The 144179-nt window shown below is 43.5% G+C and overlaps 3 protein-coding genes across 3 annotated transcripts in view; 1 reads left to right on the top strand and 2 right to left on the bottom strand.

Moving 5' to 3' along the window:
• Window positions 1-41351: 41351 nt before the first annotated feature.
• Window positions 41352-100772, top strand: zdhhc9 (zinc finger DHHC-type palmitoyltransferase 9). Its single transcript, XM_070550925.1, has 9 exons — window positions 41352-41654; window positions 58716-58876; window positions 67268-67426; window positions 78920-79057; window positions 79358-79406; window positions 80688-80790; window positions 99042-99145; window positions 99342-99438; window positions 100398-100772. The coding sequence occupies exons 1-9, from the start codon at window positions 41491-41493 to the stop codon at window positions 100635-100637; spliced, it is 1215 nt and encodes a 404-aa protein (XP_070407026.1). The 5' UTR covers window positions 41352-41490; the 3' UTR covers window positions 100638-100772.
• Window positions 100773-110814: 10042 nt separating this feature from the next.
• Window positions 110815-127341, bottom strand: sash3 (SAM and SH3 domain containing 3). The gene is made up of 8 exons (XM_015947840.3): window positions 127131-127341; window positions 124451-124546; window positions 123467-123601; window positions 122763-122898; window positions 122041-122198; window positions 121560-121772; window positions 121330-121474; window positions 110815-111289 (listed from the first exon to the last, which is right to left on the bottom strand). Exons 1-8 carry the CDS (start codon window positions 127185-127187, stop codon window positions 111039-111041), a joined length of 1191 nt encoding a protein of 396 aa, XP_015803326.1. The 5' UTR covers window positions 127188-127341; the 3' UTR covers window positions 110815-111038.
• A 5541-nt stretch (window positions 127342-132882) lies between these two features.
• Window positions 132883-144179, bottom strand: part of xpnpep2 (X-prolyl aminopeptidase (aminopeptidase P) 2, membrane-bound) — a 29279-nt gene continuing 17982 nt past the window's right edge. The window contains exons 14-21 of the mRNA XM_054739173.2: window positions 140849-140920; window positions 140717-140777; window positions 140576-140645; window positions 140328-140432; window positions 135178-135237; window positions 134817-134893; window positions 134660-134749; window positions 132883-133362 (exon numbers count right to left, since the gene is read on the bottom strand). Of these exons, the coding sequence (XP_054595148.2) occupies window positions 133162-133362; window positions 134660-134749; window positions 134817-134893; window positions 135178-135237; window positions 140328-140432; window positions 140576-140645; window positions 140717-140777; window positions 140849-140920 (736 nt within the window). The 3' untranslated portion in view covers window positions 132883-133161. The remainder of the gene's footprint in view (window positions 133363-134659; window positions 134750-134816; window positions 134894-135177; window positions 135238-140327; window positions 140433-140575; window positions 140646-140716; window positions 140778-140848; window positions 140921-144179) is intronic.

The raw sequence follows: 144179 nt of genomic DNA, 5'->3' as shown, positions 1-144179 counted from the left end.
CAGTCAAACAATAAATTGATCTTGTTTTTTCAAGACATAATTGTAAAACAAAATAAAAATAATACACTTAATGAGCAAAGAAATAATCAGAATAAAAAAAAATACATATGTTTCTGCTGCTCACCATTAACATTTTTTTATCTCCATAGTTTTTGTGAATACAACAACACAGGTGAATAAACTTAAAAAATATTTTTGATTTTAATTTGGAGTAAAATTTTAAATAACTGAAAAGTATTTTCTGAAATGTTTGTGTTTGTAAAATTGAAGTAAAATTTTTTGGATACGTACTGATTTTATTTTTAATAAAAATGAATTAGGGAGCAATGCAATACATCCCCACAGGCTAAACGATCCCAGAGTTGCCACAAAGACCAATTTGGTGTGCCACCCCAAACATTTCTTTGGCTCCATCTGGCCACCCCTATCAAAATTTTCTGGTGGCGCCCCTGCTGTCTGGACATCCCATCTAGTTTTGGAGTTAAAAAATACATGAGTGGGAGGTGCTGCTGGAGCGAAACGTCTCTCCGATCTCCGTGAGGAGGGGTGGGGGTGGGGTCTCCGTAAATGAACTTAAGGGACATTTTCAGTGAATATTAATTAATGAAGACAGAGTGAATAAGCGATATAGTTTTTAAAACAGTGTCAAGCCCAAAACGGGAGACTTGACAGGTGTGATTCTGAAATTGTGGATGAACTCTGTCAATAAGATATCTTCACATCACAACTTTACACAGACACATGGACCAAACTAAAACAACGAACAAATCACCGTGAGGTTTGGCAGCTTTTATTTAGAAAGTGACACTGAAAATGAACCAATCAAGTAACTCAGGCAAACGGAGGCTTTGGGTGTTTCTCAATGTCAAGGCGCTGACCTTGCGAGGCCAGGCGCCTTGCTTACGAGAACACTGTCCTTCCTTGGTCAAAGAAAACTGTTAAATGGAACAGACTTGCATCACGTGACCGTGGCTTCCACGGCGGTCACATAATGTCACATGACAATGGGAGATAATGTTATATTTTATACGTATTAGTTTAAATATAAATATATAACGAGACTTTTACTTTTTAAATTGTGTATATATTTATTAAATTAATTATATAAGTAAGTTACTCTTCACTAGCCACCGAAGCTGCAACTACTAACCAAGCCACCGAAGCTGCAACTACTAACCAACCATAGATAACTTCTTTGGATCTAAAAAAAAACATTTTAAATTAGTTGTCTTACTTTTAAACTTAAAATTTGCCCCAGCTGCTGGCTTCTGATTCACTATCCTTTTGAAAATACTGCTGTGTACTCTGGGTAATTTTTGACAAAGGCTACTACAAGACATCTCCCGTGTATCTTTGCTCGGCTAGCTAAACGGCTAACAAACGGAGAACACACGCCCGGTAAAACATGAACATTGGAACATGTCATGGCGGCTCCTGATGACATATCTCCTAGGCAACCAGGGCGGGGACAAGACATCAAGGTGAGGTTCCATGGCATTGAGAAACTTCCAAGGTGTCTGCCTCACGGACTAAAGCTGGGAGCTGGTTCCACAAGAAAGGAGCCTGATAGCTAAAAGATCTGGCTCCCATCCTGTGATCTCTCATTTTAATTAATTCTAATTAATTCATTTCGAATGTCATCTGTTTTAACTTGGTCGTAATGACCCCGTGCTGTGCATGGTGGTGTACCGTCCACCCGGGTTCAACAAGGGCTTTCTGGCAGAGTTTGCTGGGCTTTTAGCACAAGTGCTGCCAGAATATGATAGGTTGCTTATTTTAGGTGATTTTAACCCTCTGGAGGCAGGCGTTGCAGATTTGCAACGTTAAAACCTACCTACCTGGTTACTCCACATATATATTTCATGAGTATTTTTAAACTCAAAAGTACCCCTGAAGGACTTAGTCATTCATCCTTTTATCAAAACTTATTTTGAGCCTGAGAGAGCCTGGATTTTCTGTTTCTGACTGAAGTTTGGCAGCAAACATCTGATTTTTCTGGTCTGATTGAACTCAGCCTGAGTGGCTATTCTTTTCTTAGCCAGCCCCGGGGTTCTGGTCGTGGTGGAGGCCTAGCTGTTGTTTTCAGAGACCATCTTCCTTGTAGCTCTACAACCTCTGGTCACTTTGCTTCCTTTGAACTGCAGCTGATTAAAGTCGGGCGTATGGACCCGTTCTACTGTGCTGTGGTTAATCGTCCACCTGGTCCAAACAGTTATTTCCTTCAGGAATTTAGTGACTTTCTATCCTCCACTGTGAAGCTGTCCAGACTGGTGATTGTTGGTGATTTTAACATCCACGTTGACGATCCCTCTGATCACTTTGCCATGAATTTCTCCAGCCTTATGGACTCCTTCGGCTTTACCCAGCATGTTCCTGGCCCCACACACACCAGGGGGGACACTCTAGACCTTGTTTTTATCCTGAGTCTAAATGCTGACAGTGTTTGTCCTGAGGACGTTTATATTTCAGATCACCATTGCATTTTCTTTAACTTGTCAGTTTCTGTGTCCCCACCTCCTGCTCGCCGTCTGGTTAGTTCTCATTTTCTTAATGAGAGCACAGCTAGCAATTTTTCTGCTGCTTTTGATCCACCCTGTTCTTCTGATAACGACCCAGATTCCTTAACTTCTCAGTTTAACGAGCACTGCCTCTCCATTCTGGACAACATCTGTCCTGTCAGAACCAGATTCAATTCAATTCAATTCAAGTTTATTTATATAGCGCCAAATCACGACAAGAGTCGTCTCAAGGCACTTCACATAATAAACATTCCAATTCACAGTTCATTAAGCCAATCAGAAATAATGTTTCCTATATAAGGAACCCAGCAAATTGCATCAAGTCACTGACTAGTGTCAGTGACTATACAGCAATCCTCATACTAAGCAAGCATGCAGCGACAGTGGAGAGGAAAACTCCCTTTTAACAGGAAGAAACCTCCAGAGAATCCTGGCTCAGTATAAGCAGCCATCCTCCACGACTCACTGGGGATCGAGAAGACAGAGCAGGCAGACACACACACACACACACACACACACACACACACACACACACACACACACACACACACACACACACACACACACACACACACACACACACACACACACACACACACACACACACACACACACACACACACACACACACACACACACACACACACACACAAGTAATGTGTCTATAGTTATATTGTGATGTCTTAGTAAATATTGTATTTGGTGAAAGATGAACTTTATTGTATTTATCCTAGTGGATCTATAATTAAACTAGTATTAGCACATCAAAAGTCAATGAAAACAAAAAGTTATTATCAGGAGAGAGAGAATGTATTAGTGGTTAGCAGCAGTGTGCTAGTCGATGGCCCCCTCCATGAGGCCACCACAGCTCAGCAGAACGTCATCGCAGCTTCTTCTGGGGAGAAAAACACTCACAGAGAAAATAAAGTTAACAGCTGAAATTGCACAAAATAGTACAGTTAAAGAGCAGACTGAAGAAGAAAGCAGTAGAGTGTGAAAAGTGGTCAGTGTGTCCTCCAGCAGTCTAAGCCTATAGCAGCATAACTACAGAGTTAACTCTGGATAACCTATCCTATTTAGATGTAGGCATGTTGGAGGCAGGGCAAGGGAGAGCCGTCTTTACCGACTGTACACTCCACCTCCCTGTAATCAGTTCCTGCAGTGAACCCTACTCCCTGGTTTAATGACAGCCTTCGCAGCCTGAAGCGCCAATGCAGAAAAATTGAGCACTTGTGGAAGAAAACCCATCTCCACGTCCATCTGCTGCACCTAAAGGATCTTCTGACATCCTTTAACTCTGCAGTCAGAGATGCAAGGGTTTCCTATTTCTCCAACCTGGTGTCCCAGAGCAAAGGTAACCCCAAGGTGCTGTTTAACACCATCAGCAGCATCGTCTCTCCTGCCTCTCCTACAGCCTCCATCCACTCTGTTACAGACTGTGAGAACTTTCCGTCTTTCTTTAGGGACGAAGTCAATAAGGTTAGATCTAGCATCTCTCCTTCAGCCTTATCACTGCCTCTCCCGACTCCAACCAGGCCCATCATCCTAGATAGCTTTGCTCCTGTTTCTTTGCCTGGGTTAACCAAACTAGTTAACTCTATGAAGACCTCTGCATGCCCCCTCGACATCCTACCCTCATCTTTGTTTAAAAGTGCTTTTCAGTCCATCGGTCCCAGCGTGCTCTCTATAATTAATGCTTCTCTGGTTTCTGGTCAGGTCCCTGCTTACTTTAAGAACGCTGTAATCCACCCGCTTCTTAAAAAACCGAGTCTCGACCCCTCTCTCCATAGCAGCTTCAGACCCATCTCTAAACTTCCGTTCATCTCCAAGATCTTGGAAAAGGTTGTGGCTAAACAACTCACAGCTGCTCTTGATGAACATAACATCTATGATAGCTTCCAGTCAGGTTTTCGTAGAGCTCATTCTACTGAAACAGCTCTTCTTAGGGTCTCTAATGACCTTCTGACTCACAGTGATGCAGGGGACTGTTCTGTTCTGGTCCTGCTGGACCTGACTGCAGCCTTTGACACTGTTGACCATCACCTGCTACTGGAGAGGCTGAGAGACTGGGTAGGCCTATCAGGATCTGCTCTGGAGTGGTTCTCCTCTTATCTCTCTGAGCGCTCCTTTTCTGTGGCCGTCTCCAAGTTTAGGTCCTCTACCACCTCTCTTACCCATGGTGTCCCACAAGGCTCTGTGCTGGGGCCTCTGCTCTTCCTCCTCTATCTGCTTCCTCTTCAGCACATCCTGAGCTCCTTCAAAGGAATCTCCTACCATCTTTATGCAGATGACATCCAACTGTACATCTCCTTTAAGCCCCATGATATGTCTAAGCTGAAGCCGTTACACACCTGCTTAGACTCTATCAAAACCTGGATGGCTGGGAGCTTTCTTCAGCTGAATGAAGATAAGACTGAGATCCTCATCTGTGCCCCAGACAAGCTGGTTCCCAAAGTCAGAGACTCTCTTGGTCAGCTTGCATCTCACACCAAACCTTCTATCAGGAATCTTGGTGTGACCTTTGACCCAGCTCTCACCCTGGATTCTCATGTCAGTTCTCTTGTTCGCTCTTCCTTCTTCCATCTCAGGAACATTGCTAAGCTCAGTCCCATTCTGTCCCACTCTGAACTTGAGACAGTTATCCACACCTTCATCTCCTCACGCTTAGACTACTGTAACTCTCTTTTCACGTGTCTGAGCAAAACCTCCCTGAACCGTCTACAGGTGGTTCAGAATGCCTGTGCTCAGCTTCTGACCAAGTCCTCCAAACACACCCACATCACCCCGCTTCTCCTCCAGCTTCACTGGCTGCCAGTCAACTTCAGGGTTCATTTCAAGATCCTGGTTCTGGTCTATAGGGCCTTACATGGACAAGCACCATTTTACATTGGTGATCGTCTTAGTCCCTACACCCCCAGCAGGTCCCTGAGGTCCAGTGATCAAAGCCTACTGGTTGTGCAGCACCAGGCTAAAGACCAAAGGTGACAGATCATTTGCTGCTGTGGCCCCCAGACTCTGGAGCTCTCTCCCCCTGAGCCTGAGATCAGTGGACTCATTGGTCTCCTTCAAAAAGCAGCTGAAGACTCACTTGTTCAAGCTGGCTTTTGTGTGACCTTCTTCAACACTGTCTCTTTATTCTGCTCTCCCCACCTATTCCACCTTCCTCAGGAACCACTGATTTCCCTCTTTCCTATTCTCTCTCTCTTTCTTAACATTTTTTTATCACAATTGTCTCTCTTTGCTCATTTTAAATATATTTTTAAACATTTTCTAAATGCTTTTTTATATTTTTACATGATTTGTTTTTGTGAAGCGCCTCGTGATTTTTATCTTGAGAGGCGCTATAGAAATTATATTTTCTTCTTCTTCTTAATATGCATACTTGTAGCCCTGACAAACCAATGGTAAACAAATTCTTGAGAATTGTGGACTCTTTTAATTTGGTGTAGCATGCTTGTGCCCCAACCAAAGATCATGAACATACTCTTGACATGTGGTGGGTTGGTATCCGACTTAGTGATTTGTGATGCAATTTTTTCAGACCACATGCCTGTGTTGTTTACGTTGTTTCTGTCTGATATGTCTGATGTGACGGTGGGCGCCTCTCTGCACCCTCGGCAAGTTCGAGTGAATAACCCTTCAACTGCTGCTCGTTTCTCTATTGCCCTTGATGACGTTCCTACACCTCCTAGTTCTGCCTTATTAGATGTGAAAGCACTAAGCTCCTGGCTCCATGCTACCTGTAGCAGTGTCTTGGATTGTGTCACTTCACTGAAGTCTAGGCTGCCCAGGGCCAGATTGGAGCCATGGCTGAACGACTATACACGTTTATTAAGGCAGAAATGTCGACTAGCAGAAAGGATGTGGAAGAAGTACAGGTTACTGAGCTCTTTTCAGGTGTTAAGAGACTGTCTTTGTGACTATCAGGAGGCTGTGAGAGATGCTAGGAGGGTGTATTTCTCAAACGTGATACTCTCAGCGCATCACAGGCCACGGATGCTTTTTAACTTAATTGATAACATCCTCAATATTCACCTACCAGGTATTGGACCCTCTGTGATGTCTAGCAAAGCATTTTTCAGTTTTTTTGTGAACAAAATAGTCAATATCAAAGCCCAGATTCCGTTAGTCCCCTGTCAGACGCTTTCTAGTCCGTGTTCAGCTACTTTTAGTCAGGTCGAGCCACTTAAGTTGGACTGCCTTTGGGATTTTATTAACTCTGTAAAACATGCTGTTTCTCCCTTGGATTTGATACGCTGATAGGCTTTTAATTTGAATGAGTGAAATAAATTAACTTCCCCCCCATATTCTAATCTTTTGAGTTTCACCTGTATGTACCTATTGGAAGGTTTCTATAGCTTTACTGTGAATACAAGTGATTTGGAAATGTATGTTTTTCTACCTTCATTTGCAGTGGCGGCTGGCCAGTAGAGGGCGATAGGGCGCCGCCCTCCCAGTTTTTCCGTGTTTTTAATTTTTATTAAAAAAAATAAATAAATAAAATTAACAATAATCACATATTCTAAGTTAATTGTGTGTTTTGTAACAAAAATAAATCATATATATATCTATATTGGTCTCTGCCGTTCTCTGCCGATCTCTGCCGGTCTCTGCCGAGCGGTGGAGGCTGTGTGCTGTTTTTCAATCGCCCAAACAGGACGAGACCAGCTGTCCAATTGCTGACAAGAATATCAAAGGGTAGGAATGGGAATGTATCCAATCAGCGTCGACGTTGTTTCAGAACGTTTCAGAAGCATGATGGGCGATGGAGCTACCGCCAAAGGTTTCGTTGGTGTTCGGTAGAACTTGGCAGAGTTGTTTTTGGTCGTGACGCAGATGTAACATGGACGCCGCCAGTGACTACAACCAGCATGGATACCGGATCTCAGCAGCCACTGAATTCAGTTCAGTCTCTTCTCCAGTATCCGTTCGAGAGGAGAACTATGGTGGAAAAACTTAATGTCAATTAAAGAGCTTGGACCAGATCAGCCCGACGTAAAGATAAGCCAGCAGGAGAAGGAGAGAGGTAAACTGTACACACTAGGCTTCTCCCGAAATTGGTACACCAGGAAGGCTTGGCTAGCTGGATACAATCACGCTAATGCGTTATTTTGCTTTCCGTGTTTGTTATTCAAAACAGCTGGGACAGATAAGGCATGGATGAGTCAGGAGTTACGGACATGAAACATTTTTCTGAGAAGGTGAAGAAACACGAGTCATCCCGGGCACACATGGACAACAACACGGTGAAGCTAGCCATGCTAGGTAGCAGAGCTAACGTTGCCATGCAGGGAACAACAGCAGCTGGGTGCAGTGGTAAGCTGTACATTACATTTCTGTGAACAAGACAATCAGAATCAGAAGTCCTTGGTTGTCCCACAAACCGGGACATTTGTTTAATAACATGTTTAATGTGCAATAACTGTAAAAACTCATTTCAACACACATACTTATTATACATATTTAATCATGTAAATGTGTATTTCATGTAAATTTGTACATACATCAATCTGATTCCATTTTACTTGTTACACTTCTGCTGCAGCAAACAAATTTCCCAGCTTTTGGGACAATTAAACATTTCTGATTCTCAATTAGATGTTTTTACCTCAAATGTAAAAACATCTGATTGAGAATCAGAAATGTTTTATTGTCCCCAAAACTGGGAAATATGACATTTGTAAGAGGATACTGATGGCATTATTTCCTATGAAAGTGTTTCCTATGTACTTATCTGTTGTTTTTTTTATTTATCTACTTTAAAGAGGATTAAGACTTTCCTTGAGGAACACCATGACACAGGATGGGCTGAATGCTCTTGCCATGCTCTCCATGGAAAAAAAAGCTTGTCACAAACATTCCTGACTTCAATAAAAAGCTAATCGAGAGCTTTGCCACTCAGAAGGACAAAAGGGCAAAATTTCTGTACAAATGAGGTATCACACACACCCAAATGCATCCTCTTGATCTTTGTATAAAGTTGACCTTGGCACAACACTCCAGAAATATTTAACAGTGTAAATTTCTGGCATTTTGTCTAAGTAGTGTTTACTACCATTATTGTAACAGTGACCTGCTCATAATTTTTCGTGTTCACTCAAATGTTGAAATTAAACAAAATGTTTTTGTTACTTGCCTCTTGCATTGCCTATTTACCATTTATGGTCGTGTTATTTTATGTGCAATTTAATGCAGTATTTTTCAACCTTGGTCCGCAAGGCAGCGTGCCAATAGTCAGACACACCTGGATGAATCAGTTTGTCCAATGATGTAAGACAGGAAATAAAAGAGCTGTGCTTAATTCAGGAAATAGTGAAGTTGTGCACAAAGCTCAGAAAGCACAAGTTTGTTTAAAATAAAAAAAAAAATAGCACAGCCCCACCAAAAATATTTTTCACCAGCCGCCACTGTTCATTTGCTATTTAGTTATTAACCTGAACATTTCCACTTTAAACTATTATTACCAGTATTTCACACATAACCATTCTAATAATGCAATAGACATTTTTAAGTGGTATGTTTTATTCATAAGCCTCCTTGATCTTTTTTACTTTTGATTAAATGAAAAGTGGCTCCAGAATCTGCAGCTGTGAGTAAATCTGAACCTGAGCTGACAGCTTGGTCAGAGCTACATCTGAACAGTCCTGTATTAATAAAATACTCCACAGGGCAGATGTAACAAATGTAGACCTGAAGGATTTTCACATGAGGCCCTCTGGTTATTCCAGTTATGACATCCTCATAACAGGGTTTTTATGGGTGCTTGAAACCAACTGCTGGATTTACAAGCTGAAAATCAAAATATGCTTATTTGTTAAAATGCCTGAAACTAAAACTGCAATTGGTTGTAGAACAGTAACATTGTGGAGGCTGGGAAGTTAAATAATTGAGGATAACTGAACAATTATAAAAATGTTGCGAGAAATACCAGTTCCTGAAGATTTTCTGAAAGCATTTCCATTTTTTCTAATGCAGCTTTTAAAGATGCGGTTCATTAAAAAAACATTTTTAAATCTTATTTCTGATCATAATTGGTCACTCTGGGTTTTTCATGCAGGCTGAACATGAAAAAAGTTTCCTACACTTGTCATTAGCATTAGCTTCTGATGGAAAATAGATGATGAAATTCTAGGACTTGAAAAGCTTGACAGATCTATGTCACACTGTCACTTAACGTTCATGGACTCACCCATCTTGACTGACAACGGGGAAGGCTGTCGTTGGTTTCGCATCCAGGAAACAGCTGAGAACGTCTCGGCTAGTAGAAGCTAATCGCTAGCATTAGTAACTCCACCGCACGATAGAACACCTTCAGGCTAGTGTTGTTTGTAGAGATAAAACATCAACGTTGCAGAGGAAACAGAGTCATTGGTAGAATGAAGTTGCTTTTAGCCAATCAGATGAGAGATCTCCAAATATCGTCTGAAGCTCAGCTCTGATGGGGCTGAGTTCTACATCCCGAAACAGGTGCACCGGAGCTTTGTTTCCTCATAATACAACTTAGAAGGCATTCATTCCTATTATAGACCACTGCAAATGTATTGATTTAACAAGTTAACCACACTTTTAACAAACAAATACATAAATCGGTGAGTGAAAAAACCATAACAATAAAGTGTTTTCTGTTAATATGTGTGTAAATCATCACCAGTAGGAGGTACTGGAAAACTGAAAACTCCCCATAAACCACTTAAATGTTATTTTGGTAAGTGTGTAAGAAAAGAAGGAGAAATTAATATTCTCAAACGAATTTTTAAGCTCATCCCTCAGACTTGTGGAATTTGGATCAGTGAACATTTTTCTCAAGAACTGTTAAAGTGACAATGTGTAGTTTTTGCCATTAATCTCTGGAAATATCCGTTGAAATGTTGTAAATGAATTAAAAGATACACAGGTGTCGAAACATATTGGTGGTTTCATGTAATATAACCATAAAAATCAGGTCTAAAATACAGGGGAGCGGGTCTAAGGCCCAATCCCCGCACCCTTCAATTGCACGTTCCTGGCTAGGGGTGCGAGTGTGTAGGGTGTCCCGATACTCAAGTGCGGAAGTTGGCCACACCCCCATTGCACCCTTAATCTGCACTTCACCCAAGTCCGCAGTGATGCAGACCTCGGGCAAGGGTATTACCCACAAGTCATTGCTGCAGGAGAACAGGCTCAGTTCCTTTTCTGAAAATATGTACTTTCTAATGAAATTGGTTCATTTTAGGAGGATTAGTTGATGCTCTTAATGTTTTAGACAAAGCAGCAATGAAGTAAAATTTAATTCCAATAATTACTTTGTTGTTGGTTTGAAAGTTGCTAATAAAGGTTTTTGAAAAAAGTTTCACAGCGACCAGCATCCCGGTATGCATTACGATCGATGATGCAATGCTCCCTGTCTCAATTCGGCAGTTATTTGCACACTTGTGTACTACAATTAATTGCAACAACAATTAATTGCAATATCCTATTCTTGTTCTATTTTTTATGTTTTCTCATATGCTTTTTTTAATGTTTCATCTGAACCATAAAAGAAAACATTATTTTATTGCATTTGCCAATAACAATAAATAAACTGAGCTGCTTTGACAGCAAGACCAATGTAAACTCCAGGAATGGTCAGTTTTTCACCTACAGTTTGACCTCTTCAGTATTTGGCCATTTGGAGACATAAGTCTTAACTGGTGCTTTCAATCTGCAAGAAAGATGTCACACCCTGTCCTGTCTTCTCCTAGGTCGTACTCTGTGTCTCCGTTAATTGCTCCCACCTGCCTCTTGTTTCCCATTCACCATAGCTCCCGCTCCTCGTGTATTTAAACCCCTTCTGTTCTGTGTTTCTTGTGGTGTCATTGTTTCATTGTTCAGCGTGCGTCCTAATAAACCCGTTAAGTAAATCTTACCTGTCTGCCTGCTTCATCCCCGGTCTGGATCCTCGCCTTAGCTCCGCTCCACTCCGCAGCACGTCGTGACAGAATGACACCACCCACTATTACAGGATCCAGCGGGGAAATTCTTCCGTGGGAGAACCTGCTCCAGTGGCTTACCCCGACCCACCAGCCGGCTTCTCCCTCTCCAGCCCCAGCTCCGCCTCACCGCCGCCGGCGTCCCCGACTGTCAACCTTGGCGTTCCTCGCTGCCCTTCCGGAACCGGACGGGAGTTGGGATGGGGAGACGCTCCTGGATCGCTCCAGCTATGAGGGCAAGAGGCTGGCGATCTGCTTCCCCGGAGTCGGTCCACGGCATGGGGAGAGACGCCGGAAGCCACCGCAGCCCTGCGCTTCTGGACGGAGCTGTGAGCCCGCTTCTGCCCCAGCCCGGCGCGGCTGTTCGGACACGCCCACGGCCAGACCACCAGTCCCGTCTCCTGCCGAACCGGCGCCTCCGTCGGTTGCAGAGGAAGGAGCAGCAATCGCAGCCCGGCTGATAGAGCAACGGGCGGAGCTCGGCCGGTTCCGCAAGCCCATCAGCCGCCAGGAGTCTCACCTGGATGCTCTATCCTCCTCGTCTCAGGGCCAGAGGAGCGAGCGCGGGGTTCACCCAGCGGAGCTCGCCGGTCGGCGGGCTGAACTGGCCCAGCTCCGTTGGACGCTCAGCCTCGGGGAGCTAGAGCTGGACGAGCTGACCTCCCGCCTCTCCTCATCGCTCCAAGCTCTCCTAGCAGCGGCTCTGCCACCGGCCCAGAAGCTGACGGATCGGGTCCAGAAGCAGACGGTACCGGCCCATAAGCTGACGGAGCGGGCCCAGAGGCAGAGGGTACCGACCCGGAAGCAGACGGTACCAGATCCAGTCCAAAACTCGGCGGTCCAGAAGTCGAGGGACCAGAAGCCGACTCCTCCGGGCCAGAAGCAGACTGTTCCGGTTCCGGTCCAGAGGTCGACGGTCCGAAAATCGAAGGACCAGAAGTCGACGTCCCCGGACCCGAGGCCGACGCCCCCGGACCGGAAGTCGATGGTGGTCGACGCCCTTTCCTGTTCTGAAGTCGACGCCCGTTCCTGTTCTGAAGTCGACGCCCGTTCCTGCTCTGAAGTCGACGTGTCTGAAGTAGTCTCCTCTGAAGTCGACGTGTCCGAAGTCATCTCCTCTGAAGTCGACGTGTCCGAAGTCGTCTCCTCTGAAATCGACGTGGCCGACGTCGTCTCCTCTGAAGTCGACGTGTCCGAAGGCGTCTCCTCCGAAGTCGGCTCGTCTGATGACGTCGCCTCCTCCTCTGAAGTTGGCTCGTCTGACGACGTCGCCTCCTCCTCTGAAGTCGGCTCGTCTGAGGACGTCGGCTCATCTGAGGATGTCGCCTCCTCCTCTGAAGTCGGCTCGTCTGAGGACGTCGGCTCGTCTGAGGATGTCGCCTCCTCCTCCGAAGTCGGCTCGTCTGAGGATGTCGCCTCCTCCTCCGAAGTCGGCTTGTCTGACGATGTCGCCTCCTCCTCCGAAGTCGGCTCGTCTGAGGACGTCGCCGCCCCCTCTGAAGTCGGCTTGTCTGACGACGTCGCCTCCTCCTCCGAGGTCGGCTCGTCTGACGACGTCGCCTCCTCCTCTGAAGTCGGCTTGTCTGAGGACGTCACCTCCTCCTCTGAAGTCGGCTCGTCTGATGACGTCTCCTCCTCCTCTGAAGTCGGCTCGTCTGATGACGTTGCCTCCTCCTCCGAAGTCGGTTCATCTGACGACGTCGCCTCCTCCTCCGAAGTCGGCTCGTCTGACGATGTCGCCACCCCCTCTGAAGTCGGCTCGTCTGAGGACGTCGCCACCCCCTCTGAAGTCGGCTCGTCTGACGACGTCGCCTCCTACTCCGAAGTCGGCTCGTCTGACGACGTCGCCTCCTCCTCTGAAGTCGGCTCGTTTGATGACGTCGTCTCCTCCTCTGAAGTCGACGTGTCTGAAGTCGGCTCATCTGAAGTCGACAGCCTGTCTGACGTCTCCTCTGCGGTCGGCTCGTCTGATGACGTCGCCTCCTCTGAGGTTGGCTCGTCTGATGACGTCGCCTCCTCTGAAGTCGGCTCGTCTGATGAAGTCGCCTCCTCTGAAGTCGGCTCGTCTGATGACGTTGCCTCCCAAGTCGGCTCCTCTGAAGTCGGCTCCTCTGATGACGTCGCCTCGTCTGATGACGTCGCCTCCTCTGAAGTTGCCTCGTCTGAGGATGCTCTCTGCACTCCAGAGGTCGACGCTCCTTCCGGTCCAGCATCTCCACCGTCTCCGGTTCCGATGGTGGTTCTGGAGGTCGCTCCGGCCCAGCCTGCAGAGACTTTGTCACCGGCCCAGCCTGCAGAGACTTTGTCACCGGCCCAGCCTGCAGGGCTCCTCTATCGTAGACGCAGGCCCCCAAGGGCCCATCGCCTCCTCATCTGCCGCAGGCACCGGCCTCCAAGGGCCCATCGCCTCCTCTTCTGCCGCAGGCACCGGCCTCCAAGGGCCCATCGCCTCCTCTTCTGCCGCAGGCACCGGCCTCCAAGGGTCCGTCGCCTCCTCATCTGCCGCAGGCGCCGGCCTCCAAGGGCCCGTCGCCTCCTCGTCTGCCGCAGGCGCCGGCCTCCAAGGGCCCGTCGCCTCCTCCGCCGGCCTCCAAGGGCCCGTCGCCTCATCTGCCGCAGGCGTCGGCTCCCGGACTCTGCTGATCCCTGCCGCTTCTCCATCGTCCTCTGGGCCCTCCCTCCGGGTCCCCCTCCCCCCGCCCTGCTCCTGGTTCCTGTGGGCATCTGGGATCTGCCCTTTGAGGGGGAGGGGGGGGGGGGGGGTACTGTCACACCCTGTCCTGTCTTCTCCTAGGTTGTAGTCTGTGTTTCCATTAATTGCTCCCACCTACCTCTTGTTTCCCAATCACCATAGCTCCCGCTCCTCATGTATTTAAACCCCTTCTGTTCTGTGTTCCTTGTGGTGTCATTGCTTCATTGTCCAGCGTGCGTCCTAATAAACCCGTTAAGTAAATCTTACCTGTCTGCCTGCTTCATCCCCGGTCTGGATCCTCGCCTTAGCTCCGCTCCACTCCGCAGCACTTCGTGACAAAAGATACTGTTGCTTGGCCAAGGTCCCTCGCAAGCTCACTCTTATCTAAGACTGGTTTCTATTCACAGAACAAGACGGATGAATAATATGAGTAACTAATCATATAATCATATGATGAAATGGACAATATGGTTAAATGAAATGTTTTGATTAATCTGTGCTTACATTACTGAAGTTGAAATGAATATTATTATTATTACATTGAAAGATTAACAAGGATGAAATGAATATATGACCCATATATTTAATCAGCGCACTGACTGGACAAGACACACTTACCATATCTCCATGACGCAAGTTAACGTCACTGCACATATATATTTTCTTATCCTCAAAATCAGCATCTTCATATCTGAGGAAGGTGTGTATCTGAGTTTGTTGGCAAAACCCCTTTATAGGGCATAGGGCAAGTTCTGATTTATCAGTAAACCAAAATATGGCCATTATTTAAACAGCATCACTTCCTGAGGAATTCAGTTCAGCCTAACTCTGACTGGCCATCAGAGGGAAACTCTGCTCCCATCGCACCTTTTGACAAGCTGTCAAAACCTGTTGCATGCTACAGCTGATACCGCAAACTGAACCAGCTTCGAGTCCTTAAGTGTCCTCCATAGACGCAAATAACTACGCGTCGTGACCTGGAGACATCTCGAGACTGGTCTAGTCGGCACTGCAGTTTCTTCTACGGACTTCGGTACCTTTGGGGTCCCCGACTTCAACACATTCCGGATCTACCACGGGGGTCTCCGAGAGGGTACATAGACTCAACAGATTGTGTCTGATGTGGTTTTATAAACCATCACTATAGTTATAGCAGACCAAATTCACTCCCACTCAGAACTCAGTTTCTTCAGGTACGAGGGTTCTGATAACATCACATTCACACATCATCACACCTCACATTCCATCCACTTAGATTCATTCATCACATAAAGTGTTCCTAGTTGTCATGTTTTTAATTGTTATGAAAATAAATTTCTTACTTTTTATAAACTTGACTCTGTCTGAATTGATACGAAGTGTCTTACAATCCCTGAATGAACAAAGGATTCTAAATCTTCTGGTTAATCAATCAAATCAAATCAAAAATATTTTATTAATCCCAGAGGGAAATTAGACATTCAAAAATCAATCAGATTGGATTTCCGTATTTATGTAGGAATTCATATCTTATTGGTCAAATGTAGCGTAGTATATTGAGCTTTAAAAGTACCCAAAATAAATACGTATGCCATTCCTACACCAGGAAAGGACCAAACAACAAACTAAATCAGCCAGCGTTTGTGTGCTTGCTGATATTTGATTACGCTGTTGCTATCTGTGACGTGGAAACGAGCCCATTAAAGTAACAACAGATAGTTTGTTAAACTTTAAACTGGAGCTTTAATATTGATTTCAGATATTGTTGGATTAGAAACTTGACCAGTTTCATGAGGAGGAGCAGTCTGCTCAGTTCACTGCCCCGTTGTTCATTCTGGCTCTAAATAACAATATTTTATTTTGTTTAATTCTTGTGTTTGTTTTAAACTATGGAAAATGTTGTGGATCAGTTTTAATGTAACATTTAGGCTTTTCCAACATTTTAATATGTTTAATTTTACATAACACAGAAAATAAACTAAACAAGAAAGACAAAAAAATGACAATGTACAGTATAACATAAATAATAGGAGGCACCAGCTGCTTTTTGATTCCATTTGTCACCCCAATATCAAATGTAGCGTCATGAATGGCCTCTAATTTGTGACAAAGGTCACATTTTCCCAGCTGGGTCAAGCTGGGTCGAACTGTAACTTTGCTCCACAGATTACCCCGCCAGGAGCCGTGATGTCTGCTGAAACAACATCTTTATCTGCTGCTGTTCCATCCCAAGATGAAGGAAACTAATAATAATTTTAATAAACTCTTGACTTTATTACTGTTCATTACAATCATCATAAATAATCTATTGGTTCAGTATGAATGTATTTTAATTACTGAAATGACTTATTATGCTTTGGGTAACAATATAATCATTTATGATAATCCGTAATGTGTGTTCAGTAAACCAGAAGGTCATCTTGCACGTTTAACCACCACACGCAGAGAGTATCCAGGGTAAAGTTGAAACCATCTCACATGTCTTTACTTCATGATCAAGCTTCCTGATGCTGAGAGGGCATGTTCTGAGGGTTTTGTTAAAACCAAATCCGGCTGCTGTAAGTTCAGTTCTTGAACCATACCAGGAGACGAGGGACAGTCGCCCAAGTCTCTACTAAGCATTCTGTCACGCCGATAGACTTGCTTCGAATAAATGCAACTGTAACCAGCTGACGCAAATCTCCTTCAGAGTTATCTATTTGAGACGCAAATAGTTCCATCAGTCGTGTGACCCACGGAGACGTCTCAGGACCGATTTGGTCGCACTAAGTTCTTTCTACCAACCTCGTGCCCGGAGGGCATCATCTCCACCTGACATCTCGGATCCAGAAGAGGGTCTCCTGATCTGGGTGAGGTAGACACTTTTGACAGATTGCGTCTGTATGCTGTTCTTTCTAAGAAACGACTAGCTGCAAAACCAACTTTTCACCCAGAACGCTTCTCTCGCTGAAAGAAACCTTCTGAGATTCATTCACGCATCCAAAAACCTCGCATTTCATTTAGCTTCCACTCAGTCACAGGTTTGCTTTTTAAAACAAGTTTTAATATCAAATTGTCTGTTAAAACTTGTCATTTCTAAATAGTCATTTCAAACTGTCATTTTTAAAAGTGTTAGTAACAAATTCTTAACTTTAAAAACTTGACTCTTCTTTGAAATAAAACACAGAATGGTGTATATATTTTTGGTTATTGAATAAGCAAAGATTCCTAACTTCTGATTCAATAAATAAACCTTTGCTATTAAATTTAATTATCTTAAAATTAAGAATTAATCTTTGGATTAGAAATAGACCAAGCTCGTTGGCATATGAACTTCTATCGAATATATAATATCCTAGATATTCATATATGATAGAAGTTTCATTGTTAACTTGTTTGAGCTTTTCTCAGAATCTAACAAAGCTGATAGCATTCAGTGTTAATTCTAGTATGTAGTTAACCATGCTACACAAATAAATGTTATAGCTAAATATTTGTATTGTTTAAAGGAATGTAAAGTCAAATCTAAAGATTAAAAACTCAGTGAAGCTCAACAGCCACAAGCCAAACCCAAACAGCTGTACAATATAGAATAATAAAGTAGCCTAAATAAAACTGAGGTGAAGAGATCCCTTTTCTTATCTTAAATTTTAACTCATTTATGTGTAACTTCATGTTTAGATTTTATTCCAAATAATTTTTAATTTAATTCTTTGCTATTATTTTTGTAACATTCATGCATGGAATTACCATTTCTTAGGGTTACCGTTAGATAAATATGGTGGAAAAATGACTTAAAACTCCTCACCCCATTTTTATTGTTAGGAGGAGCTTAAATCGACCCTCATATAAATAATAATAATAATGATAATAATAATAATAGTAATAGTGTCTATTGAACGTATTTAGAGGTTATCTTATTTTTTTTATTATTCCCTATACTATCTACTACAGAGCCCCTCTGATGACATGGTCCAAAAAATAAATAAATTGTGGCCACGAAATAGCTATAACATGGCCACGAAAATAGCCAACTATTTTCATGCTGAAATTTTATAATTTTCACTGCAGATCAGTTTTCACATTATGCCTTACATATTAGTAAGCAGGAACCATTTGCAGGTGTTTTGTAGTAGAGTTGAATGACATTTTGAGTCTAGAATATTGAACCTTTTCACAATATTCTAATTGAGACTTTGAATGTGGGGTTGGCTTGGCATAGAATGGGTCTATCTCATTCTTTAATTTCACATTTTAAGAGGTTTTTTTCTTCAGTTGGTCCTTGGGTTCTTGTCATTAATCAGAGCATTGTCTCTGGAGTTGTACCAGGGAACTGAAAACATGCTGTTGTTCAGCCTTTACTGAAGAAGGCTGGACTTGACGTGTCTGCCTTGTCCAGTTATCAACCCATCTCCAGACTTCCATTTCCAAGTACTGGAGAAGGTAATTTACTCAGTTTACTGAGTATTTGATGGAATGTGACATTTTGGAAAAATTCCAGTCTGGTTTTAAGCCAGTCCACGATACAGAATCGGCAATGCTCCGGGTTTTTAATTACATATTGGGATCTGAGTCCAAAGACTGTCATTTTGGTTTTGATTTATCGGCTGCATTTGATACTGTGGGTGATGCTCCTGATTTCTAGGATGGAACACTTTGTGGGTGTTAGTGTGGATGTGCTGGTTTGGGTTGTATTTGTGACAGAACCTTTAATGACTCATTGAGGGAATTGACTTCCTCTAATGGGTTCTATATTGGACCCATTGTTTGCTACCTCTTCGATTCTAACATGGGTATAATCGGTGTAGCAGTGAAAAAACACCCAGGTATATGTGCCTTTTAAGAGGGGCCACAATCATGCTTTGCAGTCGTTAAGCTTAGGCATTGGAAGTTTAACTTTATTCTTTTTAATGACTGTCTTGTCATTTTTGTACGTTGTCTAGGGTGTGTGACTGAAGTGTTTAGGGCACCTCTGTCAACTAGCCCCATTCTTAAAACTGAGTGCCAATTCCCTGGGTGTTGTACTAGATGGGAATCTAGTCTTGGAGAGGCAGATCAGTGCCGTGATAAAATGTAGTTAATAAATAAAGCAAGAAAAGGTAGCGAATAAAAAAAAAAAAGTTTATTTTAAAACTATTCAGAGGTCAGGTTGCCCGGGGCGTCGCCAGAGGTCAGGTTGCCCGGGGCGTCGCCAGAGGTCAGGTTGCCCGGGGCGTCGCCAGAGGTCAGGTTGCCCGGGGCGTCGCCAGAGGTCAGGTTGCCCGGGGCGTCGCCAGAGGTCAGGTTGCCCGGGGCGTCGCCAGAGGTCAGGTTGCCCGGGGCGTCGCCAGAGGTCAGGTTGCCCGGGGCGTCGCCAGAGGTCAGGTTGCCCGGGGCGTCGCCAGAGGTCAGGTTGCCCGGGGCGTCGCCAGAGGTCAGGTTGCCCGGGGCGTCGCCAGAGGTCAGGTTGCCCGGGGCGTCGCCAGAGGTCAGGTTGCCCGGGGCGTCGCCAGAGGTCAGGTTGCCCGGGGCGTCGCCAGAGGTCAGGTTGCCCGGGGCGTCGCCAGAGGTCAGGTTGCCCGGGGCGTCGCCAGAGGTCAGGTTGCCCGGGGCGTCGCCAGAGGTCAGGTTGCCCGGGGCGTCGCCAGAGGTCAGGTTGCCCGGGGCGTCGCCAGAGGTCAGGTTGCCCGGGGCGTCGCCAGAGGTCAGGTTGCCCGGGGCGTCGCCAGAGGTCAGGTTGCCCGGGGCGTCGCCAGAGGTCAGGTTGCCCGGGGCGTCGCCAGAGGTCAGGTTGCCCGGGGCGTCGCCAGAGGTCAGGTTGCCCGGGGCGTCGCCAGAGGTCAGGTTGCCCGGGGCGTCGCCAGAGGTCAGGTTGCCCGGGGCGTCGCCAGAGGTCAGGTTGCCCGGGGCGTCGCCAGAGGTCAGGTTGCCCGGGGCGTCGCCAGAGGTCAGGTTGCCCGGGGCGTCGCCAGAGGTCAGGTTGCCCGGGGCGTCGCCAGAGGTCAGGTTGCCCGGGGCGTCGCCAGAGGTCAGGTTGCCCGGGGCGTCGCCAGAGGTCAGGTTGCCCGGGGCGTCGCCAGAGGTCAGGTTGCCCGGGGCGTCGCCAGAGGTCAGGTTGCCCGGGGCGTCGCCAGAGGTCAGGTTGCCCGGGGCGTCGCCAGAGGTCAGGTTGCCCGGGGCGTCGCCAGAGGTCAGGTTGCCCGGGGCGTCGCCAGAGGTCAGGTTGCCCGGGGCGTCGCCAGAGGTCAGGTTGCCCGGGGCGTCGCCAGAGGTCAGGTTGCCCGGGGCGTCGCCAGAGGTCAGGTTGCCCGGGGCGTCGCCAGAGGTCAGGTTGCCCGGGGCGTCGCCAGAGGTCAGGTTGCCCGGGGCGTCGCCAGAGGTCAGGTTGCCCGGGGCGTCGCCAGAGGTCAGGTTGCCCGGGGCGTCGCCAGAGGTCAGGTTGCCCGGGGCGTCGCCAGAGGTCAGGTTGCCCGGGGCGTCGCCAGAGGTCAGGTTGCCCGGGCCGTCGCCAGAGGTCAGGTTGCCCGGGCCGTCGCCAGAGGTCAGGTTGCCCGGGCCATCATTTACCAGCTTAACTTCATTGGTTTCCAAGTGTACTAAAATGTAATTTTTAACATTAGACATTAATCTTTACACTACTATAGGATGAAAGCCTCCAATAAAGTTAACGAGTGTACTTACAATTCATCGAATGTTGTTTTAGAGTAGAATCCATTGACTGGAGAAAAACATCTTTGAGAGCAAAATCATTTGGTGACATAGCTGTAAGGAAGAGATCTTTTAGTATTGGTTGCTTAAATAATTTTTAAAAAGGAAGTCAGTATAAAACTTACCGTCCTGCTTTTTAAGTTGCTCAGCTCTGTCATTTGGTTCCTCAACTGGTAAACAATATCCTAAAATAAAGGCAATTTGGTTTTGTCAACCAAGTAAAAGCTCAAAATTTTACAACTTCAGGACAGATTACAACTGGATGACAACAGCTCTGCATAAATCACTCCACTCTGCTCTGCTCTCTTCTCAACTCAACTGAACTCTACTCAGATCATCTCTACTCAGTTACCACAAAGAACAACAATTTACCTTTGTTGAGCCACACAGTCACCACACAAACAAGCAGGACCCAAGCATCACCCATGATTCTGGCTTTCAAATGACAACCACACCAACAAGTGAGGTTTAAAAAACCCTCAACCTGCAGGTTTCACAGCTGCAGCCTTTCTGTTCTGATTGGTTTTCTAATTAGAAAATGTAAACTGGGCTCTTCTGTGACAACTAAGAAATCTCCTATGTGCATTTTGATCAGTAATCCTTACCAGAACATGTATGAATGTAATTTCAAAGAAACACAGATTCACAAATATAAAATTATTTTATTGAGAATGGGACATTCACATTCATTGGATGGGGTTTTTCTAGTATTATATGTGTAAAGGTGATTAAAACAATTATTTTTTGTCTAAACATTTAATAGTTTCACATTCACACCTGTTTGTGAAGAGCATTTGGCAAAGAATTCTCAGAATAAACATTTAATCGATTAACCCAAATGGATAACTAACGATCATAAGTCTAGGGAATTTCCCTGAATTACCCAGAAAAATAAAAAGTCAGGTTTTCATGACATAACTAACATGAGGTTGTGCCCTAATCTATCAAATAACATAACAAGTTGATACTTTGTGTATTCTCAGAATGCTGGGTCACTTCACTTGACGTCACTCAGACCGTGTAGAACAATATCTGTTCAATTTAATGAAGCTGGCACTGTTTGTTCTTTCACTTTATATTGGTAACACGCAATTGATATTCACAACTCATCATATTAACAGTCAAACAATAAATTGATCTTGTTTTTTCAAGACATAATTGTAAAACAAAATACAAATAATACACTTAATGAGCAAAGAAATAATCAGAATAAAAAAAATACATATGTTTCTGCTGCTCACCATTAACATTTTTTTTATCTCCATAGTTTTTGTGAACACAGCAACACAGGTGAATAAACTTAAAAAAATATATTTTTGATTTTAATTTGGAGTAATTTTTTTTTTTTTTTTTTTTTTACCATGTCCTGTCTGGCTGTGAAGCAAGCAGAATTGATGTCTGAATGCTGGTGACAAGCCTTACAGATTTATTCTCAGGTGGAGCATATAATATAATGTCACGCCTGATACTTAAAACTTTATTGTTATTGTTGTTGAATGCTTTGTAATTCCGACCAGACACGGAGACAGAGGTGAAAGAGAAAGGAAGAGAAAAGGTGGAGAGAGAGGAGGGGGTGGGGGGGGGGGGTTCCACAAAAATAAACAATGAACAAGAGTCTGCTTCTAGACCTGCAGAAAAAGACAAAAAAAAAAAAAACAAAAGGACACAAAAAGGGACACAACAACAATACAACAAGATCTACCTATCACTGCGTCAACTTGATGAAAAAAAAACAAAAAAATAAACAATATATATATATATATATATATATATATATATATATATATATATATATATAATCAATTTTAATCCTTTTCTGACCTTCCCCACCTACAAAGTTTAATTACAACAAACGTGACAGAGCCTGAATTTGTATTCTGAACAGTCTAAACATGTTTTAAAAAGAAACGTATGACAAAAGTGGCACCTGCTCAGTAAAACCACCAACAGGGTGAACAATATCAAAATATTGTAGGCAGAGACGGGCTACAACTTCTGGATCCACTTTATATAAATCGTTTTATTGATTATCTTTATATGAAAGATAACTTTGACGTACACGAGCGACCGGTACTGGCTGCTGTCACCTGTTGTGAGCAGCTCTCTGCTGTCTGAGGGTAGGCCCCGCCCACAACGCCGCGGCTGCTGTGGCTCCCAGTGTTTACCTTGGGAAACGGGTAATAATGGCTCTTTGATGGGAACAGGTTGCCGACCCCTGGTCTATGTCTATGCGAGGACAATAAAGTTTTGAGGTTTTACAACCACTTCTGGGGGCAGAGTTGCAATGACATGCGCACTGCGTTGCTCTAGTGCCAATGTAAAACAGAAAAGGCGGACAGGGATACAGGGCCAACTTTACCAGTAATCAAAGATATACCCGTTACATTTAAATCGGATGTCTGGGCTAATTTCGGTTTTGGAATCCTGGATGTGAAAGAATCACTTAACACAGTATTTGTTTACTATTTTTAAGTTCAGTAATATTCTATCTTAAAGCTGCTCTATCAAAAACATTATTTCTTATATTATTTAAGTAATTATTGGCAGCACACTTTAAAAATTATTGCTCACTATAGTGAATAGATGAATGATCTGTTTTTCAGGGATTTCAAAATCAAAAAGAAATTGAAAACTATTCTACTGCTTTTATTAAATAATGAAAATTTTTGTGTGAAGAATCGTGATGCATTTAAGACTCAAATCGAATCGTTAGGCAGATAATCGGAATCGGATCGAATCGTGAGACAGGTAGAGATGCACACCACTAGGTACAACAAGGACTTTTTTTATTTATTTATTTTTTTTTTTTTACCGTGTCCTGTCTGGCTGTGAAGCAAGCAGAATTGATGTCTGAATGCTGGTGACAAGCCTTACAGATTTATTCTCAGGTGGAGCATCAAAGCGTTTGCTTTTAATGTCACGCCTGATACTTAAAACTTTATTGTTATTGTTGTTGAATGCTTTGTAATTCCGACCAGACACGGAGACAGAGGTGAAAGAGAAAGGAAGAGAAAAGGTGGAGAGAGAGGAGGGGGGGGGGGGGGGTCCACAAAAATAAACAATGAACAAGAGTCTGCTTCTGGACCTGCAGAAAAAGACAAAAAAACAACAAAAGGACACAAAAAAGGGACACAACAACAATACAACAAGATCTACCTATCACTGCGTCAACTTGATGAAAAAAAAACAAAAAAACAATATATATACACATATATATATATATATATATATATAATCAACATTGCTTAACTGAAGAATCACGATAATAAATCACAATGCATTAAGTGCCCCCCATAGTCTTAAGACATGTGTTGAACGTGCCCAAGCCCATACTTTTGAGAGCACCATGTGAGCACCTGTGTGTGTACACGCGCTTGTTTATTTAAGGTTTCTCTATAGGAGCGTCCAACAGAGAGTGTGAGGGACCACAGATCCGCCCCCCAAAGATGCGCAGGAGACGGGGGGGGGGGAGCTCCAAGTCCCAGCGATCCAGGCGTTGCCCCAGAATGCAGGAACCCCAAGGAGACTGCAACCAGAAAGGCCCCCGCCCCCCCTCGAGAGGCACAGAGGATCACCCCGGGGGGCCACAACCAGCAGCCGGTAGAGTCCCTGGAGATATCAGCGGCAAGCCCACAGGCCCACCCGCAGCCTCCCACCCCCTAGCCGTCCGAGCCCGGGACCCAGCGACCCGGGACCCAGGGGTGACCACCCCCGCCGGGGACCCAGCAGAGCCCAGGGACCCAGACCCCACCAGGCAGCCACCGGGATCTATCAGGCAGATGCCAAAATCTTAAACCCCCAGACCCGGTTGCCACGAACACTCAGGCAGACCATGGCACAAGCCCCCACACCAGGTGTGGCAGGGGGAGGGGGGACAAAGATCTATATCATCAAGAGAAGTTCCAGGAGAGGGGAGGACCCAAAGGCCCCACCTGACATATACAGTCATACACAAACACAGTCACACACTCCCTCCCTCATGCTCACACATGCACATACAACCCAAGACTTACAAAAATGCACGCCGGACACTCACTCATGCTCCCCATACACACCCTATTAACTCTGGTCCCGGTACTGCTGCACATGGGGTACAACCATCACCCGTAACCAGAGTTTGACCCATTTCTGCTGGGGTGCTGATGAGCAGGCTCCCCCGCCCAACGCTGAGCACAGCAACCCACCACCCCAGACCCCAACCAGACGGCCAGATCTCCCTCCTAGCCTCCAGCCCAACAACAAGGACTTTAGCAGAGCTTGCTGGGCTTTTGGCACACGTGCTGCCAGAATATGACAGGTTGCTTATTTTAGGTGATTTTAACCCTCTGGAGGCAGGCGTTGCAGATTTGCAACGTTAAAACCTACCTACCTGGTTACTCCACATACGTATTTCATGAGTATTTTTAAACTCAAAAGTACCCCTGAAGGACTTAGTCGTTCATCCTTTTATCAAAACTTATTTTGAGCCTGAGAGAGCCTGGATTTTCTGTTTCTGACTGAAGTTTGGCAGCAAACATCTGATTATTCTGGTCTGATTGAACTCAGCCCGAGTGGCTATTCTTTTCTTAGCCAGCCCCGGGGTTCTGGTCATGGTGGAGGCCTAGCTGTTGTTTTCAGAGACCATCTTCCTTGTAGCTCTACAACCTCTGCTCACTTTGCTTCCTTTGAATTGCAGCGGATTAAAGTCGGGCGTAAGGACCCGTTCTACTGTGCTGTGGTTTATTGTCCACCTGGTACAAACAGTTCTTTCCTTCAGGAGTTTAGTGCCTTTCTATCCTGCACTGTGAAGCTGTCCAGACTGGTGATTGTTGGTGATTTTAACATCCACGTTGACGATCCCTCTGATGACTTTGCCATGAATTTCTCCAGCCTTATGGACTCCTTCGGCTTTACCCAGCATGTTTCTGGCCCCACACACACCAGGGGGCACACTCTAGACCTTGTTTTTACCCTGAGTCTAAATGCTGACAGTGTTTGTCTTGAGGACGTTTATATTTCAGATCACCATTGCATTTTCTTTAACTTGTCAGTTTCTGCGTCCCCACCTCCTGCTCGCCGTCTAGTTAGTTCTCATTTTCTTAATGAGAGCACAGCTAGCAATTTTTCTGCTGCTTTTGATCCACCCTGTTCTTCCGATAACGACCCAGATTCCTTAACTTCTCAGTTTAACGAGCACTGCCTCGCCATTCTCGACAACATCTGTCCTGTCAGAACCAGATCAGTTCCTGCAGTGAACCCTACTCCCTGGTTTAATGACAGCCTTCGCAGCCTGAAGCGCCAATGCAGAAAAATTGAGCGTTTGTGGAAGAAAACCCATCTCCACGTCCATCTGCTGCACCTAAAGTATCTTCTGACATCCTTTAACTCTGCAGTCAGAGACGCTAGGGGTTCCTATTTCTCCAACCTGGTGTCCCAGAGCAAAGGGAACCCCAAGGTGCTGCTTAAAACCTTCAGCAATATCGTCTCTCCTTCCTCTCCTACAGCCTCCGTCCACTGTTACAGACTGTGAGAACTTTCTGTCTTTCTTTGTGGACAAAGTCAATAAGGTTAGACCTAGCATCTCTCCTTCAGCCTTATCGCTGCCTCTCCCGACTCCAACCAGGCCCATCATCCTAGATAACTTTGCTTCTGTTTCTTTGCCTGAGTTACCCAAACTAGTTAACTCTATGAACACCTCTGCATGCCCCCTCGGCATCTTACCCTCATCTTTGTTTAAAGGTGCTTTTCAGTCCATCGGTCCCAGCGTGCTCTCTATAATTAATGCTTCTCTGGTCTCTGGTCAGGTCCCTGCTTACTTTAAGAATGCTGTAATCCAACTGCTTCTTAAAAAAACGAGTCTCGACCCCTCTCCCCATAGTAGCTTCAGACCCATCTCTAAACTTCCGTTCATCTCCAAGATCTTGGAAAAGGTTGTGGCTAAACAACTCACAGCTGCTCTTGATGAACATAACATCTATGATAGCTTCCAGTCAGGTTTTCGTAGAGCTCATTCTACTGAAACAGCTCTTCTTAGGGTCTCTAATGACCTTCTGACTCACAGTGATGCAGGGGACTGTTCTGGTCCTGCTGGACCTGACTGCAGCCTTTGACACTGTTGACCATCACCTGCTACTGGAGAGGCTGAGAGACTGGGTAGGCCTATCAGGATCTGCTCTGGAGTGGTTCTCCTCTTATCTCTGTTAGCGCTCCTTTTCTGTGGCCGTCTCCAAGTTTAGGTCCTCCACCACCTCTCTTACCCATGGTGTCCCACAAGGTTCTGTGCTGGGGCCTCTGCTCTTCCTCCTCTATCTGCTTCCTCTTCAGCACATCCTGAGCTCCTTCAAAGGAATCTCCTACCATCTTTATGCAGATGACATCCAACTGTACATCTCCTTCAAGCCCCATGAGATGTCTAAGCTGCAGCTGTTACACATCTGCTTAGACTCTATCAAAACCTGGATGGCTGGGAGCTTTCTTCAGCTGAATGAAGATAAGACTGAGATCCTCATCTGTGCCCCAGACAAGCTGGTTCCCAAAGTCAGAGACTCTCTTGGTCAGCTTGCATCTCACACCAAACCTTCTATCAGGAATCTTGGTGTGACCTTTGACCCAGCTCTCACCCTGGATTCTCATGTCAGTTCTCTTGTTCGCTCTTCCTTCTTCCATCTCAGGAACATTGCTAAGCTGAGTCCCATTCTGTCCCACTCTGAACTTGAGACAGTTATCCACACCTTCATCTCCTCATGCTTAGACTACCGTAACTCTCTTTTCACGTGTCTGAGCAAAACCTCCCTGAACCGTCTACAGGTGGTTCAGAATGCCTGTGCTCGGCTTCTGACCAAGTCCTCCAAACACACCCACATCACCCCGCTTCTCCTCCAGCTTCACTGGTTGCCAGTCAACTTCAGGGTTCATTTCAAGATCCTGGTTCTGGTCTATAGGGCCTTACATAGACAAGCACCATCTTACATTGGTGATCTTCTTAGTCCCTACACCCCCAGCAGGTCCCTGAGGTCCAGTGATCAAAGCCTATTGGTTGTGCAGCACCAGGCTAAAGACCAAAGGTGACAGATCATTTGCTGCTGTGGCCCCCAGACTCTGGAACTCTCTCCCCCTGAGCCTGAGATCAGTGGACTCAGTGGTCTCCTTTAAAAGCAGCTGAAAATTCACTTGTTCAGGTTGGCTTTTGTGTGACCTTCATCACCCTCCTTGTTCTGCTCTCCCTACCTATCCCACCTTCCTCAGGATCCACTGATTTCCCTCTTTCCTATTGTCTCTCTCTTTCTTAACATTTTTTATCACAATTGTCTCTTTTTGCTAATTTTAAATATATTTTTAAACATTTTCTAAATGCTTTTTTATATTTTTACATGATTTGTTTTTGTGAAGCGCCTCGTGATTTTTATCTTGAGAGGTGCTATAGAAATGATATTTTCTTCTTCTTCTTAATATTCATACTTGTAGCCCTGACAAACCAATGGTAAACACATTCTTGAGAATTGTGGACTCTTTTAATTTGGTGTAGCATGCTTGTGCCCCGACCAAAGATCATGAACATACTCTTGACATGTGGTGGGTTGGTATCCGACTTAGTGATTTGTGATGCAATTTTTTCAGACCACATGCCTGTGTTGTTTACGTTGTTTCTGTCTGATATGTCTGATGTGACGGTGGGCGCCTCTCTGCACCCTCGGCAAGTTCGAGTGAATAACCCTTCAACTGCTGCTCGTTTCTCTATTGCCCTTGATGACGTTCCTACACCTCCTAGTTCTGCCTTATTGGATGTGAAAGCACTAAGCTCCTGGCTCCATGCTACCTGTAGCAGTGTCTTGGATTGTGTCACATAACTGAAGTCTAGGCTGCCCAGGGCCAGATTGGAGCCATGGCTGAACGACTATACACGCTTATTAAGGCAGAAATGTCGACTAGCAGAAAGGATGTGGAAGAAGTACAGGTTACTGAGCTCTTTTCAGGTGTTAAGAGACTGTCTTTGTGTTTATCAGAAGGCTGTGAGAGATGCTAGGAGGGTGTATTTCTCAAACGTGATACTCTCAGCGCATCACAGGCCACGGATGCTTTTTAACGTAATTGATAACATCCTCAATATTCACCTACCAGGTATTGCACCCTCTGTCATGTCTAGCAAAGCATTTTTTAGTTTTTTTGTAAGTAAGTATGTAAGTAAGTAAAAGTTTATTTATATAGCGCCTTTCACAGATGTAAATCACAAAGCGCTGTACAACATGATAAAGATCAGGGCAAATACCTCTAACCAATAAAAACATCCAAAAAACAATAGCAGTGATAAACGTAGAAAAAAAAATCATGAGTATAAACAAAGTGAAGGTGTGAACCCGAACAAAGCCATCTTTTTGAAACATTTAGGGAGGGAACGCCTGGATGAAAAGGTGAGTTTTTAGATGATTTTTAAAGACCTCTACAGTGTTAGAGAGACGGAGATTTGAAGGCAGACTGTTCCAAAGTCTGGGTGCAATAGTCTGAAAGGCCCTGTCCCCTTTGGTTTTCAGTCTGGTTCGAGGAACAGCCAGGAGGTTTTCAGATGTGGATTTAAGGTTCCGAGAGGTGGTGTGTGGGGATAAAAGCTCAGATAGGTAGCTTGGAGCCTGGTTGTTAAGAGCTCTATAGGTCAGGACTAAAACTTTAAACTGTATTCTATATTCTACCGGGAGCCAGTGGAGGGACTGTAAAACTGGAGTGATGTGAGCTTGTCTGCTGGATTTGGTTAGGAGTCTGGCTGCTGCATTTTGGATGGCTTGAAGGCGTGAGAGGGAGGTTTTGCTGAGACCAGTAAAAAGAGCGTTACAGTAGTCTAAGCGTGATGACACAAAGGCATGGATGATTTTTTCGAGATCTGCAGTAGAAACCAGTTTACGGACTTTTGAAATGTTTCTCAGTTGAAAGAAACAAGAGCGGGAGATGGTTTTGACGTGTGAGTCTAAACTTAAGGCTGGATCAAAAATAACTCCTAGGTTTCTAATGTTGGCCTTGGCTGATGGGCAAAAAGAGGCAATTTCTTGCTCAATTTTTGGCTGAAGTTCCGGGGGTGCAGCGATCAGGGTCTCTGTCTTGTTAGCATTTAGGACAAGAAAGTTGCTGGACAGCCAGTTACTGATCTGGGTCAGGCAGAGTACAAGTGTGGCCAGCCTGTCCAACTGGTGTGGCATAAAGGACATATAGAACTGAATATCATCAGCGTAGATGTGGTAAGAGATGTCTGGGAAAGAATGAATGATGCCAGCTAGGGGAAGAATATAGAATGCGAATAGTAGAGGCCCTAGAACTGAACCTTGTGGGACCCCGCATGTTAGAGAGGCAGTATCTGAAGAGAAGGTTTCGTACTTCACTGTGAATGTTCTGTTGGTGAGATAAGAAGAGAGCCAGTCTAGAGCAGAACCTGAAATCCCAGCCAGGGCCTTTAACCTGTTTAGTAGGACGTTGTGGTCTACAGTGTCACCAGTGTACTGGTGGAATGCAACACCTTGTTTGCAAAAAAGTGGAGAAAGATGTTACAATCATCAGCTGAAGATAGCTGAGCCTGCTGCGGAGGAGAAGACACGATGCTGGAGATGGTATCAAACAAAACCTTAGGATTATTCTTATTTTGACATATGAGGTTGCTGAAGAAAGAAGACCTGGCATTTTCTACAGCTTCATTGTATGACTCGAGAAGTTCTTTAAAATATTCGCGATGAACAACCAGACCTGTCCTCTTCCACCGTCGTTCCGCTTTTCTATAGGAGTGTCTAAGATCAAGAATCTGGTTGTTCAGCCAGGGTGAACTGGAGGCACTGGAACTGCGGCTGGTTTTGTGAACAAAATAGTCAATATCAAAGCCCAGATTCCGTTAGTCCCCTGTCAGACTCTTTCTAGTCCGTGTTCAGCTACTTTTAGTCAGTTCGAGCCGCTGATTCTCCCTTGGATTTGATACGCTGATAGGCTTTTAATTTGAATGAGTGAAATAAATGAACTTTCCCCCCATATTTTAATCTTTTGAGTTTCACCTGTATGTACCTATTGGAAGGTATCTATAGCTTTATTGTGAATACACGTGATTTGGAAATGTATGTTTTTCTACCTTCATTTGCTATTTTAAAATGTAGTTAATAATCTGAACATTTCCACTTTAAACCATTATTACCAGTATTTCACACATAACCATTCTAATAATGCAATAGACATTTTTAAGTGGTATGTTTTATTCATAAGCCTCCTTGATCTTTTTTACTTTTGATTAAATGAAAAGTGGCTCCAGAATCTGCAGCTGTGAGTAAATCTGAACCTGAGCTGACAGCTTGGTCAGAGCTACATCTGAACAGTCCTGTATTAATAAAATACTCCACAGGGCAGATGTAACAAATGTAGACCTGAAGGATTTTCACATGAGGCCCTCTGGTTATTCCAGTTATGACATCCTCATAAAAGGGTTTTTATGGGTGCTTGAAACCAACTGCTGGATTTAGAAGCTGAAAATCAAAATATTCTTATTTGTTAAAATGCCTGAAACTAAAACTGCAATTGGTTGTAGAACAGTAACATTGTGGAGGCTGGGAAGTTAAATAATTGAGGATAACTGAACAATTATAAAAATGTTGCGAGAAATACCAGTTCCTGAAGATTTTCTGAAAGCATTTCCATTTTTTCTAATGCAGCTTTTAAAGATGTGGTTCATTGAAAAAAAAAAACATTTTTAAATCTTATTTCTGATCATAATTGGTCACTCTGGATTTTTCATGCAGGCTGAACATGAAAAAAGTTTCCTACACTTGTCATTAGCATTAGCTTCTGATGGAAAATAGATGATGAAATTCTAGGACTTGAAAAGCTTGACAGATCTATGTCACACTGTCACTTATCGTTCATGGACTCACCCATCTTGACTGACAACGGGGAAGGCTGTCATTGGTTTCACATCCAGGAAACAGCTGAGAACGTCTCGGCTAGTAGAAGCTAATCGCTAGCATTAGCAACTCCACCGCACGATAGAACACCTTCAGGCTAGTGTTATTTGTAGAGCTAAAACATCAACGTTGCAGAGGAAACAGAGTCATTGGTAGAATGAAGTTGCTTTTAGCCAATCAGATGAGAGATCTCCAAATATCATCTGTAGCTCAGCTCTGATGTGGCTGAGTTCTACATCCCGAAACAGGTGCACCGGAGCTTTGTTTCCCCATAATACAACTTAGAAGGCATTCATTCCTATTATAGACCACTGCAAATGTATTGATTTAACAAGTTAACCACACTTTTAACAAACAAATACATAAATCGGTGAGTGAAAAAACCATAACACTAAAGTGTTTTCTGTTAATATGTGTGTAAATCATCACCAGTAGGAGGTACTGGAAAACTGAAAACTCCCCACAAACCACTTAAATGTTATTTTGGTAAGTGTGTAAGAAAAGAAGGAGAAATTAATATTCTCAATTGAATTTTTAAGCTCATCCCTAAGACTTGTGGAATTTGGATCAGTGAACATTTTTCTTAAGAACTGTTAAAGTGACAATGTGTAGTTTTTGCCATTAATCTCTGGAAATATCCATTGAAATGTTGTAAATGAATTAAAAGATACACAGGTGTCGAAACATATTGGTGGTTTCATATAATATAACCATAAAAATCAGGTCTAAAATACAGGGGAGCGGGTCTAAGGCCCAATCCCCATACCCACACTTGCACCCTTCAATTGCACGTTCCCGGCCAGGGGTGCAAGTGCGTAGGGTGTCCCGATATTCAAATGCGGAAGTTGACCACGCCCCCATTGCACCCTTAATCTGCACTTCACCCAAGTCCGCAGTGATGCAGACCTCGGGCAAGGGTATTACCCACAAGGCTCAGTTCCTTTTCTGAAAATATGTATTTTCTAATGAAATTGGTTCATTTTAGGAGGATTAGTTGATGCTCTTAATGTTTTAGACAAAGCAGCAATGAAGTAAAATTTAATTCAAATAATTACTTTGTTGTTGGTTTGAAAGTTGCTAATAAAGGTTTTTGAAAAAAGTTTCACAGCGACCAGCATCCCGGTATGCATTATGATCGATGACGCAATGCTCCCCTTCTCAATTCGGCAATTATTTGCACACTTGTGTACTACCCACTCGAATCCTACAGCACACTTTCTCCAAGTGCACTTTGCTGAAGACCGCAGGGTGCAGTGCGAGTATTGAGATTGAGCCTAAGTCTCTGGGTGACGCTATATTGGATGCCATTTTTCCTTCTACGGAAGCCCGCAAGGACAGAATGCATTTATTGGTTTGTAACAAATGGCTACAAAACTTTCAGCATTAATAAACGTTGTTCTCTTACACATTTACCTCTTCACTCATTGCAAGCGCTAAAAGGGAATCTGATGTTCTTGTTATTTTGCTGGAGGTTGCAGTCCCAGAGATTTTTGACCCTAATGGCCGTCCGTTGAAAAATGCTGCTTGCTTGCAGTGATTTATGTATCTACTGCCCCATATCGACAGGGAAATTACACAGTCATTTTAACATCACATGGACTACAAACAACACTGCTTTGTTTTAAAAAAGAATAATAATAAAAAAACCACAGCAGCACCTTATTTTCCTTCGACCACTAAACAAAGCTGCATTTCACACACGCTGCTTGTGCTCTTCCACCTCTGCTGTAGTGAAAACATGCTCTTCCAGGGCATGCTGGTGAGGTGTGCTGGTTGCACTGCAGCTGGCCTGAAGATCCTGCAGAGAGTTATGACAGCTGAGCAGAAAATCCTTAATAGTACAGCTGCAACAGGACAGTTCCTCCTTTCACACCGGGTCCCCAGCCCTTGTCTCTGCTATCCTCTGGGGGAGCTGCAGGTCCTTAAAGCCTCACACCTCCAGATGGAGAAGCAGCTTCAAGTGCAATAATGTAACTTGTGTCAATTTCATGTCCAGTGATATCTGTGGTGACATTTTATAGGAAACTGCAGCTTTATTATTGTTTTGGTCAACAATTAAATGCAACTTCCTATTCTTGTTCTATTTTTTATGTTTTCTCCTATGCTCTTTTTTAATGTTTCATCTGAACCATAAAAGAAAACATTATTTTGTTGCATTTGGCAATAACAATAAATAAACTCAGCTGCATTGACAGCAAGACCAGTGTAGCCTCCAGGAATGGTCAGTTTTTCACCTACAGTTTGACCTCTTCAGTATCTGGCCATTTGGAGACATAAGTCTTAACTGGTGCTTTCAATCTGCAAGAAAGATACTGTTGCTTGGCCAAGGTCCCTCGCAAGCTCACTCTTATCTAAGACTGGTTTCTATTCACAGAACAAGACGGATGACTAATACAAGTAATTAATCATATAATCATATAATGAAATGGACAATACGGTTAAATGAAATGTTTTGATTAATCTGTGCTTACATTACTGAAGTTGAAATGAATATTATTATTATTACATTGAAAGATTAACAAGGATGAAATGAATATATGACCCATATATTTAATCAGCGCACTGACTGGACAAGACACACTTACCATATCTCCATGACGCAAGTTAACGTCACTGCACATATATATTTTTTTATCCACAAAATCAGCATCTTCATATCTGAGGAAGGTGTGTATCTGAGTATGTTGGCAAAACCCCTTTATAGGGCAGGTTCTGATTTATCAGTAAACCAAAATATGGCCATTATTTAAACAGCATCACTTCCTGAGGAATTCAGTTGAGCCTAACTCTGACTGACCATCGGAGGGAAACTCTGCTCCCATCGCATCTTTTGACAAGCTGTCAAAACCAGTTGCATGCTACAGCTGATACCGCAAATGGTTCCTTCAGAATAAAGCTGAACCAGCTTCGAGTCCTTAAGTGTCCTCCATAGACGCAAATAACTACGTGTCATGACCTGGAGACATCTCGAGACTGGTTTAGTCGGCACTGCAGTTTCTTCTTCGGACTTCGGTACCTTTGGTGTCCCCGACTTCAACACATTCCGGATCTACCACGGGGGTCTCCGAGAGGGTACATAGACTCGACAGATTGCGTCTGATGTGGTTTTATAAACCATCACTATAGTTATAGCAGACCAAATTCACTCCCACTCAGAACTCAGTTTCTTCAGATACGAGGGTTCTGATAACATCATATTCACACATCATCACACCTCACATTCCATCCACTTAGATTCATTCATCACATAAAGTGTTCCTAGTTGTCATGTTTTTAATTGTTATGATCTGTAACGTGAGGAAATATGGGTTTTCTGTGCCAAAGGTTTCATTTGACTCGGCTGGGTCAAAGCTGGGTCGCTGAGAACTTTCACCCACAGATTAAGACCTGAATGCCAGCGAGTCTGGGAGAAACCATAACATCTGAACACCTGCAGTGCCAGAAGATGTGTTCTCATGGAAAAGCTAGTCATAACATAACAAAGTCTTAAACTTCCTTTCCTTTATTTTAAGTTGTTAAATGATCAGTATTATCACTTTGCTCATTATAAATGTGTTTTAATCAAATGAATGATTATTATGCTTTGGGTAATCATAGTAACTAATGAATCAATGCTTGATTAAATAATGTTTTGAGGATGTTTGGTAACGACCTTCACACACTCAAACACTCACTCAGACACTCGCACACACACAAACTCTCACAGTAATCTCCAAAACACATTTGCTCTGACGCACACGTTTGCTTTGAGAAGAGAAAGGCTTTTGGTAAGTTTTCAGTTCATGATTCAGTTCGGTGTTTGACAACGAAAGAGGGAGGACTTGTGAACAACACCAACGGGGAACGGGGCTGCGGCTCCTTCCCCCCCCCCCCCCCCCCACGCTGTTCCTGCCAAGCCAGACAGGATAGCTGAATTACAACCGCTAACGCAGACTCGTCCAGAGTCTTTGATTTTCTGAGTAAAATAAACTTAAGAAAGCGCATCTGCAAATGCTTCATCATCACGTGTACCGGGGGGCATCTCTGGACCGGATCGCCGCACACCTTCGTCTCCTCTGCCAGCCAAGGTGTGTCCTGGATGAAACATCGTCCTTTGACGTTCCGGATCTGAACGAGGGTCCTTGTACGATGAGGCAGAACACAATAGATAGCGTTTGATGCATCTTTTCCAACAAAACCTAAGTTTAGTCAAACCATCACTTTTCACTCAGACACCTGTTTCTTCCTGAAGCAAAATCAGACGCACACACGCATTCATCTCACCTCATTTTCAATTCTCACACATTCAACACAAGGTCTATTTGAGCAAGTTTACAATATCAACTGTTAAAGATTGCTCAACGAAGTTGCCAATGTTGATTGTTGTTTCCTATGCTTGTCATTTCAAAATCATTAGTTTAATTTGAAGAATTAAATCTTTTAACTTTCAAACTTGTCTCTTCATTGAACTGAAACACAGACCCATGGATATTATCGACAGTTTATCGATGAAAACAACCTTTGAGTCTTCTTAAAACTATAAAATTTGGTTATTAATTTATTAAAAATTAATATCTCAAATTAATATGTAGAATGGTTCCTAATTCATAAAAGAGCATAAACCATTACTCTATATAATTGGCAGAGCCTACCCAGGTTCACTACAATAATAAATTTCTTACTTTTTATAAACTTGACTGTGAATTGATACGAAGTGTCTTACAATCCCTGAATAAACAAACGATTCCATATCTTCTGGTTAATCAATCAAATCAAATCAAAGATACTTTATTAATCCCAGAGGGAAATTAGACATTCAAAAATCAATCAGATTGGATTTCCGTATTTATGTAGAAATTCATATCTTATTGGTCAAATGTAGCGTAGTATATTGAGCTTTAAAAGCACCCAAAATAAATACGTATGCCATTCCTACACCAGGAAAGGACCAAACAGCAAACTAAATTAGCCAGCGTTTGTGTGCTTGCTGATATTTGATTACCATGTTGCTATCTGTGACGTGGAAACGAGCCCATTAAAGTAACAACAGATAGTTTGTTAAACTTTAAACTAGAGCTTTAATATTGATTTCAGATATTGTTGGATTAGAAACTTGACCAGTTTCATGAGGAGGAGCAGGAAACTGTTCACTGCCCCGTTGTTCATTCTGGTTCTAAATAACAATATTTTATTTTGTTTAATTCCTGTGTTTGTTTTAAACTATAGAAAATGTTGTGGATCCGTTTTAATGTAACATTTAGACTTTTTCAACATTTTAATATGTTTAATTTTACATAACACAGAAAATAAACTAAACAAGAAAGACAAAAAAGGACAGTGTACAGTATAACATAAATAATAGGAGGCACCAGCTGCTTTTTGATTCCCTTTGTCACCCCAATATCAAATGTAGCGTCATGAATGGCCTCTAATTGGTGACAAAGGTCACATTTTCCCAGCTGAGTCAAGCTGGGTCGAACTGTAACTTTGCTCCACAGATTACCCCGCCAGGAGCCGTGATGTCTGCTGAAACAACATCTTTATCTGCTGCTGTTCCATCCCAAGATGAAGGACACTTCAAGATTTTCCAATAATAATTTTAAATAATAATTTTAATAAACTCTTGACATATTACTGTTTATTACAATCATCATAAATAATCTCTTGGTTCAGTATAAATGTATTTTAATTACTGAAATGACTTATTATGCTTTGGGTAACAATATAATCATTCATGATAATCTGTAATGTGTGTTCAGTAAACCAGAAGGTCATCTTGCACGTTTAACCACCACATGCAGAGGGTATCCAGGGTAAAGTTGAAACTATCTCACATGTCTTTACTTCATGATCAAGCTTCCTGACGCTGAGAGGTCGTGTTCTGAGGGTTTTGTTAAAAACAAATCCGGCTGCTGTAAGTTCAGTTCTTGAACCATACCAGGAGACGAGGGACAGTCGCCCAAGTCTCTACTAAGCATTCTGTCACGCCAATAGCAGGGGCGGCGTCAGGCCCGGCTACTTTGGCTGAAGCCCCAGATGTTTCATGAAAAGCTCCGGATCTAAATCGCTGAAGTAACATGCAGTACCAAAGTCCAACAGAGAGGGCGCAGCTAGCAGTAGTTTGTATACAGCCTGCCTGAGCCTCCACCACTGAAGAAGAAGCCCTTCAGCAGCCGGCTTCTTCTACACTCTCTGCCTGAAACGCATGAGTGAAGATGGACATAAGGACGTTTTTTAGACAAAAAGTACAACGACAGAACCCCAGCTTTGATGAGACTGGTGTTGACTCAGGTTTGTGAGTCTTATTTGAAAATATTTGTTGTGCTGCTGGTTTGCCTAAAGTTAGCTTATCAGGTAAAGTGGTTGGAGAAAGAAAGGGAATATTTACTATCATCTCACACTAAACACTAACAGGAACATCACTCTGCCCTGAAAATGCTTAATATGTAGCTTCAGATTAAAAATTATGTGGTACAAGACATATATGATGTTGACTAGTGCGTGTCACTTGTGTGTGTGCGCGTGCGTGTGTTAAGCATCGACATAAATATAGGTGTTAAGCCCTGGATCTTCTTCAGTCCTAAATCCGCCCCTGGCCAATAGACTTGCTTCGAATAAACGCAACTGTAACCACCTGACGCAAGACTCCTTCAGAGCTATTGATTTGAGACTCATATAGTTCCATCAGTTGTGTGACCCACGGAGACGTCTCAGAACTGATTTGGTCGCACTAAGCTCTTTCTACCAACCTCGTGCCCGGAGGGCATCATCTCCACCTGACATCTCTGATCCAGAAGAGGGTCTCCTGATCTGGGTGAGGTAGACACTTTCGACAGATTGCGTCTGTATGCTGTTCTTTCTAAGAAACGACTAGCTGCAAAACCAACTTTTCACCCAGAACGCTTCTCTCGCTGAAAGAAACCTTCTGAGATTCATTCACGCAGCCAAAAACCTCACATTTCATTTAGCTTCCACTCAGTCACAGGTTTGCTTTTTAAAACAAGTTTTAATATCAAATTGTCTGTTAAAAATTGTCATTTCAAATTGTCATTTTTAAAAGTGTTAGTAACAAATTCTTAACTTTAAAAACCTGACTCTTCTTTGAAATAAAACACAGAATGGTGTATACATTTTTGGTTATTGAATAAGCAAAGATTCCTAACTTCTGATTCAATAAATAAACTTTTGCTATTAAATTTAATTATCTTAAAATTAAGAATTAATCTTTGGATTAAAAATAGACCAAGCTCGTTGGCATATCAAAGTCAAGTCAAAGTCATTTATTGTCATTTCTACCACATGTGCAAGACATACAGAGAAACGAAATTGAGTTTCAGTACACACAATTCAGAGATCAGACATACATGGGCAAGACAGATGACAAGAATTGGTGACTGCGGTCATTCGCAACATGAGTCGCGCTATCTTAATCGATAGATGAAAAGGGTGTTACATGAGGATAATTGGGGTAAGTTAAAAAAAGGCATAGCAGAGTTAGACCCAGCGGGGAGTAACTCTATTATACAAAAAAACTCCTCAACATAGAAGCACGAACATCACAGATACAAAACATCAGAGTCCGATGGGGAGGCGGGGTTGGGCGGGGATCCTGAATCCTCCAATGGGAGCTGCCATCACGGCGCATCACCAGCTGCAGTCGACAGGTGGGAGGGAGAGATGAGGAACAGAGAGCGCATTGAGTTCCTGCAGGTCGATGCCCTCGAAGCCGAGGTCACAATCTGGATGCAGGGGGGGAAGGTCGGGACACAGCATCTGTCAGCATTCCTCCTTTCGTGGGGGTGAGTTGAAGGCAGCCTTGGAGCTGCTTGGCGTCAGATAAGGATAAGCAAGACTTTGTTTAGGGCAGACAGAGATAATTTTCCTCTCTGCCTTGGAGTTTATTAAGTGGCCATTCATGTCCACCAGTGAAGCCAATTTTATGCGTTCTAAACATCCCCACACCGTCCAGTGATCCTCTCCGAGATGACATCCATCTTGTGCACTAACACAGGCAATGCCGCAAGGACATTATCCAGCTTACGGTTCATCTCGAGTAACGTCCCAGTCTGTGAGGTCACCGCCCGGGCGGCACATTCCGTGGGTGCGGGTCGCACTCCAATCGCTCCCGTCTTCCCAAATTTCCAGAAAACCAGATATCCTCCCACTCCAATCAGAAGAAATCCAGTGATCATCAGGCCAAATATCCACAAATCTTCCACGTCCTCGGTGGACAACTGAGAGAGGCACACGATTCGCCAGACCTCCCAAGAATCGAGTGCATATCCCGCTGCGAATGTCCCCTCGGGACAGGTGGGAGCCCCCTTCTCCATTCTCATCGTAGAAAAAATCTTATCAATCGCGTTGAATGACCAGTTAATTAAGTCCATATTTCCAAAAAAAAGAGTAGTGATTTCAGGAGAAATGCAGAGAAGCGCTCTGTAGGCAGACAGGACAGAGAGCCTTGGGGAAGCAGATAAGGGAGCTATTGAATATATAATATCTTAGATATTCATATATGATAGAAGTTTCATTGTTAACTTGTTTGAGCTTTTCTCAGAATCTAACAAAGCTGATAGCATTCAGCGTTAATAATTGTATGTAGTTAACCATGCTACACAAATAAATGTTATAGCTAAATATTTGTATTGTTTAAAGGAGTGTAAAGTCAAATCTAAAGATTAAAAACTCAGTGAAGCTCAACAGCCACAAGCCAAACCCAAACAGCTGTACAATATAGAATAATAAAGTAGCCTACCAAAATAAAACTGAGGTGAAGAGATCCCTTGTCTTATCTTAAATTTAAACTCATTTATGTGTAACTTTATGTTTAGATTTTATTCCAAATAATTTTTAATTTAATTCTTTGCTATTATTTTTGTAACATTCATGCATGGAATTACCATTTCTTAGGGTTACCGTTAGATAAATATGGTGGGAAAATGACTTCAAACTCCTCACCCCATTTTTATTGTTAGGAGGAGCTTAAATCGACCCTCATATCAATAATAATAATAATAATAATAATAATACTAATAATAATAATAATAATAATAATAATAGTGTCTATTGAACGTATTTAGGGGTTATCTTATTATTTTTTTTTTATTATTCCCTAGCTCTTCTTTGGAGGGAGGATTTTTAATCCTAATGTGAGCTGAGTCGTCCTTTGTTCCTGTTCCACCTGTGCTGCGCCTTTAAGATTAGACATCTCTATCTAGGCGTGTTTCCTGCTGCCATTTGACTCAAAGCCAGAGCTGGGATCCTGCGGAAGAAAACGCGCATGAGATCACATTCCCGTCCTACAGCTGGGCCAATATTCCTCTTTTATTTAGATGTTTTTATTTCTTCAGCTTCCAGCTGTCTGACTAGCGTGTAATCTGCGCGCAGCAGCTCGCTCATTTATTTCTGATTAATCCAAGATGATATGTATGTCAGGCGGTCAAGGTCCGAGCTGCTGCTGAGAGTCTATGCAACAACCCACGGGTGGATTTTCCTGCTTCTGCGGGGAAACATCTGTCGCAATCGTTTCGGGTGGATCTTCTAATCGTTTGCGTCTCTGACCAGAGAGATTAAAGACTGTCTGTTTGAGGAGAGGAAGAGGAGGCTCGCGCGCTGCAGTAAATACGGCAAATAATGGATTAGACAAGAAAAACGATGCGACTGCGACGCTTTTATTTTCCAAAAACACTTAAATGCGTCCCGGCTGCTTCTTTGTGAGAAGCCACGGAACATGACTGAAGTTTGACAGATTCTTATAGTGGTTTTGAAAGCATCAGCCCAAAGCAGCGAGGATCTGAAACCAGGGCAGCATGTCGGCGGTGATGATAACGAGGAAGGTGCGAAAATGGGAGAAGCTCCCGGGGAAGAACACTTTCTGCTGCGATGGACGGGTGATGATGGCCCGGCAGAAGGGGGTCTTCTACCTGACCATGTTCCTCATCGTAGGAACCTGCTCGCTCTTCTTCGCCTTTGAGTAAGTACACGCCTCTTCATCATCATCGTCATCATCACCGTGTTCATTTCTGCCTCCGAATGGCTCAAAGGTCACCTGATGATGAACCCTCTCACAATTCCAATCCGTGTGGCTCCGTGCGTAACAGGATCCATCTCTGCCCTGTAGCTGCTGATCGATCATCCACAGAAATTCAACCTGTTTCCAGTAATAACATCATCTAGAATAAATCACTTACATGCACTTAACTATTTCAGCCGTTTAGACTCTGGGCACTTGACTTTCAGCAATGACAAAGGAGACTTTTGAAGATCAAATCCAAATCTGGAAAATAAAGTTACCAGATGCAAGGAGCTTTGGCCAAACTATCAAGACTAAATTCATTATTTTTTTTAGAACACAAATCTTATATAAACTGAGTTTCAATCTGACTAAAACAACAAAATTAGTATTTTACATAACATCTTAGAAAACTCATGGGCCATGCAGCCTCAAATCCATGTTGTGATATTTCAAGAAAATTTGCAGTGACATACTTTTGTTGATATAGCAGAAAATATCTAATATTTTCTCTGCGTTGCATTATTCCTAACCAGAACATTTTCCAAAGTGTTGACCCCTGCACTTTTTACCGTCCAAAAACAATATTACGCTTTATTAAATTGACACTGGTTGAGCTCTAGGACCAAGCGGAAAACAACCGTTTGCCAGATGCTCGCGCACGCTTACACACACACACACACACACACACACACAGGCCCTTTTCATCTATTTGGTCCATATGTTAATGGTCTCCTGCTTTTCTATGAGCCAGGATAGAAGGAGGTCGAGTCCGGACGGGAACGAAAGAGCTGATGCTGCTCGCAGAGGAGCTCTGAGGAGGCACTGGGATAATGACTCGGGGGTCGATAGGCTGCCGTGTTCATATTACAGTGGAACATAATTACCTCCTGTGGGTGGGTGGGGGTGAAATGGAGATAAGACTGAAACAACATGGGGATGAATCAAACTCACCATTATGTAAGTAGATGGTTAGACTAGAACTTAAATCATTATCTGGTTTATTTTCAGTGCCTCCCACCAAAGAACATCCATGTTAATGCATTAAAACTGTCCTAAGTCTATGATGAGTTTCAAAAGGGATTATTTTATCTGAACAACACGGTAAACCCGTTTATATTCAGTTTATTACCAGAAAAGCCTGTAAAATCAGTTTACCTATTCTGTTTCTAAGAGTCAGACATATAAAGTGTGTGACTGAGTTTCAACATCATTAAATCACAACTCAAGCTCCTTTTAATCTTAGAAAAAACATAGTGCAAATGTTAGATAAAAGTATTCATATAATGCTGAAATATGAGTATCAATAGAACGTTTAACTGAATTTGTTTTTTTCTTAGTCATGCTGCTTGAAATGTTGCATTAAAGGAGACAAGGTTGGGTCAGCCCAGTTTGGGCTTGCTTTTAGCACCCCCTAGTGTTCATTTGTAGAACCCAAAGCAAAACCTATCTACTTGCTGTGCGTTTGCCTTTTCAACATCCTAATCTAAAACCTTAATCTAACATCTGAATAGTCTCCCAGCCTTCATTACTGTCTACAGGAGTGGCTGAACGAGGCAGTTCGCTATTGAAGAAGGTGAAAATACATCCTTTTTCTAAATAAAGGACTTAATACATTATCAGTTCCTGATTCTAATAAAGCCCAAAAATAAGTCCAAAAAAGCCTTGGACCATGGTGACAGAAAAGTTTGTAAATGAAGTTGAAGCAAATCCAAAATCCAACAAAACACATTCTGGGCTAAAATTGAGTAAAAACTGTTGTTTTATGAGAGCATACTGTGTTGCCCTGATCTAAAACTCTGATCCACATTCGATATAAAATGACTTTTCTCACATATAGACTCGAGCTGTGTGCTACACCGCCGCATCCCTGGGCAAATGGGGAATGCTGTGTCCTACCACCAGCTGGCTCTGGTCCGACACCATCCCAGCACACGTCTTCCTTTTATGTCCAGTCATCGGCAGCCCATGCACGGTGAATTCACTGTGCTTTAAATCATTCTAAATAGCTGATTTGACACACAAAAGGAAGGAGTCATTGGAAAGATGTAAACAGATTAGTCTGAAGAGGTGTGCCCTGCCTCTCTGTGGGTTTTGCAGCATTCTGGGATGCACTGATCCTTTTATCCTTCAGCTGAACTGAGTCTTTCATGCTGTGAAACATGCTGTCTGAGCTACAAAGGGCTCTGGTACCTTTAATGGCCTCCTTGCTGTCAAAAACTCATAGGATTTCTTCTGAAATGCATATGTTCAGTACATGTGTGTATTTGTGAATGTTGATGGCCTCCCACAGAGTCTAGAAACCGGAACACAAGGACAGTTGGTCATCTGTCCACTGCAGGACAACCAAGCTGCAAAGGGAGAGCATATGTTTGGGTAATGGGGCTGCGTTTTGTCCCATGTACTCAGATTTTATTGTGCGTGTTTTAAGTGAGCGATTCATGTGCAGGGCAGCCCCTGCAGAGCGAGTGGCTGCAGTCAGAGATCTTTACAGACCTATCACCATCCGACCCCACCCTGTCTCCCTGTTAGCCAGTCATAAAGCAGCATTCAGCTGAGAGTAAATGAGCAGTAACATGATTTATGTCCTATTCAGAGTACATGCTCCATTTACAGTCGGAGCAATCTGTGGGCTTTGTTCTCTAGAAGCTTCTCTACCATGAAGGGAGAGCTGCTTTCTATGGAAATAATGATTTGCCCCCATCCGGATACGTACTTTTTGTCGTGTTATACAGACAGTTTGATCACACACTTCTTGTATAAATATGCATATTGCTTTTGGTTTTGTCCTTATTTTCTCCTAAAGTGTGTTGTTTGACTGACTGAATATTGTATGATGCAACAGCTCTGATTATGATTTTAATCCCATGAAACCGTCTGTGACCCCGGCTCTGATGTTCTGCCTCTCTTTAGTATTTAAATGTTGCATAACTGATTTAAATCATATAACCGGTTGAAAAATCTAAAGCTGCAAGTCCCAGAATCAGACTGCATCAGAGAAAGGACTTAGCTAAAAAGTAGAAAAGGCATATTTTAAAGTGGAGATTCATTTTGAAATACGATGGGCCACTCTGAGCTCCACATGCACGCTGAACATGAAAACTGTCTTCTACCCCGATTTCCTGCATTAGCTACAGATAGAAAATGGACAGGAAAATGCTCGGGTCAGAAAACCAGGAACACACAAGTCTGCATCACACTGGACTCACCCATCTTTTGGTCTGTGCTGATTTAGCGTCCAGGAGAGGGTGGGTTTCTGCTAGTAGAAGCTAACTGTTAGCATAGCAACTCCACAATGTAACAGAGCATGTTCAGGCTTGTGGCATATGTAGAGATTAAACATCAGTGTTGTTGTTTTTTTCACAAGGGCAGACAACGGCAGAAGAGCTGCGTTGCTGTTAGGCGAGATGTTTGCATGTCATGAATATTAATGAGTAAGACTAATAATCCTGCTATTTTCTGCCCCCTCTCCTCTGGCTAACTTTAACTTCCTGGAACAGCAGCACCAGAGCTTTTTTTCCTCCACAGAAAACAACTCACAAGACATTAATTTTTAATGGAGACCACAGTTGCTTTAATGAAGTAATGAGTAAACGTCTCCTTTAAAGTATTTTTCACTCAGATTTAGGGTTGTCACGGTGTGAAAATTTAACCTCACGGTTATTGTGACCAAAATTATCACGGTTTTCGGTATTATCGCTGTATTTTTTTAAACGTGTTACATTTTCAGACAACTAAATAAACCCTGTATATCGGGAAAATATTGTATATTATGTCTTTTATTCGTTTACATTTTTCCCCTTTAGTCTTTAAAATACCAATATTTGCCCATAACTTCCTTTTTTTCTGTTTGATGTCATCATTTAAAAAATATTAGATCAGATGATACTCAGTACTCAAGTAGCCTTCTAATCAGATACTTTATTACCCTTACTTGAGTAATAAACCCTATATCAGGAAAATATTGTCCTCGGTTTGTGTCCTTCCAGTGAGCTTTGCAGATTTAGGAAAATGTCATCAGGCAGTAATCATTGTTAAATTCATAATTATTCTCGGAGAGAGACCAACTCTTATCTGCCCCTGGGAGCCCCGTAATGCATAGCGTCATTTCAACATGGCAGTGTCCGTGACACGGTTTATATGCAGGTAGCGGCGCTGCGGCTGCTTTATATAGCGACTCGTTGCATTCTTCCTCAACCCAAATCCTCGGATCACGCATTTTAGCTAAAACGCTAACGTTAGCTTGCCTTGCGTTGACTGTAGAGTGGTGGGTGATGGTCACGCAGATGTGTCATGAGATTTGAAGCGTTGCTGCCTTTCACAGACACTTTTTCCTACACATGCTGCAAACAGGATAGCCGTCTTCTATCAACTGTCCCTCGGCATTCTTCAAATATCCAAAAATTGCCCATACTTCCCACTTTGTCTTCTTGGAGGGATAATAAATGTCCTGCGCGCTGCCATCTCCTCCTTTGGCCATTATTTCAGCTTTAGCTTCAAGAAAGTTTTGGTGCGCATGTGCCACCGGCAACTTCAGCAGATGATACGGTGGCTGGTAAGGGTCACCGCACCTACACTGCAGCCACGGTTATCCACTGTAGCGTTAGGAAGTTTATAATGGTCTGCCCTTAACAGCTGCCCCTTCACACAGTAACACCGCCAAGGTCGGACGCTTGGTTCAGTATGTTTACATTCCAGGAGAAGAGACAGAAGAACAGAAGAAGAACGCTTTTCATTGATTAATCAAAGTACTTTATTTGTGATAAGCTAATCAAAGCATTTGTTGATCATTAATAATCAGGTGAATGATCTGTGAAATAAAGATGTCATGAGTTATGTGTTTAAATGAATAAACAGGGCTGCACCAGACACACTGATATGCATTACCATGGAAACGCATGACACATTGTTTTCAACCAATCAAGAACTTTCGTCTGTGGTAGGGCAGAATCTGGTTTGTTTATGAAAGTAGTCCAATCTGGTTTACTAAGATTCTTAAACAACTGGGAGATATAAAAAGAAGGCAACGCCATTTTAAGTCAGTTCCACGTTAAGTTCCACTTTAAGCAGTTACACGTTAAACTCAGCTCCAGGACATCCGAGTTCCTAAGGATTTCCATCGTCATCATTAGGAAGTGCAGACTGGCCAGATGTACTTCCTACTTTGAGCTGAAATCTGTCAAGCTGGAGATTTTCCGTCGTTTGTACCAACGAGACGACTTTCCTTCAAAATAAGGGTGAACTTGCTGACGCCTGCCGACTACGACCGGAGTTATCCTCAGACGGGAGTTGTGTGCTGCGACCGCTGTTTCAACCAGCTCCAGTACCCATGAAGGTCCGAGGACCTGGCAATTCCTGATCTACACGGGAGACTCCCTACGGTACGTGGTCACGGCACAAAATGGCGGCTCATGTCATCAGCAATCGAAGCCTCGTGGTAGCCTAGTCATAACAACCAGATCCGCTACTCAGCCTAGAGATTCTGAACAAAACACACACACACACACCAACACGAAACTTCCAAATCCATATGCATTCATCATTGAGATAGTCCTGGTAGATTGTAAGAATTTATAATTATAGAAATTAAAGATTCTTAAACGATCCCAACTCTTTCTCTTTCTTGTCTCTCAGTCAATACAAAGTGTTTAAGTAAACTCCCTGATGATAAAAACAACCTCTTCTGATTGATTACTTAGATTGTATAAATATACAAAATCAGGTAATTTAAATTATCTAATTACAGTATATAAATATACAACTTAAAATCACAACACCACCGAGATAATTAAAAAAAAAAAACAAGACGGTAATTATTGTCAACTTTGTCCCGGGGTTTACCGCTACACCTTTTACCGTGACAACTCTACTCAAATTATATCTTTTCAGGATCAAATGCCTCTAAAATCTACTTGAAATCTTAAAGTTGGCCATATTTAGACCACCCACTAAATGTCTACTATGAAATCAGGAATATCATATTAACTAACTAAATAAATAAATAAATAAAAACATCCTTCTTGTTTTCAGTCATTGGGGGAATCTTGTGTCCACTTAGGGACACTCCTTTGAGGACATTTGAGGCTCATTATTTGTACAGAGATCATCGGTTTGATAGAGAAGTTAAAGAACCCGTCCTTAAGAAACAAACTGCGTTAAACAGAGGAAGAGGTCTGTGGTTTTCCATTACTTCACCGAAGATGAAGCTCTGAGTCTGATCTCCTGACAGTTTCACAGTAATTAACAGATTCAGGAAAGGTGACAAAACCATAACCCAGGTGGACGAGGGGAGCACAGACCCTAATGACCACCTGGAGGAAAGATTACAAAGTGATTTACCACCTGAGAGGGCATTAACGAAGCTCTCGCTTCAGTTTAGGAACTGGGGACTCAACAGTTTTCAATTACAACTGTTCCTCTGGAGAGACCCTGAACATCTGTAGATGTTTAGAGATGCTCACTTGTCTGTCTTCCAATAGAAAACAATACACACAATTGTGTGTTTTCCTTTGAAAATTGTGTTTTCCTTTGAAACGATGCCATTAACCATTAACCTTCTTCCTCCACTGATCCAGATGTACATTTTTTTCTATTCATAATTTTATTGTTAGTGGGTTTGTTGTCTTTGTCTAACTGTTCTGCAAATTAAGAATATCCTTAAAGAGATTCTTTATGGTCCTAGTTCCACTCCTAACTCACTTTCTCTGTTTTGCCTTATTATTTTATAGGGATGTGCGAGTACACCATTATCTGTATCTGTTCAACCAACTAAATTATCTGTATCTGTATCTGTACTCGGAATGGGCTTGGCATAACCCGTAAGTGGGCGTGGTTTAACCGGAAGTGGGTGTGGTTTACATCAATATATTATTTTAAGTCTGAAATTGATATGGATTGATCAGAAGTTATGTGTATTGTTTATTTGAAAACTATTTACAGAGCAGCCTCAGAATTGAGATTAAATACTTTTGATCACAATAGTAAAGAAACTATTACAGAGCAAGTGTTTCAATAAAATCAGAACATCAATATTTAGGTGCATGGATTAATACACCTGAACTCATGCAGTAGGAACTAGGAAATATGAAATGCTATAACCAGACACAACTTTATGTATATTGTTTTTATTTTAATTTGATTAAACTGATTTTTTTCTTAACGTTCTTGGCATTTTCCCACACAAAGTTAAACAAAACAATGTTTATTAAGGTGTGTGTCTGAGAGAGATAGAGAGGGTGAGAGGGAGAGAGATGGAGTTAAAAAAAAATAAAAAACCCGACCGGAGCGGAGGTAGTGAGTGACTGATGCAGCACGTCAGCTCTGTCTTGTCAAATGCACCATGTAAATTACGAAAAAAGTAACTTTAAATATTACACCGAAAAAGAGGCAAGCTGAAGAAAACCTAGGGAAAACTGAAGAAATTTGAGCAACAATGAAGCAATTACAGCGAGATCCGTTACTGTCTGTGTGTGTGCTTGGATGAGCCGGACGGACTGCGCTCCCGGCCGGCTAGAGAGTTTTGAGTGTAGGGAGGGGCGGGCGCTCTATGTGACTGGCCAATCACAGAGCGTGAAGACAGTCAGTTACCCAATGAGGATTTTCCTTCAGCACGATTACAGATATTTACGAGGTTTACTCGTTTCATGCTCGTATTTGTCAAAAATGCTTTATCCGTACCGGATACTCGTCTGAAATGAGTATCCGGCTCATCCCTATTATTTTACATTTCTGACAATCACACACATTCAAGTTTGAGGATAGGGTTCCATCCTCTGTCTTATGGTACTTTTTTACATATTATATTATGGTCCTCTCTTGAAACTTTATTATTCTCAATTTTTTCAGTGACCTTCCATTGATTTGCTCAAACTGTGAAATTAATCTCTATGCTGATGATACTATTATTTATTGTTCTAAACCAAATATCATAGACATTAAGAATGCCCTACAACATTATTTTAATAGTGTTCAGCTATGGCTATCCTCTAATAAACTTCTGTTAAATAAATCCAAATCATACTCTATGCTGTGTCATAGGGGAAAATGTGAGTAACCCCAAAAATTTTCTTAATTTGTGTTTTTTAGATGCATCTTGGCTTGAACCAGTTGAAACATTAAAACTTATGCAACATGCCGATTTCAAGTTCATGCTAATTATACACTTTTACAAGCGGATAAATCTCAAAGTACGTGACTGGCATGATCGAAACACCAATCATTACTTTTAATTTAAATTGCAGTACAACATATCCAGGTCGATCCAGGGCGTAAGGCAAAGTAGATTAGAAAATAACATTTTTAGCCCCGTTAACTTGCATTCATTTTTTCGTTTTTCCGGGGACCCACGATGTGGAAGTGACTTAGGCTCCCTATGTCAATCTCTAAATTGTTTTTCTTTCCATGTCAGAAAAATAATTGTTTCTCAGCTGCTTTTACCAATCCTGGATTGTGGTGATAATATTTATCAAAACACTACTGCAACCTGTCTTCACTCCTGATGTTGTTTTTAACAGTATGTGTCGATTAATTCTTCACTGTCCTTACAGGACACATCATTGCGTTGTGTAGTTGTCTTGGCTCTCACTTACATCTAGACGTCAATACCACTGGTTACACTTTGTCTTTAAATGCATCCACTGTGACTATCCACTGTACCTAAAAGAGTATTTTAGGTACATGGGCTGCATGGTGACGCAGTGGTTAGCACTGTTGCCTCGCAGCACGAAGGTTGCAGGTTCGAAACTCGGCTGCGGCCTTTCTGCGTGGAGTTGCGTGTTCTCCCCATGCATGCGTGGGTTTCCTCCGGGTACTCCGGTTTCCCCCACAGATCACAACATGCCCTATAGGTTATAAATTGTAAGTCGCTTTGGATAAAAGCGTCTGCCAAATAAATAAACATAAACATTTTGTACCTTTTAGTTCATATTATGGCTTACGTCATAATGATTCTTTTTTTTTGTTTGTTTCTTCTTGAGTCAGCAGAGAAGTAGGGAAATATGCCTTTAATGTAAAAGCTCCCCAAAACAAGAACAGTCTTCCCGCAGACATTCGTTCTCTCACTTCTTTTTACACATTCCGAAAGCCTATTGTAACGTACCTACAGAGTACCAGCACATGCAAATGTTACTTGTGACCATTCAAGCTGTTGCGAGTGTGTGTGTGTGTTTTGTAAATGTTTTTGTTTTTGATTTTTATATAGTTATTATTATTAATTAACAAATATCTCATTTGAATTAGTTGTACATGGTGTTAGCTGCCTTCTGTCGCTTTTCCTTGCTTTCTTTATCTTGGTTAAGAGGATCCTCATGAAAAAAAGATGGTGCATCTCATGGGGCTACTCCTCTTTACATATATGTTAAATAAATATTACTATTATAATCTTTTATAAAACATTCAGATGGATTTTTTTGCGTAAATTTGTTTTTAAATGTCAAACTTGAGAAGTGTGATTACGTTGGCTCAGAAAAAGCACAGTGGCTGCTAGGAATCTCTGCTGCAGAGGGCAGAGGGACGTATCAAAGCTCTAATATTGATTCCCCCCCCCCCCCCCCCTCTTTTTTATCTCTGTGTCTAGTAAATGAGAAGAGGCCAGCTGGGTTTGTGATCTTTTATTTTAGTTTTTTTCTCCCAGAAGTGTCACAGGAATGATCCGAGTTACATACATCTCTGTTTGTGAGGCTCTGTGCTGATCTGCTGCACAGAAACTTCATCATTCATCTGTATTTTTACTCACAGGACTGAACCATCTCACAGCTTTATCAGTATCAATAAAGGTTGGTTTATGGTTGACGCGTCCGCAAAGTCCGCACGGCTCCGCGCGGAAAAGTTGCGTCATTTTGCGTCAATTTAACAACCACGCCCCTCCACCGCGCCTCTGCACGGCCCAAAATTTCCGCAACGCGCACCTAGGAAATTTTCTAACCACGCGGACGGTCGGACGCAGAAAAACATGGCGGACCGGCAAGAACTAGTATGGCAGAGGTTCGTAAATACAGACATTTGTATGATTCAGCTCTCAGAGATCACCGTGATCAACATGTTGTTAATAATTCTTGGAGAGAAATAGCTCGCACTGTCGGAAAAGATGAGGACGCTGTTAAAAACTGCTGAAATGCCATGTTGTAAACAGTAATTTCTACTTCTACTATGGTGTAGTGTTGGATGCATGCCGTAGAGCTCCATGCTGCCCCGTTCAGTTTGGGAGAATATTGGCTCACCGCAGAGACAAGCCGCATGAACCATAAGCGCTGCGAGTTGTGAAGCGTGTTCCATCTGCGAGCCGCATCACCAAGTGGAAAGTGAATGCGTCAAGCATAAACCAAGCTTAAAACAGAACGGCACAAGAGGTTTCACAACATGTAGATGTCATAAGACACCATGAATGATGCGGTGAGTTCTGAATCTGGGCTTCAGTAGTTTTGTTACTAGGAAGTTTAAGTGGATTTTAATTAAATGAGATCCACGCTGAAAAAGCTTTTCATTTTAAGACTCACATTTTAGGTTAGGAGGTGAAAGCTTCTGGGTCAAAGTGTACTGCAGAAACACCTTTAAACAGCCAGCCAGCTGATTGTCACTTAGATAAAACACCAGCTTTAATCATGTTGGTTTTATTAGTTACTTTTACTATGAGCAAGGTTCCTTTAGATCAAACCTGGGCATTTTACGGCCCGCGGGCCACATACGGCCCTTTGGTTGACTTTGACCGACCCGCGTAAGGTTAATTGGAAATTACAAAATAAATGTATTTTCTCATTTTACCTCATGCATGGACTAAGGCTGCATTGCTTTTATTTTGAAGTTGTTTTTTACATGCACAATGACGCAATACGTATAGCAACAAGTGCAAGCGGGTGACATGGTGATTTTAGCCCCCAGAAATGTCCGCTCATGCAAAAAAAAAGAAAGATGGATGCCGAATGCAGGATTTTCAACAAAAATTGGACTGCTAAGTATTTTTTTTTACTGAAGTCGGAGGTAAAGCCGTGTGTTTGGTTTGCAGGGAGGAGATTGCCGTGTTTAAGGACTACAATTTTAGTCGGTATAACGACAAGAAACACTCGGAAAAATACAAGAACTTGTCTGATGCTGAGAGGGAGCGGACATCCGAAGCTTTGCTAGCAAAGTCAACTACCAAAAGCAGCAAGGCTGTTTTTACTAAGCTTCACACATCCAGGGATGCAGCAACCAGGACCAGCTTTGTGATATCCCACAAAACAGCTAAAAACAGCAAGCCGTTTTCGGAGGGAGAGTTTGTCAAAGAGTGCATGGTGGACTCTGCCGCACTAATATGCCCTGAAAAAAGGCACATTTGAGCAAATCCCGCTGTCCAGGCGAACCGTGACCAGGAGGATCGAGGACATTGCGGGGAACCTGGAGCTTCAGCTGCAACGTGAAGTGGCAAGGTTTGACTTTTTCTCATTGGCCTTAGACGAGAGCTTTGATGTCTGCGACACAGCCCAGCTGCTCGTATTTGTCCGGGGGATAACGCACTTCAAGCTCACAGAGGAGCTGGCAGCAATGCGGTCGATGAAAGGGACAACGACAGGGAGTGATCTTTTTACAGAGGTAAATGCGTGCATGGACACTCTGGGATTGAAATGGGAGAGATTGTCAGGTGTCACAACAGACGGTTGTCCAAATCTTACAGGGAAAAATGTCAGACTTTTGAAACGCATGCAAGATAAAGTGACAGAAATCGATGCAGATCAAAAATTGGTGTTTTGCATTGTATTATGCACCAACATGTGTTGTGCAAGTCATTGCTAAAAATCAACCATGTTACTGATGTTGTTACTAAAATAATAAACTTCATCAGGGCGCTGGCAATGAATCACAGACAGTTTGTGGCTCTCGGAGGACTCCACACAGCTGTCAGATGGCTCAGCCTCGGGAAAGTGCTGGAGAGGGTTTGGGACTTGAAAGCAGAGATTCGAGAGTTTTACGAGAGGAAAGGCAAAGACATTCCAGAGCTCTCAGATGAGGATTGGATGGCAGATTTTGCATTTGCTGTTGATGTGACTGCACTGATGAATGAACTGAACACCAAACTGCAAGGCAAGGGCCTTTTTGTTCATGAAATGCACAGCCTCGTGAAGGCCTTCATGAGAAAGCTGCAGTTTCTTTCAAGTCAACTGGAGAGCAACACTCTCACTCACATGCAAACCCTGAACGAAGTCACACCATCAGCTTATCACCTCAGCAGGTACTCATCCATGTTAGGAGCATTACATGGTGAGTCTTCAAGGCATTTTGAAGATCTCAGAACAATGGAGGATGGAATGCACATGATTTCCTCTCCCTTTACCTGCAGTGTGGATAATGCACCCAGTGATGTGCAGCTGGAACTCATTGACCTGCAGTCTGATGCAGTACTGGCAGAGCACTTTGTCAGGATCTCTGCTGGATTTTTTACTCTTCTCTTAAGGAGGAGAACTTTCCAAACCTGAGGAGACATGCTCAGAAGATGTTGGTTCTCTTCGGCTCTACCTACATTTGTGAACAAACATTTTCAATGATGAAGTTTACAAAATCCAGGTATAGATCCTCTCTCACTGATGATCATTTGTCAGCTGTGCTTCGCATCTCCACCTCAGACATTCAACCTGACTTTGATGCACTCGTTAAAGCCCAGCAGAGACTAGATTTCTCTCATTGAATAAGAAAAAAATCTCTTAAAAACACAAAATAAGGTGTTTGGACCACAAATGTAGGCAACTAGCAGTGAACTAGGACGCTTTTTTTTTAAACCTCTTTCTCAAGATCACAGTTCAGTGATTTTATTTTACAGACAATACTGTGTGTCTGTAGAATGCTAAGAACCTCTTTCCAACAATATTTGAAACTCAAAATGTGTTTTGGAGTGAATGTGACTGAAACTGTTAACTAATATAAATCACAAATGTTTAACAAAAAACAAATGTGCACACTTTGTTTACCATTGCCTTGGGAAATTTGAATAAATCACATTTTTGTAAGCCAACTTCACTTTTTCCTTTTTGCTCATTTATAACACAGTCTACTCTTACCAGCTTTAAAAATCAATGGTATTTACTGCTTTTTATAAAGAAATACCATTAATATTATGCATAATTGACTTCAGCCTTTTGGCCTGGCCCTCCACAATATTTTCTGTTTCTCATGTGGCCCCATGGAAAAAATAATTGCCCACCCCTGATTTAGATCAACATTGTGTGTTTTAAATCAAAATACCTCCAACCTGAAGCTGATTAAAGGAGACATGTTATGCAAAACTCACTTTTAGTATCCTTTTGTGCTGCCATGTGGGTCTCTACTGCTGAAAATAAGCCATCCACCCATTTTCTGTCAGCGTTTGGTTTAGGATCTATGTGCCTAAAATAAGCCGTTTCAAAAGTCCCTATTTGTGATGTCACAAACTGGGAATCAGCATAGCACGTTCAAGAAAGACCTGCTGCTGGAGGAGCAGCAGCTTTACTTTGAGCACCTCTTGGATGTCGGGAGCAGGATCCAGCCAGCCACAGGGCATTTCTGCTTTGGGCTACAAAAACGCCTTATTGGGAGTTACTGTCGCTTTTCACCAACCAGTCAGAATGGGCATCAAGGAAAACATAAGTTAATGATGGGCGTTCTCGTTTACAAACCAAAACAACCCTTTTAGCTGCTGGACAGATGGTATTGGATGTTGGAGCTTCTCAGCTTATAGCAGCCTGAGCGGGAGATGGATAGGCGTGGCCAGCGCTACCTGTTTTCTTTAAGAGTAACTAAACCCCAAAATAACTTTGATTTTTTTGCTAATTAATGGTATAATTGGGTCATTACAAATGCAATCTTTCTGTTTCTGTGCATTTTTTTACATGTTAGTGTACAGTTGAATAAACCTTGAATCTGGGTCTAAAAACATCTTAGTGCTGTCCCCTGTGGCAGAACAGCGGCTACTGCATTTTAAACTTGTGATTGACGAGATGGAACAATTTCAAGTCATCGGTACAGTCTCCTCCTCCTCCCCCTCCCTCCCAGGATGGAAATTCCCCACACTTGGCTATGCCACTCTGTGCCTCCTGGCAACGCCCACTTTCATAGCATTTTTCAAATCTTGACTAGGGGTGGAGTTACATTTTCTGATTATGTGCAGTCCCTCTTTAAAGTGCTCTGAAACGGCTCATCCTGGAAGGTACTGAAACTGTCAAGAATGCTGAAATGGCTTTCTGTGGGAGGGAATGAGTGAAAACAACTTCATGAACATGTTTTGTATCGACCACAGGAGTACTATAACTTATGACACAAGTCATAACATCTCCTTGTAAGTTGTGTGGCAGTAGCACCACCTTCAGTGAGCCATGTGGACGTTTTAAACACCATGAATGGACCCTCCTGGATTTCATAATCCTTCTAGTTAGGGTTTGCAGACCAGTGTAGTAACTTTTCAGCAGATTCTGGCTGAAGTCCTGCAGATCATCAGTGCACCTGGACAGTTTCTTTCAGTTGCTTCATTTTAAAAAGTGTTTCACATTTTAGTTTTGTGTTTGAATCAGTAAACTAATTTCCTCAGAAGAATGGGGCCATTCTGAGAATAAAACCTTAAAATAAGTTCCTGTTTGTAGCATTCTGTTTAGTTCTTGTGATAATGCATTGTGCTTTTTGGGTTTTCTGGCTTTAAAACCTGCTGAGTTCTCATCTTACCCCAATCAGAAAATTGGGGCATTTGTTTCAGAAGGGAATTTGAAAAATTATGCCTTCGTTCGGTGTGCTGGGAAAAAAAGGAGAAACTGAAATCAGTTCACTGAACAGAGACCTGCAGATGATCGATCACCTGATGTTATGAAAAAAAGACAACTCTTCATTCACTGCATAAGATTGGGCTTAAGGAAAAACATACTCGGGAAAACACAAAGTGTTACTCAGGCCAGCCTGAATAAAAAACCCAAATCCATTAATAAACCACTAATGTCAAAATCTAGTGAAGGACAGCTTATGGGTCACGGCCTCATGGAAGAAGCTGCTCCAGGATTTGGGGTGGCTCACTCTTCTGCCTGAAGGAAGCAGGGTGAATTGTTAAAGTGACTGGTGGGGTCTGTCTTCGAGTTTCTCACCAGAGAAACCAGAGGCCACTGTGGGTCTCCTTCTGAGCGGATCTAAGCACTCTTTGCAGCAGACATCGATCAGTTTGTTGTGGAGAATATCAAAGTGCTCTCTAGCACACTCTAGCAAAATCTGACTCTGATGCTGATTTAGTGAGGGATCCGCTGCAGAGCAACATGCAAAATATCCGGTCATAAATTCTGAGGAAAAATATTAATTCAATAATCTTTCTGTAAAGAAAGTATCTAGTCTGGTTATAATTAGGAGTGCAAATGAGGTCCAACTCCTCACCTGGTTAAATAGAGGTAATGTAGCCCACCTGCAGCAGGTTATTTTCATCCAGACCCAAAACTGGGAAAACCAGAACACCTGGATGTGTTTCTGTTTTAAAAATCTGCTCAGCAACACCTAAAGCTTATTAAATAACTCCAGGCTGTAAAGTGACACCACAAACTGTTATGTTCACTGATCCACCCCAACAGGAAATGTAATTTATTTCACATGTGCCGATGGACAGATTTGAAACAAAAAGGACAAAGTTACAGGAGGCAAGAGTTTTAACTGGTACATGGGTGTTATCTGATTTTAAATCCCCCCTCTCAGACTTGTGAAGTGGAGTTGTAGTTTGGATCCAAAATGCAGTTAATGGCAGGCACAGGATGCGGGTTGCAGGTAAAAAGAACTGATTTATTTGAATAATGGCAGGTCGGAGGATTTGACAGGAAGACGAGATCATACATGAGGGTAATCAGGGAAACAGGTGGGTAAGGTGACGAGGGGCAGGTGAGTTCAATCAACACTAACAAGGGGGACAAGACACATGAGGCTACAGGAGCAGGTCCTGATGCAGACAAAAGAACTTGATTAAATCCAGTTTTTCTGCAGCTTCTGTGCTGATTAACACACTGTGACACTCCACCACCCAGCCCCTCAGCAGCAGAGGAAGTCGTCCCACTCAGGAAGGAAGTGCCCATCAGTCCTGCTTGATGGGATGTGATGATAGCGCGTGACTTGAATGCCTACAGGTCATCATCACAGGCAACCTGCTCTCCGCATCACATAAGGAACAAAAACACTCATCTTTATTGATCTGAACTCTGCTCCTTTAGTTTGCATTAGTGCAGGAAAAACACTGCGACTGGTGGTGTTGTTGTTGTGCCTCCTCATTTCTCAGGTATGCTGACATGCCTGGTTTATCTGCAGCTAAACAGATGGACTTCGGTCTTTGCCGAGTCGTGCTGACTGGTGGTTCTTTGTGCAGCCACAACCTAGTTTTCCTGTCCGCTGCGTGTTATGTGCAAATAAAGTCCTGCCCTGACAAGATGAGAAGGAGGTCGTTCAGATGATTTGAGCTCATTTTCTTTGCAGTTTTCTGTTATTAAACAGCTTTTTGTCGACTGAACATTTAATTTACTAATTAATGTATAATAAAAATGCTCCAGCTGGTATAGATGCTGTGATCCCAGCCTTGTGAGGCAGTGGAGGCCATGGAGTGTAACTATGAATAACTGCTGAAGGCTTGCTGTTGCAGCCCACATCTGCTCCTGAGCAGCAGGAGGTTTAACAGGAGCCTGAAGGCCAAACACGTGCAGCGATGCTCAAACCTCTCCACTCCTCCTGAAGGTTGTGTAGCACAACTCTGTGTTGTTTATTCACAGCTGTGACTTACAGAGAAACGGCGACTCTCGTGGTTCGTGACCTCATGCTGAACAACAGCTCAGAATATGTAAGATATCATCACTGCGTGCCCTCTGTCTCTCTGAGAAGATACATCTCCCATTTCAGTGCTGTTGTGGTTTCTCACTGTGGTGCAGGAATAAAGAGTATCAGTTTCCTTCTATAAGGGGGAATGAAACTTGTTTTCCTAAATGGAAATCTCAAAATGTATGTTGACATGAGGAAAGCAAGTTCTTGCTTTTGCTTGTTTAGAGCATCATTAACTTATTATTCTTTTCTCCTGTGCAGATGTCCGTACCTGGCCGTCCACCTGTCCCCTGCCATCCCGGTTTTTGCCATCATCCTTTTCCTGTTTGTCATGGCCATGCTGCTGAGGACGAGCTTCAGCGACCCTGGGGTGCTGCCGAGAGCTCTTCCGGAGGAGGCCAACTTCATCGAGATGGAAATCGGTGAGTTACAGAAAAGACAAACGTGGAAAATATGTTTGTTGTCATCGAAAGTTTTAAAAATCAACAGCTGTGTGAAATTTTGTGGTCCGTTTCAGATCAGACTGTCTTGACTTGGTCTTTATGATTTTATAACAGTTGTTTTAAGTTTTCATAACAGCTTATCCCTTAAGGGCCCTTGGTGACATTGGTGTCACACCCCATTTCAAACATCTGCAAAATTCCTTCTTGAGTCATTTATTGAAGTTTGACAACTCCAAAAGTGACATCCTACACATACATATATAGAAAGTTATTTAACTTTATTTTAATTTATGTTTTTCTACATTTTGAAGTATTTATTCCAATCTGTTTTCAATTTTAAAAAGGTTTGGGTCAATAATTGTTAAAACAACAAAACATTTTTAGACTAGGCGTCAAACAGAAAATAATTAAATTTGATCCTAAATGATCACATCTCTCAAATGGTGAGGCATCCCAAGGACATTTTGAGTTGTTTTCTTGGCGTTGACATCTGATGCCAAAAATATGAAGAATATCTGCAAACAGCATTTTCACTGTGTTTTCGTGCTGGTTTTTGATTTGTATTATGATGCGAAACAGAAAAGAAACCATATAATTAAAGATGGAACAAAAACCACAGCATGAGCTGGAACAGTTTAAAGCAAACAAGCTCCAAATCATCTGTAACTACTTTGCATTAATAGAAAAAACTTGAGCTGCCTTCGAAGTGCTCAAATTCACCCACACACTTTTTATCATATGCAAATCATGCTGTTTTACCTCCTCTTGTCTTTTCCTGGACTGTGCTGAGCCAGTCCACCACTATCAGCTCCTGCAACACCTGGGGAACCAACTCTTTCATCCAGATGCTTTTAAATGTTGAGTCAGAGACAGGAGTGATGGTTTTGGTGTCATCATCACCTGAGAGCTCTTTGTTCAAAATGACATCCAACGATTTGAGCAACAAATTAGATAGAAGTGATTGATCTGGAAATATTTAGGAGGAATGAAAAATTCGGTATATTAGTTTACAGCAAGCAACTAGGAGGCAGTCCTGTTTTATTCATTTTTGTTATGCTTTTAGGTTTGGTTAGGGTTAGAGCTCTGTCTTAATGTCTTATTCTCTAAATTGTTCTCATGTAAAACAAGCGACACACGCATTATTGCATTTAATTTACAGTATTTCTACTATTTCAGAGTTGTTTTTCTTCAGTCATTGCATGCAGGTGGAAATTTGTATCTGAGATCAGAGTTTAAGTGTTTATTCCTCTGAGGAGGAGTAAGCTGGTAGCCAGCTCTGCTCTCTTTATGACTGGGACTCATACTGGATGCAGGATGATGATCACTCGGTGTTTAACCTATGTGGGTTTGACCTCTGTGACTCCAATTCCATCATGTTTCTATTAGAAAAAAGAAAAATCCCACTGGAATTGACCAGTAATTAGAGCTGTAACCTTCGGTCAGTCTGCTGATTAATTAGTAAGTTTGCAGAAAATAAACATACTTATTTTAATAATTAATTGTAGTTAGTTGTAAAAAAAAAAACATGAAATCCTCCTTTTACCGCATCTGTGATTTGATGCTTTGCTACTTTCCCTAAAACAGGAGGCGATGCTGTTTAAAGCTTGGTTTATGCTTGACGCAGTTACTTTCCGCTTGGTGATGCGGCTCGCGGATGGAACACGCTTCACAACTTGCAGCGTTTATGGTTCATGCGGCTTGTCTCTGCGGTGAGCCAATATTCTCCCAAACTGAACGCGGCAGCATGGAGCTCTACGGCATGCATCCAACACTACACCATAGTAGAAGTAAAAATTACTGTTGTTTACAACATGGCATTCCAGCATTTTTTAACAGCGTCCTCGTCTTTTCCGACAGTGCGAGCTATTTCTCTCCAAGAATTATTAACATGTTGATCACGGTGATCTCTGAGAATCATACAAATGTCTGTATTTAAGAACCTCTGCCATACTAGTTCTTGCCAGTCCGCCATGTTTTTCCATGTCCGACCATCCGCGTGGTTAGAAAGTTTCTTAGATGCGCGGTGTGGAAAGTTTGGGCCGTGCGGAGGAGGGGCGTGGTTGTTAAAATGACGCAATTTTATCGCGCGGAGCCGTGCAAACCTCGCGGACGCGTTAAGCATAACCAAGCTTTAGTAACAACATCCATCCATTGTCTGAACCCGCTTGTCCACGTAGGGTCGCGGGGGGGCTGGTGCCTATCTCCAGCGGTCAATGGGCAATCAGGCGAGGCACACCCTGGACAGAGTGTCAGTCCATCGCAGGACACAGTAACAACATATGATGCAGTAATGAGAGCAGCTGAACAGCTGTATTGCAGATGTTTAAGTAGATTTTTAAAGTGAACTACATTCCCTCACACCAACGAGAAAGCCTCTTAGTGAAGCAAACATGCAGACTTCTCTAACGTGAATCAAAGTCTTCCAATGCATCCTCATCAGAATCTTCTGTTAGAGGACAGTTTGGACGTCATCAAGTAAAATATATCTGTGCTTAGATTATCATACTTACCCATCCTTTCAACTGCATATGAAAGCTACACGTAACGTAATAGCGGCTTTTTACCCGCAAGCTCATTCCCAACCGAGAGCATTTCAGATGTGAAACAAGAGCAACAGCGTTCCACGCCGCTGGTCCCACGAAGTGACAAAATCACAAGAAAACTGCAACATCCAGAAGTCCACACAATAAAAAGCAAGAAGAAAGACAGCTGCATGAATCCAAAAAAAGTCTGGTTTATCTTCTGTTCTGTTTACATCGGCTATGGAGGTTTCACAGGAAATAACGTACATTTATCCTTGCGTCACTTTTATTTTGAAAATTTCCAGGTGCCTTAAACTGCTTTCGTGTTTGACTTCCTGTCTGGCCCGATCTAAATTGGGGAGTTTGACGTGTTTTGGAAGCATAGCGCGTAAAAATAGACTCAAAACATAACAATTGCATCCCTTTGCTTCTGGTACATGTCCAAAACATCACACTTTGCTGCTGGTGGACAGGAACTCATCTGATTTAATGGCGGCTCCTTGCCACGCAGTACGTTTTGCAACACTTTCATGTCTGGTGGAAAGAAAGGGTTACACTATCATTTTATGATCTGCATTATCTTCAGTAGGGTCATGGGGAGCTGGTGTCTAAATCTCCAGCAGACATCGGGTAAGAGGCAACGGACATGCTGGAAAAGTTGCCAGAATATCACAGGGACACACAACTAGTCACGATCACTCACACCTAAGGACAGTTTTGGAGTCTCCACCATGCTTGTTTATGGTGTGTGGAAGGAAACTCGAGTACCAGTGCTTAGTTTGTAAATCAAACGTTCCCGGAACGCAAATACTGACGCCAAACCAAAGTTCACTAAAGGTAAAACAGGTGTGTGTGTGTGTGTGGGGGGGGGGGGGGGGGGGGGGGGGGGGGGGCAATTAACAACGGTAGTTTTTGCATCTTTACTGTTCCCGTGCTTCAGCCCTCTCCCCCCTCCTCCTGTGCAATGGCCGCAAACTCACTGATGCGCCTGCAGCCTCTCAGAGTTCCTGCTGATCTAAACATTGGAAGAATCATTTCATTTTCTGTTCCTCACTTCTGGTATACCTTCAATAGTGTCTGTCTGTTGCAGCCACCAGGTACAAAATGGAACTTGTTTTTATTTGACTATTTTTCTGTCCTGTCTGAAATATCTTCCTGCATCTCCTCTCAGTCTTAAAGAAAAACTGCTACTTGGCTTCATATATATTCACCTCATGAATTAACTTTGAACTGCCGTTCAAAAAGATCTACCGACCGCAAAAACAGCGGAGTGCGTGCCGCGCGCCGGCTGCACCAGTGAAGTCACCAGAGGATGAAACAGGTGATGCGCTCCGCACCGCAGCAGCAAAACGCATCAGACACAAATAAAAGACATAAAGCATGAAAGGATATGAGCAGACATAAACAATTGTATGTTAACTTTGTTTTTGAGGCGGCGACAGTTTGAGAATGTTACTGTGGCCGTGCTCAGGACACATCTCTCTGGAGCGCATCAACGATCAGAGCTCTGCGCCTCTCAGCTCAAAGTAATCCCCGGAGAGTCCACATAGATAATGTAAAATAAGTAGAACCAGGATCGTTTTCGGGCTCCCTCTGGGTGTGTTGAGGGCTTCTAGGAGCCCCCTAGCTCACCCGTAATTTGAAAACTGCATGTAGCACAAGTTTGTCGCGAGTTGCCGGATCCTAGCAGACAGTTGCCGGAACGGTCCTTTCAAAATAAGATAGTTCCCGGATCTTGTTCCAGCAAGATCCGGCTCAAATTAAGCACTGTGGAGTACCCAGAGAAAACTCACACACGCATGTGAAGAACATGCTAACTTCATGCAGAAAGGGTGCATAAAATCACATTAAGTAGTCTGGATGCTAACATTGAGCTAACAATGCTAACAGTGAATTAGGAGGAAATAGTCAACTCTAAAAAAAACTCAAGCTACATTTTGTAATCACCAACAACTCGATATTACAGTGAAATGTATTTATCTACTTATCAATTTACTGTGTATGACTCGTCTTTGCTCGTTGTCTAGAATGTTCTAGTACGGATTCATAACCGACAACAGCCATGAAACTCTCAAAATGGGAGGGGGAGAGTAGCTCATTTGTTTTAAAACTTGGAATGCAGTACCCAAATTTGACCACAGGATGTAATTTATACTGTACAGTGCCTGTCTGGTGACAATGATATAAAAAAATCTCGTGGCCACAAGATACTTAGTGCATGAGAACGATTCGTTAACTTGTGGCCACGACTTATTAATGCGTTCCATTCCCACGAGTTATTAATACATGGCCACGACATACTTAATGTAGTTCGTGGCCACGCACTAATACCTCGTGGGAACGCATTAAGAAGTCATTCCCACGCATTAGGTATCTTGTGGCCACTGGCACGAGTTACTTTTTTTTTCCCTCAATGTCACCAGACGGGCACCGTAATACTGCACTAAGTTTAGAATTATTTCTTTTAGGGAGTTGGTTTCATTTAATGTGACAGCATCTCCTTTCCTACATGTTTGCTTGGCCAGCCAGCCCCATGCTTCCTTATGGGAAGCATTGGGTCTGGTACCGCTCCTATTCAAACAACCCCACTCCCTGAGAATTCTAACCAAGCCAATCAACGCTGAGTTTCTCATAAACAAAGAAGACGGCGTCTGGAGTGGAGTTCACTGGGGCTCTTTCCTCTGTTCTAAATGACTTGGACATGTCTTTAATACCACAAGTAGAAGCGCTAAAACCTTTCTTCTAAAGAAAGATGTTTGCGCTGTCGCCAGACACCATTTTTGACTACAGCTAAAAAACTACAGCATCTCGCGGGACAGTCTGTATTTCTGCCTTTTTTCTGATTGGTTATTGTTGAGCTGGCTATACTCCCGCCCCTCATGTGCCTCTACCTCTGAGTAACCAGACTCTTTCTCTGTGCAGAATTAAACAGAGGACGAGTCTCTCAGGCCAGGCTAACATGTTTGAGCACCTACACACAAAGCAAAACACCTAATTTACAACAAACACAAATATCAAGTAAATGTGATCAGCAGTTTGGTGAGACAGACACCTGGAAGGTCCAATAATTGCTTTCATTCTGAAAAATGTTTCTGGCATTATTACTATTATTTCTTTATTGTTTCATTTTTTAATCGCCACAACATGGTAAAACTATGTTAGAACATTGTTAAGAGGCATGAAAACATGTTTTAAGATAGCTGGTTTTGTGGATTAGCTATAGCTTTTTGGTTTTAAAACAAGTTCCAGCACTAATAGAGCTGTGAAATGATTAAAAATATTCATAATGGAAACAAGTTCAGGCAGACCCTTGAAGTGAGAAAATATTATATTCAGTCCTTCTAAGACAACAGTTGTTTTGTCTTTGTATCTTGGCAGGAACATGTGTGTAAACTTAAGCCTGATTCATGCTTCTCTGTCAGCTCCAAAAGGGAGAGACACGCACGCACGCACGGACACATTATCGACTCTGCATTCGTTTTTAGAGCAAGGAGGGTTCGATGAGACTAAACGTGATCATGTCCTGCCGACTTTGCTGTGGAATCTTTTAGCTTTTCATTTTAAAGAAGTGAGTCCTTTAAAGTCAACGTCGGTAAAGGCTGTTTTTAGGGCTGCAGCTATCGAACATTTTTGTAATCGAGTACTCTATCGAATATTTTATCGATTAATCGAGTACTCTAATAAATGACCCTTTTACGTTTGTAAACCATTATATCAAATAGCATGTTATAAAATATGAAAGACCTCTTAAAATGAGCATGCAATTGCCAGTTATACTTCGTTTTATTCAAAATTAGTTTTCAAAACTTCAGCCCTTCAACTTTACTTCACAGTAAACAAATGCAAGCGGCTGTGGCCCAAACAGCACCAGAACCGCTCACGGCGCATGCGCAAACATGGCTCGCCAGCTATTTCCCTATTAACACACGTCCGTTTTAATTTCTACACTTTTTTTCTCACACTAACAAGGATTGTCGAGAAAGCATGTTTACCGTGGTTATGTCAAATTACACTGATCACACAACATTTATTTATTTTCCTCCGTCACTCTCATAAATACCCGTGTCCTCCTGCAGCAATCCCGAGGGACAACGGACATCAATAAGAACACAGTAAAAAGTCCTACGTGTTGTAAAAACTGCTATTTTTAGCACATTTTAAGGCTGACGTGTTGCTACCAGACGTACGATGTGAGCTGAAACTAAGTGCTACAAATGAAAAAGTCGCACAGTGTCTGCAGAATATATAGAAATACATGCTAAAATGCATTATCTTGTAGAGGCTCCAAGTCCGCTTGCAGAAGTGACATTTACATGTGGATGTTTCCTGGTCAGGTGCTGCAGCATCGAGGAATGTGGTGTTGTGGTAGGCTAAATCCATTTTATAGTATTTACACTGGACTACGTTTTCCGCCTTACGACGTGAAAAATGGTCCCACACCTTTGGCATTTTGTGTCTTTTTCGCACTCCACCGGGGTCCACGTTGTCCGCCATGGCTTAAGAGAAAGTTAAGTTGCGTTCGCTACTCGCGTGTGCATTCAGTGCAGTATGTATGTGCGTCACTTATTTCGGTCTGGGTGAAACGTGACCCCGGGTGATTGCAAAGCCATGAATTAATTAAACATGAATTAAACGAAGCCTCGAGGCAGAGAATTTGACTTGAAGATTTTTTGTACTTGAATTATTCGAGGTACTCGATGAATCGTTTCAGCCCTAGCTGTTTTTATGCTTTGCTTGGCGTTTTAATTTGTCACCCGGTTGTAATTTCCCTCATCAAGTGTTAGACCCTTTTTTCAGCTAAAGAGGGGGAAACATGCTTTAAAAAAGCCATTAGAAAGAAAAGGCAGGCATTTTGATGAAGCAGCTGTAGCCTGGATGTTTTGTCCCCTCTGTCTAGTGGCAGTCCCGAGGGGGGGAGCTAATACGATGAGATGAATCCTCTTGAAATTTAAAATGCTACCAGGCTACTCAAGGGAGTGGCACCTGTCCTTGTGAGCGATGACTCATGAATGTATTTTCTGATGGCTCATCCCAAAGACCTCTGTTCTTACACCTTCTGCATAATACCAATTATCTGGTGCTGTTGGGGGGGGGGGGGTGTCTCTTCCATTACCTACTGATTTAGATTTTTGATTTATTTGTAAATTGGCTGTTTTGCACAAATACAAAACTTTCACTGAAGGCTTTACACACAACTGATAAATATGCTATTAGGTTAGATTTGACTCACTCCTGCTTATCTCTGAACTCTTTCTCTTGCTGAGATAATTGAATTTCCACAAATATCACTTTTTTTTATCTTAATGCATCTCCAGAAAGTCAAATGAAAATGCTTGCTCTTTTCCATTAACGGTAGGCTCATGCCTGTTTGCTGCAGCATGCTTGTGGTAGGCTTCTTCTCTGGTGAGATGATCCAGCCTGCAGCTTTGGGATCATTAGCCTTCATCCCGCAGCGCCACATAATCAGAAAATCTAAATAGTCAACAATAATAAATGTTGGAAGATTTAATTTGGGCAGCGACTGCTGTGCAGAAATGAGACTAATAAAAAAGTACTTTGAAGTATATTTGTGTAAATGTTATGAAGGTTATTTGAAGTTCAAATCCAACAAGAAATTATGCAATTTACAGCTGAAGTAAAATTATATTGAGAAATTGGCAACAGTTATTGCTATTATTAATGCATCGAGCTAGGATTCCTACTCACTGGTTCATTTATCCACATTTAAATAGACTTTTATCTCCTGATCTGTGAACTTCTGCCCTCTGACCTTCCACTGTTGTGAACTTTGTGTTCCTTGCTTGTTTTGTTCTAGATGTTGATAACATTTTTCTCTTTCTTCTCACAGAAGCTGCTAATGGGAACGTCCCCGCCGGGCAGCGACCACCTCCTCGAATCCGTAACGTCCAGATCAACAACCAGATCGTCAAGCTCAAGTACTGCTACACCTGCAAGATCTTCCGACCCCCACGAGCATCTCACTGCAGCATCTGTGACAACTGCGTTGGTACGTCACCTCCTCTGATCTGCTGCTGTTCAGTTCAAATACATTTTTTACTGAGCACAAAGATGAGATGGTTTTTTTTGAGTTACACAGAAATAGAAAGGTGAGTGATGCTTTTATTAGAGTAACAGCTTGCTGAAATTGTTAGCAATGATCATTCAGCTTTACTTATTCTGTAGAATCTATTTGTCACCGTGAGGAAATCGTTGCAAAAGGCTTTATAAATAAATGTTCAACTAATCAGGCAAGGTGAAGGGGCTTCCAAAAGTCAGACAAGACCTCATTGGGAGTGTTTATTAGATGTTTTGTAGAATTCTTTGTATTTTGATGTGCATTTGAATGTGAATGTGCTTGTTTTGTGATTTGTGTGTGTGTGTGTGTGTGTGTGTGTGTGTGTGTGTGTGTGTGTGTGTGTGTGTGTGTGTGTGTGTGTGTGTGTGTGTGTGTGTGTGTGTGTGTGTGTGTGTGTGTGTGTGTGTGTGTGTGTGTGTGTGTGTGTGTGTGTGTGTGTGTGTGATCTCACAGCTCTAGATTTGTCTGACGACTCAGGAATGTTTTTGAAAGAAGCTTTAGTCACAGGAGACAGTAGAGCCTCAGTTAGGGAATAGATGCCTAGTCATTGTGAACACTGGTTTGACTGTGTCCACCTGCTGTAGATACGCACACACACACACACACACACACACACACACACACACACACACACACACACACACACAGATCTGGCATTACGCAGCTGCATGTCCCTCATTTACTTCTGTCTACTCTATACTGTTTTCATAAATGACAATAAATCATTTCCTTATTTGATAAATCCTAAATTGGACTGTATTTGATAGAGCTCCTTACAGAGTCCTAGAACCCCCAAGGCACTTTACAACTTAATCAGTCATTCATACACACATTCACACCCTGGTGGTGTCATCGGTCCCTCCGTTCACCACCAGCAGGCAAGGAGGTTAAAGTGCAGAGCTCAAATTACTGGGGAGCTAGGGGGAGCCTGGCTGGCTCCCACTTGAAAAGGTAATGGGCTCCCCTGGAAGCCCTCAACCAACATACCCAGGGGAAGCCCAAAAAGTGATTGGCTTTTACGCCGTTATAATGAAGGTGATCGGACAAACGGCTCCCCACAACAACAGCGACAAACTGAGCAGGGAAACGTTCCCATTACGGGGCGGACTCTAAACTCCTCTGCTGCCGCTGGCCCAAATGACCCTTGAGGTTAACATCACAAAGGTTAACGTTTCAAACTGTTGAATCATTGCTTGTAGAAGAAGGCGGAAATCAGTTTAATTATTAATCGTGTTCAGTGCTTTAGCATTGGCTGAACTGCCTGGAGGATTTTTATTCTGCTGCACTTCAGATGCAACTTAAAAACCAGTCAGCAGCCCTGTGAGCTGCTCTGCGGGACTACACTTTGCTGTAGTTTGAGCAGATTGCTTGCAGATCAGTTGTCACCGTGACAACACTAACTTGCCCATCATTACTAAACACCAGGCACGCAATAGTTGAGAATTTAGATTTGAGTTCTAGTTAAAATATGGTTTATTTGTGGTTAAACTTGTTTCCTTCTCCTCCCAAACAGCTTAAAACGTTTCAGCATCAGTAAATGACACAACACGTGTTCCTTCATGTTAAATTATTTAGTTTGTCATGCGCCGTCGCAGAGAACTGGTAGGTGAAATTGGGTCTATGTGAAGAAAAAGGTAACGTTTGGTAATGTTTTGCCTGAAATGACTAAAATATGGAATTTTATAGCGGTAGAAACTTCTAAAACACCTTCACCTGTCAGATATTTATAAAAGTATTCTACAATTTATAATTACAGATGTTACAGATGCAGCACGGTCGTTGACGTTTAAATTCATCGCTGAGTTTTTTTTAAACTGACCTGTCACTCTGGGAGCAAAGTGGCAGATTCAGTCCCTCCCGAAATGGAAGAAGCAGACTGAAAAAAAGGTTTGAGCCAAAAAATTAAAAAAAAACTCAAGACAGAAATTATTCAAACATGCTGACTAAATTGGCTCATTGTGAACAAACAGAGGGAAAAAAAGAGACTGATGGCTCTCGCACAGGTGTCCGCAGCGAGCTGCTTGTCCTCTTCACGCAGTGGAACCTTGCGTTTTACTGGCTTTTATGTGGGCTTTTATGCACTTTTGTTGCTTCTGATGCTTTTTCTGAATGGTGTGGCTTCTCTGGTGACTTATGATTCAGATGCGCTGCTGAGGCTTCGTCCTCCTGTTGATGTAGCGGGCGCTGCGCGCTGGGAACCTCACGGATGGCATTGTTGCTTGGACTGTCCGTGTGCTCTCTTCCCCCCCAGCCATGATGTGTCGGCCTTCTGTCCACCCCAGCTTGAGAATGAAGCATCGCAGAAGACGGGGAAGGCGAGGTAGCCGGCGCATGAGACGTCGGGCTGGACTTCCTGGATCCTTGAAGAAGCCCTTGTGACCCGGTGGCTCCGAGACATCTGATGGTTTACTCTGCCCCCTGCCTTGTGAACTTGTCCGGCTCTGAGGGTGAGCTGGCACCGCGCCACGGCCATTCGGCTCGAGGACCTCGCCAGAGTGGGGTTTGCTGGGAGAATCCGCGCTTGGTTACGGGCTCTGAGCTGGAGGTGGTGCCCTCCCGGTGCGGTGACCCTGTTCGCTGTGCCCGTGCGCGATGAGCCACAGCACCGGTTTGGTCTGGTCAATGCCAGGTCTGTGCAGAACAAAACTTTTATTCTTCGGGATTTTTTTATTCAACATGACGAGTTTTCTGTGCATTTGTGAGTCCTGGATCCCGTTTGGTGACTCAAGCACCCTGCTGGAGCTGATAACACCTGGTTGCTCCTGTTTTAATATCCCTAGATTGCGAGGGAGAGGTGGTGGGCTGGTTGTTGTTTTTAAATCCAGCTTTCCTTGTAAAGAGCTTACACCCATTATGTCATTTTACTCCTTTGAACTGTGACTGTTTGAACTGCGCATCTCCCCCCGCCTGCTCGTCGTGCTGATTTATCGCCCTCCAAAGACTGACTCTAACTTCCTCAATGATTTCTATGATCTTGTGGCAGACTGCATCCTAAAATATGACTATGTCCTATTTTTTGGTGATTTTAACATCCATATCTGCTGTCCTGACAATGTGCTTGCTAAAGGTTTTTTGAATTTGTTAGATTCATTCAATTTAACTCAATGGGTATCGTCCCCAACTCATGCCAGGGGTCACACCCTGGACCTGGTTCTCTCTTTTGGTCTACCTGTCATGAACCTTGAGACTTTGCCTCCTGTGTTCTCTGACCACTCAACACTCTGTGATGTTACGTTGCCATGTCCTGTCCCTGTGTGTGAAGCTCCAGCTACTAGGTTCAGAGCCCTGGATGCAGAAACTGTTGCAAAGTTTGTGGACTGTATGTCTGTAAGGTTAGAGACCTTTAACCCCAGATCCATCTAACATTGATCATTACTCACAACACTTTGATCTACTTTGTAATCAGGTCCTGGACGTGGTTGCCCCTCTCAAGCTTTGCAAGTCCAGGCCTAGGAGGGAGCCTTGGCTCTCTGATGTCACACAGGCTTGTAGGCGGACGTGTAGATCCTCTGAGAGAAAGTGGAAAAAGGATGGCCTACAGGTCTCGCATGAGTTGTTCAGAGCATCACTGGTTGCTTATCAGGATGCTGTGAGGGCTGCTAGAACTGCCTATTTTGCAGACATAATCAAAACAAACTCCAAGAATCCCAAGATTCTCTACAAAACACTGAACTCTGTTCTGGTGTATCAGGAGCCTGGCTTTATGTCCGCTACAGCTGCTGGAAACTCTGAAGTTTTTCACAAATTCTTTGTTCATATATTATCGGGTATTAGAGCAGCTATTTCTTGTAACTCTATTGACAGTGTTCCAGTTCCTCCATCACCACCCACCCTGAGCTCCCTCAATACCGTTTCTTATTCTGAGCTGAGTAAGCTTGTTGCAAGGCAGAAGCCATCTGGCTCTCCACTTGACGTTCTGCTGTCTCATCTCTGGAAGGCTGCCTGTCCGTGTCTTGGCCCATCACTTGGCCAGATTATCAATGGGAGCCTCAGCACAGGTGTGGTCCCAACTGCTTTGAAAGCAGCAGTTGTTCGGCCGACCCTGAAGAAACCTGGTGCTGATGTCTCTGTGATCAAAAATTACAGGCCTATCTCTACCCTGCCCTCTACATCAAAACTGCTTGAGAAAGTCATTTATTAGCAGCTGGTCTCACATTTAGCTGACTCTGATCTGTTTGAGGTCTTCCAATCAGGGTTCAGGTCTGGCCATAGCACAGAGTCGGCTCTACTGAGGGTCTTAAATTATATCTATCTATCACTAGATCAGGGTACATCTGTGGTGCTACTGTTGTTAGATCTGACAGCAGCTTTTGACATGGTTTACCACGTGATTCTGCTTGATCGCTTGGAACGATGGGTTGGGATCAAAGGGTCTGCTCTAGATTGGTTTAGATCGTATCTCCACAATAGGACATTCTGTGATAAACTAGGCGATGTATTTTCTTCTTGGGAGGGGCTCCACTGGGGGGTCCCGCAGGGATTGATCCTTGGTCCTCTCTTGTTTGCCATTTATTTGCTTCCTCTGGGGTCAATCTTTCGTAAACATGTCCTAGCGTTCCATCTCTATGCTGATGATTGCCAGATTTATGGGCTTGACACACGGGAGGCGACAAACGACCGCGATCAGCGAAATTTGTCGCCGTTGCTTTTATTACCTGACACACGGGAGGCGATCCGCAGCAGCGGCCAGCGGCAAAGCCGTCTACGCATTCTGTTCTATGGCGAAATCAAAACTTCCGTTGTTTTGTTTGGCTGTGTCAGGTTGGAGGGAATTAAGGTTATTTAAGCGGTTCAGAGTTAAAAAAAAGTGGTAGATATGATGTTTCACAAGATGCTGCTAGAGTTATGTGAAATCTTACTTCTGATTTTACCATAAAAACATAATAATAATCAACTTCTCCTTCATGTTTGCTTGGAGATGTATGGAGCATCCTGTCCGCTCGTTGGTCAGTGAATGAAACCTCTGTTGATTGGTCCTCGTCCGAGCGACAGCGATGAAAAGTTGAAAATGTTTCAACTTTCTGGGATCGCGTCACTGGGTCGCCTGTGCACGACACGTGCACGAGCGCAAAATTTCACACGCACGTTTTTCGCGTTTCGCTTAGTAGAAGGGAGACTCACGATTATCGCTTTGTCGCGCATGTCTCATTGAAAATGAATGGAGAGGCGATGTCGCCTCCCGTGAGTCGAGCCCATTACTCTCCATTGTGTCAGGAGAAAGGTCACTCTATCCAGTCCTTTGTGTCCTGTCTTAACGATGTGAAGTCTTGGCTAATGGCCAGCTATCTGCATCTGAATCAGGGAAAGACAGCTAATTGTTTTTCACCCCAACAGCAGGGCTGTGGGTCGGTATGTTGATCTTGGCCCTCTTTCTCCCTACTCAAAACCAGTTGTCACCAGTTTGGTGGTTAAAATTGACGCTGGACTTAAATTTGATGCTCACATCAACTCTGTGATCTGGTCCAGTTTCTTTCATCTGAGATGCTTTGCAAAAATCAAGCCTTTGCTGTCGAGAGCCCACCTGGAGCGGGTACTCCATGCTTTTGTAATTTCTAGGCTTGAATACTGCAACTCTCTATATGCAGGCCTGGGTCAATCATCACTGCACCACCTACAGGTTGTGCAGAACAGCACACCCAGGTTTCTGACTGGGACCAGGAAACGGGACCACATCAGTCCGGTTCTGGCCTCCCTGCACTGGCTTCCGGTCTATCGTTCACACTTTAAACTACTCGTCTTTGTTTACAATTTCTTCCAGGATAGTGCTCCCCCCTATCTGGCCACACTGCTGAACAGACATTCCCCATCACGTGCTCTGCACTCCTCTGACCAAGGCCTGCTCGCTGTCCATCGTTCTAGGTGTCGTACTCGTGAGGACCGGGCTTTCTCAGTCCTAGCACTGTCACTCTGGAACCAGTTGCCACCCTCAGTCAGGCTATCCCCATCTCTGCCAGCCTTTAAGAGTTGCCTAAAAATGCACCTCCTCCGCTTGGCATTCTCTGAATGTGTATGAGTTCGGCCTTCATTTATCTATCCATCCATCCATCCATTTTCACCCGCTTATCCAGAATCGGGTCGCGGGGGCAGTAGCCTAAGTCAAGAGGTCCAGACTTCCCTCTCCCCAGCCACTTGGGCCAGCTCCTCCGGGGAAATCCCAAAGCGTTCCCTGGCCAGGTGAGAGACATAGTCCCTCCACCGTGTCCTGGGTCTACCTTTAGGCGTCCTCCCAGTTGGACGTGCCTGGAAAACCTCACCAGGTAGGCGCCAGGAGGCATCCTGACCTGATGCCCAAGCCACCTCAACTGGCTCCTCTCGATGTGGACGAGCAGCGGGTCTACTCCGAGCCCCTCCCGGATGACTGAGCTTCTCACCCTATCTCTAAGGGAGAGCCCAGCCACTCTGCGAAGAAAACTCATTTTGGCTGCTTGTATCCGCGATCTCATTCTTTTGGTCACTACCCAGAGCTCATGACCATAGGTGAGGGTAGGAACGTAGATCAACCGGTAAAACTAGAGCTTTGCCTTCTGACTCAGCTCTCTCTCCACCACGATAGACTGGTACAACGCCCGCATCACTGCAGATGCAGCACCAATCCGCCTATCAACCTCATGCTCCAGTTTTCCCTCACTCGTGAACGAGACCCTGAGATACTTAAACTCCTCCACTTGGGGCAGGACCTCATCGCTGACCCGAAGAAGGCATTCTACCCTTTTCCAAATCAAGACCATGGTCTCAGATTTAGAGGAGCTGATTCTCATCCCAGCTGCTTCCCACTTGGCTGCAATTTGCTCCAGCGAAAGCTGAACATCCCGACATTCTACCCTTTTCCAAATCAAGACCATGGTCTCAGATTTAGAGGAGCTGATTCTCATCCCAGCTGCTTCCCACTTGGCTGCAATTTGCTCCAGCGAAAGCTGAACATCCCATTCTGATGAAGCCAACAGGACTACATCATTTGCAAAAAGCAGAGACCTGATCCTCAGGCCACCAAAACAGATGCCCTCAACACCTTGGCTGCACCTAGAAGTCCTGTCCATAAAGGTTATGAACAGAATCGGTGACAAAGGGCAGCCTTGGCGAAGTCCAACTCTCACTGGGAATGAGCCCGACTTACTGCCGGCAATGCGGACCAAGCTCTGACACTGGTCATATAGGGACCAAACAGCCTGTATCAGAGGGCCTGGTACCCCATTCTCCCGGAGTACCCCCTACAGGGCCCCCCGAGGGACGCGGTCCAACGCCTTCTCCAAATCCACAAAACACATGTAGATTGGTTGGGCAAATTCCCACGCACCCTCCAGGACCCCCCTAAGGGTATAGAGCTGGTCCAGTGTTCCACGGCCAGGACGAAAACCACATTGCTCCTCCTGAATCTGAGGTTCAACTATCCGACGGACCCTCCTCTCCAGAACCCTTGAATAGACCTTACCAGGAAGGCTCAGGAGTGTGATCCCCCTGTAGTTGGAACACACCCTGCAGTCCCCCTTTTTAAATAAGGGAACCACCACCCCGGTCTGCCAGTCCAGTGGAACTGCCCCCGATGTCCACGCGATATTGCAGAGCTGCATCAGCCAACACAGTCCCACAACATCCAGAGCCTTAAGGAACTCTGGCCGGATCTCATCCACTCCTGGGGCCTTGTCACAGAGGAGCCTTTTAACCACCTCAGTGACCTCAGCACCAGAGATTTGAGAGCCCTACTCAAAGTCCCCAGACTCTGCTTCCTCACTGGAAGACGTGTTGGTGGGATAGAGGAGGTCTTTGAAGTATTCTGCCCACCGATCCACAACGTCCTGAGTAGAGGTCAGCAGCACACCGTCCCCACTATAAATAGTGTTGGTAGTGCACTGTTTTCCCCCCGAGGCCCCGGATGGTATACCAGAATCTCCTCAAAGCTGTATGGAAGTCTTGCTCCATGGTCTCACCGAACTCCTCCCATGCCCGGGTTTTTGCCTCGGCGACCACCCGAACCGCGTTGCTTGGACCGCCGGTACTCGTCAGCTGCCTCTGGAGTCCCACAGGCCAAAAAGACCTGATAGGACTCTTACTTCAGCTTGACAGCATCCCTAACTGCTGGTGTCCACCAGCGGATTCGGGGGTTGCCACCACGACAGGCACCGACGATCCTGCGACCACAGCTCTGGTCGGCCGCCTCAACAATGGAAGCACGGAATAGGGTCCATTCAGACTCAATGTTGCCCCGCCTGCCCCGGAACATTTTGGAAGTTCTGTCGGAGGTGGGAATTGAAGCTCCTTCTGACAGGAGACTCTGCCAGATGTTCCCAGCAGACCCTTGCAATATGTTTGGGCCTGCCTGGTCTGACCGGCATCCTCCCCCACCATCTGAGCCAACTCACCACCAGGTAGTGGTCAGTTGACAGCTCCGCCCCTCTCTTCACCCGAGTGTCCAAGACATGCAGCCGCAGGTCAGATGAAACAACAACAAAGTCGATCATCATGCTGCGGCCTAAGGTATCCTGGTGCCAAGAGCACATATGCACACCTTTATGTTTGAACATGGTGTTCATTATGGACAATCCATGAGTGGCACAGAAGTCCAATAACAAAACACCACTCGAATTCAGATCGGGGGCCGTTCTTCCCAACCACACCTCTCCACGTCTCACTGTCATTGCCCACGTGAGCGTTAAAGTCCCCCAGCAGAACAAGGGAGTCACTGGAAGGAGCACTCTCCAGCACACCCTCCAAGGTCTCCAAAAAGGGTGGGTAGTCTGAACTGTAGTTTGGTGCATAAGCACATACCACAGTCAGAACCCATCCCCCACTGGGGTAAACCTCAACGTACAGGCACCAAGATGGGGGGCAACTAGTATGCCCACCCCCTGCTCGGCGCCTTTCAGTGGGAGCAACTCCAGAGTGGTAGATTGTCCAACCCCTCTCAAGGAAACTGGTTCCAGAGCCAGAGCTATGTGTTGAGGTGAGTCCGACTGTATCTAGTCGGAATCTCTTAACCTCACATACCAACTCAGGCTCCTTCCCCACCAGAGAGGTGACATTCCATGTGCCAAGAGCCAGCTTCTCTAGCCGAAGATCTGACTGCCAAGGTCCCAGCCCTTGACTACCACCCATTACACACTGCACCTGACCCCTTTGGCCCCTCCCACGAGTGGTGAGCCCATGGGAAGAGGGACCCACCTTTCCTCTTCGGGTTGTGCCCGGCCGGGTTCCATGGGTGAAAGCCCGGCCACCAGGCGCTCGCCAACCTGTCCCACCTCTAGGCCTGGCTCCAGAGGGGGGCTCCGGTGACCTACGTCCGGGCGAGGGAGCACGGTTTCCATTTATATAATTCATCATACGAGGTCTTCGGGCTGCTCTTTGTCTGATCCCTCACCTAGGACATGTTTGCCATGGGTAACCCTACCAGAGGCATAAAGCCTCAGACAACTTAGCTCCTAGGATCATTGGGACACTCAAACCCCTCCACCATGGTAAGGTGGCAGCCTAGGGAGAGGGCTGCGTTCATCGGTCTCTTTATCGCTTGTTTTACCCATTTGTTTTCTACTTTAATGTTTCTACCTGTTTCTCTCATGTACCGTGTTCAGCACCTTGGGCTTCCTGACGGAAGGCGTTTTATAAATAAAGCTTTGATTGATTGATTGACTTTGTTTGCAGCGGACTGTCACACAATCTGTTAACACAGCCGTCTATCAGCAGAGGTTGAGTAAGGACACAAATGATGCGAAGATGATAAAAAATTTTGGATGTACTTACTAATTTGAACAGTTGAGTCATAAACTGCACAGAAGATCCTAATACAACTTTATCCAACTGGAGTAAAGAGTAAGTCATCTTCTTGTTGCAGAGGATCTTTGGTTACCTTCTGCCCTTCACCTATAAAGTTGACTTTGCTGTTTATCTCAGGAGATCAGACTTAAAATAGTCACACGTTCAAACTCAGTTGTTCTTTTTATGAGGGTCTGGTCGTTTTCCTACTAACAAATATTCACTGCTCAGTGAATGTAAGTCTAATATTTATGTGAATCTGAATGAATACAAAAACTTTACATGCAAATTTACACTCTTTGAATTGAACACATCTGTTTTTTTTTACGTGAAACGTTTACATTAGAGGCTCTTTGGGAAATAAACTAAATCCTTACGTCTCTAATATGCTAATGTGAGTGAGAAAAGGCAGAGCTTGTGTTTTCACATTAAGATCAGATGTCTATTTGAGGGTTTATGTTGGAGACAGGAGAAACAGGAAAAGGTTACTAGATCTCACAGAAGTGTTTGCTTATATGAATCTTACACCATTTAGTCAGTGGCACCCCCCAAGGAGTGGCCAAAAATGTCTGCCTATTCCACTGGCTCCCACTTAATAAATCATGTTCATATTCACACAAACCATAGTGCAACTTGAAAAAAGACTGCGAGACCATCTAGGCTCAGGAACCATTTGCAGGTGTTCTCGGTTCATTAGCTGACACTTTGAGTCTAGAATATTGAACTTTTTCACAATATTCTAATTGTCTTGAGATTTTGAATGTGTGTTTTTTAACAGCTGTAATCATCACAATTATAACAAATAAGGCTTGAAATATTTGGCATTGCATGTAATGAGTCTATCACATATATTAGTTTCACCTTTTAAGTTGAATTAGTGACGTAAATGCACTTTTGCACCATATTCTAATTTTTCAAGTTTCAGTTGTAAATTCATCTTTTTTAATTTGAGACATAAAAGTAAAACTTGATAAATAATATTAGTTTTGTGAATGCATTTGTTAAGAGCGGTTCAGGCATTAAAACTTCTACTATCCTAAAACAATAAATGTTGTAATAGAAACCGTTTAAACAACTGCATTTTTAAAATATTTCAGGTAAATGTCTTGGATACACATTGTTTTTTATGACAGGAGGATTAAAAAGGATGCAATCTACATCCAAAGGCTAAATGCTGCCAGAGTTACCTCAGGGACCTACTTGGTGTGCCACTCAAATTTTAACTGGCTCCTCCTATGAAAGGGTTTGGAGGGTGTCACTGCACTTAGTTGGAAACTATTTTGCAGGATAACTTTGAATTACCAAAAATCAAGGGCTGAGTTTTCCGGGAACCGCATTTTGAGTACAGGTTTTAAAAAGTAATAGATTTATGTTATTCTTAAGCCTCCAGGCTGTTTCCTTTCGTGTTTGCTGTCCTGATGTTTAATGTACATTATTGTGAAACTCCATCTGAGCAGTAACCGCTGTAGAGGGAAGCGTACGGAAATGTTTACCTCTGTTGTTCATCCGACCCTGCCATGCTTCCTGCTTCTGGATTTGCTCCAAATGATAGGATAAATAAACAAGAAGGGATCTCTATATTTAGACATCAGCTTTTACAGAAGCTGTGTATTTTTAACACATTTTACTTCTAAAAATTTACTTGTTTGAATATTTATAGTTCACGCTCTTGTCTTTCAGACCGTTTTGATCACCACTGTCCATGGGTGGGAAACTGTGTGGGAAAGAGGAACTACAGATACTTCTACCTGTTCACCCTGACCCTCTCCCTGCTCACCATTTACATCTTTGCTTTCGACATCGTCCACGTGGTGATGCGTGAGTGTCTCGTCTTTAGCTACTCTTGCAGGGCTTTAAAATGTAGAGAAACTGGAAGGACCAGCTGAGGCACAAAGGCTCAACTGCAGCTCAGGATCAGTATGCAAATGCGTGTTTGTGTGCTGAAACTGTGGCTTCCAGCATGATATGCTTCACAAAGTGCTGAGTCATCCTCACCATGTAGTTTGTGAGTTCTAGTCTAACATGAGAAGAAGTTTATTTTTAATCAACAGCTTGTTGATAATGTGTGATGTTCAGGTAAAGTGTTTAATTTTTTTCCCTATACGCTTTTGTGCACAGGCTCTGTGGATAAAGGCTTTTTGAATACCTTGAAGGAAACACCTGGAACATATCCTTTAAATGCAAATTTGTGAGCCTCATCATCCATCCTGACCCAAACTACTTGTAACTTGTAAAAACTCTCTGGTCTCCCATTTTAAAGTGACAAAGTGTATTTTCCCTGGCGATAGGGGGCAGTACATAGCTTAATTGTTGCAAGCAAGCAGTATTTAGATGTTGGAGTAGACCTCATTAATGGATGCCCATTAGGGTCAAAAATCCCTAGGAGCGCAACCTCTAGCAAAAAGACAAGCACATCAGACTCCCTTACATCAGTGGCAACAAGTGATGAGGTAAATGTGTAAAACGTTTATGAATGGTGAAAATTTTGCAACCGCTTGTTACAAATCAGTAAATGCATTTTGTCCTCACGGGCTCCCGTAGAAGGAAACATGGCGTCTAATATGATGTCACCCAGCAAGTGTGGTGGAAGTGCGAGTATTGGGCCTTAGACCCGCTCCCATGTATTTTAGACACAATTTTTATAGTTATATGTTACAAAGCCGCCTTTCTTTTCAAACAACTGGGCATCATTTAATTCATTTTCAACAACATTTTGATGGATATTTCTAGAGATCAATGGTAAAAACTACACATTGTCTCTTTAAAGGTCACACAACAAAAGCCCACAACAATCCTGTTCCTAAACTCTTGTTTTTGCTTGCTCCAACATGCAAAATTATTGAAGAGTTAAAGCAGTTATCCAGATATGTATCCCTTTCAGGAATTATGTTTAATTTTTTTATCTGTAAAAGTGAAAGTTTTACCTTGTCCTGTGTCATAAAGTACGCAAATGTCTTTTTTTTGCTAAGCCTGCCCCCGTACCATGAAGCCCAAACTGCTGACGCTTAACTAAACAATGCATTTTCAACAGTTTGGCCCATTTATCACATTTGTATTTAATAAAGGCTTTTTTTAAACAATTGCAAATCACTGAATGGAGACAAAACAAATAGGCTCCTGTTAGATCCACATACTTTATAGTTTATTACAGCACTGCTATACTGCTATACAGCTTTTTTTTTTTTTAAAGTAAATCTGTCAGCATTTATCAAAAAACTGTTTAGTGTTGGATATAGAAAGTACTTCTTTGCACATTTAATTAGAGTGAATCCAATGCAGCTGTATCCAGTACAGACCATAAAATCTCCTCATCTCTGTCCTTCCACCGACGTTCTCGTCTTTATTCATAGTTTGCTTCTGTTTAACCGTCACCTTCTGTTCACTGTTTAATCAACGTCCATGACTCACATGGAGAACACGTGCTGCTGTTTTCTTAACTGGAACTCACTGTGCTGGAGGTGCTGGTGTGTTTCTTCACGCTGTGGTCGGTGGTGGGGCTGACCGGCTTCCACACGTACCTGATCTCCCTCAACCAGACCACCAACGAAGATGTGAGTGCTGCTTTTGAAAACAATGCATGTTTTAACCATTTTGTGTTGAGGGATTTAAAATAAAATGAGAAAAAATTGAAAAAAACAGGACAGATTTTTTCATCAGGAAACATCATGAATTGAACTATGACACTAGATTAGCTCATAAAAAATCAAAAGATCAGGATCTATGAAGTGTTTCGGACAAACATAGTTCACTCTACTGTAAGGAATCTGCTTCATCTTGGTTTATTTACAATTGCTAAGTGAGAAACAACTCCAACTCCCAAGGGTGATCTAGTTTACACTTTTCATTTTTCTTTCAAAACAACAGATCAACATTTTTATTTACCTTTTGTCTTCTTCAGAAGTGTCACTTGGTGTTGCTAATGTCGAGAAAGGAGAAAAAAAACCCAGAATGAACAATACAGTTTATTCTATTTTCAGCTTTCATCCTTAAGCTTAGTCCACACTGGAGGCATCAGCAGTGCAGAACGGCAGCGGAATATCGCTGCTTCAGATAGAATCCATTATAGCCTACGGGGTCGATCCAAACCGGCCACGGTGCAGAACTTTTCAGGTGCTTCCCAGAAGCGATTTTCCACATCGCACTGATAAAAATATGGTTGGGTTCTATTTTTGCCGAGAGCCAATTCTAGGATGGAGCAATTTCCACAATTACCACAGGGCTGGACAGGAAGTCACACAAGGTTTCAGTGTAAAATGTCTGGGAATTCTCAAAATAAAAGTATATTGCAGAGATGCAATTTCTTATCCATGTAGATCACATCTATACATGTGACCTAACAGCCTATTTACTCCATGCATCGTTCCAGAAGTGCAACGGTGTGTTTTTCATGGCTTTAATCTCGGCAGCGGAGAGGAACAACGTCATATATGACATCAAATAGTGATATCAAATGTGGTCTCCATCTTGTTTTTGGCTTAATGGCGGATGGCATTAACAAACCGTGACCATTGAAGGCTTGATGGAGTGTGTACCTGGCGTTATTTTTGGAGTAACCATAGCTCTCTAATGATGAGGGCTGATGGGAAATATTTGGAAAAGATAATGAGTTGCTTCACTTTTACACTACAAAGGTTGTTGCAACCACTAAAAGCGCTTCTGTTTTACTGCAACCTGTGAGGGGAACTTTGACTTGTGTGCTGTTAGTGTTTCTAGAGATGTCTGACTAGATAGTTATTTATAAGTAAACAATAGCTTACTTCCTTCACAGATGAGGCCCTTCCTGTTTTATAGAACATGTTCTTGTGTGTCCAGCTTTGAGTGCTGGGATGAATTCAGATTTTTCACCGTACAACCTGCTCCATATATGGCTTAATGTTTATTGATGGTGAAAAAATACAGAATCACAATCAGCTTTATTGTCAGTGCTCCAGCATCCCGAAGCACAGAAATTTGACTCCGCAGTACAACCTGACCAGGGTTACACATCCAGGGAGACCACGAGAGCTGCCATTCAAGGCGCTCATTTTATGCATCCATCCATCCATCCATCCATTGCATCTCATTCTAGCTATTTAGCATTCTAGCCCTCTCTCTCATCATCATGAGACATTCATGAGATCAGAGGACTCAGTGGTCTCCTTTAAAAAGCAGCTGAAAACTCACTTGTTCAAGCTGGCTTTAGTGTGACCTTCATCACCAGTTTCTCATTATTCTCCTCTAGCTACCAATTCTGCCTTTCCTATTAATTTTCTCTTTCCCCTTTCGTACATTTTTTAATCACAATTTTCTCATTTTAATTATAATTTTAAATCATTTAAAAAATAATTTTTAATTTTAAAATAGTTGATCTTGTGAAGCACCTCTTTTATTTCTTTAATCGCTCTATCCTATTGCCATCTGTTTATCTTATCAAGCAATTTTAACAGCTATCCTTTTGAGCCATGTAGGTCTTTGGAAACCTTTAATGCAAAAAAACGAGTTTTTCCCTGAACTAGAAACAAATGTAGTTGTGTTGGTTTTAGCCCAGAGCATAACTTTTGTTAAATGGTAAATGGCCTGCATTTGTATAGCGCCTTCTTAGGGTTATATGACCCCCCAAAGCGCTTCACAACACCACCAGTCATCCACCCATTCCCACACACGCTGGTGTTGATGAGCTACCTGGGGCACACTAATGGAAGTGAGACTGCCAAACACTGACACCATCGGTCCCTTCGACCACCACCAGCAGGCGCGGTGGGTTAGGTGTCTTGCCCAAGGACACAACAGCAGCACTCCCAGGTGGGAGATGGGATTGAAGCTACAACCTTCCAGTTACTCCAGTGTACCCTAGCTGAGCCCACAGAGGGGTGTAACACTGGACAATCTGCTCTACCTTCTGAGCTACTGCTGTACTTGTTTTGGATGTTGTTTAGTGGACTCAGATACCAAAAGTCAGTTTATTAGCAGCTAATAACTATTCTGACTTCTGACTTCAGTTTGGGAATTAAAAGAGGAAGGATACCAGGAGGCGTGGCTATCCTGTGGAAATAGTCTGGACTCATTGATAAATGTTGTTAGACTGTTGTATTGCAGTTAAAATAAAACAGAATGGCAAATATTTTATCATTTTAAATGTGTATGCTCCATATGAATGCATACAGATTGAGGACAAATATTTAAATACCGTAAATCCTCTAATACAGGCCGGTATTCAATTAAAGGCCGGGTCTCCAATTTTGGCCGGTGTCGGAGTCGGCGGAGGTGAATAATGGCCGGTCTCTTATTGTGGCCAGGTGGAATGTGGTAACAAGCAAGTACGAGGGCGGTTGTGTCATCGTCTCACTTTTGATTTGCGAGTGATAGACCGCGAGGGTAACTTTGACCGTGCGGAGATGAAGAGGAGGCTAAAATTTGATATCAAGTTCAAAGAGAACGTGCGCTGCAGAACACTGGGGAGCAATAGGGGTTGTATGAACTAGTCGACTTCACTATAGTGACTTTTTATGCCTGTCATCGACTAGTCGCTGTCACGTGATAATGACCGGCAAGATGCAGCCCTCGGAAAAGACAGCAGCCTGCTGTCAGCAGGTGACAAGCTCCTGTGCTCGGGGGGGGCAACGCGCTCTGCCAGAGCGTCGGTACTGACACGCGATCGTTCATGTCGGTTCATTTCCTTTAATGTTTTCTGTCTTTTATTTGCGCCTGATGTGTTTCGCTGCTGTGGAGCGGGGCGCATCACCTTGTCCTCCGACGCACTGATCACTGATGCGGCCGGCAAGCAGGGAGCACTCCCCTGTTTTTGCGGTCGGTAATCTGCCTCCTGAGCATGGCCACAGTAACAATCAGGTGTTGCCAAATTATTTAACACACGATCGTTCATGTCGGTTCATTTCCTTTGATGTTTTCTGTCTTTTATTTGCGCCTGATGCGTTTTGCTGTGGAGCGGGGCGCATCAACTTGTCATCCGGTGACGCACCGATCACTGATGTGGCCGGCAAGCAGCGAGCACTCTGCTGTTTTTGCGGTCGGTAGATCTTTTAGAACTGCAGTTCAAAGGTAACCCATAAGGTGAATATATATGAACCCAGGTAGCAGTTTCTCTTTAGGATTGAGAGGAGATGCAGGAAGATAATAAACAGACAGGACAGAAAAATAGTCAAATAAAAACAAGTTAGTTTTTGTACCTGCTGGTTGCAACAAACAGACACAATTGAAGGTAATCAGAAGTGAGGAACAGAAAATGAAATAATTATTTTAATGTTTAGAGCAGCAGGAACTCAGAGAGTCTGCAGGTGCATCAGTGAGTTTGCGGTCGCTGCACAGGGGGAGGGGGGAGATGGCTGAAGCAGAAACTACCGTTGTTAAAAGAAATGTGTTTAACTTTGAAAATGTGGGCTCAATATTAATTGTCAAAAACTCCAACAAACCATTAGTTCACTTTGCTCAAATAGAAATAGAGGCCTGCCTCTAATACTGGCCCTCCTTCCAATAAAGGCCTGGAGCTTGATGAGCTTGAGCATTTTGGGCCATTCCCATCTGTACCGGGTCGGCCCAGGCCGGGTAGCCCCAGTCGGCCCCAGCCTGGCCCGGTTGATTCCACACATCCTTGCTTAGGTATGCAAGGAATGCAGTCAGAGACACTTTCAGCTTCTGGGTAATCAGCATGATAATGAATGATAATGAATGATAATGAATTGAGCATGTCTTAAGCCCATGTGGGCTGATTCTACCCACCAATCAGAGGCTTGCTCTAATGGAAGGTGTGAATTTGCTGTCAGCAGTGGGTGTGTTGGCCCTGGTCGGCCTGAAGCAGACCCCCTCGAGAAGAGGGCTGAGAATGAGCCTTGGTTGGCCCGGGAAAATTCCAGGCCACCCAGATATGTAAACAATCTACGCTGCCCGGCCCGGGCCGACCCGGTACAGATGGGAATGGGGCAAAATACAGGCCGGGGCCTGTATTAGAGGATTTACGGTAAGCTTGCTTTTATTAGCTCCTTTTTACAAAATGAAACATCTACTACTGTCTATGTTATTGGTGATTTGAATGCAGATATCTCTGATAAAAACTCTGCTTTTGCTAAGCATCTGATCAATTTTTCTACTGATTTTCATTTAAAATTATCCAGTGGAGAGCTCCTGCCAGCGGAGAGCTACACATATATAAATGAAGCCTGGCATACCACGTCCTGGTTGGACCATTGTATCACTACAGCAGATGCTCATGCTGCTCTGACACACATGAATATCTTATACAATATGTCCAGTATGGATCATATCCCTGTTGAAATCATAATTAGATTTGATTATATACCTGCTACAGGAAATTATGTAAAGAGTCCTAATAAGGAATACTTTGACTGGTCTTCTCTCTCATCAGAAGATCTGGTGTCCTATTATGATTGCACTGATCAAATGTTATGCAGCATCAAATTAAGAAGAGAAGCAGTTATGTGCACAGATGCTAACTGCTCCAACACTGAGCACAAAACAGATATAAACTCTATGTACTGTGACCTAGTCCAAGCGTTACTTGATGCAAGCCAGTGTTTCACTCAAAGCAGAACGAGAAGTAAAATTATGCCTGGTTGGAATACATATGTGTCTCAAAGTCATGCTGGTGCTCGTTAAGCCACTACTTCCTGGGCCCTTGCAGGCAAAACCAGATATGGTCCTATATTTGAAAATAAAAAGCTGACAAATGCAAAATACTGTAGTGTTAAAGAGTTACAATTTAATTAATGGCCATAGACATTAAAGATCCATATCGAGTATGGATCCCATCTAATGGACACTGGGTTATTTAAATCAGAAGATTGTCGTTGTCGTCGTTGTCTTCCTCCGCTTATCCGGGTCCGGGTCGTGGGGGCAGCATCCCAACTAGGGAGCTCCAGACCGTCCTCTCCCCGGCCTTCTCCACCAGCTCCTCCGGCAGGACCCCAAGGTGTTCCCAGACCAGATTGGAGATGTAACCTCTCCAACGTGTCCTGGGTAGACCCGGGGGCCTCCTGCCGGCAGGACATGCCCGAAACACCTGCCCGGGGAGGCGTCCAGGAGGCATCCTGACCAGATGCCAGAACCACCTCAACTGGCTCCTTTCGATCCGGAGGAGCAGCGGTTCTACTCTGAGTCCCTCCCGAATGTCCGAGCTCCTCTCCCTATCTCTAAGGCTGAGCCCGGCCGCCCTACGGAGGAAACTCATTTCGGCCGCTTGTATCAGCGATCTCGTTCTTTCGGTCATTACCCAAAGCTCATGACCATAGGTGAGGATTGGGACGTGGATCGACCGGTAAATCGAGAGCCTGGCTTTCTGGCTCAGCTCCCTCTTCACCACGACAGATCGGCTCAGCGTCCGCATCACTGCAGATGCTGAACCAATCCGCCTGTCAATCTCCCGATCCCTTTTACCCTCACTCGTGAACAAGACCCAGAGTTGCTTAACCCTTACCCAACGTTTAAATTTTCTAACGTTAAAGTCATTAGAGCACAAAAAAATGCACTTAGAAAGCTTCCCATAGAAATATTATATAATATTTCATAAGTCCCAATTTTTTTACATAAATTTCATCCTTGACTTCAGCCCTAACAAAATAAAATAAAATATGTGTGTGTTTCTCAGATTTAACCCCTTTATTGCCAGGTTTATTATCAAAACCCGAAGTTTGAAAACTGTACAAAAAATGAAAAAATCAAATCATTTTTTGTGTGTTATGTCCAGATGACCTTTTTTGCGGGTAAGTTGTCACAGCCTTGGAGTGTCACAAATAGGCATAAAAATATGTTTGGCCCACTTTGTAGTTTTTGTGTGATGTCATATTTTCGAAAATACTCACGTTAAAGTCATTAGAGCACAAAAAAAATGCACTTAGAAAGCTTCCCATAGAAATATTATATAATATTTCATAAGTCCCAATTTTTTTACATGAATTTCATCCTTGACTTCAGCCCTAACAAAATAAAATAAAATATGTGTGTGTTTCTCAGTTTTAACCCCTTTATTGCCAGGTTTATTAGCAAAACCCGAAGTTTGAAAACTGTACAAAAAATGAAAAAAATCAAATCATTTTTTGTGTGTTATGTCCAGATGACCTTTTTTGTGGGTAAGTTGTCACAGCCTTGGAGTGTCACAAATAGGCATAAAAATATTTTTGGCCCACTTTGTAGTTTTTGTGTGATGTCATATTTTCAAAAATACTCACGTTAAAGTCATTAGAGCACAAAAAAATGCACTTACAAAGATAGCCAGCTGAACACTTTATTAAACTACTCCACTTGAGGTAGGACCTCTCCCCCGACCCGGAGTTGGCAAGCCACCCTTTTCCGGTCGAGAACCATGGCCTCAGATTTGGAGATGCTGATCCTCATCCCAGCCGCTTCACACTCGGCCGCGAACCTACCCAGCAAGAGCTGAAGGTCAGAGCTGGATGAAGCTAGGAGGACCACGTCATCCGCAAAAAGCAGAGACGAGATTCTTCTGCCACCAAACTCGACACACTCCACAACACGGCTGCACCTAGAAATTCTGCCCATAAAGGTAATGAACAGAACCGGTGACAAAGGGCAACCCTGGCGGAGTCCACCCCTCACCGGGAACAGGTCCAACTTACTACCAGCTATGCGGACCAAACTCACGCTCCTCTGGTAAAGGGACTGAATGGCCCTTAACAGAAAGCCACCCACCCCATACTCCTGGAGCGTCCCCCACAGGGTGCCCCTGGGGACACGGTCATAAGCCTTCTCCAAATCCACAAAACACATGTGGATTGGTTGGGCGAACTCCCATGCCCCCTCCATCACCCTTGCAAGGGTATAGAGCTGGTCCACAGTTCCACGGCCAGGACGAAAACCACATTGCTACATTGATGTTCTGCTGAGCTGTTGTGGCCTCATGGAGGGGGCTATCGTCTAGCACACTGCTGCTAACCACTTAAACATTCTCCCTCTCCTGATAATAACTGCTTTCCTTGACGTTGGATGTACTACTACTAGTTTTTCCGTTTAATTATAGATCCACTAGGATAAATACAATAAAGTTTATCTCTCACCAAATAGAATATTTACTAAGAAATCACAATATAACTATAGACACATTAGTTTGTCTTTGTGTGTATGTGTGTGTATGTGCAGCGCTGGACTGACCATAGGGCATAGCGGGCAACTGCCCGCTGGGCCGACCCTTTCATCTTTTATGGGCCGGTGTCTGTTTTTTTTTTTTTTTTTTTGCTGGCTTCTAGTTGTTGCGGACAACTTGTCCGCGCCGCCCCACGCGACGCCTCGTAAAAGTTGGTGGATTGGCCAATTGGTAATAATACACTCTGGGCTGGACCAATAGCCAGAGGTCTGATGCACCCGCCAGTTGTTTGTGAATCTCAGTAAACAGACAGACGAGCTTTACTAAATGGAGAACAAAAAACGGAAAGGAGGAGCGGAGAAAATTCGACTAAAAAAGAAACTGGCCCTTCAGGCGGATGCTGGCACATGTGTTAAAATCTCAGTTGTTTGGTAGTGAAGGTTCAAGTAAAATCAATTTAGGAAGTGATGGAGCCTCAGCCCAGCGACAGGTTGGAGAAGAAAAGAGGGAGGAGGAGGAGAAACCCGAGCCGGTGTTGTGCCATAAATTGACTTGCTGCCAAAAAATGATTAGCCACCGCGGGATCGCGCACGGTTAGGTAATTGCATTTCTAGACAAAATTCCCCAGGATTTCGCCCTAAAACTCAGCATATCTAGCAATATGGACATTCAGAAAGCAAAGATAACCTCTTCCGGTACTTAAACAGATGTTTATCGCGGATATTAGTGTGGCAGTGTTTGTGGCACCCTGCGCGGGATCACGAGGACGTGCTTGTGGAAAGAGGGAGGAAGATGTGGCAGTGTGGTGAGCATCCACAATGTCCCGATTGATGATGTGCCCTGGCTGCTTGGGTAATGAGATGCCCCTTTGGCTGACTGGTTAGAGCGTATGACTCTCACTCGGGAGTCTGGGGATCGAATCCCGCCCGGCACTCGTTTCTGCACCTTGCCACATTAGTTTTTCCAGTTCGGAAGTTGTTTTAAGTGTTGCTATTTGTCTTAAACGTTCACAATGAGGATATATTAATCATTTTTGCAATATTTGCGATTGAAAGATGGTTTGTGCCACAAACTTTGTGATAAGAACTGGCTTTCTTTATGTTACAGCCTTGATACTAAAAAAATAAATAAACAATGTAAAATGGCACCCTGTATTGAATGTAAACGTTGTATAAATGGAAATAAACAATTCTCCAGCTATTTAATTTTTTTCCCCTTCCTTTCTTTAATCTACTTGACATGGAGCCACAGTTAACTAGTTTGGGGCACATTTTTACTTGAAAAAAAGTATTTAAAATGATCAAGCTTTGGCTTTAATGACACTGTGTAGGTTGCTATTCATTACGTTGCTCTATTTAAAAGTAACAAGATAAAAGCACTTCAGCACATAAAATTAAGATTGTCACTTGCCAAATAGACTACACCCTCCCGTTAACCTATAAGAAATGCCTCAAAATATCTTTAAATTCTTTATTGATGATTTAATTGTAGACAACTAAAATGGCATTTTACTTGCCAAAAAGTGATCGAATTGCTAAGATTTTCATGGAGGCTAAAATTGACCAAATAAGGGTTTTATGTTTTATCTGTTGATGTTACTGTACTCATACTGCCTACTGTATCATCATAAACACCCCAAAAATGGCACAGAAAAAAAGAAAAAAAAAAGAAAATAATTTCCCTTGCCAAAAATTGATTACAGTGTCCTGGTCACCTGTAAAGGGTTACATTTACCTAAATATTACTTTATTTATTATCTCTTGATGTTATTAGTGCCATCACAGGATGCTGGGTGTCTTTCACATTCATAAACACCTCAAAAATGGCAACAAATGATCATTTCCCTTGCCAAAAATTGATTACAGTGTCCTGGTTACGTGTAAAGGGTTAAATTGACCTAAATATTACCTTATTTATTATCTCTTGATGTTATTAGTGCCATCACAGGATGCTGGGTGTCTTCCACATTCATAAACACCTCAAAAATGGCAACAAATGATAATTTCCCTTGCCAAAAATTTATCACAGAGTCCTGGTCACCCATAAAGGCTTAAATTGGCATAAACATTACTTCATTTATTATGGTGCTGGGTGTGTTCCACAATCATATTCGAATAAACATGAAAATATTCCGTCCGAATATCTGTTTCTTGTTATAAATATAACAGCTAGAAGGATTTACAGTTAAAATAGGAGAAACACGTGACTCCCCAGGAAGGGTCGTAACACCACTTGCCTCATGCACATAAGTGAACAAAACAAAGCAGCATGGAGACACTCCGTCTCCAACCACCTCTCAGGCAGCAGCCTGCACTCCCAAGTTCTACACGTCACCAGAACATAAACAACCGCAACACAATAAAAGCAGTGTTATACAAAATGGAAGGCCTGTAGTGTTTATTCTCTTACAGTAACAACTTATCAATTTTTTGGAGGAATTTATTTGAGAATTTTTTGGTTTTTAGTAATTGTGCAATAGAAAAGTAATCGCTAGATTAATCATCTAAATAGTCATTAGAATAGTCGACTATTCGATAAAATAATCGTCAGAATAATCATTTTAAAAATAATCAGTTACCCCCAACCCTACTTTTTAGAATACCAGGATAGGAAGGATGGTGTAGGTTTACGTTTATTAGATTGATACATAAATACTACCAATAAGAAAGTGTACGTTGGTGTGTGTCAGAAACAGCGTAAGGCTTAATGTCTTTTCCAAAAAAAACAGGTGATGGGCCGGTCTCCAGTCAAAATGCCCGGGCTGAATTTTTGTCCCAGTCCAGCCCTGTGTATGTGTATGTGTGCGTGCGTGCGTGCGTGCGTGCCTGCTCTGTCTTCTCGATCCCCATTGAGTTGGGGAAGGATGGCTGCTTATACTGAGCCAGGATTCTCTGGAGGTTTCTTCCTGTTAAAAGGGAGTTTTCCTCTCCACTGTTGCTTTATGCTTGCTTAGTATGAGGATTGCTGTAAAGTCACTGACACTAGTCAGTGACTTGATGCAATTTGCTGGGTTCCTTATATAGGAAACATTATTTCTGATTGGCTTAATGAACTGACCTGAATTGGAATGTTTATTATGTGAAGTGCCTTGAGACCACTCTTGTCGTGATTTGGCGCTATATAAATAAAATTGAATTGAATTGAATTGACTTGCTTCTTAAAGATGGGGACCACCACCCCGGTCTGCCACTCCAAAGGAACTGTCCCCGATGACCACGCAATGTTGCAGAGACGTGTCAACCATGACAGCCCTACAACATCCAAAGCCTTGAGATACCCAGGACGAACCTCATCCGCCCCCGGGGCTCCACCGCTGTGTAGTTGTTTGACTACCTCAGCAACTTCTGCCCCCAAGATTTGACAGTCCATCCCCAGGTCTCCCTGCTCTGGTTCCTCCTCGGAATGCCCATAGGTGGGATTGAGGAGCTCCTCAAAATATTCCTTCCACCGTCCGACTATAGCCTCAGTTGATGTCAGCAGCTCCCCATCCCCACTGTAAACAGTGTGAGCGAGTTGCTGCCTTCCTCTCCTGAGGCGCCGGACAGTTTGCCAGAACCTCTTTGGAGCTGATCGATAGTCTTTCTCCATGGCCTCACCAAACTCCTCCCACGCCCAAGATTTTGCCTCGGCAACTGCCACTGCTGCACCCCGCTTGGCTTTCCAGCACCTGTCTGCTGCATCCGGAGACCCACAGACCAGCCACGCCCTGTAGGCCTCCTTCTTCAGCCTGATGGCTCCCCGAACCTCTGGTGTCCACCAGCGGGTACGGGGGTTGGCACCACGACTGGCACCGGCCACCTTGCAACCACAGCTAGCAACAGCCACCTCAACAATCGCAGAGTGGAACAAGACCCACTCGGAGTCAATGTCCCCCACTGCTCTCGGGACGTGGTCAAAGCTCTGCCGGGGGTGGGAGTTGAAGACCGTCTTAACAGGTTTTCCTTCCAGGCGTTCCCAGCAGACCCTCACTATGCATTTGGGTCTGCCAGTTCTACGTGGCATCTTCCCCTGCCGTCAGATCCAACTCACCACCAGGTGGTGATCAGTTGACAGCTCCACTCCTCTCTTCACTCGGGTGTCCAAAACATACGGCCGCAGGTCAGATGATATGACTACAAAGTCTATCATCGACCTGCGACCTAGGCTGCCCTGGTACCAAGTGTACCGATGGGCATCTTTATGTTGGAACATGGTCTTCGTTATTGCCAAACTGCGGCTTGCACAGAAGTCCAATAACGAAACACCACTCGAGTTCAGATCAGGTGGGCCGTTCCTCCCAATCACACCCCTCTAGGTCAAGCTGTCATTGCCCATGTGAGTATTGAAGTCCCCCAGCAGAACAATGGAGTCCCCTGATGGAGCACTATCTAGCACTCGTCCCAGGGACTCCAGAAAGGGTGGGTACTCTGAACTGATATTTGGCCCATAAGCACAAACAACAGTCAGGACCCTTTCCCCGACCCGAAGGCGCAGGGAAGCTACCCTCTCGTCCCCCGGGGTAAACCCCAACACACAGGCAGAGAGTCTTGGGGCTAACAAAATCCAAACCCAGCCCTCCGCCTCTCACCCGGAGCAACTCCAGCAAAGGAGAGTGTCCAACCCCTCTCAAGGACTTGGGTTCCAGAGCCAATGCTATGTGTCGAGGTGAGTCCGACTATATCTAGCCAGTACCGCTCAACCTCTGCCACAAGCTCCTGCTCCTTCCGCGCCAGCAAGGTGATGTTCCATGTCCCAAAAACCACTTTTCTTGTCCGGGGATAGGACCGCCAAGGCTCCCGCCTTGGTCTGCCACCCGATCCACATTGCACCAGACCCTTCATGTTCCTCCTGCGGGTGGTGGGTCCACAGTTGGATGAGCCTATGTATCCGGTTAGGGCTGGGCCCGGCCGGGCCCCATGGGCGAAAGCCCAGCCACCAGGTGCTCGCTCACGGGCCCCAGCCCCAGGCCTGGCTCCAGGGTGGGACCCTGGTAACCCTCCGGGCCGGGTACTCCGACTCTTTGACTTTACCTCCATGAAAGATCCTCTGAACTGTTCTTTGTCTCACCCTTGACCTAAGACCAATTTGTCTTGGGAGACCCTACCAGGGGCACAAAGTGCCCCAGACAACATAGCTCCTAGGATCATTAGGGCACTCAAACTCCTCCACCACGATAAGGTGACGGTTCAAGGAGTAGTATCAGAAGATTGGTTATTTTTATTACAGGGAAATTAAATAAACACTTTGCATGAACTGAGAGACAAGAGAAGAGAGAGAGACTTTCAAACATTAAGAAATTTTATTACTAAAATTAATTTTAAACAATTTAACAAGACTAACTCTCTAATGATGGATGTTGTTGGAATGAAATGTGAGGTGGAGTGTGTGTTGGTACGATGTCAGTTCAGAACCTCTGTTTCCGGAGAAGCGAGTCTGAGTGGGAGATGATGTTTTGCTCCTAACTGATCAACGTTTGAACTGTGTTCAAAAGAACATGAGACACCATTTGTGTCGCATCCACATACCCTTCAGTGAGACTTCCGTACAGATCCGGATGCCAGGTCCACGGACCCTCCTCTGGTACCGGAGCCGATGAAACAGCGTCACAGCACGACAACCCAGTCTTTGGATAGTCTCCAGGTAAAAAGCGACAGGTGTTTCACAGCGTCAAAAAGGGACCCTCCTTGGGTCAGCGGGTTCAGCTTTTATTCTGAAGGAACCATTGTTTGCTGATAATGACAGGTGTTCCCAGCTTGGCAGTTCTTGGCTTAAAAAGAAGAGTATGGATGGCCTTGCCATACTCCACTTAGCATGCGGTGAACTTCAGGGGATCTTGAGATCTTGTTGAATACTGAACTTGAAATTGGCATTGGACTGTTTTATTAATCTGGATGTTTATGATTCTGTACGAATCAAAGCTGACAGATTAAATAAACACCACAGAGTCTTGCCACGCTTCAGACGGGGAAGATTCTGATTGGGTCAGCAACAGCAATGTGTTGTGATTATTTACCTTAATGAATCAGCGTGTCGAGTGACTAGAATAAGTCATTTACTTATTAAAACATATTAATCATAATATTGTGATTTCACAGATCGGTCACTTGGTTATTATTGACTAACAGTTGTTTTGATTAGCTTTTATTGAAAATAGAGTTCTTTGGCTTTTAATAAAAGAAAGCAGTCTTCATTTTCTGTCTTCATTGCTGGAATGTAAACAGTTTAGAAGTGAATGCATGACCTTGAGGCTGTTTCATGCACTCTGGCACTGCATCAAAGGGACTGTGGAAAAGATTAAATAACCTTGGTTGAAATAGCTCCTAGAAATATGCTATAAGATTCATTAAGAAGAATGAGCAAAAAATGAGGGAAGATTCCATGGCTAAGAAACTCTTAGGCAAGGATAACAAAGCATTTTGGAAAAAGATAAAAATGGTTAATAACTGTAAACCCTCACTCCCCTGTACGGTAGATGGTGTCTCTGGGTCAGATATGATTGCAGAGCTCTGGCTACAGCACTACAGTAAACTGTTTACTTGTGTGCCAAGTGAACCTTTCCAGGTTGATAATGTTGATGTAAATACTATATTGACACTCAGGAGGTTCATCAAGCAATTAAAAATGTGTTTGTAGGCAAGACTACAGGATTGGATCTGATCTCTGCTGAACTTCTTAAATTTGCAAGTTTGAGGTTAGCCTCCCGTCTTGTCTTATACTTCACTGCCTTTATGTTTCATGGTTTTATTCCAGGCTCCATGATGAACGTTCTTTTGGTTCCTGTGCTGAAGAACAAATCAGGGAAAGTAGGCAGCTCAGATAATTACAGGCCCATTGCTCTTGCAAGCATTCTTTCTAAAGTTTTTGAACAAATACTACTGACAAGATTGGACAAATTGATACAGTGTACTGACAACCAATTTGGATTTAAGCCTAAACATGGCACTGGCATGTGCATATGTGTTCTAAAGGAGCTATCAAGTAGCTACCAAAACAAAAATTCAACTGTTTTTATGTGTTTTTAGATGCCTCCAAGGCTTTCGATTGTGTGAACCACAGAAAATTATTTTATAAACTGTGGAAAGCTGGTGTGCCTAAGTACATAGTTAGATGTTTGTCATATTGGTATACAAACCAGACCTTGCTGGTCAAGTGGGCCAACTGTGTATCTGCACCTTTTCAGGTCTGTTACGAAGTAAGACAAGGGAGCATCCTTGTTTAATTTTCTTATGAACGATCTGTCTAAACAGTTAATTCAGTGTAGAACTGGCTGTATGGCAGGAGGTACAGTAATAAATCATCCGATGTATGCTGATGACATAGTGGTATTTAACCCAAGTTCAGCTGGTCTTCAGGAGCTTCTTAATGTGTGCCCTGAGTCTGGTGAACAGCATGATGTTGAATTTAATCCTGCAAAAAGTATAATCATGATCTGTCGAACTAAAGAGGACAAATGGATCAGATTTCCTGACTTCATGCTATCTGGCTCTATTTTAAGTGTTTCAAATGAAGTGAAATATCTGGGTCATATGTTGACAGACAACCTGTCAGATGATGAGGACATTTATCGTCAGTGCCGAATGTTATATGCACAAGCTAATGTACTGTGTCGTAAATTTGGATATTGTTCTGTTAACGTCAAACTTAACTTGTTTAGAGCTTACTGTACCTCATTGTACACAGCACATTTATGGTGGAACTATAAAACAGCTAGTATCCAGAGACTGCAGGTGGCTTACAACGATGCATTAAGACTTCTGGTAAAAAAGCCCACATGGACTAGTGCTAGCGAACTGTTTGTTTCTGCCGGGGTCAGCACATAGAAAGCTGTTTTAAGAAATTTTATGTATACATTTATATGCAGTCTTAATATGTCTAAGAGCAGTGTCATCCTAACTCTGACTAATACCAGATATAGTGCTGTACGCTACACCGCTGATTTATGGAAGCACTGGTATGATTGTCTCTTGTAGGATACTGTTCTTCTTTGAACGAGTTTGTTGTTTTCTTTTTAAAGTCACCTTTGTATATTTTTCTATGTATTTTTTGGACCATGAGTCTGCAATAAAGGCTACTACTACTACTATTCATCCATTTAGGAGTAGTGACTTCTTAGCTTTTGAAATTTTCAACAACACAAAGTTCCCGTCTGTCTTAATGAAACTATACAGATGGAACCAAACTGCTTAATGGCAGAAATCAAATCGTCCTTCTGTATGTTAACAGTTCAAATGTTAAAGACGTAGATGTGTTGAAGTTATAGTCTTGTTTTTGTGAAAATTTACTAGATAAGGATTTAAATGTACCAATCAAAAACCTTGGCTTCATGTCGCTGGAAAGACAAACGCACACAAATGCTGCTTTTCCTTTGACCACAGATCGGTTACTGTGACAACAGTGCTGTCTTCATTAGCACTGAAGGACACAAAGATGTGGCTTGTTAAACAAGGCTGTTGTAAACTGAAGGGAATGGAGTGGTAAAAACTACAAGAACCACATATTCCCTAAAATAATTACTGTGTTACTGTTCTCGTGTTTTCTTTTATCTCAATTATTTAGATAAAAATCTGGCTGCAGTTTAATTCTGCTTACAGTCTGAGACATTACTAACTATTGTCTGCAGAAAGCTAAAAGCGGCACTTAGAAATCTCAGACATGCTATCTAATAATCTAAAAATACACATGAAAAGCTTCTGTTCTTATTGAAAATATTGACCGATCCAAACGGTCCATCTGGTTTTCGTTTCTCAGTGTGTCGGCTGCATTCAGAAGCTTCTGAGACCGACATGAGGAAACAAAATGGATTTGATGTTTTCAGATTATTTAGTGACAAGCTTCAGAAACACACACACACACACACACACACACACACACACACACACACACACACACACACACACACACACACACAACTGCTGTCCATGTATGCATGTATACATTACTTGGACCTTTACAAGCTTAGATCTGACTACACAAGCTCTGGTGGTGGTAGCGGTGCTTTGAGCCAGTAGCATCTGAAGCAAAAGAAGTGTGCACTTTTGTCATAATGATTAATTTATAGTTCCCTTCTTTCCAGTGAGATGGCTGACCTCGTTTTTGCTTTCATTTAATCTGGAACAAGGCATTGCTTTACACCTTCAGTGTGTTTGTTGCCCACAGTCGTTTCAGCGTCTCTGATCAGCCTATTAATAGATGCATCGATACCTGCAGGGTTAGGCTGTTGTAGCAAACGTGAGAAAGAAAGAGGAGAGCAGTAAGCTAGGGAAGTAATGGGGGTGCAGTCCTGTGAGTGTTGTAGCTGCTCTGGCTTCTCATAGGTACACATGCAAGTGTCAGTCCTACTGAGAAGTGCAGTGCTAAGATGCCTTCTGCAGGCTGATGACCTACATATTCAGCATAGAGATCAAAGCTTTTGTTTTGTTGGAGGGTCATTCAGTTCACGTTAGAGATGTTTTTCTCAATTCAGTCATTAGTCTGGATTTCAGTCTTGATTTTCTTGCATTGTTTTGTTACTTTGTTTACCTTCATCAAAATGTTATGGTTTGAAGGCAAGCATCTGGATTCCATCCTTGCCTTCAAACCCACTGAGGAAATTTCGCATAGCAGGGGAGAAACGCTAGCTGCCGCCATCACGTTTCGACTGGTTCATGTCCTAAAATGTCCCGGTGGCACTGACAGTTGGAAACAGACACATGGGTGGGTAACGGTAACAGTGTTACCTTTTTAAAAAGTACCTCATTAAATTAATGTTTACTGATAAAAGTAACGGCACTACCGTAACACCCAATACTCTTCTGGACTGATGAGCTAACAGCTAGGCAAAACGTTTGTTTTGCATGGTTATTGCACCACAATATAAAACTTTTGCCTGACTTGACCTCCGGTTACCCCACAAATGCAAAGGAAGACAGATCAAAGCTGTGTTTGGACTAGCTGTTAGCGCATCAGTCCTGTAGGATATGTAAATTCTGTTTCTACTTATTATTTATGACCTTAACTCAGAGTAAAATTATTCTTAAAGGCATTTGAGAAGAAATGGAGAAAATCGAGGTGTCCGCAATGTGTTCTAAAATTCCTTTAATTTTGGGTAAATCCTTTGCTAGATCCTGAGAATTGTTAATAGATTTCTAAAGCGGTTTTATTCTTTCAGTTCTCTCCTTGTTCGTCCCTGCCAGCGCACCCAGTTCCCATCAAATCAGGAATCATTAAATCCCGACAAGATAAGTTTTAGTAGGTCAAACCCAAGCCTGTTGGAAAACATCTAAAAATGGAAACAAGCTTTTAAAGAGCAAGTCACCCCCAAATCAACTATTTTTTTCTGATAAACTATAGAAATACGTGTCTAATCGTGCTGCAGACACGTGTAGTCAATAGTTTTGCACTTTAATGCATTTTAGTTAAAATTTATTTTTTTTCTGCCTGAAACTCTCAGTGTTGTGCCGTTGTCAGGTAAAAACTCTGCACTGCATTTGAATTTAAATCTGCCACCGCTATTGGCTAAGAGGTATGCTATGATGTAAACTGGTACATTATGATGTCACAATGTCGTGAGTGTGTGTATTTGTTAGAGGCTCCACCCTCTTGGTCTGCTAGGCAACAGCATTTGTTGCATTTTTCAAACATGAAGTGGGAGTGAAGTGGGAGCTTCTTGTAAGGGGTGACTTGCTCTTTAAATAAAGTATGAGCAGAATGAACTGGGTGACTTAGCAGGATGTTTTGGGCGGGTTTGGCGTAAGGCCTGTTAATGAGTGTTGTGTTCCCTTTTGTTTTGTCCAGATTAAAGGGTCCTGGTCAGGAAAAAACAGAGTCCAGAACCCTTATAGCCACAAGAACATAATCAAAAACTGCTGTGAGGTTCTGTGCGGGCCGACATACCCGAGGTGAGCACTTGTGCAGTTTCTAACTGATCAGTTTACCTTTGTGTTGATGCAAAACTGCTTTGTTGATGCTTCTCTTGCTGTTAGCCATGGATCCTGAATCAGACCTTTGATAGATCACATTTTAGAGTTCACTTGTCTTCTGCTCAGCAATGAGCAACTTAAATGTAGTGATCGATTGTCTCCTCTTGTCCTTCAGCGTCTTAGACAGACGCGGGCTGATGCAGGAGGATTCACCTGTCTCTGCAGGAAGTGAACCTCCCTTCTCCTTTAACAATTCAGTACCACAAACCACGGTTAGTGCGCGCACGCACACACACACACACACACACACACGCACGCACGCACGCGCACACACACACACACACACACACACACACCTGCGCGATTGCAGGATTCCAAGTAAGGAATGCAGACCAAACAATAAACAGTGTATGCAAAAGTAAATGTTGGTGCTGTGAAATAACAGGCTTCTATCGCCTCTGTTCAGGGTAACTGTGAGTTAATTTGTAATATTTCAGCTTCACTTTGCTTGTGAGCCTGATCTTCTATTGTAATCTAAATCAAGGTATTTTCTCATTTCCAGTGGGTTAAAATGTACAAATACCTCAGTGCTTGTGGTAGATTCAGCATTTTTCTAAGAACATTTTGATTAATTCAGAGTGAGCTAATATTATTTTAATTGTTGAATTAGTGTGTATGTATAAGATGATGAGCAAAATAATTCATTTCCTGCTTGTTAACTGAATAGTTAGTAAACGTACCAACAGTTTGAATGTACAATACTCTCAAAAAGTTAGACTTTGTGAACTAAAAGAGTGAATATTTTTTTCTGTCCTGTTTGAAAGTAACCATGGGACAGGTAGAATCCACAAAATGATAAAATCATGTTCATACAAACTCTGAAATACTCTCTAAATAAATAACACCCAAAATATTTCTTTTTAACTTAAATTTTTCCAGATGCATGCATCAGTGTACTCAGGTATACTAGTATGTGAGCGTGCCACCTTATTTGGCAACTCCATAATTTCTTAATGTTTGACTATAACAATGAAGCCAAACATGTTAAAAATGCTTTAAGATAGTTTTGGATGATCTCAGCCTGAAAGGCTAGATAGCCCAGCATTTTTGTCCTCTTGTGTAACAAAAAGTATTTAACACTCCTTCCCTTAAATGTCTACAACTTAAGGGGCAAGGGATGAATTTGGGTTTCTGGTTTTGTCATCCACTAACGTTGCTGTATTTGCTACAGAAAACCACAGCTCCTCTGATCCCCAACGAGCACACGCCTGATGATGTCAAACCAAGCATTGCTGCCTCAGCGGAGAAAAAACCCTCCCCCAAAGAGAGGAGCTCCGCCCCCAAAGAGAAGAGCCCCACCCCCAAGGAAAAAAGCCCCACCCCTAAAGAGGATCATTCTCCAGTTCCTAAAGTCCCACCCTTGGCGTCACCTGAAACAGATGTGGAGACATCCATCACTAAGACCCACTAGCTGCATGGGGTGGGCGGCTCCAGCCCAAGCCGTTCTTCCAGCATCCTGTCCAATCATGACCTGCAAACATTGATAATCAAAATCAAAAAACTGTGAGGGTGACTCGGTTATTTTCTGACTCTCACCTTCAAAATCTTCCACTATAGTGGAGCCTCTGCAGCAGCTCCTCCTCCTTCTGCTTCCCAGAAGCCACTGCAGAACATTTTGACTGACATTTAACTCCTGAAGGAAGAGGAAGAGGAGGAGGAGGGGGGCTGTTAAAATGCAGAGTCAGCACTTTCCAGTTTCCCAATCACAGACTGCATGGGGAAGAAACACAGCAGAGAGGGTGACAGGAGAGAGTGCGCTGATTATTAGTGCATTTGTTCTTCATTTAAAATTGTATATGGACATTTATTGTGAGAGGCCAGTTCAAACATAACCTATGAAAGTGCCGGAGATGAAGGGTGGGGTTTTTAGACATGTGAAAAAGTCATCATTGTTGTAAATACGCCACATACCCTATGCAAACATCAAGAAGGCTGGACGAGCCGAGTGGGTATCTATAGTTATAACATCTGTGAGTATGTGTAACGTCCAGGCAGGAGAAGGACATGTCCATCCTTCCAGGCAACACCTATCTTGTCTTCTGACACTGCTGCATTCAGTAATGTTGTCACTTGCATCTTTTTTAGATCAATCTCTCCTAAACTAACCATTATCCTTCCATCTTTTTTATGTAAGGAGTGTAATGATGGCGCTTTTACAAAGAAGTACATGTTATGATGAAGTTGAGCCTCTGAGCCTGAGAAAAGAAAGAAAAGGCCTGGTGAGTGTAGACACTAGTGACAGTGCCTTATTGAAGCAGTTGCACCATCTGCAGAAAACCAACCAACAGAGAAGCGTCTCTGACAGTAATAATTAATAAAAATAACAAAAAAAGAAGGAAAATCTGGTAGATAAACACTGATTTAACCTAAAAAACAAGTATAGAAACCTTAATGCATCTCTAAATACTCAAATAAGTTTAGCTGAATTTCATCTAAAACCCGTGTTTAAAATTAGACTGGATAAAAGCAGAGCCAGTAAATCGAAGGACAAAGCAAAGACGTAATTTAATCTTACATCTGTTTCAGTGGGTGTGGTTGTTGTGGGAGTTATTGTGCTGATGATGGAAGATGGTCAGGAAGGCGGCTTGAAACGAGGGTCAGCATCTCCTGTAAATTACAGCCGAGCTGCTTTTTCTCTCTGCCTGTAAATTCAACTCTTCCTCGTGTCATTCACATCTTTGCTTTGACGGCTGCTCCTGTTGGGCGCCCACAGGCGAGGCAGCTTCCACTGCAGCCGGCTGTGACGGACCTGCTACCACAGAGACGACTCAAGGATGGTGTTTATTTTTCCTCTCAACATGTCTTTTATTCTTGGAGCAGATCGTTCTCCAAAAGGGAAATAGGAAAATCCAGCTAGTTGTTAGTTTTTAGAAGGTGTTAGCTGATAGTGAGTTTGTGCCAGTGACTGTGTTGTATGCAAGACAGAGTTGTTGCTTGTGAATCTTGCTTGTGTAGACATCCAGTATTGTAACAGAAATCGACCCAAAAGGGTTAAAAACAGATCCAGTTTCTATAAAATCAAACTGTTTTCGGCTGCAGTCTTGAAATTTAAACCTACTTTAAGCTCCTGGGATTGCAGTTTTTTTTATAGCAGCTCTTGTCTTTGGTTAAAAAAATGATTTATTATGAAAAACACTCAGACATGTTCAGTTTTATTCTGATTTCTCAAAATCCTCACAAAGCTGCAACAGAAGTTAAATGACAGATTATTAAAAAGTTGCCAGTGTGCTGCAGTATTGTTTCAGTTTTAGTTCAGAAAACATACAGAGAAATATTAAATCACAGGTAAAATGAGCTAAAGCAGGGACAGTTGTTAAAATAGAAATGTAACTTGGTATTTGAAGATGGTTTGGTGTTGCTAAGAATCAAGAATGCAAGTTGTTTGATGAATATGGATGTTTTAAGGGAATGGAGGAAGTTTTAGGTTTTTACCGGTGATAAAAAAGCCGAGCTCTTGTATTTATGACTCCTGTGTTTAAACCATGAATGCTCAGATTTGTTTATTACATAGCCTCATGTATACAGCAACAGTGCTATGATTGAATGCTTATTTATGTTCACTTTGTTTGGTCAACACTGTGATTATTTGTATTTCTTTTCTTTTAATTCACTTCCTTTTTACATGATCAGTGTGTCCACAAATAAACAATGTTGTCTTTCCAAATAAGTGTTTTTTCAAGATAAAGGTACAGGTGTCAAAATGTCTTTCTGATACATTTGCAGTGGTCGCTAGTGGGAAGAAATGCCTTTGAAGTCGTTCTTTGGGGAATAAAAGCTGCGGTGCGCCTGTTGAGGGGCAGAAGTCACATTGGAGGAGAAAGGGGAACAACATGGCAGGATATCGTCTTATTTCCTGATATTGATAAAATATTGCAGAGCAAAGTTGATGTTTTATCTCCACAAATAACACAAGCCCAGAGGAGTTCTGTTATGTGGTGGACTTGCTAATGCTAACCGTTAGCTTCTACTAGCTGAGATGCTCTTTGCTGTTTCCTGGAACCAAAACCAACAACCGTCGTGAGCCAAGATGGATGAGTCCATGAATTTTAAATGACAGCATCATGTAAATCTGCTGGGCTTTCTGAGACAAGCATTTTCTATTCATTGCTAATGTAGGAAGTAGGGGTAGAAGACAATTTTCACATTTAGCCTGCATGTTAAACTTGGTGACCGATCATTTTCTAATATAAGTGAAAAGTTATTTCTCAGTTAACTTGCTCTTCAGTATCTTTTATGCTGTTAAATAAACACAAGTACAGGTGAAACTGGGAAGATTAGGATATCAGTCAATCAATCCAATCAATCTAATCAATCACTCAATCAACTTTTATTTATATAGCGCTTTCCACCACCTTCAAAGGGGGCCCAAGGCGCTGGACAAATAAAAGTAGCGAAGATAAAAGTAGCAAGTCATACAAACATTAAAAACAAAAGAACATAGACATTTGTGAACAATAAAATGCCAATGAGATAAAATTTAGATAAAAGAAAATTAATTAAAGCTAAGAACAAAAAAATAAAAAAACAGACACCAAAAGCTTTAGGAGAAAGCCATCCTGTAAAAATGAGTCTGCAACCTGCTCTTAAAGACTGCCAGTGATGGGGACTGTTTGATTGTGAGTGGGAGCTGGTTCCAGAGAGGGTGCAAGAACTTGAAAAGCCCGATCACCACGAGTCTTAAATCGGGTGCGAGGGACAATAAGCAATTTCTGGTCAGCTGACTGTAATGACCTTGAGGGAACATGCTTTATGAAGAGCTCTGCTAAGTAGGTGGGGCACTGCCTTGGAAAAACTTAAAACACTAAAAGTTGAACTTTAAACTGTGACTGGTATGAGACTGGGAGCCAGTGAAGGGGCGTCAGCACTGGAGAAATGTGGTCCCTTTTCCTGGTTCCAGTCAAAAACCTAGCAGCATTGTTCTGCACTAATTGCAGGTGATGGACAATAGTCTGACCCAACCCAGCATAAAGGGAGTTACAATAGTCAAGCCTAGAGATCACAAACGCATGTAGAACATGCTCCAAGTGAGTTCTGGAAAGAATAGGCTTGAGTTTAGTAAAGGCGACGTAACTGAAAAAAGCAAGACCGAACTACTGAGTTGGCATGAGAGTCCAATCTAAGAGCAGAATCAAGTCTCACCCCAGGCTAGTGACAACTGGCTTCTGGAGGGATGAGAAGGTGCACAAATCGACAGTAGAACCTAAATCTGAGCTGCAGCTTGGGTGAAACATGATGAACTCCGTTTTACTTTCATCAATGTACAGGAAATTAGCTGCAAGCCATGCCTTGACCTCATTTACACAGGTCTCGAGGTTTAAAAATGAAGCTCCATTCCCCAGAGACAGTGGAGAATAGATTTGGCAGTCATCAGTGTAGAAGTGGAACTTATGCCATGTCTGCGGAAGATGGACCCCAATGACAACAAATTAATTGCAAAAAGTAGTAGTCCTAGAATTGAGCCCTGCAGAACTCCCCAGCGCAGAGCCTCCCAAGAAGAGAGAGCTTCCCCCATTCTCACACAGAACCTCCTACCTAATAGGTAGGAATGAAACCATTCAAGGGCAGACCCAGTGATCCCAACACACATAGTTCAAGGCGATCAAGCAGTGTATCATAGTCCACCGTGTCAAACGCTGCCGTAAGGTCCAATAAAAGAAGTGCCACAGAAAAACCCTGATCCAAAGATATATAAATGTCATTCAAGACCCTTAGCAGTGCCGATTCAGTGCTGTGTCCAGGCCTAAATCCAGACTGGAAAACCTCAAATAAATCAGAGTCAGATAAGTGAGATACCAGCTGCTGGTAAACAATCTTCTCCAAAATTTTAGAGGCGAAAAGGAGGGTGGAGATGGGCCTTTAATTGTCCAGCACTGAAGCATCAGCACCAGTTATGAGGATTGGCTGCACCACTGCGGATTTCAATGAGGATGGAACAACCCCAGAGCTCAGGCTACTATTTATAACGGTACCAAGAAATGGTGCAAAAGTCCATTAATGTCAATAATCCAATTTAGACTGAGAGATCATCTAAAGGCTCAAGTATTTTGGGTTCATTAGCGAATTAGAGTGTGACACTAGAATATTGAACCTTTTCACAATATTCTAATTGAGATTTTGAATGTGGGGTTTTATAAACTGTAAGCCATAATCATCACAAATATAACAAAGGCGTGAAATGTGTGGCTTTGCATGGAATGAGTTTCTCATATGTTAGTTTCACTTTGAATTATGGAAATAAATGAACTTTTGCACCATGATCTAATTTTTCAAATTTTAGCTGTGTAGGATTGGTAAATTGAGTGCTTTAAGAGCTTAATATATTACCTCTACTTATGACCAATAAGCTGTGATATTCTATCTAAATATAGAATATCAACCTGCTTGGTCTTTGTGTGTCTAATCAGAAGATTAAATGATTATTTGTTTATTCAGGGATTGTAAACACTTCGTTTTGATTCAAGAAAGAGTCAGGTTTGTAAAAGTAAGAATTTATTTCCCAAACCATTAACATGACAAGTTAACTAATATTTACTGTGATGGAGGAATCTAGATGGAGTGTGTCTATGTGTGAATATGATGTTATCAGAACTTCCGTCTCTAGGAAAGCTGAGTTCTGGATGTAAAGGAAAAGAATTTGGTTTGCGTTAAGCTAAGAAGTTGATTCTTATCAAAAAAGCATCAGACGCAATCACACTGTCTTCTACCTCACCCTTCTCGGAGACCATCTTCGCGGATCTGGAGGTCATCGAGGTCGGATGGCCTCTGGGCACCCAGGTCCAGTAGAGTGACCACAGTGCCGACTTCTCCAGTCCAGAGATGTCGCCAGGCACACAGGTTGGATGGAAGAGTTTGCGTCTCGATAGACTCTTATGGAGTCTGAACAAAATCAGCTTTGTTCTGCAGGAACCCTTTGCTGTGTCAGCTTTGCAACAACCTTGACGGTGTGTCAGAGGCTGCTTCGTAGTTAAAGAGACTTCACTACGGACGGCCGTTTCCGTAGCTTCCTCTAGAACTCTGTAGAACTGGAACACACTCCGACTGGAACACAGACTGCTGAATCACCAGAGTGATTCTGTTTTAATATTCTCATGTTAATTTCTTAACAAATCAGAACGTGCCATGTTAAGGGATATTACCAAGAATCTCAGAAACACACACTTCTTTCAGATACCGAGGTTCTGATTTGTGGGTAAGAAAATATCTGTGTCACGCATTTGACTCAACTTTACCTTGTCCTTGTGTGAGTGTGGATGGTGATGGCCTTGTCATATCAAAATATTACTGATCCATATATAAATTCATTTCACAAATTAATCAAAACATTTCGTTCATCAACCAAATTATTCTTTAATGACTAATTAACCTATAAGTTTTAAATGTTCACATTATATTTAAGAGTTCATTCTTTGATTAAGCAACTAATCCGAGCTGAGAGTGTTCACTTTATTCAGAGGCATGAAGATTCCTGTAGGACGATAAGGGAAGCTTGGGGCCTTGAGGAGGGAGCGTGATTGTTGACAATAAGTTATCATGTGTTCAGAGCTGCAGAGAGGCTCCGAGCACAGCTGATGGGATGCAGAATCCAGCAGATTAAAGGGAACACATGCAGACTTGTGTCTCCATGTCGACCAGATATTGAAGGGTCAAACTGTACTTAAAAAATGACCATTACCGGACATTACAGCTGTATGTGATAAATGACTCTCACTTGTATAGCGCCTTTCACAGTCAGAAGACTCCAAAGTGCTTTACACCACAGTGTATCCTCATCTATTCACACTCACACACACACACACACACACACACACACACACACACACACACACACACACACACACACACACACACACACACACACACACACACACACACACACACACACACACACACACACACACACACACACACACACACACACACAGGTGGTGATGAGTGCCACAGCTGCTGTAGGGCACACTGACAAGTCTAGTGGGCCATTCCCATCTGTACCGGGTCGGCCCGGGCCGGGTGGCGTAGGTTGTTTACATATCTGGGTGGCCTGGTATTTTTCCGGGCCAACCAAGGCTCATTCTCAGCCCTCTTCTCGAGGGGGTCTGCTTCAGGCCGACCAGAGCCAACACACCCACTGCTGACAGCAAATTCACACCTTCCATTAGAGCAAGCCTCTGATTGGTGGGTAGAATCAGCCCACATGGGCTTAAGACAAGGATGTGTGGAATCAACCGGGCCAGGCTGGGGCCGACTGGGGCTACCCGGCCCGGGCCGAACCGGTACAGATGGGAATGGCCCATAGGCTTTCAAAGTACTGGTGCCACCAGTCCATCTGACCACCACCAACAGGCAAGGTGGGTTAAGTGCCTTGCCCAAGGACTAGGGCTGGGCGATATGACGATTTTAGACCGTTTTACGAACTACACATCTGACGGTCTGTCATTTTTGAGAGACCGTTTTATCACGATTCACAGCTCTGCTGTTGAATTTCTGTCTCTAAATGAAAATGGAACTTACCTCAGGCGAATGACACGCCTTTGTTTGACCCTTAACCAATCAGAGTGAGTCATAGTAATATATTAGTGCCCCGCTTGTTTTCACTTGTGTGTGAACAAACATGGCTTCGGCCGCGGCTGAGCGACAACGAGGTTTTCGTTCCGAAGAGGAACGCAGGGTTTCCTTAGCGCGCGGCGCTAACAACTTAGTGATGTGACATGTCTCGGAGAAAGCGTAAAAACACGTTGGACGCTTCTTCTGAAGCAGGAAAATAACACAGCTTCTTAAGCAGAGCACGACGCCGCCTCGTCCACCCTCTGCCGAGCCGGTGTCGGTACCGGACTGAGCTCGGTCACTGGGTCGTTGGAGCTGCCCCGTGACTGCCTGATGGAAAACCAGCGGGTTTCATCAGACTCGTAGTTTCTTGTTTTTGCTGGGACCCCCTGTATTTTACCACTCCCTCCTGCAGTCTTCCCCTATTAAAATTTAAAATGATTCTGTAAATTCGTGTATCAATAGAAACAATCTCTGCCTCTGCCAGCTGCAGTAAATGTAGTTTCCAAATAATAAGAGGTGCATTCATCTGTGTATCTCCTTTGATCCGCATTAGTGATATTCTCAGCACCAGAACAGTGAAGCAAAGAAAGATTCCTGAGTTTGTTAGTAATTTTATTTATTAGGTGCATCTAACCTGTTCTATTTTTCTCTGAAATGAGATCAAATCAGTGCTTCTATGGGTTGTCTCCAATCTGCACTGGAAATTTTTACTTTATTTAGAGACTTGTTGCAGAAAATATTCAGAATGCGCAGTTATTTGCTACCACAAGCGATCCCTGGTCCAGCCGCACATCAGAGCCGTATTTGAGCTTAACTATCCACTACATGAGCAATTGGGAGCTACATAGTATTTTGAACAAGTTAATGTTTGCACAATACGTTTCCAATTGACATGTTTGCACTTTAAATATGTTTACGATTTTAATTTATGTTAAGTTACTTTTATGTTTTATGTTTTACTGTTCATCACTTTTATGGACAGAATTTCTAGACGCAGCCGTGGTGTGGAGTGTGTCGAGTTTGGTGGCAGGAGAATCTCGTCTCTGCTTTTTGCGGATGATGTGGTCCTCCTAGCTTCATCCAGCTCTGACCTTCAGCTCTTGCTGGGTAGGTTCGCGGCCGAATGTGAAGCGGCTGGGATGAGGATCAGCACCTCCAAATCTGAGAACATGGTTCTCGACCGGAAAAGGGTGGCTTGCCACCTCCGGGTCGGGGGAGAGGTCCTACCTCAAGTGGAGGAGTTTAAGTATCTCGGGGTCTTGTTCACGAGTGAGGGTAGGAGGGATCGGGAGATTGACAGGCGGATTGGTTCGGCATCTGCAGTGATGCGGACGCTGAGCCGATCTGTCGTGGGGAAGAGGGAGCTGAGCCAGAAAGCCAGGCTCTCGATTTACCGGTCGATCTACGTCCCAATCCTCACCTATGGTCATGAGCTTTGGGTAATGACCGAAAGAACGAGATCGCGGATACAAGCGGCCGAAATGAGTTTCCTCCGTAGGGTGGCCGGGCTCAGCCTTAGAGATAGGGTGAGGAGCTCGGACATTCAGGAGGGACTCGGAGTAGAACCGCTGCTCCTCCGGATCGAAAGGAGCCAGTTGAGGTGGTTTGGGCATCTGGTCAGGATGCCTCCTGGACGCCTCCCCGGGGAGGTGTTTCGGGCATGTCCTGCCGGCAGAAGGCCCCCGGGTCGACCCAGGACACGTTGGAGAGGTTACATCTCCAATCTGGTCCGGGAACGCCTTGGGGTCCTGCCGGAGGAGCTGGTGGACAAGGCCGGGGAGAGGACGGCCTGGAGCTCCCTAATTGGGATGCTGCCCCCGCGACCCGGACCCGGATAAGCGGAGGAAGACGACGACGTTAAGTTACTTGAAAAACGAGAAAAACTGATTTTTGTAATTGTTTCTCTCAGGGCTTTTATCATCTCTGGTGTGAGTTTAAAATATAAGTGTGTTAGCACTGTGCTGATTATCCCTAATATGAATAAATGTTTATTTATTCAATGTTTCTCTTCTTTAATACGCAATTGAAGTTATGCTTTTCATGGATAAAAAATCGTGATAAAATCGAAATCGTGATAAAATATTGGAAAAATCGTGATATTCTATTTTTGCCATATCGCCCAGCCCTACCAAGGACACAACAGCAGAATTCTCAGGCAGGAGCCAGGATCAAACCTACAGCCTTCTGATTGCTGGACAACCTACTCTACCTCCAGACCTGCTGCTGCCCCTACTGCATGAAGTCCATCCATCCGTTATCTGTACTTTATATCCCACAGTAGGGTCACTGGGAACCAGTGCCTTACTCCAGCTGTCCTCAAGAGGCGAGGGTCACTCTGGACAGGTCTCCAGTCAATCACAGGGACACAAAAGACTATAAGAATTAGCACACTCACACCTAACAATTTAGGTATCCAGTTAACATGCATCCGGAGCACCTGGAGAAAACCCACACCTGCATGGGGAGAACATGCGCAGAAAAGCCTGCACTCAGGATTTAAACATGCAACCTTCTTGCAGCAAGAAAACAGTGCCCCCCGTGGTGAGAAATCGGCACCACAAACATAGCCAGTTGCTTTGTGTTTGCACAGAGAGGACTTTTACTAGACCTGGCCTTTCCTGGCAGTCACATCGCAGTCTGTCTAAATGTGGATGCTGTTTTGTTGTCATGGAGACACGGAAGCCGGCGACACAATGACGACCACTAACCAAGAGAACAGAATGAGCTGATAAAGACATTTAGGGATTGCTGAAGCTGTTGGGTTGAGATCAGAACTTACTAAAGAGATTCTGTTGGTGATTTTTGTATGTGGAAAAGACAAGCTGTGAAACACGTTAAAGCACTTTTATGTTTATTTACACAACCTCCTCACAACAACACGTTACAGACAAAATTGTAACAACTAAACTCAAATCACACAAGAAATGAAATATTTTACATTCATGAACAAACGCACCACAGCATCAATACGTTCACACACTGAGTCGGAAAACAGATGTCTAAAAGGGTTAAGTTGAACCTCTCCTTATAACCATATAAAATGATGCCTGATATGAAGCCATTTGCCACATTTCAGAATGTGTTCACAGAATGAAGCCAGCTGTGACACCTGCAAGCACGCAGTGCTGCTCACTCTGAACGTCGCCAGGACAAGCTAGTTCTGCTGCAACACACTCTCTTCCATGAACTGGAAGTTTTTTTGGTCTGTCTTCTTTCTAATTGTCCCTTAAAACCAGGGAGGAGAAAGTTATTTTTTTTAATTTCACTGTCATTCATCCACAGCCAGCTGCTCCAGATGTTGCTGCACAGCCTCTACTTGCTCTGTCTGGGTTTCCTCTGTCTCTTCAGACTCCTGTTTCCCTGTTTCTTGGTTCGACTCTTCCTCATTCTTTGGCTCCTCGCGTCCGTTCTCCAGGTTCTCTGAGCTCTCAAAGCAGCCCGAGTCCCTCGGCTCCTTGGTGTCCTCCGCAGACCTCCCTGCTTCCTCCTCCTCCTCCTCTGGCTCTGACTCGTCTTCAGCTACACGAGACAAAATTTATTTTATTTTAATATAGAGCATTTCAGAGCAGGTCTTTGCAAGTCCTCCTCCTTGTCAAAGAGATGCTTAATGTGTTTTATATAAAAATATGGATTAAATCAGATTTAAAGTCAGGTTGAGATAATCCTTCATTTTAGGCTTTCTTAACAGTTATTTTAGTTATATGCTTTTGCCAAATACATACATTTGTGCCAAAACATGAAATTTAAAGAGCAAGTCACCCTCAAATCAACTTTTTTTGTTGATAAACTATATAAATGAGTGTCTAATTGCTCTGTAGACACGCTCAGTCAATATTTTGGCACTTTAGTTAATCTTAGTTAAAATTTAAATAATCTGCCTAAAACTGTCAACGATGCACCGTTGTCAGGCAAAAACTCAGCACTGCATTTGAATTTAAATCTGCCATCGCTATTGGCTAAGAGGTACATTATGATGTTAGATGGTACATTTGATGTCACAATGTCTTGAGTGTGTGTATTTGTTAGTGGCTCCGCCCTCTCGGTCTGCTAGGTAACAGCATTTGTTGCATTTTTCAAACAGGAAGTGGAAGTTGAGTAAGAATCTGGCAGGGGGTGACTTGCTCTTTAAGACAGATGCACACACACATGCGCACACACACGCACACACACATGCACACACACACACACATGCACGCACACACACACACACACACACACACACACACACACACACACACACACACACACACACACACACACACACACACACACACACAGATATATTAAATTCATAGCACAATATCATAATTTATGCGTCAAATAATACAACCACAAACACTGTTGGATCTTTATTATTATTATTATTATTATTATTATTATTATTTACTTTTTTTGTTATTTATTAACATACTATTTATACATTTATATACTTATTCCATCTTATTCACATGAAGGCGTCATATTTTAGCTACTCACACACACATCTATGGGTGCACTAAGGTTTGTCTCATGGAACGTACATGGGGCTGGCTCTAGAGAGAAGAGATTAAAAATTTTTGATCAGTTAAAGAGAGTGCAAGCAGACGTAATATTGTTACAAGAGACTCATAGATCTGCCACATCCGCAGATGAACTTAAGACACCTGAGTTTCCCAGCATGTTCTCTGCCTGCTATAACTCTAGGCAAAGAGGTGTAGCTATTTTAATACACAAAAACATCAATTTCACAGTATTGGACACAGTTTCTGATCCAGAGGGTAGATTTATAATGTTAAAATTATCTGTACAGAACCAACGCTTATGTATCGTCAGCATATACTGTCCAAATATTGATGACCCTCCATTCTTTCATAATTTTTTCTCTGTACTCTCCGAACACTTGGACTGTCCACTTATACTGGGAGGTGATTTTAATTTTTGGATGAATTCCTTAACAGACAGGCTCAGTACAGCTGGGACTCAGCGCAATTGGCAATCCACTAACATAGTTAAACAGTACATGAGTGATTATGGGCTTTGTGATGCATGGCGATCTCTTCATCCTAACCGTAGAGAGTATACTTTTTTTCGCACGTCCATCACTCTCACTCACGTTTGGATTATTTTCTAGTCAGCAGCTCATTGTTGGCTGACATTTCAGACACTGAGATACACCCCATAGTTGTCAGCGACCATGCTCCGGTTTCTTTAACTCTGGTAAATAAGAAGACAATCCCACCAAGCAAAAACTGGAGGTTTAATACATCACTGCTTAAAGACGAATGTTTTATAGATTTTTTTAAAAAGGAGTGGGCTTTATATTTAGAACATAATGACCTGCCTGGAACATCAGCACCTATTCTTTGGGAGGCAGGAAAGGCAGTGATGAGAGGTAAAATAATCTCTTTCTCATCACATAGGAAAAAAACAGAAAACAAACGTATTCAGGAGTTAGAAGAAATCATCAAGTCTTTAGAGGCATCCACAGAAGAAGAGTCAATGAGCAAATTACGTAAAGCTAAATTAGAACTTCATGGAATTATTGACAAAAAGACACAATTTTTAGCACAAAGACTACGAATAGAAAACTTCGAACATAGTAATAAATCAGGTAAATTCTTAGCTAGCCAATTAAAAATAAATAAAGAGAAAACTACCATATCTGCTGTTAAAGACTCAACCGGGAATATAGTTAATGACCCTGAAAAAATAAACAACACCTTCAGAGACTTTTACCAAACTTTGTACTCACCACAGATAAACCCATCAGATAATGAGATCAATGAGTTCCTTGACAGGATAACACTTCCTAAATTATCAGACAGCCAAGTTACAGTCCTGGACTCGCCACTAACATCAGCGGAGCTCCAGGAAGCCCTTAAATCCATGACTAATAGGAAAGCTCCAGGTCCAGATGGGTTCCCAGTAGAATTCTACAAAGAATTCTGGATCATTCTGGCTCCAACATTTTTCAGAATGGTGAGGGAAATCGAAGAGAGCGGCAGATTACAGCCAAACATGAATTCAGCCAATATTAGTCTCTTGTTAAAACCAGGCAAAGACCCAGCATTTCCAACCAGCTATCGCCCAATTTCTCTTATTAATGTTGATCTCAAAATAATTTGTAAAGCCCTGGCCAAAAGATTAGAGAAGGTAACCCCCTTCATAATACACCCTGACCAAACTGATTTCATTAAAGGTAGACAGTCATCCACAAACTCACGTAGATTACTTAATTTGATAGATTTCTCTTACAGTAGAAACATAGAAACTAGTATACTATCTCTAGATGCAGAAAAAGCTTTTGATAGAGTTAACTGGAAGTTCTTATTTGCAACTTTACATAAATTTGGCTTTGGGAACTTCTTCATAAACTGGCTAGAAACATTATACTGTTCACCAACAGCACGTGTCAGGACGAACGACCAAATATCAGCTAGCTTCTGTCTTCAGAGGGGGACCAGGCAGGGATGCCCACTCTCCCCCTCACTATTTGCTATCTTTATCGAACCACTAGCAGCAGCAATTAGGCAAACAACAGATATTAAAGGGATAAAGTGTAAGAAAATAGAACATAAGATCAGTCTTTATGCAGATGATGTTTTACTCTTTCTCCAGAATTCTCAATCCTCTCTCTCCCAAGCAATAGAACTGATAAACTCTTTTTCAAGAGTTTCAGATTACTCTATAAACTGGTTAAAATCCACAGTTCTACCAATTAATTTCTCATTTGTCAGTTTGCTTAATACACAATTGGAGTCAGGGAATATCACATACATGGGAATTAATATCTCTCCCAAGTTAGCAGATCTAACCAATCTAAACTACATCCCACTTTTAAGGAAAGTGGAAGATGATCTTGCAAGATGGAAATCCTTACCAATATCACTCATGGGGAGAGTGGCTACAATTAAAATGATGGTCTTACCCAGAATAAATTACTTATTCTCGATGTTCCCAAACAAACCACCAGCTGACTGGTTTAAATCTCTGGACTCCTCAATTACTAAATTCCTTTGGCAGGATAAACCTCCACGAATTAGCTTAAAAACGCTTCAGAAGACCAAAGACAGAGGAGGACTGGATTTACCCAACTTTTATTATTATTTCTTAGCCAACAGGCTGCAATATATACCAAGATGGTTGCAAGATAACCCATTAGATGAGTCCTGGTTAGATATAGAACAGACACTTTGCAATACGATAGAGCTTTCAGACTTACCATTTATTAGCTCAAGCATAAGAAAACATGAAAGCTTCAAAAGTATTAGTATCAGCACCTCTCTGACAGCATGGTGGGAGTATCTTAAAATGACAGAGTCTTCACTAGTACCATGCAGACGCACACCTATCTGGAACAATCCTGACATTTTGCAAAACAACAAAATGATGAACCTTCCGGACTGGAAAAATAAAGGAATTCTATACCTGGAACACATATATGAAGGATTGGACTTCATCCAATTTAATCAAATAGTCTCCCAATTTGGAATGGATAAGAATAGCTTTTTAGAATATCACCAAATTAAATCTGTAGTCAAATAAAAATTTAAGCTCAATAAAATAGAATTACAAACACCACCAAGGGTATTAGACTTTTATAATCTCAAACCCCCCAAACTACTGTCTAAAGTATATAAGACACTGTCCAAAATAGACGATAAAATTGCAATCCCTATTGAAAAATGGGAGGTAGATCTATCAGTTAGCTTTGACCAGGACTTCTGGTCCCAAACTTGTTTAAAAACTTTTAAAATGATCAGACACCCCAATTTACAATTAATTCAGTACAAAATTCTACACAGAGTACACTATACAGGTCATCGGATGTTCAAGATGGGGTTTGTGTCGTCTGACACCTGTACACACTGCACAAACAACATTCCTGACAATTACATTCACGCACTGTGGTCCTGTCCACCTGTCCAGGAATTTTGGGGTAGAGTATGTGAGGATCTGTCAAAATGTCTGAAATGTCATATCCCAACTTCCCCCTCTCTTTGTTTACTGGGGAAGCTGGACGATGTCCCGATTGCAACATCTTTGGTTCACGTGGTTCTGACTGCCATATGCATCGCTAAGAAAACTATCCTCTTGAATTGGAAAAATAGAGAAAGTCTCTGCATTAACCAGTATAGAAATATTTTGTTAGATCATATTGCACTTGATATAGCCTCTGCTTCCACTTCAGATGAATCTCTCTGGGCTCCTTTGATCGGTTCCATCACATAGCGAGGGTGGGGGGCCGTTGATGTTGTCCTGCAGGATGGTGTGGGTGGGGGTGTGTGGGGTCTGAGTTTGGAGTATCCGGATGTTCCCTGGAGGTGGGTTCACTGGGGGTGTCTGGGACTGGGGGGCCGTTGCCCCCCTCTGGAGGTGCTTGGGTTGCCTCGGGGGGTGGACTGCTGGCGGTTGTGAGTGGGGCCTCTTGGGGATCTTGGCGGCCGCCATGGGTCACTGCCTGGCGGCTGCAATGCCCCTGGGTGGCTCTGGGTGGGGGCCTGGGGGCTCGGGGTTTGGGGGTGGCCGGCCCCGTGTGGGGATCTGGGCGGGGCCTTGGGGGTCGGGTCCTGACATGTATGCTGCCGGGAAGAAGGCAGGGACACCCAGCAGTGCCTGGCCCGGGTTCGGGGGCCTCAGGCAGGCCTTGGCTCCTCTGCCGTTCCATCACAGGGGAGGGGGAGGTCCAGGAGGGGGAGGACCCAACCTTACCTGGATGTCCCATGTCTTATATATTCTGGAAGTTGTGCAAATGCAGGGGTGGGCATAGATATTCTGCTGGGGTGGGGCTGGGTTGGTGCCCTCGGACTCCGCGAGGCTCTTTAATGCTGCTGCTTTGGGCCCTGGCAGGATGGGCTGGGGTCTCCATGCCCTGGGTGGCAGTTTGACAACAGAGGTGCCTATTGGGGCCAGTAGGGGAGCTGGCTCCCTGGAGGGCTAAGCCCAACCAGCCATTCCTCCCCATCCCCGCATATTTCTCTCCTTCTGCTCCCTCACATCATCACACAAACATACACATAGGACCTTGGGGGGTGGGCAAGTCAGGGAGTGCGGGTATGGACCCCATTTCCGCATTCCTGTGGAAACCTGCCCCCCAATTTGATTTGCACTTTATACACTTCCACTGACGACATTCCACACAAACACACACTTAGGGCCTTGGGAGTGAGCACATTCAACGGCATTTGGCAGGGGGATATTTCAGCCTCCTCCCGAGTGCCGGTGCCCACTTCCAATTTTAAACCGCACTTAGACACTGATGGCTGAGGGTGTAAGTGGGGTGGTGCGGTGGCATCAGCTGGCATATGCTGGATGATGCCTGCACTGCCCACTCACCACAGCCATGGAATACACCTCATGATCACACAACACTATATTGGAGCAGCCGGAGGGAGACTAGGGGTCTTAGCCACCTCTGTTGTTGCTAGGCTTCCTGGGGCTGGAGGCTAGGAGGGAGATCTGGCCGTCTGGTTGGGGTCTGGGGTGGTGGGTTGCTGTGCTCAGCGTTGGGCGGGGGAGCCTGCTCATCAGCACCCCAGCAGAAAGGGTCAAACTCTGGTTACCGGTGATGGTTGTACCCAATGTGCAGCAGTACCGGGACCAGAGTGAATAGGGTGTGTATGGGGAGCATGAGTGGGTGTCCGGCGTGCATTTTTGTCAGTCTTGGGTTGTATGTGCATGTGTGAGCATGAGGGAGGGAGCGTGTGACTGTGTTTGTGTATGACTGTATATGTCAGGTGGGGCCTTTGGGTCCTCCCCTCTCCTGGAACTTCTCTTGATGATATAGATCTCTTCCCCCCTCCCCCTGCCACACCTGGTGTGGGGGCTTGTGCCTTGGTCTGCCTGAGTGTTCGGGGCAACCGGGTCTGGGGGTTTAAGATTTTGGCATCTGCCTGTTAGATCCCGGTGGCTGCCTGGTGGGGTCTGGGTCCCTGGGCTCTGCTGGGTCCCCGGCGGGGGTGGTCGCCCCTGGGTCCTGGGTCGCTGGGTCCCGGGCTCGGCCGGCTAGGGGGTGGGAGGCTGCGGGCGGGCCTGTGGGCTTGCCGCTGATATCTCCCGGGACTCTGCCGGCTGCTGGTTGTGGCCCCCCGGGGCGATCCTCTGTGCCTCTCGAGGGGGGCGGGGCCTTCCTGGTTGCAGTCTCCTTGGGGTTCCTGCGTTCTGGGGCAGCGCCTGGATCTCTGGGACTTGGAGCTCCCCCGTCTCCTGCGCATCTTTGGGGGGCAGATCTGTGGTCCCTCACACTCTCTGTTGGGCGCTCCTATAGAAGAACCTTAAATAAACAAGCACGTGTACACACACAGGTGCTCACATGGTGCTCTCAAAAGTATGGGCTTGGGCACGTTAAACACAGGTCTTAAGACTATGGTGGGCACTTAATGCGTTGTGATTTATTATCGTGATTCTTCAGTTAAGCAATGTTGATTATATATATATATATATATATTTTCTTTTCATCAAGTTGACGCAGTGATAGGTAGATCTTGTTGTATTGTTGTTGTGTCCCTTTTTTGTGTCCCTTTGTTTTGTTTTTTTTGTCTTTTTTCTGCAGGTCTGGAAGCAGACTCTTGTTCATTATTGTTTATTTTTGTGGAACCCCCCCCCCCTCTCTCTCTCTCTCCCCACCTTTTCTTTTCCTCTCTCTTTCACCTCTGTCTCCGTGTCTGGTCGGAATTACAAAGCATTCAACAACAATAACAATAAAGTTTTAAGTATCAGACGTGACATTAAAAGCAAATGCTTTGATGCTCCACCTGAGAATAAATCTGTAAGGCTTGTCACCAGCATTCAGACATCAATTCTGCTTGCTTCACAACCAGACAGGACACGGTAAAAAAAAAAGAAAAAAAAAGACAGATGCTAAATGAGTTTTGGTTGTTTTGTTGGGATCTTTATAAATAAGACTCTAGCTATCATGTTTCTAGTCAGTATGACTCTAAAACAGACTTGGATAAAGAGATACTCAACATTTGGGATGCACCTAACAACCTCCACCACTTTCAGAAAATGTTATTAAAATTGAAAAAATGAATGCTTGTTTAAAAGATGAGCATGTATTTCTGAAGCCCAGATGAACAAAGGGTCATTCTGCAACTGCAGTGTGATTAGCTGCAGGTGATCAGTAAACTCAGCTTTTGTAGCCAAATAAAATAAATCAGAGTGGAATCAGTGTTTACTGGTTTCTAAATTTGATATCTGAGCAGTAAATTTGAATCTGTGTCCATCCATCCATTTTCAGCCACTTATCCAGGGTCGGGTTGTGGTGGCAGCAGCCTAACTAGAGGCTCAGACTTCCCTCTCCCCAGCCACTTAGGGGACTGATGATGATGAAGGTGTGTGTTGCTGATGTTGTTTACAAAGTGTGTAAATAAAACTACAAATAAAACAATTTAAAAAATAAAAACTGATATCTGGTGGCTTCTATAACTGCATATTTTATTTGTAGAGAATATTTTTAAAATGTTTAGGTTTCAATTCAAGTCAATTTATTTATATAGCGCCAAATCACGACAAGAGTCATCTCAAGGCACTACACATAATAAACATTCCAACATTTCACTGGTTTAAATCCCTATATTATAACAACTTGCCCTCACAGCCCTCCAATGTTTTGTTTTTGTTAGTATTTGGAGTTTTGACAATAATTAAGTTAACCATTATTCCACTTTCATGGCTAAAACAGTTTTTCTACCAAAAAATTGGATATTTTTATAAACTTTGTTTACTGAAAAACTCATTTTTGCTGTTTACAAATGTTTACTTTCTAAAATCCACCAGCAAAGAAATGCAATCTAATTTACATGTTACTGCCCTCACAGCCCTCCAAAGGAATGGCTTGTTGTAACAACTCTGAAAATCAACCAGTTACTGTGACTGATGTTCCAGCCAGTTCTCTGATTTGTTATGGTCATCACGTGTTCCACGACCATCTTCCAATCAGCTTAATCTGCCTCTGTTTTTGTTCTTATTTTATCCCATGTTTTTTTTCCAGTTGCTTTTTGCTGTTTGGCTACTTCGTCTGATTTATTTGTCAACCACTCACTCTTTAGTTCGCTTGCTTCAGGTAAGAAAAAGTTTTAAATCCTGTGCTTGTTGTTATAGTTGTAATTTTGGTTTACAAAAGGCAGTAGCATATATCTGCCCTCAAACAATGCCGCATGGGTAGCTACCACGTGGTAGCTTACGTACTGTAGTTTATTCAGTCTGTTCAAGTAAAGTCAAACTAACTAACTAATTGCTCACTAATTTATACTTTCCTTTTTTTCCCCTTCAGGCTGAAGCACAGCATCGGGCCACACAAATGGAGGCCCATTTTTCTGAGGCCATCTCTTTCATCCAAGCCACAGGGAGATGTGCAATGTATGGAAAACAATCTGAACATGTTGACACCCAGCAGAGGGTCATATGGACAATATCCGCAAAACACAGGTGTCGCCTGCACCCTTTCTGTTTTCTTTTTTCTTTCTTTTGCTATCATCTATCTATCTATCTATCTATCTATCTATCTATCTATCTATCTATCTATCTATCTATCTATCTATCTATCTATCTATCTATCTATCTATCTATCTATCTATCTATCTATCTGTCTGTCTGTCTGTCTGTCTGTCTGTCTGTCTGTCTGTCTATCTATCTATCTATCTATCTATCTATTTATCTATCATCTATCTATTATTTTTGATAATTTATTTTTATTTTTTTGAAGCGCCTTTGATTTTTATTTTGAGAGGCGCTATAAAAATGTTTTGTTTAAATTGTGTATGAAAATGTCAAACCTTTATGTAATAAAAAGCTGAAAAGTCAGTTTATTGTCCATCCTTTGTGAAATTACATCTGATCCTGCTGCCTACTACTAAACATATGCAGTAGAGCTTATTTTTTAAATGAAATGAAGACACCGCTGTCCTATATTACTTGTTTTTAAGGTTTTTATACATTTGTTTTGCCATTCTGGTTGTTTTTGCTGTTAATCTGCCATTAGTTTTGCAATATAATTTCCTGTGGTATCTACATAATGAATAAAAGTGACAAAAAAAAAGTTTACCTGAAAGCGTCTCTGCAACATGCCACAAACATTTAGTTCGTATGTTGTCACAACGTTACAATAGCAATGTTGTCACAATATTGCAGTAAAGTTGTGGATATGTCACGACAACCTTCGAGCAATGCCCTATGTGACGTTCTGACAACGTCGTAGTGGAACTTCACTTTGTATGTCGATACTACGTAACATACGACGTTCCGGCAACATCACAAGGTGTCAGAAAATACGTTGCGACTACGCCGTTGCAACAGACCTGTGTTAGTATGGATAGGACTCTTTCCTCTGCTTGATAGCAACCCTAGCTGCCGGTGTCCACCAGTGGGTTCGGGGATTGCCACCACGACAGGTACCGACAACCCTGCAGCCACAGCTCCGGTCAGTGGGAATTGAAGTTCCTTCTGACAGGAGACTGCCAGACATTCCCAGCAGACCCAATACGTCACAATATGTTTAGGCCATCCAGGTCTGACTGGCTGTGTGTGTGTGTGTGTGTGTGTGTGTGTGTGTGTGTGTGTGTGTGTGTGTGTGTACCTACAGTCTATGAGCAGCTCAGAGGCGTTTAGGATCTTGGAGCGCTGCTCTGGGTCTGTGATGTTCAGCTCGTTCAGGTGTGACTCCTTCAGTCCTGTGAAGTCCTCCAGGCTCTGGAAGCCGTGCATGGACAGTATGGGACTCAGCTCCTGGAACACACACCAGAAAAAGCCTTTTAGCCTGAGCTCCCTTTGAGGAGAGCCATGAGGAGATCCAGGTGCTCTCAGATCTCACCGTCAGGCCTATGCTATCCAGAACCTCCTCGAGGGATTTGGGCTTGGAACTAGACTGACGGTTCTTGCTGTCAAAGCGCCTCCGTCTTGCTACGGGGCTCTCATCTGGGAGGAGGTTGACATAGATAAACTTGAAGGATCCCACCTTGTTGTTGAGCTTTCCTGTCCAGGTACCCACGGGCGGCTTGTCGATGATGTAGATGATGTCTCCTTTCTGCAAATGAAACAACACATGAAGACAAGGGTGAGGAGAAACAGAAGACATTATCAGCTTCTGCTCAACCATCTCCGTGCTGCAGACTTTCAACATCTGACTTTTCCTGTGATGCAGAGTATGATTTGCACATGCAGTGACAGTAATTGGTCCGCTAGACCCGAACCAGCCGTCTTGTTTCAGTTTTAACAAGCCCCCTGGAGGACGAGACAGCGAGGCACAGACAGGACCAAAGGCCAGATCACAGACAAAGAATAACTAGACTCACTTGGAGTTTCAGAGACTCCACATCATAGGGGCTGGGAGTGAAGTCTGTGTGGACCAAAGCTCGACCGCAAAATGGCCCGTTGTATGAGACGCCGTTCTCCTCCAGTCTCATGCTGTCCCTCTGACAGTATCCGCTGTCCAAACTCTGTCTGTCGCTGCCTGAGGAGGACAAAACAGACCCAGTCAAACTGGGACACATACATACCATAATAACTCTTTGGATTTCTGTTAATTGATTATTCTGGTTTTATGCTGCAGTTTCTAAATTTGTTGAATTTGCTAATCAGCCAGAACTTTAGTTCCCATGATGCACTGGTGGATGTTAAAGGAGTCATTAATCAAACCAAGCTGTGCTTTTTAACCTTTCTTAGTAAAGTTCTGTCAAACTATGATTAATGTTGTGTTTAATAAAACATACTTGATCTGTTTCTATCCGCAGTTCTGTCTTTCATTTAGTTTCAGTCGCCCAAGGTTCAGATTTGGTTCAAAACACAAAAATAAATAAACGATCAGCAGGAAAATCAGACAAATGTAATAGATACAAGAAGGTTTGAATGAAAATATTCAACACAGGACTCATTTGTGAAGTTTTTGTGATGAATGGAGTGAACAAACAAATATGAATCTAGCATTAGTGTTGAGATTTTTGAGACCAGGTGTTTTATTCTCTCAGGTTGTGTAATTTATATGTTTATAATACGGCTTTGATGGTTGCACACTTACTGCCAGAGAGCTGGCGGCTGACGGGGCTGGGCGTGGTGTCCTCTGAGCCTGTGGAGCACACAGACGTCCTCTTTCCTGTCATCAGATCTGGAATCCAGTCGGAGGAGACGGGGGACAGCTCCTCACTACTCTCCCCCTGGAGACACAGAGGAACAGGAGACACTATGAGTACCTGCTACAGCTCACTAAACAATAACACTGATGTCACACTGAAACCAAATATAATTTAGGAGGAAAAAACTAAAAACAAAACCAACATTAGTGTGTGATCAGGCAAATCAAAATTATGAAACCTTATGAAAAAATAAGCTATTTAATTAAAATAAATTGTCACTTTTTTGTTTTAATTTAGTTGAAATGAAGCTACAGACCAGCATGCTTCACAGTCACTTCTGTGTGCCTCAATGACATCAGCATAAATCATAAAAGTAAATGATAAAATCATAATTTGTACGCTGCATGAAATGAAGTGCATGAATTTAAAGCTGAAAAGGACACAAATTAAAGTGAACGTGTTGTCTTACTGAGCCCCAAAATAGAAACCGATTGACAAACTACAATCTGCAGTGCAGCTTTTATCCACAAGGAGGAGACAAATAGTCTTCAAAGAAATGGGTTTAGATGTTCAGTAACAGTAATCCCGTGTTGCTGCTGCAGATAAAGGTAATGTAATGTGTTTTGTCACACGCGTGAAGCTTTTTTACCCCCTCCTCAGCCAGTGCCTTCTGCACCATCTTGGATGTTTTGCGGGTCATGGTGCGTGAGATGACGTTGCGCCACTTTTTCCCCAGTTTGCTGCCACTTTTTACAACTTCTTCTGCTGTCACTCCATCTGCTGCCTGGCATGGGAGAGAAAAACAATCAGCTGTCTCACAAAGGTGTGTTGATGTGGGAAGCCAGAATGTTTTTATCTTAAAAAGAGGTGATGGTGGAAAGTATATGTTCTCCTGTGACATTCGCATGCATGTTATCAGAGCGGTTTCAGGTCACGCAAATGTTTAACTCTCACAAATAAGAAAACCTGCAGGGTTTGTGGTGAGGAGGTTTGAACACACAGCTGAAAGTCACGCCGTCACACACCCACACTGCTGTGCCAAAACGACTGAAGGCATATGTTGCTTTATTTTCCTCGGGCAGAAAACATTAACCAGTGCTTTATTCTGCTGTGAGTTTCAGCTTCTCTCCTTTGAGTTCTGAGTACAAACAGGTAAGACAAACACAAGCCTGTGTCTGACTCAGAGGCTCTGTGCTTGACTAGCTGTCACCAGAGGACATCCTGTCTGCACCGTGCAGTCATCTGCTCAGCAACGCTTCTCATTCTGACTTCCTCTCTTTTTCTGTACTTCTGCACTCACTCGTCCCCCAGCTTCACCCTATGTGTTTGCTGGGAAGTGATTAAACGATTCTGTGAAATCCGAAGTTACACATCTGCTCACTTGTGCCACGGTGGCGTTAAATAAGGAAGCATAGGCAGTATATTTGTGTAACAGCTTTGTGCACGGTCTCTTTCTGGATGCAGCGTTGCTTCAGAGGCCTGCTCAAATTCACACAGAATCACAAATGAGGAACGTGATAAACTATATGCAGGAACAATCATTTAGGAACCTAATTAGACAAAGAGTTGATAAAGATGTTTCCCTCTTGTTTTATTTTTATGATTTGTGTGTGTTTGAGAGGAAAATGCTTACATTTTCCTCTAAGCTGAACTCCTTTTCTGATGCAACAGGAGAGGTGGGTTTGTGTTTCATGAAGTCCTTAAAGCTGCTGGATCGCTGCAGGGTCAACTGCAAAAGACAAAAGCAAACAAACAAAAACAACATGAGGTGACAGAGCACCATACATATCAGAGCAGCATACATCTAATTTGTGCACATGTGCATTCATCTAAACCTCCGTAAGCTCTGAGGAGCCGTCAGTTCAGCATACAGACGGGAAAGTATGACAAGGCCTTGCTCGGGAACTACTTGGTGGTTTAACCCCCCAATCCAACCCCTTAAAGCTGAGTGTCAAGCAGGGAGGCACTGGGTCCTGTTTTTATAAAGTATTTGGTATGACCTGACAGGGATTTGAACTCCCATCTCCCAGTCCCAGGACGGACACTCTACCACTGAGCTGGATAAATGTGGATCACAATTTTATATTTTACCACCTTCTAATTCTGAAAAACGTAGAAAATAAAGCTTTAAAGTTTATAAAATGAACAAGTCAGGATGTCATACTGTTCTTATAAACAAAGTGTATGATGATCTGACTGGTGAAATGAACACATCAGGGATCGTACATTTGCTAAAACAACGTATATAATGACTTGATGGGTAAAACGGCCCATCAGGGTATCATACGGTTGTTCTAAATAAAAGTACGTGATGATCTGTCTGGTAAACTGCCCATCAAAATGTCATACAGCTTAAAAATGTATGATTATCTGATAGCATATGCCTGTCTCACAGACTTGTACTGTCAGATAGACATACAGTACGCTGTAACACTCGTATGTCAATCTGACTGGACAGAACAAGTTCAGAACAGAGTTCAGAAAACAACTTCTGTCAATGCTTCTGTGGCTTTTTGGTTCAACACTGATAATGCTGTTCTCACAAATGGGAGAACACACACACACACACACACACACACACACACACACACACACACACACACACACACACACACACACACACACACACACACACACACACACGCACATACACACACACACGCACATACACACACACACACACACACACACACACACACGCACATACACACACACACACACGCACATAAACACACACACGCACACACACACACACACACACACACACACACACACACACACACACACGCACACACACACACACACACGCGCACATACACACACACACACACACACACGCACATACACACACACACACACACACACACACACACACACACACACACACACGCGCACATACACACACACACACACACACACACACACACGCACATACACACACACACACACACACACACACACACACACACACACACAACGTCCTTATCAGTAATAATACGTTAACATGATAACTCTGCAGAATAACCAACTGATCAGGGTTCTTTTCAAGGTTATTAGACAAAGAAACTTGACTCTTCACATTTCTGCACACTGCTAATCGAACTGCGACTACTTCTTTTCATGTACCAGTAAATACAGGAGAAAAAAAAAGGCTCATGGTGTTTCATGAAGTCACTGACTTCCACCGCTTTTATTCAAAAGGCTGATTTTGAAACATTTGAAAACAGAAAGCCAGTAAAACCAACAAGAAAACATTGTTATTGTGGTTTTAAGAGGATTAATGAAAACCAACTTTCTGTAGAACTGCCTTTTCTTTGAGTTAAAATGCATTAACAAACCAAATGTTTATTCAAGTTTAAACAAATAAAAATATATATTTTACTTCCTCTCCTCTGCAATATGCTATCCCAGGTACTTTTTCAGTTAAAACTGTTTAAAACTGAAACAGGCTTAACTTTTCAACCTTCCCTTTAAAAAAAGGAGGTTTTTATAGATCCAGTTATTTTTAATAATCAACATTCAGTTCTAGTTTTGTATTTAAAAGGTCAAAATTTGGATATTGCCAGTTTTGCACATTATTTTAGCAAATTTTGGTCTAATTTTCCATTTAACTTTTTTCTCAGTCTTATGCAGCTTTTTCTTTTTTCTTTGCTGAAACCACAGGAAACGGGCAAAGCTGAAGCAACTGCTGGCAGCCAATCATTGCAGACATCCAGTCAGTGCCTGCAGTTGGTAGTTTTTTTAAAACCTGAAGAATGAAACCACCAGTGAAGTCATGCAGCACAAGTGACCTTTAACTTGGTTTGTGTTGCTGCGTTTTCAGCAAGAAACAATCTTGTCTTCACTTTAAAATTTGGAACAAAGAGGTCCTGACAGTTTGGGAGATGTTTGCTGAGAACAAAAGTAATAAGACGTGTGATCTGATGGTATGAATTAGACGGCAGGAGCAGAGATGTGGATGGAAAAAGGGCACTGGTGTCGAGTAGGAGGCTGGATCTACGGGTAACAGCTGGATACAAAGGCAGCAGATGCCACAAAGCTTTCTCTGACTCACACTGCATCTGCAATAATGAATCATCAGCAGAGAATAGAGGAACTTGCAAAGTGCATGTTAAAACAGGTTTGTCAGAAAATACTTTAAACAGAGTTTTAGATAAAAAGTTCAGGTTCAACTCAGAGTTCTGCACTAACATCAGCGGACATCCTGTGTTCAGAAGAGGCGCACACACAGACAAGAGTCAGTGCATTAAACAACACTAAAATCTCATTTTGAGAACATTAGCTGCAACTTTAGGTAGGAGGCAAAAACTCACCTTCTTCTTCTGAGTCTGCTCCTTCTCCGAGGCGTTTGAGGGCTTTCGCCTCAGCATCTTCCTCCTCGGTGATCCACAAAATTCTTTAACAAAAAAGAAAAATAATAAAAACCTGTGAGAGGTTTACACAGTTTCTTAATCTGTGGGGAGATCTGCTGCTTTTCCGTGCTGTCACAGTCAGACTTAAATTAAGAGGGAAAGAGGAGGGCTGAGGTGCACTGTGCTGCTGCAGCCAAGTGAGGTGCACAGTTCAGGAAGTAACATGATCATGTTCAAACTGAAAAGGCAAACCCAGTTTCAGCACCACAAACAGGCCACTGGGTTCATTACATATACATTGCTCCTAGTGGCATGCCACGAGCCAAAAAGCTAAAAGTGAACTGACAAAAATAGTGTTTATGGAGGTTAATTTTCAGCTTATAGATGTGTGGTCAGTCAAATTAAATCTTACTCGAGGGAAGTCTGAATGAAGTAAAGCCAAAAGGAACACCTGAGCGGTCTGTTTGCTCACAAAACTTTAGTTTTTGCACGTTGATAAGCTGTAGTCATAGCAAGCACATGTAAAGTGTGGAAGTGAAACAGAACCAAGGTGACATGTTTGGAAACCGTGTAACAGCTTTGCAGATGCACGAAACCACATGTTCATAAAAGTCCAGCTACTTCTGCGGGAAATGTCTACTCTTCACTAAATGCTTTACTAGACAAATAAGCAGCAAAGCCAAACCACCCAGAAGGGACAACCTCGACAAGGAAACTTGTGTGACTCAGAAATGTGCACGCATTTGAGTGTACACTTAGTCTGCAGGACAAGACAAAAGCACACTAACAGTAAGTGTTAAAGAGGGAAGTTCAATGCAAGGCAAGTTTAGCTTGTTATTTTGGTGGTGAACAAAACCGCGTGATGAGAAGATGCCCCATTTTAGTTTCCTATCACTTGACTGACGACTGCCAGCAAACTCGTGTATCTGCAGATCATGTAAAGGGATGAAACAATAAACAACAGCTGAGGGAAACTGGGGGGAAAAATAAAAATCTAAGTGGCAGTTAAAGATTTGGTCATATCTTGACAATACCATTATCCACCTTTTATACACTGCTGCAAGGTCTCATGCAAATGTTAGAACTCTGCTTATATATTGTGTTTGTTTCTCATGTATTACAACTTGAAATTGTAGCAACATATGTGTAATACTGATTTTCTTGGTAAATATGATTACCTGAGTGGCCATCTTGAATTGGGTTGACTCCAAAAGAGAATCAATTGCAGATAAAGAATATTCATCACAAAATAATTTTCTGAAGGTTTTATTAAAGGGGTTCTATCATGAAAAACTCACCTTCTCCATCCTTTACTAGCGTCATGTGGGTCTCTATTGCCTCTATAAACAATCTAAATGCGCAATTAACAAACAAACAAAAAGAAAACATCCATCTGTTTTCTGTCAGTGTTTGGCTTTGGGAATTTTGTGCCTAATAACAAGTTTTTTTTTTAAGTTTATGGCACAAAATGGGAAATTAGAACAGAACTTCCTCTCACAACATCTCAAGAGAGATTCTCTGAGCCCCTCCTAGACTTTGGAGCTTCTAAGCTTATTGCAACCTGAGCGAGGGATTGGGTGGGCATGGCCAGGAAGGTACTGAAACAGTCAAAAAGAAAACTGCTGAAAAAGATTTATGTGAGAGGGATTTGGTGCAAAAAACTTAGTAAACATGTTTGGTATCAACAATCAAACAATCATAACTTAAAAATCTACTTTACTCATATTTTTAACAAATTTGAAGTGGTCTCCAGTAGGAATGAATGTCTTGTAAGTTAAACTCTTTGGATAAAAAGCTCCAGTGTGACTGTTTGAGGATGTAGATGTCAGTTTCAGGAGAAACTGGCAGAAGACAACAACATTTGGAGTCTTATTTCCTGATATTTAGATATCTCTCCTCTGATTTGCTAACAGCAACATGACTACCACTGACTCTGTTTGCTCTGCAATGTTAATGTTTGATCTCCACAAGTAACACAAGCCTGGAGAAGTTCTGAAATGTGACAGAGTGACTTATGCTAGTGGTTAGCTTCTACTAGCCGAGAAATGCTCTGCCATTTTCTGGATGCTAAAGCAACAACAGCCTTCCCCGTCACAAGTCGAGATGGGTCCTTGGATGTTAAGTGACAGTGTGACGTTAGCGTCCAGCAATGGTCAGTTTAGGTACAGCCTGACCTTTCACCATCTATTCAACATCTGGTCAGAAAGGAGACACAACATTGCATGTGTGTTCCTTTTGAAAATAGTCTGCCTTCACACCAGCTGGGATTCACAAAGTCTGCAGGTCTGAAAGATAAACAATAACTTTCTTTCCCAAGGTCTCATCTGCCTGCCTTCAGAAGAAACAACTCTAGCTCAAACCAGTTGCTAAATTCAAGAATGATTTAATAAATCAACATGAATTCCTTCCATGACTTATAATCTACATAAACATTAAATAAACATTTGTTTATTACTACTTATAATTATTATAGTATAATGAAATGCTTCAGTAATCTGTGCACACTAAATGGATGTTATATTATGTTGTCTACTAGAACCTGCAATGTGTTCACCATGTTTTGACGACAAGGTCCCACATCTGCATCCACTCAATAACAATTTGTTGAAATTTGTTTCATTGACACCTAAAGATAAATGAAAGGCATTGTTAAATAATCATGGTTGAAGATTTCATAATTCATGCATCAAAAGATTAAGCACTGGTCAAATATTTAATTCCTGGTATTCTGGTGATTAATATAATTTGAACTACGAATTGTGCCTCTTTTAGCGGCTGACAAGGAAAGGGTTCTAGTGAAACCCCCCAGTTCGAGAAATTGAGTGTTTATCAGTACACGGTAGTAGAAAGGGAGCCCAAATAATAGCTAAGTATGTAGGTTTTTAGTTGCAACCCTGGGCTGGGAAATTGACTGTGTGATTTAACAGTAACTCCAGACCAACAAAACTATGACATTATTTGACTATGACTACTGTCAAATAGCATTTTATCTCCTTATTTGGTTGTTTATTTTCAATTTTTGTTTCTGACGTTTATAACCAAGACAAGGGAGTTCAGCGGATGACAATTACACCGGGGTGAAAATAATCTGGTGGGCAGTACCTTGAATTCAAAAACTGCATTTTGAACAATCAAAAAAATATTGTTTGTCATCAGCTGAATCTTTCTGGAGTCTGTCAAATGTAGGAATTTGTTCAAATCTCTGATTAGCGGACATTGTGATCAAAACGGGGGGGGGGGGGGGGGGGGGGGGGCTGTAAGTAAATTTTTCTTTTTTTTTTTTTTCACCGTGTCCTGTCTGGCTGTGAAGCAAGCAGAATTGATGTCTGAATGCTGGTAACAAGCCTTACAGATTTACTCTCTGGTGGAGCATCGAAGCTTCTGCTTTTAATGTCACGCCTGATACTTAAAACTTTATTGTTATTGTTGTTGAATGCTTGGTAATTCCGACCAGACACGGAGACAGAGGTGAAAGAGAAAGGAAAAGAAAAGGTGGGGAGAGAGAGAGGGGGGGGGGGGGTTTTCACAAAAATAAACAATGAACAAGAGTCTGCTTCTAGACCTGCAGAAAAAGACAAAAAAAAAAGCAAAAGGACAAAAAAAGGGACACAACAACAATACTATCTAGCTATCACTGCGTCAACTTGATGAAAAAATATATAATCAACATTGCTTAACTGAAGAATCACGATAATAAATCACAGTGCATTAAGTGCCCACCATAGTCTTAAGACCTGTGTTTAACGTGCACAAACCCACACTTTTGAGAGCACCATGTGAGCGCCTGTGTGTGTACACGCGCTTGTTTCTGTAAGGTTTCTCTATAGGAGCGCCCAACAGAGAGTGTGAGGGACCACAGATCTGCCCCCCAAAGATGCGCAGAAGACGGGGGGAGCTCCAAGTCCCAGAGATCCAGGCACTGCCCCAGAACACAGGAACCCCAAGGAGACTGCAACCAGGAAGGCCCCCGCCCCCCCGAGAGGCACAGAGGATCGCCCCGGGGGGCCACAACCAGCAGCCGGCAGAGTCCCGGGAGATATCAGCGGCAAGCCCACAGGCCCGCCCGCAGCCTCCCACCCCCTAGCCAGCCGAGCCCGGGACCCAGCAACCCCGGACCCAGGGGCGACCACCCCCCGCCGGGGACCCAGCAGAGCCCAGGGACCCAGACTCCACCAGGCAGCCACCGGGATCTATCAGGCAGATGCCATGACTGGAAGTAAATTTGAAATGAGACAGCAGATTAAAGCTGTTGTAGGAAATTTGCATTTACTGACTATAGAGCGCACCTCAATATAAGTCGCACCTACTACGTTTTAAAAAAACATGGAACTGTACTGTAACGTGATGAAGGTTCTCTAATTTGTGGCAAAGGTCACATCTACCCAGCTGGGTCAAGCTGGACCAAACAGTACTTTTAAATCCACTGATTAACCAGGAGCCATGATGTCTGCTCAAGATCATATCCACATCTGCAGCTGTTCCATCCAGATCAGCCTGGTGGCTATGTGCCTTTCATTATTGAGCGTACATGGTAACAATCTGTGAGGTTCTGTGTGTGTGTGTGTGTGTGTGTGTGTGTGTGTGTGTGTGTGTGTGTGTGTGTGGTTCCTCACCTCTTCTCCTCAGGTGTGACAGGCAGGCCGCACCAGGTGCCATTGATCAGAGGCAATTAAGGTGGAGCACTTAAAGCTGGCCGGAGGAGGAAAGCAGATGCCAGATGATTAAGCCACACAGCTTGGTAGTCAGGTCGGCTCTGTGTTTCCTTGCGCTTCCCAGTGTTTCTCTCGCGGGTAATGTTTTGTCTCGCAGTCGTCTCGACCTTCTGGGTTCCCGGGATCTCCCGGCGTCTTCCCTGAGCCGTGGTGTCTGCTTCGCCCAGTGCTCCTCCTGGCTGCTGTGCTTCGGCCTTTTCGTCCACGCCCTGTTGGATCCTCCTCTTCTCCACCTGCCTGTCCACCTTCGAGCCTCCAGCAGGGTCTCGGCCTCGGCCTGCCACACTCCCACGCTGGACCTCACCTCCTCTCCAAACACTCCTCGCCACGCAGACCAGTAAGCTCACCCCCTTCAATTCTTTTATCAGAACAGTCTCCTTGCTCCTCGACTCACCTTCTGTTTTCCCCTTCAGAACCGCCTCTGCAAACCCGTCCAGAGTTCCTCCACCATTTTGAGAACCCGCTGAACTTTTCAATAAAACTGTTAAACTTTCTCCTGTGTCCGGGTGTGTTCGCTCCAGAGTCTCTTAGAATCATGACACAATCTGCATCCTGTCTGTGTATATATATATATATATCTTGCCACAGTTATAACTGTTTGACTTGTTGTTCATTGTCTCCTTCTCTCTTCACTACAGGAAATGGGTTATTGATAAACATATTGATAAAATCCATGACAACAGATGTTCGGGGCATTTTGCCTCATGCATTATGCCACAGTTATAACAGTTTGATTGTTGTGCGTTGTCTCCTTTTTCTCTCCGACTACAGGGAAATGGGTTATTGATAAACATATTGATAAAATCCATGGCACTGTCATTTAACACTGAATCCACCCTCAACATTTCCATTGGTTTGCTGCTGTCAGAAGGGAAGGAGACATAACGGGGCTGCAGTGGGTCAGGTTCTGAGAAGTTGATTGGTTGCAAGTTGTCTAGAACCTAAAGAATTTTTGAAGACCACACATTTAAACTAAAAATCACACCCAACTCCACCACATATCACTGTTTCAAAGTATTTTACTTTAATAAAATAGAAATTATATGAGATTGTTAAACAAAAACTGGTAAACAAAACAAAAAAAATCAAAATAACAAGATAGATCATTTTAGACTTCAAACAACACAAAATCAGAAATGTAACCACTTAATTTAATTATTAAATATATATTACAATTACAAAATAAGCTAAGCTGCGGTCATCTTGTTGTAGCTTTTCAGTAGAGACTGCATAGTGGTAACGTTAGTGTACAATCTGCTGTGAGGTACAAAATCAGCTGCTCAGATTATGTTGTGGAGCAGAGCGATGCTTAGAGCGACGAACGTCAGAGAGGAGGAAGAGATGGAGGAAGAGGAGCCCAACTCAGGGAAGGGCTCGGTGTTTCTGAGCATCCAGTCCTTCTCCTCATGCAGACCCTGTTTGTCCAACTCAGGTCCCACCAGCTGACGAATCTTCTTGTAGTAACTATTCAACCACTGAAGCTAGAGATAGAAAAAAGATTTGTCACAGGAATTTACGGTGATGCTGCTAAAAATGACCACGGTTGTGGAAAACTTACAAGATTTCTAAAGAAATTCATGAGTTCCAGAAAGGTCAAAATTCAAAATATGCACAGATACAGAACCATGAACAATGGTACCAATTAAACTAAAATATGATAAAACTGTGAATAAAACATCTGTCTTCTGTCAACATCTGCAGATCCAGGACATTCCTCCTCCTAGCAACACCATCCAGCCCCTTCTTGGACATGCCAGGATTTTCCAAGATCAGAGAGAGGATCTATAATCCTTTCAGTAAGTTTTGGGTATGTCCCAGAGACACCTCCTAGTTAGACATGTCTGAACAAAGCGTGGAGGGAGACAACCAGGAATAATCCTAATCAGACACCCAATCCAACTCAGCTGACTATTTTTGAAAACGATGAGGATGATGGATGATGCAGCTCCTCTCTTTACATTCAAGGCTGGCATTTCCAAAGAGCAGTCAAGCTATTTAAACTCTTCAACCTGAGACAAGGCTCTTCACCAACCTGGAGTAGATATACCACCCTTAATACTTACACACACACACACACACACACACACACACACACACACACACACACACACACACACACACACACACACACACACACACACACACACACACACACACACACACACACACACACACACAGCCAAGTTTGAATCTAGCCCATGAATGTTTTGTGGGAGGAAGCTGAAAAACCTGGAAAGCACCCTTAACTTGCAAACTCTATGGTCCCATTTGGGAGTTGAACCTGCAGCCTTCTTACTGCAAGGCAACAGTGCTGATCATCTGTGCCACTATGCTGTCCAAATGAATTTCTTGGATTGGAAATTCAATGTTTTGCTACCATAATCTTTATGGCTGTGTATTGAGTGTTAAAAGATTTTCTGTGTCTCATAAAAAAAAACAAAGAACCAAAACACAGTGGTTTATGTCACACGTGGTTTTGTTTTTCTCTCTCTGTGTTTTGATCTCTGAGCTGCAGCGTAGCTTCAACCACATGTGTGAAGGGGGATTTTAAGAGGAAACCAGCTCTCAAATGGCAGGAAAAAGAAACACAAGGTCTACTTCACACTTCTATACCCAAATGTATCTACAAATTAAAGCAGGAAACTGATGGCTGCTTTAGGGAAGTAAACTCACACTAAATCACGTGAGTCCGTTTCAGGTAAACAAAACAGCAAGTGCTTTTAGAGAGAAGGCTGATTCGTCATACCTGAGAGATTCAAGCTGCTTAATGTTCCTCACCTGTTCTGAGCTGAGGAGCATCGTATCAATCAGCTTCTTGTCATATGGAACCAATGAGATGGTGTCAAACGTCAAGAAGTTGTGTCCATACTGAGGGTTAAACACATCTCCTTTAAAACATTTGCTAACAATCAGTGCAGTGCTGTTTTGTTCCTACCTTTGTGTGAGCAAGTATCGTCATGGCAACATCCTCAATCCGTATCCCAAAGTCATTCTCTTTGTAGTACCCTGGTTCTGCGATGAGAATGTTATTGTTTAGGGTTTTCTAACATGCAAAGAACAGAAACCTGTGTATGTGTGTGTGTGTGTGTGTGTGTTCTCCCATTTGTGAGAACAGCATTATCAGTGTTGAACCAAAAAGCCACAGAAGCATTGACAGAAGTTATTTTCTGAACTCTGTTCTGAACTTGTTCTGTCCAGTCAAATTGTAAGATTGATTAATACTCAGAAATGTGGTTGTGCATTTGTTTTGTATTTTCTGATGCTTAACCAGATTTATTCTGTGAACAGTATCTTACCTATAGATGTGAACATGCCAGCTCTGAAAGGAATGTTGTTGGTCTGAAAACCAACCGGCCCTGAAAGAAACATTGCAATAATAATAAAAAAGACTAAATGAAATAACTATATTTAATTTTCTTATGCAAATGAGGCACATTATCAATTTCTAACAAGTTGGGAGGATTAATGAAGTCTAAATGAGTTTAGTGAAAACAGTTACAAGTAAAGTTCTGTTTTTCTTAAGACTTCTTTTTCAGAGAGCCAGACTTGTTCAGATTAGGGGTTTCTACTCTAAAACGAAATAGTGTACATCAAAAGGTAAACTAGTATGCAGGGGAGGTAACAATGAAGAGGCTAAATAACCTCAACTGTGACAACATAACGCAGCTGCGTTTTATCAGAAACCTGCTCCACCAATGACTTCAAACTCTTAAAGGTGTGGTTCAGCTGTTTACCCAGTACATCTGCAGAGTTGGCAAGAATGCTTCCTAAGTCATACTCTGGGGAAAAAATAATCAGATGCTCCTCTATCAGGAAGAACAAGTCAGCTGGAGGAGAAAATGGATTCAGATGGCAGGATTTGGAGTCAATTTTCCTGATATTTAGACATCTTGCCTCTGATTGGATAACAGCAACACGAGTCTACAACTGACTTGGTTTGCTTTGCAACATTGATGTTTTATCTCCACAAATAACACTAGCCTGCTGTGTGGTGGAGTTGTTAATGCTAACAGTTAGCTTCTACTAGCCGAGACATTCTCTGCTCTTTTCTGGAAGCTAAAGCAACAGCCTTTCCTATTGGAGCCAAGATGTGTGAGTCCATGAATGTTAAGTTACAGAGTGATGTCACACTGTCAAGATTTTCAAATCCTTGAATTTCACCACCTATTTTCTATCAGAAGTTATTGCAGGAGATTTATGTAGAAGACTATTTTCATGTTCAGTCGGCATGAAAAACTAAGAATGATAGATTATAATCAGAAATGATAATTCAAAATGGTTTTTTAATGTTCCACAAATTTAAAGAAATGTTTTCTAGAATAATTTAACCTCTCCCTGGGCTGCCACGTTACCATGGTGGAGGGGTTTGAGTGTCTCAATGATCCTAGGAGCTAAGTTGTCTGAGGCTTTCTGCCTCTGGTAGGGCCACTCATAGCAAACAGGTCCTAGGTGAGGGATCAGACAAAGAGCAGCCTGAAGACCTCTTATGATGAATCATATAAATGGAAGCCGTGTTCCCTCGCCCGGACGTGGGTCACCGGGGCCCCCTCCTGGAGCCAGGCCTGGAGGTGGGGCATGTTGCCGAGCGCCCGGTGGCCGGGCTTTCACCCATGGAGCCTGGCCGGGCACAGCCCTAAGAGGAAACGTGGGTCCCCCTTCCCATGGGCTCACCACTCATGGGAGGGGCCAAAGGGGTCATGTGCAGTGAGTGACGGGTGGTAGTCGAGGGCGGGGAACTTGGCAGTCTGATCCTCGGCTACAGAGGCTGGCTCTTGGCACATGGAATGTCACCTCTCTAGTTGGGAAGGAGCCTGAGTTGGTGTGTGAGGTTGAGAGGTTCTGACTAGATACAGCCGGACTCACATCAACGCATGGCTCTGGCTCTGGAACCAGTTTCCTTGAGAGGGGTTGGACTTTCTACCACTCTAGAGTTGCTCCCACTGAGAGGCGCTGAGCAGGGGTGGGCATACTAGTTGCCCTCCATCTTGGTGCCTGTAAGTTGGGGGTTACCCCAGTGAATGAGAGGGTGGCCTCCCTCCGCCTACGTGCGGGGGGAGGGGTTCTGACTGTGGTCTGTGCTTATGCACCAAACTACAGTTCAGACTACCCACCCTTTTTGGAGACCTTGGAGGGGGTGCTGGAAAGCGCTTCTTCTGGTGACTCCCTCTTTCAGCTGGGGGACTTTAACGCTCACGTGGGCAATGACAGTGAGACCTGGAGACGTGTGGTTGGGAGGAACGGCCCCCCTGATCTGAATTCGAGTGGTGTTTTGTTATTGGACTTCTGTGCCAGTCATGGATTGTGCATAATGAACACCATGTTCAGACATAAAGGTGCCCATTTGTGCTCTTGGCACCAGGATACCTTAGGCCGCAGCTCGATAATCGACTTTGTTGTTGTTTCATCTGACCTGCGGCCGCATGTCTTGGACACTCAGGTGAAGAGAGGGGCGGAGCTGTCAACTGACCACTACCTGGTGGTGAGTTGGCTCAGATTGTGGGGGAGGATGCCGGTCAGACCAGGCAGGCCCAAACGTATCATGAGGGTCTGCTGGGAAAGTCTGGCAGAGTCTCCTGTCAGAAGGAGCTTCAATTCCCACCTCCGACAGAACTTCCAAAATGTTCCGGGGAAGGCGGGGGACATTGAGTCTGAATGGACCCTGTTCCGTGCCTCCATTGCTGAGGCGGCCGACTGGAGCTGTGGTCACAGGATCGTTGGTGCCTGTCGTGGTGGCAACCCCCAAACCCGCTGGTGGACACCGGCGGTTAGGGATGCTGTCAAGCTGAAGAAAGAGTCCTATCAGGTATTTTTGGCCTGTGAGACTCCAGAGGCAGCTGACGGGTACCGGTAGTCCAAGCGGAACGCGGCTCGGGTGGTCGTCAAGGCAAAAACCTGGGCATGGGAGGAGTTCGGTGAGACCATGGAGCAAGACTTTCGTATGGCTTCGAGGAGATTCTGGTCCACCATCTGGCGCCTCGGGGGGGGGGGGGGGGGGGGGGGGGTTGAGCAGTGCGCTACCAACACTATCTATAGTGGGGACGGTGTGCTGCTGACCTCTACTCAGGACGTTGTGGATCGGTGGGCAAAATACTTTGAAGACCTCCTCAATCCCACTGACACGTCTTCCAGTGAGGAAACAGAGTCTGGGGACTTTGGGTTGGCCTCTCAAATCTCTGGTGCTGAGGTCACTGAGATGGTTAAAAAGCTCCTCTGTGTCAAGGCTCCAGGGGTGGATGAGATCCGCCCGGAGTTCCTTAAGGCTCTGGATGTTTTGGGGCTGTGTTGGCTGACACGGCTCTGCAATATCGCGAGGGCATTGGGGGCAGTCCCACTGGACTGGCAGACCGGGGTGGTGGTCCCCTTATTTAAAAAGGGGGATCGCAGGGTGTTTTCCAACTACAGGGGGATCACACTCCTGAGCCTTCCTGGTAAGGTCTATTCAAGGGCTCTGGAGAGGAGGGTCCCTCGGATTGTTGAACCTCAGATTCAGGAGGAGCAATGTGGTTTTCATCCTGTCCGTGGAACACTGGACCAGCTCTTTACCCTTAGGGGGATCCTGGAGGGTGCGTGGGAATTTGCCCAACCAGTCTACATGTGTTATGTGGATTTGGAGAAGGCGTTAGACGCGATACGGGCTGTTAGGTCCCTGTATGACCGGTGTCAGTGCTTGATCCGCATTGCCGGCAGTAAGTCGGGCTCGTTCCCAGTGAGAATTGGACTGCGCCAAGGCTGCCCTTTGTCACCAATTCTGTTCATAACCTTTAAGGACAGGATTTCTAGGCACAGCCAAGGAGTGGAGGGCATTCGTGTTGGTGGCCTGAGGATCAGGTCTCCTCTTTTTGCAGATGTTGTGTTCCTGTTTGCTTCATCAGAACGTGATCTTCAGCTTTCGCTGAAGCGGTTCGCAGCCGAGTGTGAAGCAGCTGGGATGAGAATCAGCTCCTCTAAATCTGAGACCATGGTCTTGATTCGGATAAGGGTTGAATGCCTTCTTCGGGTCAGCGATGAGGTCCTGCCCCAAGTGGAGGAGTTTAAGTATCTCGGGGTCTTGTTCACGAGTGAGGGAAAACTGGAGCATGAGATCGATAGGCGGATTGGTGCTGCATCTGCAGTGATGCGGGCGTTGTACCGGCCTGTCGTGGTGAAGAGAGAGCTGAGTCAGAAGGCAAAGCTCTCGATTTACGGTCGATCGACATTCCTACCCTCACCTATGGTCATGAGCTTTGGGTAGTGACCGAAAGAACGAGATTGTGGATACAAGCGGCCAAAATGAGTTTTCTCCAAAGAGTGGCTGGGCTCTCCCTTAGAGATAGGGTGAGAAGCTCGGTCATTCGGGAGGGGCTCGGAGTAGTCCCGCTGCTCTTCCACATCGAGAGGAGCCAGTTGAGGTGGCCCGGCATCTGGTCAGGCTGCCTCCTGGATGCCTCCCTGGTGAGGTTTTTCGGGCACGTCCAACCGGGAGGCGAACTAAAGGAAGACCCAGGACACGGTGGAGGGACTATGTCTCTCACCTGGCCAGGGAATGCCTTGGGATTCCCCCCGGAGGAGCTGGCCCAAGTGGCTGTGGAGAGGGAAGTCTGGGCCCTTGCCTTAGGCTACTGCCCCCGCGACCCTACTCTGGATGAGCGGATGAAAATGGATGGATGGATGGATGGATAGAAGAATTTAATTTAAAAGGTCTGAAACAGAACAGCTTTCTTTATTTTAGTGGTTTAGTGCCTTTAGGCGATGGTTTTCCTGTTTAGCATGAATCCAAATACAAAATGATGCTTGTTGCTTTGACTTCTTTCTTCCTACTGAAACAAATAAGACAAAGGGTTCCGGTTGAAGGTTTATGAAGTTCATAAAGGTCAAATCTGTGGGACGACTGTACAAACCATGTTTCAATAATATGTTGGGAAAACATTTGAACCGACATTGTTTCAGTCGGTAAAACAAGGTGAGATTAAGTTAATTTATTTAGCTCCAACAAAAAAAAGAAGCAAAAACCCATCTCAGAATCAACTCTGTTGAAAAAATATCAGAGTTTCTCAATATTATACCACAAAATCATCATAATTTCAAAGGAATTAGTGTATAAATCTAGAAATCTGTTCTGGTAGATTCACATAAGTGGGATTTTTATTTATGTTTACACACAAACTAAGGTTGTTTGCTGAAGATTAAAAACATGCAAGTCTAACTTGATCACCCCGTTGGTGCAATAATTCTGGTTGCTCAATGGTGTAACCACATCACAAGTGCTTGCGGTCCAAAATAAAATGCATGCTAACATATGTGCAATGTTTTAGTCACACTCTAAAACGCTAAAACTCTGTTGGATGTAAAGACTTTGTCTTTTTTTGGGATTATTTTCTTTTTTCTTTTTTAAAACTGCAGCATTTATTTTCTCTTTTTGTGCCCAACATTAACACAAGTCAGAAAAATAGAAACAAAGAAGTCCTACACTCATGGACACCAAAGAAGTTCCCAATGCCGTGACCAGTTCCATGGCCGTAGTTCAGGCCCACCTCCCACAGAGCTCGGCGACCCAACATCTCTATGTTCACACCTGTCGACAATCAAAGGTACAGAGCTGAAATCTGACAATCCCTCCTAGCAGATGTGGAGGAAGGGAGCTCTCTAGTGGTGACACAGAGTCATATTTCAGGGGAAAACCGAAATATTCTAATGTTCTTGATTGGTTCTGTTCACCTCTTGTGCCTGAGGGGAAAACAGTTCGAGAGATCTCAATGTTTCCCATGAGCACTCGTGTGAAGGCCTCCTGTGAATAAAGACAAAAGCATTTAACACCAGACAAGCATTTTTCAAATGTAACCACTTTCTGGGCTTTACTTTTTGCATTTTTGTTGGTGTTCCCCAGTGAACAGTCCGAGTGATGTCAGTGGTTCCGTCTCTGCGGGAGAAAGTCAGAGGGACTCGTTCCAGATGAATGAGGCATGAAGTGAAACTTGTGCTTTTACTCACAGATACTGGCCGCCAGAGTCGATGAGGTACATCTCATCAACCGTCAGCCTCCTGCTGGTTTCTGCTGTCGGGCTGCAGCACAAACAAAGGGAGACAAGAGTCTGTTCAAAAAGTGTGGAAATGTTTTCACAAGCATGATGTGTCGTGCACAGCTTATTGTTTTCCAGGGAACCATTTTTGTTAAAGATGTTATTGCGAATCTACAGATTTTGAAAGGTTTTGAAAGCAAACACTCCTCCCCTCACGTATCTTCTGCCTTAACCAGAAACCAGCAATGCTGGATGAAACAAGATAGTGCTAAACACCAGTCGCCATTTTCTAGGTCCAAATATCTTTTATTATCCATGACTTCAAATGGTGTTTTTTTTTTATTTGGGACTCTGGTAGTTTGTCCTAAACTTGCAGTGGTAGCAGCGGGCTGTTTCTCTATTATTAAGCAGAGAACCTCTCAGTGGTGTTCAGTGTGAGTGCTTAATGAGTGGAGGACCCAGGGACGTGCAGAAGTGCAGCAGTTCAGCAAGACCGACAACCAGATGGTTCAAAGTTTGCTTTCAGTCTGAAATGTGTGATTGGTGGAGGTTTTTAGACAAATGCAAGTCAACAACTTTATTAGTTTTTTAATCTCCACAATATACTGTAACCCCGGCTTTCCACAGCAGCCGTCAGCAGCACGTTACTGCAGCAGCACGTCATAGCTGCTGATAGGAACGGCTGTGGTCAACAGAACCTTTTCCACAGGAGCCGTCGGCAGCCGTCAGCAGCGCGAGTCGGCCGCGTCTCAGGAGCAGCATGTCGCGGCCTTTACGCGCCGGTTCTATTTCCTACGCGCGACGCCTCTGAAACGGGTCAAGTTCGACATTTTTGGGGAAGGAAAGACAGGAAATCGGACGCGGAAATGGAGAGAAGCTCCCGAGATTTTCAGAATAAAGAACGTACTGCCTTCCGGTCGCTTTACTTTAAAAAAAGGTTACTAACTGTGCGGCCCCGTGAGAAGTTATCACCTAGCTAGCGGTCTCTTTTATTTTTCAGGTCCGTATTGGCGATTATAAAACGGACAGAGTATAAAAACAAAAACATTTTGGAGCCATGTTGTAGTTTTCTCCTGCTTGTTGTTGTGTTTACTGACGAAGTCACTCGTGTGACTTCGTGCCCTGTCGGTGACAGCTGCTCCTCTGCTGCGTCGCGTCTCATGGGAAGGGCCAAGCAGCAGCTAGACGTGCTGCTGCAGTAACGTGCTGCTGACGGCTCCCGTGGAAACCTGGGGTAACCCCGGCTTTCCACAGCAGCCGTCAGCAGCACGTTACCAGTGGCGTGTCCAGATCTTTTAAAATGGGGTGGCCCAGGTGAGGCACAACTTTGTGCATGGGTGGCACCAATGGTTATGCTTTTTGTTGTTTTACCCCCAAGCCTTTTGTGGACAATGAAAAACCTATTTAAAGGTAAATTAGTGTGGTGGCACCTGGGGTGGCCAGTTAGATTCCAAGGGTGGCATCTGCTACCCCAGGCCACCCCCTGGACACGCCCCTGCACGTTACTGCAGCAGCACGTCATAGCTGCTGATAGGAACGGCTGTGGTCAACAGAACCTTTTCCACAGGAGCCGTCGGCAGCCGTCAGCAGCGCGAGTCGGCCGCGTCTCAGGAGCAGCATGTCGCAGCCTTTACGCGCCGGTTCTATTTCCTACGCGCGACGCCTCTGAAACGGGTCAAGTTCGACATTTTTGGGGAAGAAAAGACAGGAAATCGGACGCGGAAATGGAGAGAAGCTCCCGAGATTTTCAGAATAAAGAACGTACTGCCTTCCGGTCGCTTTACTTTAAAAAAGGTTACTAACTGTGCGGCCCCGTGAGAAGTTATCACCTAGCTAGCGGTCTCCTTTGTTTTTCAGGTCCGTATTGGCGATTATAAAACGGACAGAATATAAAAACACAAACATTTTGGAGCCATGTTGTAGTTTTCTCCTGCTTGTTGTTGTGTTTACTGACGAAGTCACTCGTGTGACTTCGTGCCCTGTCGGTGACAGCTGCTCCTCTGCTGCGTCGCGTCTCGTGGGAAGGGCCAAGCAGCAGCTAGACGTGCTGCTGCAGTAACATGCTCCTGACGGCTCCCGTGGAAACCCGGGGTTAAGATGCATGAAAATGAAAATGTTTTAAACTAATTTGTTTTCAACATTTGCCATTGCTGCTTTAAATGAAGATGAGTTTCAGCTCCTAACCCCGGCTTTCCACGGGAGCCTTCAGCAGCACGTTACTGCAGCAGCACGTCATAGCTGCTGATAGGAACCGCTGTGGTCAACAGAACCTTTTCCACTGGAGCCGTCGGCAGCCGTCAGCAGCGCGAGTCGGCCGCGTCTCAGGAGCAGCAAGTCGCGGCCTTTACGCGCCGGTTCTATTTCCTACGCGCGACGCCTCTGAAACGGGTCAAGTTCGACATTTTTGGGGAAGGAAACACAGGAAATCGGAAGCGGAAATGGAGAGAAGCTCCCGAGATTTTCAGAATAAAGAACGTACTGCCTTCCGGTCGCTTTACTTTAAAAAAGGTTACTAACTGTGCGGCCCCGTGAGAAGTTATCACCTAGCTAGCGGTCTCCTTTGTTTTTCAGGTCCGTATTGGCGATTATAAAACGGACAGAACATAAAAACACAAACATTTTGGAGCCATGTTGTAGTTTTCTCCTGCTTGTTGTTGTGTTTACTGACGAAGTCACTCGTGTGACTTCGTGCTCTGTCGGTGACAGCTGCTCCCCTGCTGATTCGCGTCTCGTGGGAAGGGCCAAGCAGCAGCTTACGCGAGCAAGACGTGCTGCTGCAGTAACGTGCTGCTGACGGCTCCCGTGGAAACCCGGGGTTAGGAGCAGCATGTCGCGGCCTTTACGCGCCGGTTCTATTTTCTACGCGCGACGCCTCTGAAACGGGTCAAGTTCGACATTTTTGGGGAAGGAAAGACAGGAAATCGGATGCGGAAATGGAGAGAATCTACCGAGATTTTCAGAATAAAGAACGTACTGCCTTCCGGTTGCTTTACTTTTAAAAAAGGTTACTAACTGTGCGTCCCCGTGAGAAGTTATCACCTAGCTAGCGGTCTCCTTTGTTTTTCAGGTCCGTATTGGCGATTATAAAACGGACAGAACATAAAACACAAACCATGTTGTAGTTTTCTCCTGCTTGTTGTTGTGTTTACTGACGAAGTCACTCGTGTGACTTCGTGGTCTGTCGGTGACAGCTGCTCACCTGCTGCTTCGCGTCTCGTGGGAAGGGCCAATTATGGCAAGCCAAAACCGCCACAATACGCCACTTTCCCAACCCGTCTAGTTAAGAAATGGCGAAAAAAACG

This window comes from Nothobranchius furzeri, chromosome 1 (genome assembly GCF_043380555.1).
Source record: "Nothobranchius furzeri strain GRZ-AD chromosome 1, NfurGRZ-RIMD1, whole genome shotgun sequence".
Classification (NCBI taxonomy): domain Eukaryota; kingdom Metazoa; phylum Chordata; class Actinopteri; order Cyprinodontiformes; family Nothobranchiidae; genus Nothobranchius; species Nothobranchius furzeri.
The sequence above is the reverse complement of the archived record's forward strand: the minus strand, read 5'-3'. Positions and strand labels throughout refer to the sequence as shown.

Excerpts from the sequence above, each read along its gene's own strand:
- zdhhc9 (XM_070550925.1), top strand. The coding sequence starts at position 41,491 with ATGTCGGCGGTGATGATAACGAGGAAGGTGCGAAAATGGGAGAAGCTC. Across the intron at positions 79,058-79,357 it reads CATCGTCCACGTGGTGATGC|GCTCTGTGGATAAAGGCTTT; the intron begins GTGAGTGTCTCG and ends TTTTGTGCACAG. Across the intron at positions 99,146-99,341 it reads TGCGGGCCGACATACCCGAG|CGTCTTAGACAGACGCGGGC; the intron begins GTGAGCACTTGT and ends CTTGTCCTTCAG.
- sash3 (XM_015947840.3), bottom strand. The coding sequence starts at position 127,187 with ATGCTGAGGCGAAAGCCCTCAAACGCCTCGGAGAAGGAGCAGACTCAG. Across the intron at positions 122,199-122,762 it reads CAGCCGCCAGCTCTCTGGCA|GCAGCGACAGACAGAGTTTG; the intron begins GTAAGTGTGCAA and ends TGTCCTCCTCAG. Across the intron at positions 111,290-121,329 it reads CTCTGAGCTGCTCATAGACT|CTGAAGACGAGTCAGAGCCA; the intron begins GTAGGTACACAC and ends TGTCTCGTGTAG.